General features: G+C 33.7%; 5 protein-coding genes across 10 annotated transcripts; 4 read left to right on the top strand and 1 right to left on the bottom strand.

Moving 5' to 3' along the window:
* Window positions 1-5,403: 5,403 nt before the first annotated feature.
* LOC126822321 (aspartyl aminopeptidase) lies at window positions 5,404-21,488 on the top strand. The gene is made up of 15 exons (XM_050551132.2): window positions 5,404-5,532; window positions 8,483-8,558; window positions 9,570-9,658; window positions 9,777-9,890; window positions 10,538-10,663; window positions 11,218-11,342; window positions 11,698-11,779; window positions 12,351-12,458; window positions 13,286-13,363; window positions 13,495-13,575; window positions 14,620-14,780; window positions 15,728-15,767; window positions 16,831-16,932; window positions 19,348-19,515; window positions 20,390-21,488. The coding sequence occupies exons 2-15, from the start codon at window positions 8,501-8,503 to the stop codon at window positions 20,435-20,437; spliced, it is 1,380 nt and encodes a 459-aa protein (XP_050407089.1). The 5' UTR covers window positions 5,404-5,532; window positions 8,483-8,500; the 3' UTR covers window positions 20,438-21,488.
* Window positions 21,489-25,537: 4,049 nt separating this feature from the next.
* LOC130010454 (dual oxidase maturation factor 1-like) lies at window positions 25,538-29,189 on the top strand. The gene is made up of 7 exons (XM_056100863.1): window positions 25,538-25,616; window positions 26,601-26,735; window positions 27,035-27,100; window positions 27,345-27,498; window positions 27,707-27,918; window positions 28,198-28,325; window positions 28,659-29,189. The coding sequence occupies exons 2-7, from the start codon at window positions 26,627-26,629 to the stop codon at window positions 29,187-29,189; spliced, it is 1,200 nt and encodes a 399-aa protein (XP_055956838.1). The 5' UTR covers window positions 25,538-25,616; window positions 26,601-26,626.
* A 430-nt stretch (window positions 29,190-29,619) lies between these two features.
* Window positions 29,620-47,190, top strand: LOC126822322 (aspartyl aminopeptidase). Of its 3 annotated transcripts, none has more exons than XM_050551136.2 (15): window positions 29,620-29,703; window positions 34,437-34,512; window positions 35,563-35,651; window positions 35,770-35,883; window positions 36,530-36,655; window positions 37,210-37,334; window positions 37,689-37,770; window positions 38,355-38,462; window positions 39,290-39,367; window positions 39,496-39,576; window positions 40,357-40,517; window positions 41,426-41,465; window positions 42,530-42,631; window positions 45,049-45,216; window positions 46,091-47,190. In XM_050551136.2, exons 2-15 carry the CDS (start codon window positions 34,455-34,457, stop codon window positions 46,136-46,138), a joined length of 1,380 nt encoding a protein of 459 aa, XP_050407093.1. In that variant the 5' UTR covers window positions 29,620-29,703; window positions 34,437-34,454; the 3' UTR covers window positions 46,139-47,190. The 3 variants fall into 3 exon arrangements, with proteins under 3 accessions (XP_050407093.1, XP_050407090.1, XP_050407095.1); XM_050551133.2 differs by lacking the exon at window positions 29,620-29,703 and adding an exon at window positions 31,503-31,651; XM_050551138.2 differs by lacking the exon at window positions 29,620-29,703 and adding an exon at window positions 34,319-34,337.
* Window positions 47,191-49,312: 2,122 nt separating this feature from the next.
* Window positions 49,313-71,610, top strand: LOC126821278 (kinesin-like protein KIF28P). Of its 4 annotated transcripts, XM_050549679.2 has the most exons (26): window positions 49,313-49,880; window positions 51,852-52,050; window positions 53,133-53,265; window positions 53,394-53,473; window positions 54,067-54,181; window positions 54,307-54,418; window positions 54,857-54,964; window positions 56,087-56,217; window positions 56,837-56,907; window positions 57,103-57,163; window positions 57,402-57,566; window positions 58,473-58,597; window positions 59,253-59,422; window positions 59,998-60,278; window positions 60,876-61,024; window positions 61,784-61,918; window positions 62,181-62,195; window positions 63,695-63,778; window positions 63,971-64,033; window positions 64,481-64,627; window positions 65,380-65,505; window positions 65,792-65,944; window positions 66,716-66,796; window positions 67,900-68,049; window positions 68,692-68,717; window positions 70,760-70,865. In XM_050549679.2, the coding sequence occupies exons 2-24, from the start codon at window positions 51,889-51,891 to the stop codon at window positions 68,044-68,046; spliced, it is 2,814 nt and encodes a 937-aa protein (XP_050405636.1). In that variant the 5' UTR covers window positions 49,313-49,880; window positions 51,852-51,888; the 3' UTR covers window positions 68,047-68,049; window positions 68,692-68,717; window positions 70,760-70,865. The 4 variants fall into 4 exon arrangements, with proteins under 4 accessions (XP_050405636.1, XP_050405632.1, XP_050405635.1 ...); XM_050549675.2 differs by lacking the exon at window positions 68,692-68,717 and having other exon boundaries at window positions 49,314-49,880; window positions 67,900-68,038; window positions 70,760-71,610; XM_050549678.2 differs by lacking the exon at window positions 68,692-68,717 and having other exon boundaries at window positions 49,314-49,880; window positions 70,760-70,891.
* A 6,315-nt stretch (window positions 71,611-77,925) lies between these two features.
* Window positions 77,926-91,513, bottom strand: LOC126821043 (tax1-binding protein 1 homolog). The gene is made up of 3 exons (XM_050549333.2): window positions 91,352-91,513; window positions 81,738-82,758; window positions 77,926-81,316 (listed from the first exon to the last, which is right to left on the bottom strand). Exons 2-3 carry the CDS (start codon window positions 82,690-82,692, stop codon window positions 80,430-80,432), a joined length of 1,842 nt encoding a protein of 613 aa, XP_050405290.1. The 5' UTR covers window positions 82,693-82,758; window positions 91,352-91,513; the 3' UTR covers window positions 77,926-80,429.
* Between the last annotated feature and the right edge of the window lie 10,834 nt (window positions 91,514-102,347).

Genomic DNA, 102,347 nt, shown 5'->3' with positions numbered 1-102,347 from the left:
TATAGCCTGTTAATTTATTTGTGGCACGGGTCTAAGAGAGATAACTGCAGTTAATTACCACAAGCAACGTCGTCCTCGTTAGCTTAAACAGGTCGACTGGTCCCGTTTAAGCTTTAAAATCCAATCGAACTATAATAAATTCCAAGATGAGCCCCATCGAAGGTTTTGTATCAAATTCACAAAGCTCCATAAGTCAAAACGCAATATTGAATCTTCGTGGTGACCAGGCGTTTGGGTGTGTGGGTGTGTGTGTGGGTGTGTGTGTGTGTGTGGGGGGGGGGGGGGAATGTCTACAATTGGGGGAAAATGTGATTATGCTGTTGACATAAAGTTAATGATGATCATGTTACATATTAATAAAACACTACTGACATGTTTTGGTATGTCATGTCACGTCAGGCCACGCCTTGTCACGTCTACAATCAAGTTACACCATGAATTACTGATTGTAGTAACATCCAATACCTATTAAAGTGGAAAACCTGTCATTTTGAACTCCATCATGACCGAACTTTTTTTATATTAATTTCAGCTTGATACATCAAATAGTGACGGGGATACGCCATCTTGAATGTTGAAAAAATGACGAAGAAAACTTTCGAAAATCTTTGATGCTTATATAAATCGAGCGAACTTCCGAATTTCGAAAAACCGTCAGTCAGAGCTCGTATGGGATTAGTCCAAGGAAACCAAAAATTGAAAACCCGAAGAAGATCCGTTGAGAAATAACCGAGATATGAGCAATCGGAGATTATTTTTGTCCCATCCGTAAAACACTTCTGTTTGTCAAAAATAACCCAGTCGAGCGAACTGTTGGTCAAAAATGACCCAATTCATATTTGATAATTAGATCAACGGAGGGAAACCACATCTACGTTGGCAGAATGTTTGCACCATCCACAGTTTTAGCTGCGAACTCTGACTAAATCCCCCCCCCCACCACCTAAAAAAAATAAAAACACTTACGAAAACAATACATACACGTAATAAATTTCTATTACGCCCACGCAGGATACGCCCATATTTTGCAAGAGATGGATAGAGAACAAGCTAAAAACAAACGGGCAATAATCCAGAAAGTTATGGTCTGAAATGCGCAAATATAAAAAGGGACCGAGATCTTTGGGATATAAAGATATGTTTTAAGTTTCACCAGAATCGGATAAAAATTGTGACCTCTAGAGGGTCGACAACCTTCATATTGCATACTTTTACACAATTTGCGTAAAAAAAAAGCGGCCATTTTGTTGGGCAGTTTCATGTCGATTTTCCCAAAATTCGAATTCAACCTTCATTATGGTGAAATATTTCAACGGTTTTTAAAATCGGAAAAAAAATTGTGACCTCTAGAGAATCCGCAAGCATAAAATGCCATTTTCGAACAATTAGGGGCCATAATCTAGGAAGTTTAGTTCGGGTATCCGCGATTATCAAAAGGATCCATGATGTTAGTGTGTTATGGTGATATATTCACACATTTTTTTTTAAATCAGATAAAAATTGTGACCTCTACAAGGACCACAAGCTAAAAACGCGATTTTTCGTACACTCAAGGGCCATAATTCAGGAAGTTACTATCCGATATGCCGAATATCGAAAGGAACCAAGATCTTTGGGTTATTAACTTACATTTAAGTTTCATCAAAATCAAAAGAAAATTGTGACCTCTAGAGGGTCCACAACATTTTGTCTGTCAGTTTTGGTCCGATATTTACGAAGTTTGAACTCAACTATCCGTAGGGTGTAATTGTGATATATTCCAACGTGTTTTTAAATCGGATAAAAATTATGACCTCAATACGGTCGACAATCTAAAAACACGATTTTTCGTACATAATCACATGTTCACCCAATTGTAAACATTGGACCCCCCCCCCCCATCCCATACCTCGAAAACGCCCCCTCAAACACCTGATCACCACCCAGATTCCGGAATCTATGCCAAAAAACTGGTCTAGAACAACTTGATCTTATAAATACACAGCTCGGGTGGCGATCCCACCCCCATCCCCACGCCCCTTCGGCGACCGGATTATACGAAGATTATTCCCAGACAGTTGGAATTTTGCCTCGCTCGAAACATATGCCACGCATAAAGCAGAGTGACTAGAGTGGAACTAGAAACTGTTTATTACACTGATTTTAAATGTTTTAAATGTTTATCCATCAGTAAATTTAAAGGAATTTCGATTCGCGAAAACTTGGATGACAAGATAAAAGGTCACGGAATTTCTGTCACTTTATTTTTTTATTTTTTTCACTGTACCCTTCTGGACTAAAAATCTAATTAGGGTTAGGGCTAATAGTATTCCTGTTAGGGAGCCACGGTGGCTAGGTGGCTAAGACGCTGGATCGCTAGCCTGGAGGTCGGGTGTTCGATCCCTGCATTGGCCGAGAAAGTTCAGCTGTCCAGTCCCTCCGATGATACGAAAAACCGAGGTCCCGTGTATACATTGGAATGCACGTAAAAGATCCCTTGGCAGTTGGAATTCGATATAAGAGTAGGCGATAGTGCCGCTGCCCGGGCAGCGCAATTTCCCTCATAGCACACTGTATGGCGTATGTCCGTCTTCATTAGCCCAGCATATATAGGAGCAGAACAGTAGGACGTTAAACCCATTTCATTTCAGTATTCATATTAATATCCTGAGCACCAACGATAAGCCCAACCCTTTTCCGTATAATTAGGGCCACGATATAGCATCAATATAGCCTTTTCTCACTGGTCGCATTTGCCCATTGACTTCAATGTTAAATGGCTGTAACATCACAGGCTGTAACTTTTTGCTCAACATTCTGTCGGTTCCAATCTTTATAGGCACAATGGGGACCACATTTGACAATATCCTCATCATAACTTTGTAGGGGGTTGACCGTTTAGATTTTTTGCTACGGGGATTTGATGTTGACTGGGGTGAAAATCTCACTTCCGACACAATGATTATTCTTGATTCTTGATTGCTCTGCAGAAAGACACTAACTTTACACCCACTATCCCTCCGCTGTAATATCATCAGAATTACCCAAAACTGCTATGAAATTGCAAATTTGATCCCTTTTCTCCAATTCTAGACCAAAAAGTCAACCCAAAAATGCAGGAAGAGGGGAGAAAAAGATTAAGGAAAAAGTTGTCTATTTTCATGAAATATGGAGAAATAATTACTAGTCTGAGACCTACTCTCCCAAACAGAGTTGTCTTCTCTTGTAGTTCGCACTGAATAGCGAGATTGTGTGGAGAATGGTCTAGTATGGTGGCCCATGGTCGCAATAGCGTTTTTTGGGTTATTTTTGGTATTTCATTTAAAATAATAAAAATATTAGTACAAAAAAAAAAAAGAAACATTTTTTTTTTTTATAAAATAAAAAAAAATAATCTTTTAAAATTTAAAAAAAAAAAATCTTTTTAAAATGAAAAAAAAAATCTATCTATATATATATAAAAAAAATAATAAAATATATTTTAAAAAAAATAAAAAAGAAATAATATTAAAAAAAAATTAAATGAAAAAAAAAAAAAATTGAAAAAGAAAAGATAAAAAATAATTCCCGACGTGGCCCATCGTCGCAATAGTGTCTTGAGTATCCAGACCCAGTATACAGCTATCATTAGACTAGAGCGACCAGAAACATTTTGTGGCCCATTGTTGCAGTAGTATCTCGATATTATGTGTGGGATCTATGAAGAACGTATAAACTCGAACGACAAGAAACGAGTCTGTAGTTATCTCACGTCAACATAATTGTAGATACTTCAATTTTGATTAGCTAAGCACTAAAATAAATCTAATATTATCTATTATCCAATCAAATACTAAAATTTGAATTTTATCTTAGTAAAACAGGCCCCAGACGAAGTCCACGTAGGCTATCATGCTCTATTTTGTCTTTGAAATTGATGTTGTCCGCCATCGCACTTTCGCACCTCTTACCCGTTCCTGTGGTCGTAGCGGGGGACTAGCGATGACCTCAGGGAGAGCAGGGGTTTCACAAAAACTGAAGCTAAAATCACTAACATAGATTTTAAAATCAAAGTGAAATTTTAAATTTATGCGTTTCACGAAGATCGATTGTAACTTAAAATTTAATTTTAATAGATTTTAGTTAAAATTACTTGTGCCTTGATGTGAGGTAACTATAGAGACTGGTTTCTTGTCGCTCGAGTCTATACCATACGTTCTTCATAGATCCCACACAGGATAATCTGAACGACAGACCCACGATGTTTGACAGGTCACCCTACTCCTTGTCACGTACAACCGGGGATTCGAAATCACGCCAGTTGACTCAATGACGGGCTTTATGATATGACAGGCTTTATGATACAGCGCGCACGTGCTAACCACCCCCCCCCCCCCCGGCTACTTAGTAGTAGTAGGCCTATACTTCGAGGATTAGTTTCAAAGTTGTTAACTACTTTTGAAATTCGACCTCAGGGAGACCAAGTGTTTTAAAAACATTACATAAGCCTTTCGAGGGGAGAATAGGCCTTGCGCACTAGTAGGCCGAATGGTGTCATTAAAGTCAATGACTTCAAACGTCATTTTGTATGTAGGACTAGTTCTAGTTAGACTGGATAAACTAGTCTAAATGACGCTAGGCTTCTATAGTCTATTAATTATACATTTCTATTGACTTGCATATGTATAAATACATATATCCAAGTCCATAGACGTCATGGGTGGAAAAATTGTGTTTCACGTGTTGATGTCTGTTTACCTTTTTCCTTTCGGAAGGGGAGATAACTACAAACTCGTTTCTTGTCGCTCGAGTTATGCCACATAGGATAATCGAGACACTATAGCAACAATGGGCCACGAGGTATTTCTGGTCACTCGAGTCGAATGATAGTTGTCGTAGGCCGATTTTATACTGAGTCTGGATAATCAAGACACTATTACGACGATGGACCACGTGCAGAATTCTTTTTTTGATTTTTTCTATTTCACTTATTTTTTTTTTTTTAATTAAAATGTTATTTTTTTTTATAGATTTTTTTAATCTTAAATATTTTATTAATTTTTTTTTATATAGATTTTTTTTTATTTTAAAAAGATTTTTTTTTTTCTTAAATTTTAAAAAGATTTTTTTTTCTTTTTAATTTAAAAAGATTTTTTTTTTCTTTTTAATTTAAAAAGATTTTTTTTTTCTTTTTAATTTAAAAAGATTTTTTTTTCTTTTTAATTTAAAAAGATTTTTTTTTTCTTTTTAATTTAAAAAGATTTTTTTTTTCTTTTTAATTTAAAAAGATTTTTTTTTTCTTAAATTTTAAAAAGAATTTTTTTTTATTTTGTAAAACAAAAACAAAAAAATGTTTCTTATTTTTTACTTTTATTTTTTATGATTTTAAATGAAATACAAAAAAATAACCCCAAAAACGCTATTGCGACCATGGGCCACCATAGTCTAGGCCTATCTGTCCAGTTAGAGTTTATCGCAGCTAACTTGAAATCGTGAACACAAGAAAAGACAACTTGTGTCTGCATTTTCTTGATTATTATAGAACTGACGTTTTGATCAAAAGCGCCTGTAAAGGTGAGTATTTGGAGGACTGGCTATCAAAAAATAATTATTTAAGAAATGTAGATGGTTGTCAATCAACACTACTACTAATAGTAATTTAAATTAGTATACAAATACAAAATACGCCCACACATGTTGTTGAACAAACGGTCAAAAAATCTGTGCATGAAAATGAAATGATGAATTGAAATGGGGTTTAAGGTCCTACTGCGTTCTGCTCCGACTGGGCTAATGAAGAGGGTCATAAGCCAAATACAGTGTGCTATAATAAGGGAAAATTTGCCCAGACCGCATCGTTAGGCCTATAGGGTCAGTATATCAAATTCCAACTGCCATGGGATCTTTTACATGTAGGCCAACACAGTACCACATTTATTCATCCCATCTGAACGACTAGACAACTGTCCTTGTTAGGTCCTCCATCCAGCACCATCGTGATGAACATTCTTAGCCTAGATACACCGGGAGCAAACCTGCGACCTCCAGGCTAGCGAGCCAGCGTCTTTGCACTTACAATAGCCACCGTGGCTCCCTGTTGGTTGATAATTGGAGAGTCCTCAAAAGTGCATTCTCCTGACAGCTTTTTAATTTAAGGCCCTATTGAGACAAAAGAAATTGGATGAAAATATAAAATAATGATAGAAATAATTTTTAACGATGGATATCATGAAGTGAAAGATCAGTAAGAAACCATATTATTATGTATTGGAGTAGCATATTATGTCAAGGTCTATAAGGGTAAAGGTTAGGTTCAACTTTTGGGTTAGGATACCTAGCAAATATTAAAAACGAGTCCGGTAGACAACACTTCTGTGTGTCAGCTGTGGCAAAAAATGATTCCTTTTGGCGAACAAAGAAGAATCACAGTGAAAAATAGTAAGGATTCCAAAATAGCATTAGAACAGAGGTGGGGAAAAGCGGTATTTTAATATTATAGCTATAAAGGGATGGATTGGAACCGTCGGCGAACATCGTCCGATCAAAGACAGTCTTAAATGTATGACATAATGCCGCTGTTCAGGAAAATTTGTATGCCCGTCTGCATTATCCCAGTTAAAGCAGACAAGTAGGACATTGTCTAGGGACTCCAAAAAGAAACCAGTAATATAGTATGTGGCCCTATCATGTCAAACTGTCTTTGTCACAGGCTTCTATTTAAAAGGGTACACTGTGTCATTTATAATGACTTTTCCAAGACTAACTTGCAACAATTATTTTAAATCGAGTGATGTGACACTACCTGGTGTGTCAAAAGTCCAATAACAGCAAAACTATGGATATGTGCATGTACATGCAATGATACTTTCTACAACAAAACTACAGTAACTATCTCATTTAAATGTAAACCTCTGATGTCTACGCCGGTTATTATCCCCCAACTGCCTACTTGGGAAAATGTGCTGGTCTAATTTATATAAAAAGTTTAGATACATGAACATTTAGAGCAGATTAATACCATATATCAATCTGATTAAAAACACAGATCCTATTTCGTTTCGTTTTTTATAGTTCAAAATTTTGTTTTACTTGTCTTTAACAACACTAGGATCTGAAAGTTGTTATATTACCAGCGTTTTGGTTGAAGTGAGGGATAAGCCAATGAAGCGGTCTGTTTAATACGGCGACTTCTTGGTGTGCCATGCACGGAACGGAACTGTGGGTAAACCACTAGAAACGTCAACGCTGATTGATTAATCAATGTCTGACGTCAGAAGGTCAAAAGCCGCTCGTACGACCCCTGACACAACCCTCGAGTACAACTTGTCAGATCTTCATGTGGTGTAGGCCATCGAAAGTATAAAAAATCAAAACGAAATATAGATCTGTATTTTAATCAGATTGATTGACCACACATGTATATGTATGTAAGTGGTTTAATTTGGTCACCCAGTTAAGTCAAACGTCTTTTTATTACATTGTGCTAATTTACCAGACTGCCTCAGACCTTTGACGCGATGTCTATACAATAAGGTGATAGTATGTCATTTTAAAAGAAAACAGATAATCTGAAGGCTGGAACAGTGAGTGTCTCATTCTAAGAAAGTGGTAGAATCGTGTAAAGGCACACAAATTTCTTAAAGCCAAGCTACAGACATGGAAGTTATGATGTTAAAACTTGTTAATAACCAATGTCTGAAGTCCATTTTATATTAATTAATAATAATTAGAATATATTTGTAATGAAAAATAGAGGGCATGGAAATGGGCAAGTTTTGCCACTAAAACTCTTCTAAATTTAAACAAGTAGGTTCTAATCTTGAGTATGGCAATATTTCATGTTGTCATTCTTTATGGATACAATGTACAAGTAGAAGGAAATATTTATTAATACTTGAGTGTCAAAAATTTGCTTGGGGACTTGTAAGTGATCAAATCAACTGTTAGGCCTAGTATTACCAATGAAATAAAATTGTGCAAAATGGCAACAATCCATAAACAGGCTATATTGCATACAATGCATACAGAATTTTGTTACAATCCCCTGATGTAGCTTTTCTATTACCATGTAAAATAATAGCTGTGACTAATCATATTGTCATGCAAGTTCAAGCCCTTTATTTAATGTTAGCTATTCACAAAAACTGGATTTATATAAAGAATATTATATATTATTTGTTTGAATTCTCCAGGATTAACTGCATCTTTGCCATGTTAGTTTCGTAATTGTTGTAATACGATTTTTAGACATATACGCATAATGGACTTTTTGTATACGATTTGAAAAAACAACTTCGCCATTTTCTAAAAAAAATATTCCCCAGGAATTGTAAATTTTTTGAAATATATTCCCCAGGAAAATTCTATCCCTTTTTCTTGATATAATATCCAGGTTAGCTTGTGGGTATAGGCTATACATCTACCGGTAATTAGATCTAAGGCAGTTGGTGTTTTTGCATCTCTGAATGGCTGTAAATTAAACTTCTTTTTTGGATAATTTTCGGTTTTTTTTTTCATACTTCAGGAAAAGTCTGAGACGATTATGGCTGCAGCTAAACAATTTGTTAACTTTATCAATAAGACACCATCACCTTTTCATGGTAGGTATTGTCTGATCTATATTAAATTGATATGCATTATTTAGATAAGTAAAATGAATAATCCCATTGAATTTCAGCAATTTCTGTAAAAAAAAACTACTGCTCGATGGCGCATGCCTTGTTTAGATTTACGTAAACTGGTCTGGGCAGAATATTTTACTCATTTTATATACCCACTTAAACTAAATAGAAAATATTTTTTATACTAAAATATGTCTAGGATTTAATTTGCAGAAGGAAAAAAGTTAAAGATACATTATGGGAGATTCGATAACGAGTTGGCATTTCTCACTATAATAGTTAAAAACTAGATAATGTAAAGGCAATTTGCTGAAAATTTCATTTACATTGATCCACTATGAACCAAGAACAAAACGATTGAAATTTCCACCTAACCTCGATCATCATTACTAAAGTCAGCACGATAAACATCATAGTCTTGATTATCCATTTAATCGTTAAATCGTGATGGAAAGTTATGCAGTAAATCAGCTCATAATCCACTAAAGATCGCAGGTTAGCGATGGCACTAGAGTTGATTATGGTCTGGATAGGTTAATTAATGTCTAATTAATAATTTAGATAATAATAAAGAAAGACCTGCAATAGACAGATTTAGTGAGGTACAGTGTAATTAACCCACACAGATGTCAGCCCTTTCAGTGATTGTAGCATCCTAACAAATTTATCTTTATCTTGTTCCTATCTTGAACTGATTAACAGACTTACATTGTTCCTACTTTCACAGAAACATTCTGAATTTAGGATCAACTAAGATTAAGATACTAATTCTAATCCATCTCCTAGTAACGCAATGATTCTGTTAGTTTTCTAAAACAAATTGCAGAAGGAATATTAATAATCATCCCCGGAACCTACATGGTAAATGTTTCTACATAAAATTTCCTTATTTGGCACCATATGTCCTGAAAGCTACATGGATTAAGCTGATTCTTGTGTTGAAAGTATAAAATTATAATGTAGCTGTTATTTGAATTGTGTATTATTCAGCTGTTGATGAAATCAAGAAAAGGCTATTGACAGCAGGCTTTACAGAATTGAGAGAAACAGATCATTGGAACATACAACCATTAAGCAAGGTTAGAGCTAGAAAAACAAACTATAATCTCTTTGTCATGCTAATCCATAATAAATATGATTTTACTGATTAAAAACTGTACTTTTATTTTTATTAACTTCTCTTGATTTTGTTTTCAGTATTTTGTAACGAGAAATGAATCGACTATAATTGCGTTTGCTGTTGGTGGTCGTTATGAACCAGGAAATGGTTTTACAATTGTTGGAGCCCATACGGACAGTCCATGTTTAAAGGTAGATAAGAGTAACATTATTAGCCCAAATTTATCATACCTATCAGACAAAATACAAAATTATAGAACTAAAGGATCCTCCCTCTGAACAGAAGGCTTAACAGAAATATTTGTTAACCCTGAACTTGAGCCCATTCAAAATACTGTATGAAAACTATTCAGTACGGTTGATTTACTATTATGTGCTACAGGAAAGCTTAAAGGGACAATAACACTCTTGCTGGCTTGACAGCTCCAGAAAATAAAAAATAGCCTTATTCTAAGTACTAGATGTGTTAGTGTCCTACCTGTTGTGTAAAATTATCCATTAAATCCTATTTTACTTGTCCAGAGGGTTCAAAAATATTTTTAAATCCAAGTAACATATCAAAAGCTTTACGTCAGGCTTTTCAAATCTTTTAGTTGAATTTTTCTAATTTTTTAAATTAGGTGTGTTAAGATGAAATTTGTATCATCAATTAATTGGAATATTGTAAAATAGTAGAATTTGTTGACCAGAATAAAGATTGGGACATATTATTCAGTTACAACAAGAGTGGTATTGAGCCTTTAATGGCTAGTACTATTTATTTAACTGTTTAACTGAGCATAGTTGAAAATAAAAAAAAGCTCTAAATCTGTATGCATGTTTGATTTATATGTTTGAAGGTGAAGCCAGTATCTGGTAAAATAAAGAGTGGTTATTGTATGGTTGGTGTTGAATGTTATGGGGGTGGCATATGGAATACCTGGTTTGATCGAGATTTAACAGTTGGAGGTCGGGTCATGGTTCAGGTAACTATTCAAATATATTAAACTATTCAAAGAGGAGCAGGCCTTTCTGTTGGAAGCAAGCATTGTTTGTGCCCATGTATTCCATCATGGGTAAAACATGTATGCCATTGACTGCAGTTTAATCGTTTTCGTATAAGTGTCATTCTAAATTTAATGGAAGCATATTTATCTATCTTGTAGAATCATGGCAGTCCTTTCCAGTGTTTGTAAATTTCAATGTAAAAATAAAATTAGATTTGGAGTATCTATTCCCTTTATGTGTGTCTTATGTCATGTTGTTACACAGAGATCCTGCTTTGATTGATGAATAACCGGGCCCATTATAGTTGAAAAAGTTTGAAAAGAAATCTTTATAATGAGTATATATCTCATTTCAAGTCTCAAGACCTTGTACTGATGGCAATACCAAAACCCCTAAAGCAAAATTGGCTTTGGTTATTGTGCCTATTGCTTGGTTTTCAAACTGTAATACACACCTGTTTTGGGGGCTTGAGGGCCCACAGGGTGGCAGTTTATACAGTTGATGTATTGATCTCTATTTCTTCTTTCTGTAGAATAAAGGTAAGATAGAACATCGTTTAGTACATGTTCAGCGACCGATATTACGAATACCACATCTGGCTATACATCTACAGAGAGATATGAATGATAGTTTTGGTCCAAATAAAGAAAATCATGTGTAAGTTAGTTAAACTAATGCTGGTAGGTTTTATTATTCAGTTCCTATAGAATCGTGCTTTTTATCGAGATACCAAATACTAATTCTTTTTTATACACCCACATTTTTTATACGCCCACATTGAAATGTGGTTGTATATTGTCAGAACTTCAGCTCTTCATCTAATGTTACATAATGCCCCTTTAAGAAAATCTAATCAAATGTCAATTGTAGATAATTTTGTGACTTGGATTCAATTGAATTAAAAAGAGGTCCATCAAAAGATTTTAGCAAAGATTAAAAGTGACTCTGACTTGTTTAGATCATAACCTGTATATATTGTCTGCTGCATCATCATATTATTGTTTCTTTTCAGATGTCCTATATTAGCTACATGTTTACAGACAGAATTGCAAGGGTTTCCCTGTCCAAAGGAAGCACCTCCTGGTGCACTTCAGGTTAGTTCTAATCAACTGGTTTTACACACCCACAAGGAAATGTGGTCATATTGTTGTCGCCCCTGTCTGTACATCCACCGTCCACAATTTCTTGTGAACACTCTAGAGACTGCATTTATTACCTGATAGTTTTCAAATTTAAGTATGTTGTTTACATTATTGAGATGAAGAAACCTATTTAATTTCTGTCTTGAGTAATGGCCCTTGTTTCACTTTGTACAACCTTGTGAATCATCAAATAACAAAGGTCGTATAAAATCTATGTACATAATATGAATTAGTAAAACAGGAAAGCTTATCATATTTCAGCAATTTCTGTTAATTACTTCTAGAGTTATGTCCCTTGTTTCACGGGAAAGGGGGGGAGCGAATGGTTAGCCCGTACGCACTGTATCATAAGGTCTGTCATTGAGTCAACTGGCAAGGTTTTGATTCCCTGGTTGTACGTGACAAGGAGTAGGGTCGCCTGTCGTAAATAATGTACAATTGGCAAGTTGCCCGTACGATTATTTGAAATAATGGTACTGTATTAAAATCTGTATTTTAAAAGCATTTAATTTTCTTATAACAGTTTGAGAAACATGTACCTAGTTTAGTCAGTTTATTGTGTGCTGAACTAGGAATAGAGAAAGAGCAGATGTTGGATTTTGAATTGTGTTTGGCTGATACTCAACCTGCAGTACGTATAATTAATATAAACTATATAATATACCACTATATTTAATACGCAACCTTCATTAAGTATTATTAATATAAACTATATAATATACCACTAGATCTGATACGCAACCTGCAGTAAGTATAATTAATATAAACTATATAATATAACACTAGATCTGATACACAAACTGCAGTAAGTATTATTAATATAAACTATATAATATACCACTAGATCTGATACGCAACCTGCAGTAAGTATAATTAATATAAACTATATAATATAACACTAGATCTGATACACAAACTGCAGTAAGTATTATTAATATAAACTATATAATATACCACTAAATCTGATACACAACCTGCAGTAAGTTTAATTAATATAGACCATATGATATACCACTAAATCTGATACACAACCTACAATAAGTATAATTAATATAAAACTACAAGTATTGTAATATGGTCGTGGGCACTCTACAGACATTTATTAGCTAATAATTTTAAAATTTATGTATGTTGTTTACATTAGGGAGATGAAGAAGTCTATTTACCCTAGCTTAACTTTATTGAACCTTGTGAACACTCTAAAGACTAAAATGATCATCGAATCTGCATGAAATTGATATGCATCATTTAGATTAGTGAAACGAAGAATCCTATTTAATTTCAGCTATTTCCGTATATGACTTCTAGATTTATGGCCCTTGTTTCACTTTGTTGAACCTTGTGAATGCTCTAATGTTATAATTCGATCTGTATGATATTGTATATGCACCCATTACCTACAAAAGAATAGATGAGGTGGTTTAATATTGTTGTATATTTTTATTTATATATTTATAGGCTATTGGAGGTATATTTGAAGAATTTATCTTTGCACCCAGATTAGATAATCTACTTAATGCTTACACTGCTGCTGAGGTGAGTTGAACTGATCAAGGCTAATTTTCGCACCATAAAGATGTTCATTTCTGTCCATTTTCAATTGCATTTTAGAACTACTTGTCCAGAAAATCTATGGAATAGTTGATTGTATGGAAATTTCATTTCAGGGACTTATTGAATCCTGTGAAGATCAATCACTTCAAGGTGATACTAATGTTCGACTCATCTGTCTGTTTGATAATGAAGAGGTAAACAAAATTCCACATATTATAACCACTAAAACTGACCGATCTGTACTGCATGTAAAAGATCCTCTTTTTTGTCTCCCATCTTTCAAAGAAAGCATGGGACTATTAAAATGGGTTTGTCTGTCTGTCCGTCCATCCATCTGTCCGTCACACTTTTTGGGACACAATAACTCTCCTTCTAATTTAGATAGAATGTTCAAACATGTAGGTGTTTATTAGGGCAATGCCGTGATGGAGTTCAAAGATGATCATTTTCTGCAATTTGATTGGTTGATGCTTTGGGACACGTTAACCTTAGTTCCAATTAAGTGAGAATGATGAAACTTGGTGTATAGTTTCATTACATCAATACCTTGACTAAGTTCGATAATGAGCATTTTCTGCTCAGGGTAAGCAGAGCGATAAGCAATTTGATTGGCCGAGACTTTGGAACACGATAACTCTCCTTCAAAATGAGCTAGAATGTTCAAACTTGGTGTAGGCGTTCATTAGGCGAATGCCTTGATGGAGTTCGAAGATAAACATTGTCTGCTTACGGTAAGCAGCGATAAGCAATCTGATTGGTTGATGCTTTGGGGCACGATAACTTTGGTTATGATTAAGTGAAAGTGATGGAACTCTGAGTATAGATTCATTATATCATTACCTTGACTAAGTTCGATGATGAGAATTTTCTGCTTAGGCTAAAGAGAGATAAGGAGTTTGATTGGTCAATACTTTAGAACATAACAACCTTGTTTTTAATTGAGGTAGAATGTTTAAACTTGATGCAGATGTTCATTAGGTGAATGTCTTGACTGAGTTCAATGATTAACATTTCAAGGTAAAGCTAAGCTTTGGGACAAGATAAATTTGATTCTATCTGATAGAAAGTGATGATGAAACTTAGTGTATAGTTGATAATCAGTTTGATTGCTTGATACTTTTGAAAAAAAAAAATGTGCGATTAATTAATTATTAATATGTGTCATCTATTTATTTTGGGGTTTTGGCAGGGGACATCAGCCTCACAGTTGGCTTGTTAATTTTGATTTTGTGTTTAAGGTTGGATCACAGAGCGCTCAAGGAGCAGCATCAACCCTTCAAGAACTTGTATTAAGAAGGATCAGTGCTGAAGCTAAAAACCCTACAGCTTTTGAAGAATCCATCCCTAAATCTTATATGTTATCTGCTGACCAGGCTCATGCTATACATCCTAACTACTCGTAAGTTAGATTTTGGGCATGTGTGCGAGATGTTGATGAGCGAGTATCTTGTTTATTCTGATTTTTGCACTACATTGTAATCGGACCCACTTTCTATCATCCCAGTGTTGTACCAGGAAGTGTTCTATTTATATCAGATAATCTTGTTGCAAATGGTTATGTATAGAGAATCTCCTACCAGTCTTTTTTGATATCAAAAAATATCAACACAAGTTGATAAAGTAACAAAAAACGAGGCTCTGCCGAGTTTTTTTTTTACTTTATTAACGAGTGTTGATATTTTTTGATATCAAAAAAGACAAGTAGGAGATTTTATTTATCACCCAATCCCTTCTTACATGCACAAATAGATAAATATAATTCTTTGCTGTAGATTTCACTTTTACTGAACATTACGGCGTAGTGATACACCATTTTTTGACAGCAATTCAACCATTGCAAAGTCCTTTATATTGACCCAGTGTTTCCATCAAGGTCAATTGAATAACAATAGTTCATTTTTAATAAAAAAAAAAGTTACTTTTAATAAGAAATGAACTGTTCTTTGAAAAAGTAGTTCCTTTTCAACTGACCAATCAAATTCATGTACAGCGGTAGATTATGAAATATATCACACAAGCGATATCTACTGTAGAATGTATTATTGGGTGATAAAACCCAATAACCACTCAGAATCATTCCCATATAAGATTTCTAATAATCCAATAAATTTGCAGTTCTATTTGATTGCTCAATTAGTTTACATGATCTGAACGCTAACTTAATACAAATATTTGAGATGTTAATGTAGTATATTATAAACAACATCTGGTTGAGGTTTTCTATTGTAATAGATCAATTAAATACATAAACTGACCATGATTTATTATTACAACATCAGTAAGATATGTATTTTACTTAATAGTGTACAATTTAAATCTTGTTTTAATCTTCTAATCTTTTTTTAGTGAAAAGCATGAATCAAATCATCAACCAGGTTTTCATAAGGTAAACTACAGCCATTTAAAGTTTATACAGTAAACTTCGCATAAGTCGGATCTAAGTGGACTGATCAATATTATTATTATTATCCGAGTTAAGCAAAGATCCGAGAAAGTCGAAGACCAAAATTCAATCTTAGCTTTTCAAGCTAACATTTCAAGCTTTTGTTCATAGGTGCGAGTTGATAACTTCCGTTTTGGTGCGAGTAGATAACTTCCGTTTTGTCACCATCTTTGAAAAATGTCCTAAATTTTCCCGGAAAGTATATCATACAGCAGACAGCGAGTTTCAAATTTTCCGGGAAAATTCTATTATTTTGTCGTGTCAAATAGTAAATAGGCTGATTTGAGTCAAAATGAAAGGGGAAACTATTTTGGGGCTCTGTGCATGGAATAGCTAACTATGTTTCAGACCATCGAGACGAAACTGACTTAGTCAAATTCTGAACATACTGCCAATCCGACTTAGGAGAAGGAAAAAAAGCCGGAATTAGATCAAATGGACCAAACATTTTGATCCGAGTTGAGCAAAGATCTCTCTTAGGAAATCCGACTTACGCCCAGAAATTTAATAAAAAAACCCTGCAGGATCAAAGGGTCGAAACGATTTTATCCGAGTTGAGCAAAGATCCAACTTATGCCATGTTTACTGTATTTCTTTGTTCTATCTCTTCTGTGCAGTCATCATGCATATACATGTATTACAAATTGAATTAAACTTCCTGTGCTAAATTCCATGTTAAGAAACCGCTAAATAAGACATGATTACGGCAACAAGTTTAAATAATAATGACACACGTAATACCCTTTTAATTTGTGCCTTTGCATTCCAGGTCTTAAACTTACTCCATTTCATCAGTGCCCTCTTTACAGTGCCATTATTTCAGTACACTCACTGCAACATCTACATGTTATTTCAAGACTGTTTAATTTACACTTACACATTGTTGGAACTTTATTAGATTTTGAGGTTGCTTGTATAAAGTTATCTGTAATAAATTTAGCAGAAAACCACACCCTCATACATGAATTTTTTATCCCTAACTATATTTAATATTTTCTGTTTGTAGGGTATTGTGATCAAATTTAATGCAAATCAGCGTTATGCATCAACAGCAATAACCTCAACTATATTGCGTGAAATTGCTAAGAGAGTTAATGTGCCTTTACAGGTAGGACTGATATTATCAATTAGTGTTTATTGGAACTATTGCTAACACTGATTTACCCTCTGGATTAAGGATGTCAAATATTTTTTTACTGCACTTGACTAAGGCTGTGCAAAAATATCGATATAATCGATAATCGGTAGAAGTTATTTAGCGATACAATAATCGATATTGAAATTCAAATATCGATTATCGGTATATTTACCTTCTGACGGCAAGTTACGGCCACTTTCACATGACTGAACTTGCCGTAGTCTGGCATGCAGACGAATGAACGAATACACAACGTCAACACAACAACTATTTTCCCCTCTGCTTACAAACTGGCACATTTTAAATATATATTATTGTAAAAAAACTAAACTTTAAGATTAAATACATTATTTTAATATTTTCGTTGTTTTTGTTGTTATTACTAGTTGAAACTAAAATAGGTCACGCACTTTGTGAACAATGACGATCGCACATGATATAGTAAAATTAGAATTATCTCCCTTCTTTGCTCTTGATTGATTTGTAGAGAAATTGTCTGCTTTCACGATAAAACTAATTGTATTATTAATGATCAACTCAGCTTTTATTACTAAATCATGTCAGATACAGCCCATACAAAACACGTTTTTGACTTCCCATGAAAATATCTATATCTCTCGTAATTTCTTGGAAGAATTCTACTTTGGTTTTCGTCAAAATTAACCAATCATAAAAATTCTACTTTGAAAGCCGGTAATTATTTTTTTATTGTCCAATCAATAGACGCCTTCTATTATATTTTATTCTATTATTAGTAACACTGTGTGATCGCCAGTAACTTGCAAAGAGAAACCATGTATTGTCTTTGTATTTATCTGAGATATTGGAATAAAAAAAAGGTTCAAATGAATCAAGAACAAAACTTAGAATAATACTCAAGTTAATCCTACATTTAGCAACTAATTATTTTACATTAATTGATTTTTTTACGTACAGTATTAGACTAGGATAATAACACTACTGTAACTCGATCAACACAAATAACAGGTCGGTAAAGTTCGGTTTTTCCGGAAGAATGATTGATAATCGATTATTATTGATAATCGCTGACAAATTCTTGCCGATAATCGATATTGAAATTTCATATCGATTCCCAGCCTTACACTTGACAGTAAACAACTGTATCTTCCATATTAATCTCAAAGTATGAATAAAGACCGAATGTTGTTTTATATATTGTTTTATTCTTTAACCTACATTCTTTTGTCTGAGGTTGCACCCTATAGATACGAAAGAACAAGACAAATTTAGCGATGTATATCATAACTCACAACTGTCACTCATGTTTAAATCAGACAATTTTCATAGGAAATATATTTCACAGGTTTCGCTAATAAACGGAATTATCCTTTTTCATCAGGTGTGTTGCCAAATACTGTTAATTGGTATCCAAGGATAATAAGTCAATATGCTTATGTATACATTTATGTCACAGCTTGGGGGTGTGGTCAGCTGATATATACATTGCAAAAAATCACCAACCCTAGCTAGAGAGAGAGAGAGAAATGGGGTTTAACATCCATTCGACACAAACTAGGTCATTTCTGGACTAACATGGTTCAATTTTATTTCCATAATTCGCTTGCGCGTAGGGGTCTTTAGCAGTAGGAGGAAACCGGAGGACCCGGAGAAAACCCACGAGGTTGGACAGGTGACCCTACTCCTTGTCACCTACAACCGGGGAATAAAAACCACGCCAGTTGACTCAATGACAGACTTTATGATACAGCGCGCAAGTGCTAACCATTCAGCCATCCACCCCCCACCCCCCCACAATCCTAGCTAAATATTACTATTACAGATAATCAGATAAACTTTTTGCATTATTATCATGATAACTACACTTTAATAAATGAAAAATGGCTATGTATTATAAATTAAGATTTAAAGGGACATTAGGTAAAATTAGATAAAGAGCTGACAGTTCTCGCTGTAATAGTTCAAAAATAGATAATGAAAACAAAATTTGCTGAAAATTACAGCCAAACTGCTTCATTCTGAACTGAGATATTAATGATCCATTTTCACGTTGAATTATCCATTACAAAATGTATTGAAATCCACTAAAGATCTCAGGCTAACGATGGCATCGAGAGTTGATCATGGCATTAATCAGTTAACTAATGTCAAATTAATAATTTAGATAACATTTCAGGTCTAAAGAAAAACCTACAATAGGCAGATTTAGCTCATGCATAATGCATGTTCAAGTTTTTCTGATGATTATCAACAGGGTATTTTCCCCTTTCATTTAAAATCGTTTGGAGAAAAGGGAATTTTAATTCATTGACCAGCTTTCAGAAAACCATTAATTTTTTTTATCTGCAAAATGACTTCTGCTTGGTATATATTGTGTTTGTGACCTGCACTTAATTTATGTTTCAGGATTTTGTAGTGCGAAATGATTCTCCTTGTGGTTCTACTATTGGTCCAATCATGTCAGCTAAACTTGGGATACCCACCTTAGATATTGGAGCCCCACAACTTAGTATGCATTCTATCAGAGAGATGGGTTGTACTTCATCAGTATCCCAGGCTATTAATTTATACAAGGTATAATTCTGTATTCCGAAATTATTTTAGGTTAGACTTTGAGGTTTTTGATTGAAGGTTGACACTGCTGCATCTTGCCGAGCAACAGTCCAAGCCAGTGTTCTTGGGTTTGTCTATTTTTAAATACATTATGTCCCTTTGTTAACTTCTGTTTAAAGACTTTTGCAAAACATTCAAAATTGACTCTACAGGCTATTCGTCTAAAGTTGATGAAACTTGCAATCTGATTAAAATACAGATCTATATTTCGTTTCGTTTTTTTATACTTTCAATGACCTACACTACATGAAGATCTGACAAATTATAGCAATAGGTCACGTCAGGGGTCAAAAGACCGACTTATGACCCTATGACGTCAGACATTTGATTAACCAATCAGCATTGATGTTACTAGTGGATTACCCACAATTCCGTGAAAAACACGCCTAAAGCTCGCCGTAACAGACCGTTTCATTGGTTTATCCCTGACACCATTCAGAACACGAGTTAAATAACAACTCTTCCAGATCCAAGTTAAGTAGAGACAAGTAAAACGAAATTTTGAACTATAAAAACGAAACGAAATAGGATGTGTGTTTTAACCAGATTGATGAAACTCGGTGAAGGGCTTGTATTTATATTTAACATGTAGTGTAAGTACCAGTAAGAGTGGACTGATAATATAATAATATCACAATAACATTATTAACTGAAAATCAAGGTTTTCAAACCATCATTTCTCAGTTTTAAGTGGATAGAATTGAACATTATTATGATTTAAAATATTGTATTTTGAAAGAGTAAAGTTTTATTTATGCATGTGATTAAAAGATATTCTAGAGCATCAATGGTTAATGATTATTTAATTGTAATACTCTTCTTTCTATTATTTCAGGGATTTTTTCAACTGTACCCAGAAGTATTTTCGTCCCTGAAGTTTTAACTCTTTTAAGAGAACAAAAAAACTTTAGCAACATATTGTGATATGATACACTGGTAGATAATCAAAATGAATAGTATGAATAAAATATCATCATAAAAAAATAGAAGAATTTACTACGATTTTTGATGAAATCCTTGAAATTATATCAGTTAATAAAGAAAATTATTTGTTGATCCATTGATATATGCACATACTTTTGAAAATTTGTTATATTTAGTTGGTTATATTAATAATATGGATGAACCAGGTGCTGTCAAAATTTATTTTTCAATTGTTTGTTGATAACAAAATTTCGATATATTTCTACATTTTGCATACATCCCATTTTTTTCATGATCATACATAATAAAATTAAGGGTGCCAAAAGAATTATAAAGAAACCTCTAGAGATGGCAAAATTTACTCTGTGATGCAGTAATTAATGTAAAATTGATTATGATCATGGCTATTTATTTAAAGTAATGACTTTATAAGATTTGATGTATTACAATTTAGAATTTATTGTTAACTGATTGAAGTACATAATCACATTTGTTTTACAATCAAATGTAGGATACCAGAAATAAATAAGGAATTAATCAATTATAGTGTTTATTTGAAAAAAATTTTTATTGTAAGGTACATAAGTCTGTCACTTTCTTGTGACCACGCTACTTATCAGCATTTTTTTTAAATTCACAGGGTTTGTTCATTGTACATAAAAAGGGTTTGTGTTTCACAATTTTTGGACAGTGGGACATTTTAGTTAGGGTTAAAAGAGGTCAGAATTCAGTCACAAGGCAGCAGGAGGTAGGGTCAATAATAAGCTTCAATTCCCTTTAATCGACATCAGCTACAAATATTTCTTATGTGGCATATGGTATTCTAAATAATATTTATAATTACCACCAAAAAAAAAGAAAGAAAATTAGGCACACCCAAACGTCCCTGAAAAGAATAATTCATGATGTTTAAACAGCCTTTATCAGGTTTATAAAACGGTATTTTATAATCAATGTACATGACAAGGAATACTAGACCTACTATTAAAATTCTAAATAATTCAACCTCATATCGCTCGTTTTTATTTAAATTTATAAAATCTATTTCAAACCATTGGACACCATCATTGGAAACAGTATATGGGCCTATTGTATTGTTACCAGCACTGGCAGATACACTTTAGTACGTGGACACTTAATATCAATACTATCATAATTCGAAAGCTGCATTTGAAGAGTAAATGTCGACGACAGAATTAATGAGTTATTCCTGTACTCGTCTAGAAATGCAAAGCTGGTAATATTGTACTTATATAATCTATTGAATTGGTGTTGATTTTACCCGTTAAGCCAGTTTACCAGCCGCTGTCGACATTAGCGATGTAGTCATAACAAATATCACCCGATAAATTGATCTACAGTATAGCTACCGGTGTCGTGATGTCAGTCGATACTTCATTTCGTTATAAAATAAAATACCATGACACTTTCACAAGTAAAATAGTAAGCTTAATTCCTAATGATGGGAATTGAAATATATAGGGTTCTTTTATGTCAACGAGTGCACGGATGGGTTTCGGTTTTTTCATTCCATCCGAACGACTGCTAGACGCCTTTTTCACTACCAGGCCCTCCGTTCTGTTATAACTTGACTTGAATTGATCTCTACATGAAATGAAATGAAATAAAATGGGGTTGAGCGTCCTTTTTATACACCGAGCCGGCGTAATGAAGACTGTCAATGGTTCTTCTGTAGGCCTAAGCCATAATGAGTGCACTGGTGGGCGGTTTTCGGTACCATGCGGAGTACATCCATTCTTTACAAGGCCAACTTGCGAGGGGGAACCAGACTGAAAAAGAAATAGAACTTTTGGGGGTCGAGTATGATATGAACATGTCAAATAAGATTAATACCTACTACTACTACTACTAGTACTACTACCTATAGTAATATAATAAAGACGAGATATTATGTTATTTTTACTATTTCGTGTGACATTTAATTATTAACTACTGTTGAAATTTAGTAATACACGCCTCCTGCAAATAATTAATACCATGCGGAATCGGTAATGTACTTATTTCCCCTACGTTTTTCATGGTCAGTAAATTTGACACGACCGTTAAAATGATCATGTCAAATTAAATAATCCGAACTTATAGAAGGGTGTCAGATCGTTAATCTATGGAAATATTCGTTTCATAAAATTTAATAATCCAGCAGATCAGTCCTCCAAATTAATACTTACAAATGATTTGACTGACGTTTAACGTGATTGATTTGTCGGAGTATGAAGTTCATATTTTATTCTATTATGTTTCTATAAAGTATATATAAAGAAGATTTATTGAGTCAAAGAACACGGATTGGACGCGTGCCAACCCCACCCGTCGGTACAGATATTGCTGACAAAATCATTATTATCTGAACGATTGAAATATAAAGTTTGAATTGTCAAACTACTGTAAGGATATTATACCGGGCATGGTCTTTTTATTATCCCCGCTAATAATATTTTTTCTTCTATTGATTAACAAAACAACATGAAAGAAAGTTACTGAAACGTTTCATATTTGAATTGTACACAAAAAGGCTGAATGGTATTATTTAGATAGTAATTCAGAAGACAAAAAAACCTAAAGCAATAATAAAGTTTTGATGTAGATATTAGCGGAATAACTTTTCAAACATTATAGAATCATAAAGATGGCGGAGTAAAAAATAAAAGAAGGAATTTAAACGTCAAATAGCGATTGAGAGATTTTTGTGTTTTAAAGTCACAACGGTTCAGTATGTTTGGCGCATGCCGGGAAAGTTCCACAGGGTTTTCCAACCTGGTTTCTACTTGTCAGTGGTGTAAGACGGGGTGCCTGGCAAAGATAAGAAGTTAGTTGTTCGGATGGAACGAAAACCTGAAGTCCATCAAGCCGTTTGATGCAGAAATATATGTAATTTCTCAAACTCTATATTTCACTGTTATTCTTACTGTAGTAGTTATAGGGGTTAACGTCTGCTTCTACCTAGGGTGATATCGCAAATAACCGTTATTTTGACTTGCCGCCAATTATATTAAAAGCTGATTTAACTACATCTCTTAATATAGCATATAACTATTACACAGAAAATATTGGTCTTGCAGTAACCTTCCCATGAACATATAGCGCTATATACCCCGGCTTGACCTTTTAAATATGGTTAAACTAAGACACTAAAATGGATATAAATTCATTGTTGAATTCCAATAAAACTGTCAAATAATGTAAACCCCACAATAAATTTTTATTAGTGCACGAAATCTAAGAATTTTGAATGCGTTTAGTGTAAATCTACTGAATTTTATATTAGAACTATAACTTTTGAAAACACTGATGATTTCTAAAAACAAATAACTAAGAATATATTTTTTTCTTCTATAGAATTTAAGTTTGACAGTAACGTAGGACATTTTTCAATTCAAGATATAACGTTTGCAAATTTCTTAATATCCTATTTTTGGGGATATTTTTTCTTTCTTTTGATTGGCCAAGATTTTGGAACACGATAACTCTCCTTCAAATTGAGCTAGAATGTTCAAACTTGGTGTAGGTGTTCATTAGGTTAATGCCTTGATGGAGTTCGAAGATGAGCATTTCCTGCTTAGTGTAAGCAGAGATAAGCAATTTGATTGGTTGATGCTTTGGGACACGATAACTTTATTTCTAATTAATTGAGAGTGATGAAACTTGGTGTATAGTTTCAATACATCGATCCCATTACTGAGTTTGATAATGAGCATGCTCTGCTCAGGATAAGCAGAGCGATAAGCAATTTGATTGGTCTAGACTTTGGAACACAATAACTCTCATTCTAATTGAGTTAGAATGTTCACATTTGGCGTAGGTGTCTATTAGGTGAATGCCTTGATGGAATTCGAAGATGAGAATTTTCTGCTTAGGGTAAGCAGAGATAAACATTTTGATTGGTTGATACTTTGGGACACTATAACTTTAGTTCTAATTAAATGAGAGTGAGGACACTTGGTGTACAGCTTTATGACATAAATACCTTGACTAAGTTCGATAATGAACATTTTCTGCTGAGGGTGAGCAGAGCGATAAGCAATTTGATTGGTCGAGACTTTGGAACACAATAACTCTCTTCTAATTGAGGTAGAATGTTCAAACTTGGTGTAGGCGTTCATTAGGCGAATGCCTTGATCTAGTTCGATGATGAACATTGTCTGCTTACGGTAAGCAGAGATAAGCAATCTGATTAGTTGATGCTTGTAGGCATGATAACTTTGGTTGTAATGAAATGAGAGCGATGAAACTATGAATATAGATTAATTATTTCATTACCTTGACTAAGTTCGATGGTACGAATTTTCTGCTTAGGCTAAGGAGCGATAAGCAGTTTGATTGGTCAAGACTTTGAAACATAACAACTCTGTTTTTAATTGAGGTAGAATGTTTAAACTTGATGTAGATGTTCATTAGGTGAATGTCTTGACTGAGTCCATTTACATTTCGAGCTAAAGCTAGCAGAGCTAATCAATTTCATTGGTTGATGCTTTGGGACAAGATAATCTTGATTCTGATAGAGAGTGATGAAACTTAGTGTATGGTTTGATTGCTCGATACTTTTGAAAAAAATAAATGTGCGATTAATTACTATGTGTCATCTATTTATTTTGGCTTGTTATGAATTAATAGGATCACATTGTGATTTAATTTCATTGATGTAAAGCATCATGTGATGTCACATATATCATTATCTCGCACTTTGAATGCCTATCTCATCCCTTCATCTGATGATAAAGGATAAAGCACACGACCGTGACACTTTTCTCATGAAAAGAGTTTTACAGTTTTTTTATGTTGCTGAGCTGGGGGGGGGGGGTCCCTCGCTCCCCCGGATCCTCCCCTGCAATTGTAATCGGTCACTGTGAAATAAATATACTTTCCGAATGAAAATGCACCTATGTAACATTTATTTATTCCATTTTATTGACTGATTTTTGGTACAGTGGTACGCTTACTGTCTAAAGAACAACCTGTGGTGTACTCTTATTTATTCAGCAAGTTCACATAGCTAACAATATTGCATGTTTATTAAAAGCAAAATATAATGCACGTAAACGAATATTCCTCTTTTTTTTAGAAATGGGGTACAGTAGTTCGTTCATTCTACGGCGTAGCTGTTGGCTCCATTATTTTGGGTAAGTCAACCACTAAATCTCTTAAAAATCCCGCTTTCGTCATATTTTCAGACCAACGGATGGATTTTTCTGTTCACATCATATTGCCGATAAATTAGAATGGTTATGGGTTGATGAGCCATTAGGCAGGAGATAATATAGTCAAAACTAACTCAAAAATACTTTCGTACGGGCGCTAACATTACTATAAACCCTGTCTCATTTTCTAAAACATGGCATTTCGTTTAATAATGTATCGCTTGGATAACTGGTAGGCAAGAGCATCCCGAAGTCTACAATTTCATTAGATTACATTTTACACTTATAAACTCTTCAAAAAAAGTAGGGGATATTGAAATGCAAATACCTATGCAGGTTGCGATATGATAAATAGTCATGGAAATTTGACATGCTTTGGGAGTATGTTCACAGATGAAGAACTTATCGCCCCAACAGAACCACTGAGCTGCACATGCGACACGCAATAGCGCCATACACGTGGGAGGGGTTCATTATCAAACTTGACACTTCAAGGAAGGGTTGGTGAAAACTGCTGCGTGCTGGTTTATCTATCCATGCTTGCTTTCCTATCGGTTCTTGCATAATATTTACTGTTTAGCGTATCTTTGCTTAAGTGTTTTACGTTTAATTTGATCGGGGGACGTGTTCGTCGACGTTAACGTCAACCGACAACACTGCAAGAATTGGCCGTGTCACTGCAAGAGGAATGGGTCAGATTGCCCCAAATCGTGATTGGACGGTTGATTAGGAGCATGCAACGACGAATTGCTGAATGTCTGAGGATTGGTGGAGCAATTACTCATGTGTAGACAATAATAAAAACAGCAGTGCATTTCCGCAGTTTTGTATTATTTCTGAATATCCCCTACTCTTTTTTAAGAGTATATATCAGTATCTGTGTATCTGGTCATTGTATTTTACGTATCTTTTTATGTCCATTCTTTATATTTTAGTATCTGCATATGGGTATTGTTTATATTTCAGTATCTTTATATGGACATTGCTGGTTGATGGGAAAGGAGAACATATCCAGTACATACGTTTATCGATCACCTGATATGTTTACAGGAGAAGTGGGAATACAAGTCGGTCTTCGTGGCGCTAACGTTACTTTAAGGGGTAAGAAAATCCTATATACAGACGATAAAAAAACTCAACTGCTTACGGTGTCTTATCAAAATTTTATAAACATTTCATTCATTTTTTTTTATTACTATTATTTAAATGATTCTCGTGATTATCAGAATAAATGGGATGAATATTTGTCTATTTTATTCAGATTGGCAATGCCCGAAAGTTACTCGCAAAGGCAGGAAAGCTGCCACCTGAAACTGCTAACCAATATGAAATTGTTATTCGTTCATTGTGTTTTGCTTTCCGTTTGTGTTTCTCTTTTACTCATATAAATGATTTTATAGGATATTTTGGTGAACCTGGGAGAAGAGGTGAAGTTATTTATTCCGAAGCTTTACCATGGCCAGATTGTGAGTAAAGAGTTCCTATCAATAAAAATTACCATTTAACTTTTAAGCTATATACACCCATAGTAAAATATGTCGCCATTATATGGTACCACTTACACTATGGCATCGTCCTATTTCAAATAACAAAAATGTTGTCCAAGGCAGTTGCCAGAAGTCTCATGAAATAATAGAATATAAAATAATATTATCTTGTTGTTGTTCTCTTGTACACATGTCTAATTATTCTTTGATTTTATTTTTTTAGTCGGTCACGAAGAAGAGCATCTGTCTGTCTATTTATTACGAGGATTGCCTGATCCCATCTTGCGTGTAACTGAATATTTATGTACTGATTCTGGTGGTCTACGTTGGGGACGCTCCTTTCATTTGGCAGGGAATTTAGCAAGTGCATTGTTATGGTAAATACATACCAATTCATGCCTATTGATTTAAATTTGTGTATTACAGTGCTGTTTGGAATTTGTAATGCCACAATACTGTTTCACCTATTAATGTATAGAAACGTTAGAATTGTGTTTAAAAAGAAATTCAAATACAAAGGCTAAGGATAATATATCTTTAAATGTTATTTGTCCTTTGATTAATTATTATTTTTATTTTTTGCAGGACATCGTTTGCTTTCTGGTTGATAACCAATTTACTGCTGTTTACTGTTATAGTTTACGGTGCCTACATGATGGTTCTTACGGGTACTACAATGTTTTTGGCCAGTATCGTGTATCATGTGTTAATGCCGACCCAATCACTGGCTATTACTTTTGATGACGTCTTATTAAAGACACATTATGGCTGGTGTTTTTGGTTGACTCTTATAACAGGTAAATAAATTTGTGATGGATGTGCAGTGCACATAGCCAAAATTTTATATTTACTCGTCTTTAGACAACATCATTTGCTTAATTAAGTTCGATGTTTCAGTTTGGACATTTACCATGGGTATTATGGAGATTCTTCATTAGCCCAGGTTAGGAGCAGAACAGTAGGACGTTAAACTCCATTTCATTTCATTTCACATTATTTTGAAAGCTGGGTTATACGACACCCTTTCGTTTCAAGCCAAACTACATTTTCTATTCACGTTTTGTTTTCTTTTATAGGTGTGACAACTATTGTATTTGGAGTCATTCTACTTTTATTAGAACATTTTATACCCAAAAGAATCTCTGAGTTTTTCCGAGTTGAAACAAGTATAGGAGAAGATGAAAGATATGACACGTTAATTAATGTAAGTAACTAATGGATCTACATCACACCATGTCGAAATAAAAATAAATTATCTCTATTAGCCTTTAATATTATATTTTTTTAAGTATCTTACTATTTGTAGCTCTGATTTATTGAAAATTCCGAAATCCGTTACTAAGCAAAGCAAAGTATTTAGTAGAAGCGAACGTTAGATATCATACGCACACGTTTGCCATCGCTTCTTGACTTGATTAAATTTTTAGACTACCACAACATTAGGACATTAGCCAGTGGCCAGTGGTGTAAACTTTTATTTGTGTTAGTTGAATAAAGTAAACAATTTTTTAAAAATTATTTCTTTTTTATTTTCTAGGATACCAGTAGACGATCTAGTGTTTTTTCTGTTATGGACAAACGTGGCAGTATTTTCCAGGGACCGAATGTTAGGAAACAAAGCATTTTTTCTGAACCCGACAGTAGAAGATCTAGTATCGGTACGAACGGTTGGTTTGCTCAGAATCGAGCGTTTGTGAATGATCATGGTCGGTCTCAGTCACAACCAGCTTTATACCCTTACGACGTGGACATAATTGTCGAAGAGGAAGAAAATGTTTCATCAGATGAAAATCAAGTAACCGAAAGTGATGTTCGTATTGAAGTCGAGCCAGATTTGTCAACGACGTCATCAGTGGGGATTACGATGACGACAGCCGATTCTGAGAACCGCGTAAATGATTTAAATGAAAAACACATGTCTGCGAACAGTAATAAAACCCAGTTAGGGGTCACTACCATAAACATTAAAGCTGGTAGGTCAAGAAAGAACTCATCAGATTCTGGGCATGGGTGTTCGGAGAATTGTTGCTCTTCCGCGGTTTCAGATTCTCAAAGTATAACTTCTTAGGTTTTCTGTTTAAAATGTTGTGTTTCCATATGTCGAGCACCACGTGTGTTCTAAATTATTAATGCATAATGGTCATTAATCAGACATTTTTATGTGATCATGAATAATTTTAGTTGTGATTTGGCTGTATTATGTGTCAATTTTCTTGTGCTTTCATATACGTGATAACTTAATATGACAAATATTAATGGAGACAATTTTCGGATAGAGTGTATCTGTTAAAAAAATATTCGAATTGGAAACGGATAGACATTTCGGAAGTAATTTCAGTCGATTTTTATGTAGATCAGGTTATTGATATGAACCACTAACTGGGTCTAACCACTTGTTAACATTCTTCTTGATGGTCTGGTTCTTGCTCTGTTTGGCATGTTTGTTCTATGGACATCAGCTGTGTATCGATTGACAGACCTCTAGAGAATCTGCAAGCATAAAATGCCATTTTCGAACAATCAGGGGCCATAATCCAGGAAGTTTAGTTCGGGTATCCGCGATTATCAAAAGGATCCATGATGTTAGTGTGTTATGGTGATATATTCACACATTTTTTTTTAAATCAGATAAAAATTGTGACCTCTACAAGGACCACAAGCTAAAAACGCGATTTTTCGTACAATCAAGGGCCATAATTCAGGAAGTTACTATCTGATATGCCGAATATCGAAAGGAACCAAGATCTTTGGGTTATTAACTTACATTTAAGTTTCATCAAAATCAAAAGAAAATTGTGACCTCTAGAGGGTCCACAACATTTTGTCTGTCAGTTTTGGTCCGATATTTACGAAGTTTGAACTCAACTATCCGTAGGGTGTAATTGTGATATATTCCAACGTGTTTTTAAATCGGATAAAAATTATGACCTCAATACGGTCGACAATCTAAAAACACGATTTTTCGTACATAATCACATGTTCCCCCAGTTGTAAACATTGGACCCCCCCCCCCCTCCATCCCATACCTCGAAAACGCCCCCTCAAACACCTGATCACCACCCAGATTCCGGAATCTATGCCAAAAAACTGGTCTAGAACAACTTGATCTTATAAATACACAGCTCGGGTGGCGATCCCACCCCCATCCCACGCCCCTTCGGCGACCGGATTATACGAAGATTATTCCCAGACAGTTGGAATTTTGCCTCGCTCGAAACATATGCCACGCATAAAGCAGAGTGACTAGAGTGGAACTAGAAACTGTTTATTACACTGATTTTAAATGTTTTAAATGTTTATCCATCAGTAAATTTAAACGAATTTCGATTCGCGAAAACTTGGATGACAAGATAAAAGGTCACGGAATTTCTGTCACTTTATTTTGCCGACTAGAAGGCAAAATTTTATTTTTTATTTTTTTCACTGTACCCTTCTGGACTAAAAATCTAATTAGGGTTAGGGCTAATAGTATTCCTGTTAGGGAGCCACGGTGGCTAGGTGGTTAAGACGCTGGATCGCTAGCCTGGAGGTCGGGTGTTCGATCCCTGCATTGGCCGAGAAAGTTCAGCTGTCCAGTCCCTCCGATGATACGAAAAACCGAGGTCCCGTGTATACATTGGAATGCACGTAAAAGATCCCTTGGCAGTTGGAATTCGATATAAGAGTAGGCGATAGTGCCGCTGCCGGGGCAGCGCAATTTCCCTCATAGCACACTGTATGGCGTATGTCCGTCTTCATTAGCCCAGCATATATAGGAGCAGAACAGTAGGACGTTAAACCCATTTCATTTCAGTATTCATATTAATATCCTGAGCACCAACGATAAGCCCAACCCCTTTTCCGTATAATTAGGGCCACGATATAGCATCAATATAGCCTTTTCTCACTGGTCGCATTTGCCCATTGACTTCAATGTTAAATGGCTGTAACATCACAGGCTGTAACTTTTTGCTCAACATTCCGTCGGTTCCAATCTTTATAGGCACAATGGGGACCACATTTGACAATATCCTCATCATAACTTTGTAGGGGGTTGACCGTTTAGATTTTTTGCTACGGGGATTTGATGTTGACTGGGGTGAAAATCTCACTTCCGACACAATGATTATTCTTGATTCTTGATTGCTCTGCAGAAAGACACTAACTTTACACCCACTATCCCTCCGCTGTAATATCATCAGAATTACCCAAAACTGCTATGAAATTGCAAATTTGATCCCTTTTCTCCAATTCTAGACCAAAAAGTCAACCCAAAAATGCAGGAAGAGGGGAGAAAAAGATTAAGGAAAAAGTTGTCTATTTTCATGAAATATGGGGAAATAATTACTAGTCTGAGACCTACTCTCTCAAACAGAGTTGTCTTCTCTTGCAGTTCGCACTGAATAGCGAGATTGTGTGGAGAATGGTCTATCTGTCCAGTTAGAGTTTATCGCAGCTAACTTGAAATCGTGAACACAAGAAAAGACAACTTGTGTCTGCATTTTCTTGATTATTATAGAACTGACGTTTTGATCAAAAGCGCCTGTAAAGGTGAGTATTTGGAGGACTGGCTATCAAAAAATAATTATTTAAGAAATGTAGATGGTTGTCAATCAACACTACTAGTTACTAATAGTAATTTAAATTAGTATACAAATACAAAATACGCCCACACATGTTGTTGAATAAACGGGGTTTAAGGTCCTACTGCGTTCTGCTCCGACTAGGCTAATGAAGAGGGTCATAAGCCAAATACAGTGTGCTATAATAAGGGAAAATTTGCCCAGACCGCATCGTTAGGCCTATAGGGTCAGTATATCAAATTCCAACTGCCATGGGATCTTTTACATGTAGGCCAACACAGTACCACATTTATTCATCCCATCTGAACGACTAGACAACTGTCCTTGTTAGGTCCTCCATCCAGCACCATCGTGATGAACATTCTTAGCCTAGATACACCGGGAGCAAACCTGCGACCTCCAGGCTAGCGAGCCAGCGTCTTTGCACTTACAATAGCCACTGTGGCTCCCTGTTGGTTGATAATTGGAGAGTCCTCAAAAGTGCATTCTCCTGACAGCTTTTTAATTTAAGGCCCTATTGAGACAAAAGAAATTGGATGAAAATATAAAATTATGATAGAAATAATTTTTAACGATGGAAATCATGAAGTGAAAGATCAGTAAGAAACCATATTATTATGTATTGGAGTAGCATATTATGTCAAGGTCTATAAGGGTAAAGGTTAGGTTCAACTTTTGGGTTAGGATACCTAGCAAATATTAAAAACGAGTCCGGTAGACAACACTTCTGTGTGTCAGCTGTGGCAAAAAATGATTCCTTTTGGTGAACAAAGAAGAATCACAGTGAAAAATAGTAAGGATTCCAAAATAGCATTAGAACAGAGGTGGGGAAAAGCGGTATTTTAATATTATAGCTATAAAGGGATGGATTGGAACCGTCGGCGAACATCGTCCGATCAAAGACAGTCTTAAATGTATGACATAATGCCGCTGTTCAGGAAAATTTGTATGCCCGTCTGCATTATCCCAGTTAAAGCAGACAAGTAGGACATTGTCTAGGGACTCCAAAAAGAAACCAGTAATATAGTATGTGGCCCTATCATGTCAAACTGTCTTTGTCACAGTCTTCTATTTAAAAGGGTACACTGTGTCATTTATAATGACTTTTCCAAGACTAACTTGCAACAATTATTTTAAATTGAGTGATGTGACACTACCTGGTGTGGATATGTGCATGTACATGCAATGATAATTTCTACAACAAAACTACAGTAACTATCTCATTTAAACGTAAACCTCTGATGTCTACGCCGGTTATTATCCCCCAACTGCCTACTTGGGAAAATGTGCTGGTCTAATTTATATAAAAAGTTTAGATACATGAACATTTAGAGCAGATTAATACCATATATCAATCTGATTAAAAACACAGATCCTATTTCGTTTCGTTTTTTATAGTTCAAAAATTTGTTTTACTTGTCTTTAACAACACTAGGATCTGAAAGAGTTGTTATATTACCAGCGTTTTGGTTGAAGTGAGGGATAAACCAATGAAGCGGTCTGTTTAATACGGCGACTTCTTGGCGTGCCATGCACGGAACGGAACTGTGGGTAAACCACTAGAAACGTCAACGCTGATTGATTAATCAATGTCTGACGTCAGAAGGTCAAAAGCCGCTCGTACGACCCCTGACAAGACCTTCGAGTACAACTTGTCAGATCTTCATGTAGTGTTGGCCATCAAAAGTATACAGAAAACGAAACGAAATATAGATCTGTATTTTAAACAGATTGATTGACCACACATGTATATGTATGTAAGTGGTTTAATTTGGTCACCCAGTTAAGTCAACCTTCTTTTTATTACATTGTGCTAATTTACCATACTGCCTCAGACCTTTGACCCGATGTCTATACAATAAGGTGACAGTGAGTGTCTCATTCTAAGAAAGTGGTAGAATCATGTAAAAGCACACAAATTTCTTAACGCCAAGCGACAGACATGGAAGTTATGATGTTAAAACTTGTTAATAACTGATGTCTGAAGTCCATTTTATATTAATTAATAATAATTAGAATATATTTGTAATGAAAAATAGAGGGCATGGAAATGGGCAAGTTTTGCTACTAAAACTCTTCTAAATTTAAACAAGGAGGTCCTAATCTTGAGTATGGCAATATTTCATGTCATTCTTTATAGATACAATGTACAAGTAGAAGGTAATATTTATTAATACTTGTGTGTCCAGAATTTGCTTGGGGACTTGTAAATGATCAAATCAACTGTTAGGCCTTTTATTACCAGTGAAATAAAATTGTGCAAAATAGCAACAATCAATAAAAAGGCTATATTGCATACAATGCATACAGAATTTTGTTACAATCCCCTGTGGTAGCTTTTCTATTACCATGTAAAATAATAGCTATGACTAATCATATTGTCATACAAGTTCAAGCCCTTTATTTAATGTTACCTATTCACAAAAACTGAATTTCTATAAAGTATACTTTATATTATTTGTTTAGTAATTGTTATAATACTATTTTTAGGCATATACGCATAATGGACTTTTTGTATACGATTTGAAAAAACAACTTCAAAATATTCCCCAGTAATTGTAAATTTTTTGAAATATATTCCCCAGGAAAATTCTATCCCTTTTTCTTGATATAATATCCTGGTTAGCTTGTGGGTATAGGCTATACATCTACCGGTAATTAGGTCTAAGGCAGTTGGTGTTTTTGCACCTCTGAATGGCTGTAAATTAAACTTCTTTTTTGGATAATTTTCGGTTTTTTTTTTCATACTTCAGGAAAAGTCTGAGACGATTATGGCTGCAGCTAAACAATTTGTTAACTTTATCAATAAGACACCATCACCTTTTCATGGTAGGTATTGTCTGATCTATATTAAATTGATATGCATTATTTAGATTAGTAAAATGAATAATCCCATTGAATTTCAGCAATTTCTGTAAAAAAAAACTACTGCTCGATGGCGCATGCCTTGTTTAGATTTACGTAAACTGGTCTGGGCAGAATATTTTACTCATTTTATATACCCACTTAAACTAAATAGAAAATATTTTTTATACTAAAATATGTCTAGGATTTAATTTGCAGAAGGAAAAAAGTTAAAGATACATTATGGAGATTCGATAACGAGTTGGCATTTCTCACTATAATAGTTAAAAACTAGATAATGTAAAGACAATTTGCTGAAAATTTCATTTACATTGATCCACTATGAACCGAGAACAAAACGATTGAAATTTCCACCTAACCTCGATCATCATTACTAAAGTCAGTACGATAAACATCATAGTCTTGATTATCCATTTAATCGTTAAATCGTGAAGGAAAGTTATGCAGTAAATCGTCTCATAATCCACTAAAGATCGCAGGTTAGCGATGGCACTAGAGTTGATTATGGTCTGGATAGGTTAATTAATGTCTAATTAATAATTTAGATAATAATAAAGAAAGACCTGCAATAGACAGATTTAGTGAGGTACAGTGTAATTAACCCACACAGATGTCAGCCCTTTCAGTGATTGTAGCATCCTAACAAATATTCACGGCTGATCAGGGTGGTACTTGGCATGACAGAAACTAGCATTTATCTAGTTCCTATCTTGAACTGATTAACAGACTTACATTGTTCCTACTTTCACAGAAACATTCTGAATTTAGGATCAACTAAGATTAAGATACTAATTCTAATCCATCTCCTAGTAACACAATGATTCTGTTAGTTTTCTAAAACAAATTGCAGAAGGAATATTAATAATCATCCCCGGAACCTACATGGTAAATGTTTCTACATAAAATTTCCTTATTTGGCACCATATGTCCTGAAAGCTACATGGATTAAGCTGATTCTTGTGTTGAAAGTATAAAATCATAATGTAGCTGTTATTTGAATTGTGTATTATTCAGCTGTTGATGAAATCAAGAAAAGGCTATTGACAGCAGGCTTTACAGAATTGAGAGAAACAGATCATTGGAACATACAACCATTAAGCAAGGTTAGAGCTAGAAAAACAAACTATAATCTCTTTGTCATGCTAATCCATAATAAATATGATTTTACTGATTAAAAACTGTACTTTTATTTTTATTAACTTCTCTTTATTTTGTTTTCAGTATTTTGTAACGAGAAATGAATCGACTATAATTGCGTTTGCTGTTGGTGGTCGTTATGAACCAGGAAATGGTTTTACAATTGTTGGAGCCCATACGGACAGTCCATGTTTAAAGGTAGATAAGAGTAACATTATTAGCCCAAATTTATCATACCTATCAGACAAAATACAAAATTATAGAACTAAAGGATCCTCCCTCTGAACAGAAGGCTTAACAGAAATATTTGTTAACCCTGAACTTGAGCCCATTCAAAATACTGTATGAAAACTATTCAGTACAGTTGATTTACTATTATGTGCTACAGGAAAGCTTAAAGGGACAATAACACTCTTGCTGGCTTGACAGCTCCAGAAAATAAAAAATAGCCTTATTCTAAGTACTAGATGTGTTAGTGTCCTACATGTTGTGTAAATTATCCATTAAATCCTATTTTACTTGTCCAGAGGGTTCAAAAATATTTTAAAATCCAAGTAACATATGAAAAGCTTTACGTCAGGCTTTTCAAATCTTTTAGTTGAATTTTTCTAATTTTTTAAATTAGGTGTGTTAAGATGAAATTTGTATCATCAATTAATTGGAATATTGTAAAATAGTAGAATTTGTTGACCAGAATAAAGATTGGGACATATTATTCCGTTACAACAAGAGTGGTATTGAGCCTTTAATGGCTAGTACTATTTATTTAACTGTTTAACTGAGCATAGTTGAAAATAAAAAAAAGCTCTAAATCTGTATGCATGTTTGATTTATATGCTTGAAGGTGAAGCCAGTATCTGGTAAAATAAAGAGTGGTTATTGTATGGTTGGTGTTGAATGTTATGGGGATAGCATATGGAATACCTGGTTTGATCGAGATTTAACAGTTGGAGGTCGGGTCATGGTTCAGGTAACTATTCAAATATATTAAACTATTCAAAGAGGAGCAGGCCTTTCTGTTGGAAGCAAGCGTTGTTTGTGCCCATGTATTCCATCATGGGTAAAACATGTATGCCATTGACTGCAATTTAATCGTTTTCGTATAAGTGTCATTCTAAATTTAATGGAAGCATATTTATCTATCTTGTAGAATCATGGAGGTCCTTTCCAGTGTTTGTAAATTTCAATGTAAAAATAAAATTAGATTTAGAGTATCTGTTCCCTTTATGTGTGTCTTATGTCATGTTGTTACACAGAGATCCTGCTTTGATTGATGAATAACCGGGCCCATTATAGTTGAAAAAGTTTGAAAATAAATCTTTATAATGAGTATATATCTCATTTCAAGTCTCAAGACCTTGTACTGATGGCAATACCAAAACCCCTAAAGCAAAATTGGCTTTGGTTATTGTGCCTATTGCTTGGTTTTCAAACTGTAATACACACCTGTTTTGGGGGCTTGAGGGCCCACAGGGTGGCAGTTTATACAGTTGATGTATTGATCTCTATTTCTTCTTTCTGTAGAATAAAGGTAAGATAGAACATCGTTTAGTACATGTTCAGCGACCGATATTACGAATACCACATCTGGCTATACATCTACAGAAAGATATGAATGATAGTTTTGGTCCAAATAAAGAAAATCATGTGTAAGTTAGTTAAACTAATGCTGGTAGGTTTTATTATTCAGTTCCTATAGAATCGTGCTTTTTATCGAGATACCAAATACTAATTCTTTTTTATACACCCACATTTTTTATACGCCCACATTGAAATGTGGTTGTATATTGTCAGAACTTCAGCTCTTCATCTAATGTTACATAATGCCCCTTTAAGAAAATCTAATCAAATGTCAGTTGTAGATAATTTTGTGGCTTGGATTCAATTGAATTAAAAAGAGGTCCATCAAAAGATTTTAGCAAAGATTAAAGGTGAATCTGACTTGTTTAGATCATAACCTGTATATATTGTCTGCTGCATCATCATATTATTGTTTCTTTTAGATGTCCTATATTAGCTACATGTTTACAGACAGAATTGCAAGGGTTTCCCTGTCCAAAGGAAGCACCTCCTGGTGCACTTCAGGTTAGGTTTAATTAACTGGTTTTACACACCCACAAGGAAATGTGGTCATATTGTTGTCGCCCCTGTCTGTACATCCACCGTCCACAATTTCTTGTGAACACTCTAGAGACTGCATTTATTACCTGATAGTTTTTAAATTTAAAGATGTTGTTTACATTATTGAGATGAAGAAACCTATTTAATTTCTGTTAATTTTGTCTTGAGTAATGGCCCTTGTTTCACTTTGTACAACCTTGTGAATCATCAAATAACAAAGGTCGTATAAAATCTATGTACATAATATGAATTAGTAAAACAGAAAAGCTTATCATATTTCAGCAATTTCTGTTAATTACTTCTAGAGTTATGTCCCTTGTTTCACGGGAAGGGGGGGGGGGGGGCGAATGGTTAGCCCGTACGCACTGTATCATAAGGTCTGTCATTGAGTCAACTGGCAAGGTTTTGATTCCCTGGTTGTACGTGACAAGGAGTAGGGTCGCCTGTCGTAAATAATGTACAATTGGCAAGTTGCCCGTACGATTATTTGAAATAATGGTACTGTATTAAAATCTGTATTTTAAAAGCATTTAATTTTCTTATAACAGTTTGAGAAACATGTACCTAGTTTAGTCAGTTTATTGTGTACTGAACTAGGAATAGAGAAAGAGCAGATGTTGGATTTTGAATTGTGTTTGGCTGATACTCAACCTGCAGTACGTATAATTAATATAAACTATATAATATACCACTATATTTAATACGCAACCTTCATTAAGTATTATTAATATAAACTATATAATATACCACTAGATCTGATACGCAACCTGCAGTAAGTATAATTAATATAAACTATATAATATAACACTAGATCTGATACACAAACTGCAGTAAGTATTATTAATATAAACTATATAATATACCACTAGATCTGATACGCAACCTGCAGTAAGTATAATTAATATAAACTATATAATATAACACTAGATCTGATACACAAACTGTGGTAAGTATTATTAATATAAACTATATAATATACCACTAAATCTGATACACAACCTGCAGTAAGTTTAATTAATACAGACCATATGATATACCTCTAAATCTGATACACAACCTACAATAAGTATAATTAATATAAAACTACAAGTATTGTAATATGGTCGTGGACACTCTACAGACATTTATTAGCTAATAATTTTAAAATTTATGTATGTTGTTTACATTAGGGAGATGAAGAAGTCTATTCACCCTTGCTTAACTTTATTGAACCTTGTGAACACTCTAAAGACTAAAATGATCATCGAATCTGCATGAAATTGATATGCATCTTTTAGATTAGTGAAATGAAGAATCCTATTTAATTTCAGCTATTTCCGTATATTACTTCTAGATTTATGGCCCTTGTTTCACTTTGTTGAACCTTGTGAATGCTCTAATGTTATAATTCGATCTGTATGATATTATATATGCACCCATTACCTACAAAAGAATAGATGAGGTGGTTTAATATTGTTGTATATTTTTATTTATATATTTATAGGCTATTGGAGGTATATTTGAAGAATTTATCTTTGCACCCAGATTAGATAACCTACTTAATGCTTACACTGCTGCTGAGGTGAGTTGAACTGATCAAGGCTAATTTTCGCACCATAAAGTTCATTTCTGTCCATTTTCAATTGCATTTTAGAACTACTTGTCCAGAAAATCTATGGAATAGTTGATTGTATGGAAATTTCATTTCAGGGACTTATTGAATCCTGTGAAGATCAATCACTTCAAGGTGATACTAATGTTCGACTCATCTGTCTGTTTGATAATGAAGAGGTAAACAAAATTCCACATATTATAACCACTAAAACTGACCGATCTGTACTGCATGTAAAAGATCCTCTTTTTTGTCTCCCATCTTTCGAAGAAAGCATGGGACTATTAAAATGGGTTTGTCTGTCTGTCCGTCCATCCATCTGTCCGTCACACTTTTTGGGACACAATAACTCTCCTTCTAATTTAGATAGAATGTTCAAACATGTAGGTGTTTATTAGGGCAATGCTGTGATGGAGTTCAAAGATGATCATTTTCTGCAATTTGATTGGTTGATGCTTTGGGACACGTTAACCTTAGTTCCAATTAAGTGAGAATGATGAAACTTGGTGTATAGTTTCATTACATCAATACCTTGACTAAGTTCGATAATGAGCGTTTTCTGCTCAGCGTAAGCAGAGCGATAAGCAATTTGATTGGCCGAGACTTTGGAACACGATAACTCTCCTTCAAAATGAGCTAGAATGTTCAAACTTGGTGTAGGCATTCATTAGGCGAATGCCTTGATGAAGTTCGAAGATAAACATTGTCTGCTTACGGTAAGCAGCGATAAGCAATCTGATTGGTTGATGCTTTGGGACAAGATAAATTTGATTCTATCTGATAGAAAGTGATGTTGAAACTTAGTGTATAGTTGATTATCAGTTTGATTGCTTGATACTTTTGAAAAAAAAAAATGTGCGATTAATTAATTATTAATATGTGTCATCTATTTATTTTGGGGTTTTGGCAGGGGACATCAGCCTCACAGTTGGCTTGTTAATTTTGATTTTGTGTTTAAGGCTGGATCAGAGAGCGCTCAAGGAGCAGCATCAACCCTTCAAGAACTTGTATTAAGAAGGATCAGTGCTGAATCTAAAAACCCTACAGCTTTTGAAGAATCCATCCCTAAATCTTATATGTTATCTGCTGACCAGGCTCATGCTATACATCCTAACTACTCGTAAGTTAGATTTTGGGCATGTGTGCGAGATGTTGATGAGCGAGTCATCTTGTTTATTCTGATTTTTGCACTACATTGTAATCGGACCCACTTTCTATCATCCCAGTGTTGTACCAGGAAGTGTTCTATTTATATCAGATAATCTTGTTGCAAATGGTTATGTATAGAGAATCTCCTACCAGTCTTTTTTGATATCAATAAATATCAACACAAGTTGATAAAGTAACAAGTGTTGATATTTTTTGATATCAAAAAAGACGAGTAGGAGATTTTATTTATCACCCAATCCCTTCTTACATGCACAAATAGATAAATATAATTCTTTGCTGTAGATTTCACTTTTACTGAACATTACGGCGTAGTGATACACCATTTTTTGACAGCAATTAAACCTTTGCAAAGTCCTTTATATTGACCCAGTGTTTCCATCAAGGTCAATTGAATAACAATAGTTCATTTTTAATAAAAAAAAAAAGTTACTTTTAATAAGAAATGAACTGTTCTTTGAAAAAGTAGTTCCTTTTCAACTGACCAATCAAATTCATGTAAAGCGGTAGATTATGAAATATATCACACAAGCGATATCTACTGTAGAATGTATTATTGGGTGATAAAACCCAATAACCACTCAGAATCATTCCCATATAAGATTTCTAATAATCCAATAAATTTGCAGTTCTATTTGATTGCTCAATTAGTTTACATGATCTGAACGCTAACTTAATACAAATATTTGAGATGTTAATGTATATATATTATAAACAACATCTGGTTGAGCTTTTCTATTGTAATAGATCAATTAAATACATAAACTGACTATGATTTATTATTACAACATCAGTAAGATATGTATTTTACTTAATAGTGTACAATTTAAATCTTGTTTTAATCTTCTAATCTTTTTTTAGTGAAAAGCATGAATCAAATCATCAACCAGGTTTTCATAAGGTAAACTACAGCCATTTAAAGTTTATACAGTAAACTTTGCATAAGTCGGATCTAAGTGGACTGATCAATATTATTATTATTATCCGAGTTAAGCAAAGATCCGAGAAAGTCGAAGACCAAAATTCAATCTTAGCTTTTCAAGCTAACATTTCAAGCTTTTGTTCATAGGTGCGAGTTGATAACTTCCGTTTTGGTACGAGTAGATAACTTCCGTTTTGTCACCATCTTTGAAAAATGTCCTAAATTTTCCCGGAAAGTATCTCATACAGCAAACAGCGAGTTTCAAATTTTTCGGGAAAATTCTATTATTTTGTCGTGTCAAATAGTAAATAGGCTGATTTGAGTCAAAATGATAGGGGAAACTATTTTGGGGCTCTGTGCATGGAATAGCTAACTATGTTTCAGACCATCGAGACGAAACTGACTTAGTCAAATTCTGAACATACTGCCAATCCGACTTAGGAGAAGGAAAAAAAGCCGGAATTAGATCAAATGGACCGAACATTTTGATTTGAGTTGAGCAAAGATCTCTCTTAGGAAATCCGACTTACGCCCAGAAATTTAATAAAAAAAAACCTGCAGGATCAAAGGGTCGAAACGATTTTATCCGAGTTGAGCAAAGATCCGACTTATGCCATGTTTACTGTATTTCTTTGTTCTATCTCTTCTGTGCAGTCATCATGCATATACATGTATTACAAATTGAATTAAACTTCCTGTGCTAAATTCCATGTTAAGAAACCGCTAAAAAAGACATGATTACGGCAACAAGTTTAAATAATAATGACACACGTAATACCCTTTTAATTTGTGCCTTTGCATTCCAGGTCCTAAACTTACTCCATTTCATCAGTGCCCTCTTTACAGTGCCATTATTTCGGTACACCCACTGCAACATCTACATGTAATTTCAAGACTGTTTAATTTACACTTACACATTGTTGGAACTTTATTAGATTTTGAGGTTGCTTGTATAAAGTTATCTGTAATAAATTTAGCAGAAAACCACACCCTCATACATGAATTTTTTATCCCTAACTATATTTAATATTTTCTGTTTGTAGGGTATTGTGATCAAATTTAATGCAAATCAGTGTTATGCATCAACAGCAATAACCTCAACTATATTGCGTGAAATTGCTAAGAGAGTTAATGTGCCTTTACAGGTAGGACTGATATTATCAATTAGTGTTTATTGGAACTATTGCTAACACTGATTTACCCTCTGGGTTAAGGATGTCAAATATTTTTTTACTGCACTTGACTAAGGCTGTGCAAAAATATCGATATAATCGATAATCGGTAGAAGTTATTTAGCGATACGATAATCGATATTGAAATTCAAATATCGATTATCGGTATATTTACCTTCTGACGGCAAGTTACGGCCACTTTCACATGACTGAACTTGCCGTAGTCTGGCATGCAGACGAATGAACGAATACACAACGTCAACACAACAACTATTTTCCCCCTCTGCTTTCAAACTGGCACATTTTAAATATATATTATTGTAAAAACACTAAACTTTAAGATTAAATACATTATTTTAATATTTTCGTTGTTTTTGTTGTTATTACTAGTTGAAACTAAAATAGGTCACGCACTTTGTGAACAATGACGATCGCACGTGATATAGTAAAATTAGAATTATCTCCCTTCTTTGCTCTTGATTGATTTGTAGAGAAATTGTCTGCTTTCACGATAAAACTAATTGTATTATTAATGATCAACTCAGCTTTTATTACTAAATCATGTCAGATACAGCCCATACAAAACACGTTTTTGACTTCCCATGAAAATATCTATATCTCTCGTAATTTCTTGGAAGAATTCTACTTTGGTTTTCGTCAAAATTAACCAATCATAAAAATTCTACTTTGAAAGCCGGTAATTATTTTTTTATTGTCCAATCAATAGACGCCTTCTATTATATTTTATTCTATTATTAGTAACACTGTGTGATCGCTAGTAACTTGCAAAGAGAAACCATGTATTGTCTTTGTATTTATCTGAGATATTGGAATAAAAAAAAGGTTCAAATGAATCAAGAACAAAACTTAGAATAATACTCAAGATAATCCTACATTTAGCAACTAATTATTTTACATTAATTGATTTTTTTACGTACAGTATTAGACTAGGATAATAACACTACTGTAACTCGATCAACACAAATAACAGGTCGGTAAAGTTCGGTTTTTCCGGAAGAATGATTGATAATCGATTATTATCGATAATCGCTGACAAATTCTTGCCGATAATCGATATTGAAATTTCATATCGATTCCCAGCCTTACACTTGACAGTAAACAACTGTATCTTCCATATTAATCTCAAAGTATGAATAAAGACCGAATGTTGTTTTATATATTGTTTTATTCTTTAACCTACATTCTTTTGTCTGAGGTTGCACCCTATAGATACGAAAGAACAAGACAAATTTAGCGATGTATATCACAACTCACAACTGTCACTCATGTTTAAATCAGACAATTTTCATAGGAAATATATTTCACAGGTTTCGCTAATAAACGGAATTATCCTTTTTCATCAGGTGTGTTGCCAAATACTGTTAATTGGTATCCAAGGATAATAAGTCAATATGCTTATGTATACATTTATGTCACAGCTTGGGGGTGTGGTCAGCTGATATATACATTGCAAAAAATCACCAACCCTAGCTAGAGAGAGAGAGAGAAATGGGGTTTAACATCCATTCGACACAAACTAGGTCATTTCTGGACTAACATGGTTCAATTTTATTTCCATAATTCACTTGCGCGTAGGGGTCTTTAGCAGTAGGAGGAAACCGGAGGACCCGGAGAAAACCCACGAGGTTGGACAGGTGACCCTACTCCTTGTCACCTACAACCGGGGAATCAAAACCACGCCAGTTGACTCAATGACAGACTTTATGATACAGCGCGCAAGTGCTAACCATTCAGCCATCCACCCCCCCCCCCCCCCACAATCCTAGCTAAATATTACTATTACAGATAATCAGATAAACTTTTTGCATTATTATCATGATAACTACACTTTAATAAATGAAAAATGGCTATGTATTATAAATTAAGATTTAAAGGGACATTAGGTAAAATTAGATAAAGAGCTGACAGTTCTCGCTGTAATAGTTCAAAAATAGATAATGAAAACAAAATTTGCTGAAAATTACAGCCAAACTGCTTCATTCTGAACTGAGATATTAATGATCCATTTTCACGTTGAATTATCCATTACAAAATGTATTGAAATCCACTAAAGATCTCAGGCTAACGATGGCATCGAGAGTTGATCATGGCATTAATCAGTTAACTAATGTCAAATTAATAATTTAGATAACATTTCAGGTCTAAAGAAAAACCTACAATAGGCAGATTTAGCTCATGCATAATGCATGTTCAAGTTTTTCTGATGATTATCAACAGGGTATTTTCCCCTTTCATTTAAAATCGTTTGGAGAAAAGGGAATTTTAATTCATTGACCAGCTTTCAGAAAACCATTAATTTTTTTTATCTGCAAAATGACTTCTGCTTGGTATATATTGTGTTTGTGACCTGCACTTGATTTATATTTCAGGATTTTGTAGTGCGAAATGATTCTCCTTGTGGTTCTACTATTGGTCCAATCATGTCAGCTAAACTTGGGATACCCACCTTAGATATTGGAGCCCCACAACTTAGTATGCATTCTATCAGAGAGATGGGTTGTACTTCATCAGTATCCCAGGCTATTAATTTATACAAGGTATAATTCTGTATTCCGAAATTATTTTAGGTTAGACTTTGAGGTTTTTGATTGAAGGTTGACACTGCTGCATCTTGCCGAGCAACAGTCCAAGCCAGTGTTCTTGGGTTTGTCTATTTTTAAATACATTATGTCCCTTTGTTAACTTCTGTTTAAAGACTTTTGCAAAACATTCAAAATTGACTCTACAGGCTATTCGTCTAAAGTTGATGAAACTTGCAATCTGATTAAAATACAGATCTATATTTCGTTTCGTTTTTTTATACTTTCAATGACCTACACTACATAAAGATCTGACAAATTATAGCAATAGGTCACGTCAGGGGTCAAAAGACCGACTTATGACCCTATGACGTCAGACATTTGATTAACCAATCAGCATTGATGTTACTAGTGGATTACCCACAATTCCGTGAAAAACACGCCTAAAGCTCGCCGTAACAGACCGTTTCATTGGTTTATCCCTGACACCATTCAGAACACGAGTTAAATAACAACTCTTCCAGATCCAAGTTAAGTAGAGACAAGTAAAACGAAATTTTGAACTATAAAAACGAAACGAAATAGGATGTGTGTTTTAACCAGATTGATGAAACTCGGTGAAGGGCTTGTATTTATATTTAACATGTAGTGTAAGTACCAGTAAGAGTGGACTGATAATATAATAATATCACAATAACATTATTAACTGAAAATCAAGGTTTTCAAACCATCATTTCTCAGTTTTAAGTGGATAGAATTGAACATTATTATGATTTAAAATATTGTATTTTGAAAGAGTAAAGTTTTATTTATGCATGTGATTAAAAGATATTCTAGAGCATCAATGGTTAATGATTATTTAATTGTAATACCCTTCTTTCTATTATTTCAGGGATTTTTTCAACTGTACCCAGAAGTATTTTCGTCCCTGAAGTTTTAACTCTTTTAAGAGAACAAAAAAACTTTAGCAACATATTGTGATATGATACACTGGTAGATAATCAAAATGAATAGTATGAATAAAATATCATCATAAAAAAATAGAAGAATTTACTACGATTTTTGATGAAATCCTTGAAATTATATCAGTTAATAAAGAAAATTATTTGTTGATCCATTGATATATGCACATACTTTTGAAAATTTGTTATATTTAGTTGGTTATATTAATAATATGGATGAACCAGGTGCTGTCAAAATTTATTTTTCAATTGTTTGTTGATAACAAAATTTCGATATATTTCTACATTTTGCATACATCCCATTTTTTTCATGATCATACATAATAAAATTAAGGGTGCCAAAAGAATTATAAAGAAACCTCTAGAGATGGCAAAATTTACTCTGTGATGCAGTAATTAATGTAAAATTGATTATGATCATGGCTATTTATTTAAAGTAATGACTTTATAAGATTTGATGTATTATATATTTAGAATTTATTGTTAACTGATTGAAGTACATAATCACATTTGTTTTACAATCAAATGTAGGATACCAGAAATAAATAAGGAATTAATCAATTATAGTGTTTATTTGAAAAAAAATTTTATTGTAAGGTACATAAGTCTGTCACTTTCTTGTGACCACGCTACTTATCAGCATTTTTTTTAAATTCACAGGGTTTGTTCATTGTACATAAAAAGGGTTTGTGTTTCACAATTTTTGGACAGTGGGACATTTTAGTTAGGGTTAAAAGAGGTCAGAATTCAGTCACAAGGCAGCAGGAGGTAGGGTCAATAATAAGCTTCAATTCCCTTTAATCGACATCAGCTACAAATATTTCTTATGTGGCATATGGTATTCTAAATAATATTTATAATTACCACCAAAAAAAAAGAAAGAAAATTAGGCACACCCAAACGTCCCTGAAAAGAATAATTCATGATGTTTAAACAGCCTTTATCAGGTTTATAAAACGGTATTTTATAATCAATGTACATGACAAGGAATACTAGACCTACTATTAAAATTCTAAATAATTCAACCTCATATCGCTCGTTTTTATTTAAATTTATAAAATCTATTTCAAACCATTGGACACCATCATTGGAAACAGTATATGGGCCTATTGTATTGTTACCAGCACTGGCAGATACACTTTAGTACGTGGACACTTAATATCAATACTATCATAATTCGAAAGCTGCATTTGAAGAGTAAATGTCGACGACAGAATTAATGAGTTATTCCTGTACTCGTCTAGAAATGCAAAGCTGGTAATATTGTACTTATATAATCTATTGAATTGGTGTTGATTTTACCCGTTAAGCCAGTTTACCAGCCGCTGTCGACATTAGCGATGTAGTCATAACAAATATCACCCGATAAATTGATCTACAGTATAGCTACCGGTGTCGTGATGTCAGTCGATACTTCATTTCGTTATAAAATAAAATACCATGACACTTTCACAAGTAAAATAGTAAGCTTAATTCCTAATGATGGGAATTGAAATATATAGGGTTCTTTTATGTCAACGAGTGCACGGATGGGTTTCGGTTTTTTCATTCCATCCGAACGACTGCTAGACGCCTTTTTCACTGTTATAACTTGACTTGAATTGATCTCTACATGAAATGAAATGAAATAAAATGGGGTTGAGCGTCCTTTTTATACACCGAGCCGGCGTAATGAAGACTGTCAATGGTTCTTCTGTAGGCCTAAGCCATAATGAGTGCACTGGTGGGCGGTTTTCGGTACCATGCGGAGTACATCCATTCTTTACAAGGCCAACTTGCGAGGGGGAACCAGACTGAAAATTCCGAGAAACTTTCTCGGCCAACACTGGAATCGTAAGGCGTTGTGAAAGCATAAGTATAGCCTAAAAAAATCGAAATGAAGATGGGCGTATGCAATGCATTGTGCGTGTGGTATATTTTGCATGGACGTGAACGCGGGACAACGGTTTTTGGTCCCATTCGAACGACTAGATGCTTAGGAAACTACGCCAGATTCGAGCCACTTTCTCAGCGAACCACCGCCTTACTGAGCCACCGCGGCGTCCGAAAATTATAAAACTAGTCCAAAAGTTTAGACTTGTAATAGATAAACTGTTGGGTTTGTTGAAAAGAGTGTTAAATAAAATAAAAATATGAATCAACAATTCCCGAATGTCATGCATAAGTTAATAGTTAGAACATTGGTTCAGTACTTTGTGCATGCGGATTCCGCATCAGTTACATGTATATTTACAAGAGATAGGCGGGGAACATAGATAGGGTTCAACTTACCATTATCGCTGATTTACTTTCTGTCGGGGACTGGTAGCCTTTGTCACGTTCACTAAAGGGAAAGGGGGTAACTAAGGAATTGAAGGTCACGGAGCGTTGAATATCGATAGGCTTCGACTTTTTCTTGACTCCGTTTGCTCTTGACCCCAATACTTTACATCGAATTTGGAAAATACTCGTTAAAAACTGTAGCCTCTATCACTTTCAGAAGGTTTTAGGGAAGAGGGCGTAACTCCGGAACGGGAGGTCGTGGAAGGCTGAATATCAAAAAAATCAACACGGTTTGCCCTCTCGTGAACCCAAATGCAGTTCACCAAATTTGAAAAAGATCTTTTAAAAATCAGTGGGCTAAAGGTGTCTAACTCTGGAACAAATTAAGGTCGCGGAACAAAATTTTGGACTAAAAACTATAGCCTCTATCGCGTTCATAAGTTGTTTTTTTTTCGGGGAAAAGGGGCATAACGTCGACCCGATGCGTACCAAAATAAAAGTCATCCGAGATTTTATCAAATTATTGGCCCTTAACATAGGCTATATTTTAAGCTGAATTTTGCCGTTATACAAGTTCAATAAAATTATTATAAACAATTTATTACTATTAGTGTCCTGCACTCCTGCTGCCAGTTTTAACTAAGCAGTGAGTAATCGGACAATGTTATCGCAAAATATTTTGGTATTTATAAAATAGCCTAGCTACATGATTTCGAAATATTTTCTATCGAAGAAATCTAGGTTACTAAAACATTCTTTTGGAAAGCGACACATCCATTGCGTAAAATAGTCTTTTTAGGCCTATACGTTTTCAGCTACCTGATATCTTCATGTTATTCTTTTCATAAGCACCGTTATAAATGACGATAACGTCATGCACTGGCGCGTGCAACCCTAGCAACCCACGCACTCGACGTAAACAAATCATGAACATGGCGATCAACTAATCACTTTTAATTCATATCTACTGCAGTAGCCCGTTCGATCGGCGTTTTTCAACATCACAGTTACAGATCAAATCTTAAAGATCCAAAATGACAGAAGAAAATGTTAAAGTAGCTGTGCGAGTGAGACCATTCATATCCTTTTAAAATCAGTTATCATTTCAGTGAAAGTTCGTCTGCTACGGCGGTACGGGCACTGACTAAGTTGTCGTTAAGCTCTCTCTGCCGGGGTTATTTAGGACGATTTGATAAGGTTTTATTGTATTATTGTTTATAGAGCTATTCAAGTATTTTATACGACGTGGAGTATTGGATTTATTTATTCTGTATGAGGATCATTGTAGCTTTCCAAGCAAGCATGTACACGATTGTTTTATGAATTAGAATTCCCGCTTAATAAAAAGGATTTGAGAAGTTGGTGAAATTACATAGATCTAGTAATTGGCCTAATTCCCCGCCTCACCTAAAATGTGAGGGTGGGGCGGGGCGTATTCTTTTCCCAAAGCAACGTTATGTAAGTATACAATTGAATTAGTTCTCCTTTTTTACGTGGTGTGAATAGAATGGCAGTCATAATTATTTATTAGAATTCAGCATTATTAGGCCTAAATTGGCCAAATATTAGTAAATAAAAAATGATCTTCAACTATTCAAATATGCCTATTAAATAATATATTAAATGTAATGAATGAATTTTTGTTTTAAAACTTGATTGGGTATTCCCATGATGAACAGATTTCAGTTGAATCTTAACAGTTTATGAAACCATGAAACTCAATACATGTATTTTCTTGTTCCTTAAATTTAACATTTCTTGCTATAGAAAAACCTCAATTATTTTATTTTCCAATTTAACATTGCTTTGAAAATTTCCAGCAAACGTTCTACTTCTACTTCTAGTCCAGGCAAAGAATTAAGGAAGATCTTTTGGGGAATAATTTCACCATATACCAAAATTGTGCACTAATTAAATAAATTTGTTATTTTTTTAGTAGTTTTGCATAATTATGATATATCACAGTTAATGGAACTTAACACTGTAAGATGTAATAAGATATTGTAATTAATACTCTTATTACATAATATTATGCTCTATATAATATCATTATTGTCTAAAGAATATGATTACATTAAATACAATAAATTGTTTATAGCAAACAAGGCTTACTTGAGTAGGGTAGTGTTTGATAAATAAGCCAGACTTTTAAGGGCAGCGCCCGCAACCAAATAGTAAGCCTTCTATGATTGATTACAGTTTAATATGAATTGAATTACCAATAAAATCTCTAGAACTACTTAAACTAAAACTTTACAAAACTTAAGGCCAATAAGTTGCACAATAACAATTTGAAGAAAATAAATAATATATTTAACCTCATCACCCTACTTGTAAAATGAAACATTTATTTATCAAGAACTCCAGGGTCACTAATTTGATTATATTTTATTAAAAAAAACTCTGCCATGTTACACCGAGTACAAACACTGTTCAATATAAGATAGTCTATAACGGTAGTTATTTATTTAGTGAATAGGTGGGTTATATTGATCTGTTATTTCATCATAATATATTGTAGATCTATAGAATCTATGTAATTAGACCTGAGCTATCTTGCCAGTTGCCATTATGATCGTTAGTTAATTAATTTGACCAGCATTTATAATGCCTACCTACATGCATGAATTACAGCTCATGTGGAAATTCTTATTGTAATACACAGTATTATTAATGAATTCGGAAACATCATTGTAGAAATATAGAAATTAGTTCCTCTTGTTGTTGAAATAAACAAATGTGAAGCGGTGACATTATAATATCTGTGAGTGTAACATTAGTTTATTATGCTTTAAAAACTTATGTGTACAAAAAACCCCAACTAATTCAAGACTCATTCCAACTATGTCAATTGCCTTTCAAATTAAAGATACATTATGTAAGATTTAGATAAAAAGCTGACCATTCAAAATAGCTCAAATAATAGCTCAAAAATAGATAATGTAAAATGAAACTATTGAAAATTTCATTCAAATTACTTCATTCTGAGCCAAGTTATCGTCGGTTGTAGTTTTGACAAGATGTGTGCATAGTGGTAACCAGGGCACTGGTTTACTCAAGACTTTTTAAATAAAGTTTTTAAATGGCGAACCGTTCCAATCAAGTTAAAATCTTGAGTTAGGCTCAAAGAAAGACTTGCAATAGGCAGATTTAGCTCTTGCATAATGTATGTTTAAGTATTTTTTTATCCTCAACAAGTCAGTAATATCTACAAAATACTGGCGATAAATAGAGGTTAATCATATAGTAGGAGAATAAATATTATCAATATCATACTGACACTAAAAGTAATTTTCAAATTATGAAAAATGCTGATAGATTTATTATTTATAAATGATCATATTTGTATTTGGTTTAGCTTAATTTATAATAAATTGCAATCTGTTAAATGTGTTTTGAAATGTTCTTCCTTAATTCTCCGTACAATAGACGAGAAAGAGAAAGGAATGCAAAATGTATCATCGACATGAATGGTCCTACCACCATTATCACCGACCCATCAGACAATGACGAGAAAAAGTTTGCATTTGACTACAGTTACTGGTCACATGATGGTAGTAAGGAACAGGCGGACGGATATTACGGACCAGACCCATCTCATCCAAATGGCAAAAAATTCTGTGATCAGGTAATAAATAAACTTAAAAAGTATATGAATTTTTAACCAATTACAGATCGATTTAGAACACCAGGTCAACCTTGAGCCACAGTGGTTCAGTGAGTATGGTGCTGGCTCACTAACCATGAAATGCCAGTGTTTCCAGCATGGTTTCCCTTGTCAGTGGTGCATGAAGAGAGAGAGAGAAATGGGGTTTAAGGTCCACTCGACACAACTTAGGTCATTTCGGGACTAATATGGTTCAATTTTATTTCAATAAATCTCTTGCACGTAGGGTCTTTAGTAGTGGGAGGAAACCGGTGGACCTGGAGAAAACCCACAAAGTTGGACAGGCGACCCTACTCCTTGTCACGTACAGCCGGGGATTCGAAACCATGCCAGTTGACTCAATGACAGACTTTATGATACAGCACGCACATGCTAACCATTCAGCCATCCACCCCCCCAGTGGTGCATGAAAGGAGGGCATTGCAAGGGAGAGAGAGAGAAATGGGGTTTAACTTAAGTCGACTTAACGCAAACTAGGACATTTTGTCATGTACATGCAGGGAATCAAAACAACGCCACTTGACTCAGTGACACTCAGTGGCATTGCAACGAAAAAGCGTCTATATAGTCGCTAAGTAGGATGTAGTGAAAACTTGAGTTCAATGAAGAGTAACCAGGCAGAGTGTCCAGGCAAAATTTTCTTCAGAGCACACTGCATGACAAATAATTTTGCTGACCAGATGGTGCAAAAAAGTAGAATGTTCAACCCCAGGTCAATTCAATTTAATTTTATAACACACTGGATTAAACCAATTAATATCATGCCAGATCATCCTAATTTGTAACACACAGGATCAATCCAATTTATGGCACATCAGATCATCCCAATTTATAACACAAGCATTAATCCAATTCATAACACACTGGATTAATCCCATTTATAATCCAAAATATAACCGTATTAACAATAAATCAACCCAGTTTGTACCACACTAGTTTGTTCCAATTTAGAACACATCTGATCAACTCAAAAAATAACTCACAAATCAACTCAAACACAACAGATCAACCTCATTTGTAATTTTAATCTGCTTCATTTCCAGAAAAGAGTATTTGAAGATATAGGTGTTGGAGTTTTAAAGAATGCATGGGAAGGATATAACACAACATTGTTCGCATACGGACAAACAGGAAGTGGAAAAAGTTGGTCGATTGTTGGATATGGTGTTAATAAAGGTAAAAAAAAAAACCACTCATCATATTATCTTTAAGTATTCCAAACCTACTTACCAGTACATATTTAACTGAAAATAATAACAATATTTTTTCAACTGTCATATTCATTTTAATGTTCTTTATTTCAGGTGTTGTTCCAATGTTTTGTGAGCAAGTTTTTAAAGGTATTGATGAGAAGAAAACAGCTGGAGAAAAAACAGAATTTGAAGTGAGTTTGCTTGCGATTTATTCCAAAGACATATCTTCGCTACAATCTGTCACCTAAATTTTTTTTTTAGATTATTTTTTTCAAATTTGCTGCATTTGTTCCGTTAGTAACAATTCTAAATAGTACATCATTTTGTTCACAGTTTTTGTGGGTTTTTTTCTAAAATGGCTCTACTGTCGAAATTAAGATGCTAATATCCAATTTTAAAATCATTCCAAATTCTAACAAGAAGTTATGTTCTTCTCCTTGTGACAGACTGTTCCTTTTTGGGAATCAAACCAACGACCCCAGGCATGGAACACATACACCTCCACACAGTGACGCAATGGGAGGGAATTCCCCACAACCTTAGCAAGTATATTTAACTCACGAGAACATAGCACAAAACAATCTAGGTGTCCCCATATACAAACAGTCAAACAGCACACCACATGTTTACATTCCTGCTGCATTATTGAAAGCAGGTTTTCACATTGTAAATGTTACTGCAATTAAATAATCATACATTTATGTTATTTTCCAAATTACAAGTGTACCTACTGAAATATAAATATTTTGTTTGATGTCTTTAGTTTGTTTTGCTTGTATTGTAGGTTATGTTCAGCATGTTGGAAATTTATAATGAACAGGTTCGAGACTTACTTGACTCTAAACCACCAAAACGTGGCGGGTTAAAGGTTAGACAACATCCTAAGAAAGGATTTTATGGTGAGTAAAGCAAAATTGTTTATTCCTTCATAGAAAGTTTTCAAATGTAATAAAACATGTCACATAGCCTACCTTCCCCATGACCACCGCACTCGGTCACACTTTCATCTTTTATTTGATTACAGCTGATGGTTTACAGATAACACCAGTTAGTAGTTATAAAGAGATAGAAGATAAGATGGAGGAAGGAACAAGAAATCGTACAGTAGCTGCTACAAACATGAACGCTACCAGCAGGTTACATATCTCTTTAATATCTATATTTAACAATACTTCAGATGTCAGATAGGAAATAATAAAAACATTGAAGAATACACTTTTGACATGTGTCTTCTTTAAATTCTAGGGTCCTGATCGCACTGTATGTATATGCTATGGGAATGCATTTTTAAATGGCTACTTTGAGCCCCCCCCACCCATTATCTCCCCCAGTCTTCCTGCACATATAATGCGAGGATGTTCAGTAAAACTGTCTTTCTCATATTTCTTGTATAGATGGAAATTAGAAATTCCACTAAGGCAGAGGATTGCAAGTTTGGATTTACTAAAAATAGTGAGTCAATGCTGTTCCTCCTCCTAAATAATAAATGTAAGGCAATGTTGTTTGGATGTTCCCCCAGCACTACACCCCTGTCTTCAGCAATGTACAGATTTTGTATTCTTTGTCTGTTATAGTCGAGCTCACACAATCGTAGGAATGACCTTTATACAGAAATTTGTAAATGCTGCTGGAGAGGAAACAACGAAATCACCTTTAATTAATTTAGTAGATTTAGCAGGAAGGTAGGTAGCCACTTGTCAAGTTTTTTGGTAAGAGAAGTCAGGTTTATGTGTAGATGGGTGTACTTGGAATAGATTACTTTGAAACTAAAGTTCAAGATGAAATTTTCATAAGGATATGGCTTTTAACCCTTTTAAGATGAGAGCCGGGCTTAAATTTCAGTCAGTGAAATTGACCGGTTGGAGAACTTAAATTTACAAGTTATAGAATAAGATATTGGAAAGTATTTGGGAGCCACGGTGGCTAAGTAAATAAGATGGTGGCTCCCTAGGCTGAAGGTTTCGGGTTCGATCCTGGTGTTGGCAGAGAAAGTTCATCAGGACTTTCAAGTGTGGTTTTCCTTTGTCAGTGATGCAGGACAGATGGGCCTGATAAGGACAGCTCTCTAGTCATCCGGATGGGACAAAAACGCATGGTCCTGTGTTCACATTGGCATGCACATAAAAGATCACATGGCAGTTGTAATTTGATATATGAGTAGGCCACAGCGCCGCTGTCTGGGCAAAATTTTCTGCATAGCACACTGTATGGCATATGCATGTCTTCATTAGCCCAGTTGGAGCAGAACAGTAGGATGTTAAACTCCATTTCATTTTGAAAGAATTTAACCTGAAAATACAATAAATACTGTTAAATTTTTCGCTTTTATGTGTAAAAATACTTAAGATCTTTAAAACTGTTGTTCTGATGCGACATATTGGCATGGGCCTACTCTCTGAAAAATAACTTGCTTAATGATCAGCTAAAATTTTAAGTGAAAGTCCTGGGGGCAATGTTTTTGTCATCGGTGGATGTTTTATAAATTATTAATAAGACATTTATCTACATGCTAAGCCTATAATCAACTCTCAAGAACTTCAGATGGTTTTGATATAAATATGATTGGCAGTTATATGATTTGATTTAAAAATGGATAATCAAGACTTTATTATTGAAACAACGGTAACAATGACAATAGAGACTTCTAGCCATGATAACTTCGCTCAGAATTAAGTAATTTGACTGAAATTCTCAACATATTCATGTTTCTTTATCTATTTTATATATTTGTCTAAGTCTGACATAATGCCCCTTTAATCAGATGTGAATGTATTTTAAAATTCCTTGTTTTGTTAATTATATAGTGAGAGAGCAGAAAGTACAGGAGCAACTGGAGATCGTCTTAAAGAGGGTGCTGCTATTAACCAGTCACTATCATGTCTGGGTAATGTCATCTCAGCTTTAGCTGATAGAAGTAATGGTAAAAATACTAGAGGTATGTTACATAAACTTTATCTTGTATTCTGAACTGGCGTGTGTACCTATTCGATTCAATGAACAAAGTCTTTTGGTCAGTGCATGTTGGATAATTTAAAGAGTGAGCAGCTAACACTGATGTCTGGCCAAAATTGTTGACCCTCTCATTGGACATGTGACAATAGAAATAAAAACTGACAATATTTTAGTCTCCCGTTATTATGCTGACAGGATGATAACCTTATTGCTTTTCTTTTGGTGGTCCAGCAGGGGGAAAGATGTACCTCATGATTTTTCAAGCCCTCTTCTCAATTGTCATAATTGTTACAGAGCTCATAACTAAAGTGGTGCCTAGTCCTTCAGATCGGAAGGAAAGTGGAAGTCCACCCTTGTTCATATTGGTGTTCACATAAGGAGTCTGGAGTCAGTCTGGACACAATTTACTATCCTACCATTGCACATGTGACCATAGAAATAAATAAAATGTGTTTTAGTCTCCAAATGACCAAAGTATCGTGTTGATGAAACACCATCCAATCCACCCCTATTTCTCTTGTTTCCTTTATTTTTAAACTGTCGATATAACTCATCTTTAAACTGTCATTCATATTGATAAAATAATTATGTGTTACTTTCAGTGCCTTATAGAGATTCATGTTTAACTAAGTTATTGAAGAATGCTCTTGGTGGAAATAGTAAAACTATAATGGTAAGTACTTCAGTTTTTCTCTTGACACCTCTCTAGTTTGAATCAAAAAATAAAATTGTTGACAAAAAAAACCCAAAAATACATAGAATCTAAGTTCATTACTCTGTCTGCAGTAAACAGGAAATTATTTGTCACCAATTAAAATAAAATGTAAAATGCCTACAATGTTTCTGATCAGTGATTTATATTTTGTAGATAGCTGCTGTAAGTCCTGCTGATATTAACTACGATGAATCTCTTTCAACTCTTAGATATGGTGAGTAACGAATGCTAACAAAATTATATGTATCTCAGGGTATGTATCAGATGATTCTTCTAAAGATTTGTACTGCAGAAAAAGAAAAAGATTTTGTTGTGGCTGACTCAGTTTACTTCAGCTTTTGCTAAATGTCATGGGTAATGTCGAGGCATGAATTACTCTTAAAATGAAGTAATTTAGACATTTGAGTGCTTGTGTTAGTTTCATCTGCTGAATTATGATATTGATGTTTCAGCTGACAGAGCAAAACAGATCAAGACAACAGCATCTGTAAATGAAGATCCAACTGAGAAGTTGATCCGTGAACTACAGGAAGAAAATGAAAAGTTAAAAGCGATGTTGGGGGGTAATGTTAAGATGGAGGTGATGAAAGATGATGATGAAGATCTCACTGATGAAGGTAGGTGAGAAAGTTTAATGGGTTTGCATTGTATGACCGGATTATGAACAGTTTCTTTTTTATTGTGACATTCAGGTGGATATTGGCGATTGGTGCACTATATGAAGAAAATTTACATTGTTGTTAAAGGGCTTTGCTTTTTAAGGACTATATTGTCATCCACCAATTTTACATAATATGTTATAGAATAACTTTTAAAGGGACATTATGGAAGATTTGATAAAGAGCTCACAGTTCTTACTATAATAGTTATAAACTAGATAATGTAAAGGGAATTTGCTGAAAATTTCAGTCAAATTACTCCACTCTGAACCTAGATATTAACAATTGAATGTTAGGCCTAGCTTCGATCATCATTACTAAAGTCGGTATGATAAAAACATAGTCTTGATTATCCATTTTTGGATTTAATCATCAATGAGCGTTGACCAGCAGATCGAATTCAAATCCAGTGAAAATCTGATACATAAGATAGTATCGAGAGTTGATTAAGGTCTTTTCACTTAAATAAATGTTGAATTAATAGTTTATATAACATTTCAGACCTATAGAAAGACCTGCAATAGGCAGATTTACCTCTTGCATAATGTATATTTAATTTTATAGTCAATAGTAAGTGCAGGAGGACTGCACAAACAATTACACAAGACAAACCTACGGACAGGACACAATATACAAATACGACAAATAACAAATGCGCATATCAGATCAAGTGAATGGATACAGACTTAGCTCAAAATGAAAAACAAACTAACAACAAGGGAAGCAACTCAAAAAAAAGGGTAATCTTTGCTATATGGTTGATCTATCTTTAACAAGTTTCAGATTTTACTGAAATACAAACATCAGTGTGTTCATTATCTGAATAGATACAAAAGATAAAAATAATTTAACCTGTATTTATAGAATTAGCCAAACTAAAACAAGAAATGGAAGAAGAGTATAAGAGTCGTTTGGAAACCAACGCTAAAGAAATGGAAGAAATGCACAAAACATTTGAAGAGAGACTGGCAGAGGCACATGCTCATGGTGTAAGTTAACTGTTTCTTAGGAAATGATATGCATGTTTGGGGTCATTCTCAATTTTTGATAATTGAAGATCAGTTAGCTCAAATGTTCCTATTTCTAAATTTGAAGAGCAAGTATAAGCGGGATATTGTGCTTTAGTTTATGAAAAGACGTCTTATTGTGTATTACGAAGAAAAATAACTAATTGTGGTTTAGTATCTGAATCAGGCCGCCTTTATTTCCATATTAGACTGTTCATATTTTTTACCTCAGAGTTCAGGGTTATACATTATATTCATGGTGCAGCATTGGAGCTTAGATATCAGAATGAAAATAAAGAAACGATTTGGATTCAGCTGATCTGTTGCATACAAACACAAACAATGGGGACTGGTCAACCAGTAGGGATCTATATTGATTAATTAGTTTGGGAAATCAATTGAATGGGATCATCGTAAGAATATAGTTTTTATCATTTAAATGACAGACTTAAAAACCCCTAGGCAGTTCTATAATTGATGAGCATTTTAAAAATGTGGGTTCGTGGCTAAATGTAACATCAATAAAATCAAAAGTGAAAAATAAAAACGTACTGTTAAACAAACCTGATATTTTTTCTGTTTTACTACATTTATGATCTTTAAGCTGCTATTTTAATTAATATTAAATATTTTTCAGGGAGGCCAACATTTAGCTGAAATTTTAGAAAAGAAGAAAAAGATGCCTTATTTGTCCAATTTAAACATGGACCCTCAGTTGTCTGGCCATATTATACTATTTATAGAAAAACCTGAAGTAACTATTGGTAACAGTAAAGGATCATGTGATATTATGCTGAAAGGACCAAGGTAAAAGCTTTATAAAAATATTTAAATGCTACATTTTATATACCGGTAGATAAATATCAATATTCCCTCCAAAAAGAACTAGAACGCTTGTCTGAGAACCAGAATATTTTTTTGTATGTGGCCTTAATTATTATCATATAAGGCTCTATACCATATTATGCATTACATTTTGCAAAAGACACATAGGGGATAATCGATTGAAGGTACCGGAATTGAATTCTCTCAATCTCTAAAATAATAACAATCGAGTGAAAAGGGGGATTTCGTGCTGCAACGCATGTATCGACTGTATAAGAAAACATATCAACTAACCATGACAGCTGATACATATTCGTTTTGTTTAATTACGTCATGATTCTACTCACACCACCTCTACCGTCGGAACTGACAGAACTGTGATGGTACTCATTTCCTCACCACTCAATTGCAATTCTGTGAATTTAGTTTACTCCCCTATTAATTTTACTCATCTTGTTGAATTCTTCCTTTCGTTGCACACATGACCAGTAGGACCATGTTTTGTTCCGTAATTATTTATTTGGTTCCTCAAAACCATCAATTTACTCATTTTCCAGTATTGTTGAGAATCATGCCATCATCCGAGAAGATAAAGGAGCTTTTAGTATAGAACCCTCTGAAGCTAATGTAAGAATGATGAGAAATGGCAAACTTGTCACAAATAAAACAGAACTTAAATACAACGACAGACTGATATTTGGAACAACTCAGTATTTTGTTTTCGTCAATCCCAAAGACAAAAGTGCTAAAGATGCACCAGTAGTTAATTTTGAAATGGCTCAGGAAGAAATCGCTAAAAAATCTGGTTTTGATGTGACGTCTGAAAACAAAACTAGAGGTAAGTTAGAAACTTGGGTGCCATGTTAGTCAAGGGATTATATACCTAGAATGTCCAGGATTCAGGATTTTTGAAGCTATGTTTCTAGATATAACTAGGGTTGTATGGTGAGACAAATGTCAATGCTTGCACAAAAAGAAATTAAATCATCTGGGGTTTAATGACCTACTGTGCACATAAAGGAATTGTCTGCGATATCACTTCGGTGGAAGCCGATGTTAAATAAAGCTATTTCAGACACACATAAAAGAGCCCTTGACACAGAAGCTGAAGAATTCAGAGATAGCGGATGTTTCAGTTTATTAGGACATCACAATCTGCAGCGACCTAACAACATTCCAGTTTTTTAATTTTGCTTTTAAAATTGATATTTAAGAACTAAAACTAAAAGGCACACATACGGTTTTAATGTTTTTGTCCTGTTTTGATACACAACCTTGTGAGACTTTCTGGTGCAACTTTTTTAGGATCTCACTAAAGTCTAATCAGGCACTTAAATTATGAAACCACAGGATGATTTGTGGTCCATTTCCTATGATATAATATAGTTGTCAAGGATATACAAGTCATACTTCTATATTAAAACTATTATTATAGATGAAGCTCTGCTAAAGGAAGATATTGTCGAATTGATGCCAGCTGTGGAAGAATGTAACTCCATTAGTGAAGAGCTTGATAAAAAGATGAAGTTTGAATTGATGGTTGTTTCAGCAGAAGCCCGTGGAGAGTTGAAAGGTCGAACAGAAGTAAGAGAAATTGTTGTACAGTACAGTACAGTACAGTACATAGTTAAAGGGATTGTCCCCAAAACACCCAGTTGTGTTGAGTGGACATTAAACACGGCATTTTGGCCTAATAAAATAAATCCAGTTCAAACATTTGAGCAATAATAATGCATCGTCCATTTTGAGGTTCTATATTAAAAGAACTATTGGCCAGCCACTCCAACCTAAGATGTGCTTGGTAAACAGTGGATTTTTATGTTACAAAAGTCTTTGTATATTTTCTGTTTTTGAAGAATTGGCCTAATACATCAAAGCTTTAACATTATTTGACTTAAAGATACATTATCGGAGATAAGATAAAGAGATGGCAGTTCTCGCTATAATAGTTAAAAACTAGATAGTGTAAAGGTAATTTGCTGAAAATTTCAGTCAAATTGATCCACTATGAGCCGAGAACGAAGCGGGTGAAATTTTCGCATAGTCTCGGTCATCATTACTAAAATCATTAATATAAACAGCATAGTCTCGTTTATCCACTGTTTTGATTTAATTATCTATGGCCGTTAAGCTGGCATATAGGAATCTAATCCAGCCAACATCGAAGGCTAGCCTTGACATCTAGAGTTGATTATGGTCTGGATAAGTTAATTAATGTCCAATTGATAATTTAGATAACATTTCAGGCCTAAAGAAAGACTTGTAATAAGCAGATTTTGCTCTTGCATAATGCATGTTTAATTTATATTGTGAGTTATATATGTTTAAATTGTTTATTTACAGGTAATGGTTCGAGTCGTTAATCTAGAAACAAAACATGAATGGATTTGGCCACGAGAAAAATTTATGAATCGTAAATTCTTGATGCAAGAAATGTACCAGAATTTCATGGAAGGAGAAGAATGGGATTTACCCAAGGTAAGACAATCAATTATCCTGAAATGACTATGAAAATATTTTTTTTGTCTCGCATTTAAAATATGAAAATTTAAAGGAGAAAGCAAAGAAGATATTCAGTGGTTTATATTATCATAGACAACAATATTTACAAGGACAATACTTTATAAAAAGTCATGGAAATGTCACTTCCTCGTATTTTCCAATTTTTTTATTATATTTGATCATTTTAATTAGCAATGGCTTCCATATTTGAAGAGAATTGATTATTTTGATTTTGAAGGATAAAGAAACTGAGGTATCAAAATATTGTTGAATTTTATTTTATAATTATTATTCTATGGCATACTTTTTAAAATACTTTTGTAGAGTATGTGTGAGGAGTTGTAGCGGCCATTTTTTAATCTGTAGAAATAGTTAATATTACACGTAGTTTGCTAATTATTTGGGTGGATCCTGTTCCAAATCGATTGACTTTAAAAAATAAATATTTGAAATATTGCATGATAACTACATATAACATTAATTAGTTGTCGGATTGAAAGGTCAGACTTCCGTGCAACAAAGCATGCACAAACTGAATACGATTCTATATAACACATTAGCTGAAACATGTATCCCATGGTTGATTAGCCTATATCTTGATTCTGAACGTGTCTGATACTGATACTAGCAGAACTGTGAGGGACTGAATTGTAAGTCCATTAATTCCCATCTTCCAAATACAAGGGTTAATTAAAATCCTTCAATTGAAGCCTTGCATATATACACCACTTGTCTGCGATATCACCTCGGTGGAAGCGGACGTAAAATACAACTAACACTAACTATACACCACTATTTTTATACACCTTCATTTAATGTGCATGTATATTGTCATCGCCTTCGTTCTTTGGACCATCATCTGTCTACAATTTCTTGTGAACATTCTACAGACCAGAGTTCTTAATTGTCATAGGGATGGTTCATTTGCTTGTAATAATAAACTAGACTTGCCTAATTAACCAGGTTAAAAGAGCAAGAGCTATAAAGAGAGTGGTTACAGGGGTTACTGTTTCAGCTTTAACCCTTCAAGCATCATGATTACAGTTTTGTGACTGGGAAACATAACATCAATCTTAAAATAATAATATCTACATTTATGAGGAACTTTGATTTTAATCTTCAGGTTATATTTTATTTATTGTAAAAATACTTGGGATGCATTTTAACTCAAAGTTATTAACATATTACAGTTTTAGTCGATTAATTTTAGTTTTCTACATAGCTTCGCTTTTTTTTTTTTTAAATTCCAATTCATTTATGTTGTTACTTAATATTGTAAAAAAATTTCTGCCAGACTAAATATTTAACCTAGCTTCTGAATAAGGGTAATATGTAGTTCTCTTGATCGTAGTAGTTAACATTAATGTACTCTCTGTTTACCCAGCTTCTGATATAACTTTACAGTTTCACAAATTTACCAGTATAGCCCAAACAGGAAAACAATTCAGAGAATTAGGACACTGTTCAAGTATAAAAATAAATTTTCGAAGAATACTAAATTAATTTTAGATTGAATTTTTAATTTTGTTTAAACCAAATTTTGAGTTCTTGTTGACATTTATTTGTCAAAATTCATCCTTCATGTACTATTTCTTGCTTTGTATTGCAGGAATTGATTTATTTCTCAGAGTACTGTCTATATATATATGTATATCTTTTTATGTAGAAAATTCTAGAATATGTTGGCATTGCAATGTATTAGCTATTACTATTACCTAACTTTTAAATCATTTATAATTTTATTTTGAACAGGAACGAGATCCATTCAGTGAAGATTATGAAGCTGAATTTCATATTGGTAGTGTTAAAATTTGGCTACAATCTCTTGCATACCATGTAAGCATACAATATTTGAAATTAAGTTAATTACTGGTACCCATACTTATACATAGATGCAACATTATTTGATGAAGCAATCTTAACAAAAATGCTAGATAGACCCTTTCCATCTACAAATTTTTAAGATATAAAAATAGTTTGACTTGCTCATACAGAACCCTAATATTTAAATTTTGTGTTCTTAAACAGATAGAAATAAAGGAACAGTTAGATATAACAGACTTTAAAGGACAAGAAGTTGGATTATTAAATGTAAGTTTTACTTTAAAACTATTCTTAAAGTGACAAGTTGTGTCAATGGAATCTGTCAAGGATGCAGAACTGACCATTGTAAAGTGTTGACAAAACCAGAAACATTATTCAATTTTATTTTGGGTGATAACTACAAGATTATAGTTGTAGAATAATTCAAATCATTTGAAGAGCATATTCGGAATTCTTTCTTATTCATCACTTCCACAAATTGAACATGTAACCATAGAAACTAAACACAACACAAGGATTGTAGGAAGTAGAAATTACTGGCAATTTCTGCCATATTTTGAACCATTTTTTTTTTTTACCAAACTAGCCAATTCTTCATAAGTTTGATTACATAATACAATAATAGCAACTTTGCATTAAATAGTAGACATGTAAGTTTGAACTTTTGAGCTATATATAAACAATTTGTAATGATATGTAATTATTTATTACCAGGTTGAATTGATACCATGCGATAAGAAAGGAAAGGAATATACCGAGAATGATGATGTGTTTGTTAATTCACCAGATGAACTCAAAGGAAAAGATGTCAATTTTGTTGTTAAAATTCTCAGTGCTCGTGGTCTACCTTCACAGTTTACTGTAAGTAATATAAAAAAAATAAATTTATGAACAATATTTTTATTCAGATTTGTATCTGAATAGGAATTGGGGAACAGGCATAGCCTATATTAAACCCCTCTGTGACTGTGAGGCTCCCAAATTAATAAGAATCAGTTGGTTCTAGAAAATGTCTTAATTGCTAATATGTGTAAACAAGATTGTATCTGGCAGTAAATAATCATGTTTGTTTCTTATCAATTTCAATATTTGTTCGGTCACAGGAAATGATTTTTATAAAAATAATTCTCTAGCGAGTGAGGATTTAGCAATCAATCGATAATTTCACAAACTTTTCTGCACCGATGGGCTAATGAAGACAGGGCTTCTATTTGAAACTACTTCAAAGATGATCACTGTCCCCATCAAGTCTGGAAGTAAGGCACCTGTCACAGACAATGTCAGACACAAATTCAGGCTTTGTCAGGCACTAAACCTCTGGTGCCTGTCATTTAGTCCAGCACAGATTTGTCTTTTTTGTTGATATTATTAATACATGTCTGGCAATAAGTTGAAGATGTCAGGTACTATTTCATTAGTGTGTGACATTCTAAAACCGTTATTTACAGGCCTGGTCCCCATGATGTCACACTCATTCATGGTCGGGCTTTGCCAATGAACAAAAACTAATTAAACCAACTAGTGTTTGTACCTCTCCTCTTTTGCAGCTTACTTGAAGGACCATGTGTTGATAATCATTGTTATTAATAAATTATCTATTTCATTCATTACAGGATATATATTTGAAATATTTAGTTTATCATGAAGATAAATATACCTGTAGTAATCCAATCAAAAATACAATCAACCCAGACTGGAACCATAAACGTGTTGTCAACTTTACAAAGGCTGATGATGAGGTAATTTACATCTAAAGAAGAAATTGTGAAACTTAGTTCTCCCTGGTCATGTGATTTTTATTTGAATCTCCAAATCAATACATAAAAGAACTACAATACAAGTACAATCGTCACAAAATGAAATTGTAAAAAAATTACTACAACCCCATATATAATTTAAATTTGTGCAGCTATATATTCATTGTATTTAGAACCACATACCAGTATCTGTATACTTGTGTAAGAAACTATAATATAGTTAATAATGTTAGTTTTAATACTTTTTTAAAACATATTTAATTTGTAGCTCCTCAAGTATTTATCTGAAAGTGCAATAATGGTTCAAATCTGGGGGAAACAGAAACCACCAAAAACTAAGAAAAGTATCAACACGAAGCAGGCCATTTTATCTGATGCTTTACGGAAAGGTCAGACATCTGCTGCTAATACAAACACCAAGGTATGGTTCGAGTACTCTTGACGAGAATATATAGGGTTGACGACACATGTGTGGGCTGAAACTTAGGAATTTTTCATGTCCGGTTTTCAATAGTAGAGAATATCTAGGGTTAGGACTTGTGTGTCGGCTGAAACTTAAGAATTTTTCAAGTCCAGTTTTCAACAGTCAATGAAAATAGGATAGTGTGTATAGAAATAAAAGTTGGAATATAAAGAAGAGTGGGTTGATATGCTGCTGTTCAGACAAAAATACACCTCCTTCACCTCCTTCAATTACATATTTATGAGTTGTTATAACGTATTCCATGCCAATTCATTCTGAATTTTATTTATAGCCATGACGAGGTATGGGCATTCTTGGTATCCCCTATCCCCAGTGGTATCGCTCTGTAATATTCCACTAACTTCTGGGTCCATCCATGGGACTTTCACGAATTTGAATTATCTTCCCTTGATCGTAGCTTGATTGTACGACCCAATCAAAAAATAGTTTACATACCAGTCTTAGCGTCATTGTTTACGTTCACCACAATAATCTTAGTTGCAATAAAATGTGAGGTACTTCCTTTCGCCCACTCAATTGGTCTGTAAAATTAACAGAAGTATCAAGGGCGGATAATGTGACTATGTGGATGGACCCAGAGGTTAGTAGAGTAGAACGGAACAATACCACTGGGGATACCGAGAATGAGGCATGCAATGAAATTTGATTATTTGGTGCACACTGTTTTGGGGTTCTTTAATTGTTGTTAATATTTTCTCTATATTACAGGTTTTTGATTCGGATAAAGTAAAATACATGATGAAGGTAGCCATGTTGGAAAAACGACAACAACAGATGCAAAATAAAATCGTAAGATTGCATTACATAAAGTTTCATTAATTAATTTTGGAGATTCAGTTCTAATTTTTGTGGGAAGAAAGATTGCAGTTCTTTAAATACAAAAGTTGACCAACCAATGCTGGATTTGCCTATAGGTTTGGTTGGCTAAAGCCTAGGTTCTCATGATCTTGGTGGCCTATGACCAAGGTGTATAATATTTTGGGCACTGTCATATACTCATAAGCCTTTCTTACACTCACTGTTGTCTTAAACATATGTCACCATCCTCTTCTTAACTTAGTTGAGTTTAAAACACACTTTCTTCTTTCTCTATTCTTAAGGGTTGGGGGTTAGGACAATAGGAATAGGCTAGGGCCTCTCTTTATCCATCTTTAATAGAAGGCTTGATCTCACTTTAACTCTGTACATCTTATCATACCCTTTACGGAATACCCTGCATATTTTGTCACTAATTTCGATTGGCTACTGACCCAGCTGGGGATCTTTCAGATTCCTTGATAGAAAATGTCATCGCGAATACCAATTAAGTCTCCCACTTACCAGCTAAAATGTCTACCTGTGATAATTAAGATGCAAATTTCAAGATTGTTCAATGTTAAGGTTTCTGTGGATGCCACCATATTTGATTTGAGTGTGTTTGTGTCACAGCCTCTGATTGGACAATGTTACTGTTCATGTGTCTGTGGTAAAGGGAGATAACATACCCATAAGTTTGTGAATTTCTGACTAATCTAGCAATGGCTAGATGTTGTAAAACTCGCGGTTGTTGCTACAGGAACATGCTCTTCATCTAAATCTGGCAATGTCGCCTGACAAGTGGTTCTACAAAAAAAAAAGGTATGTATCCTGTCACGTGCACAAAACCCATCAGTCCCTATAGAACATAAATAAAGCAATAGGTTATGGCTCAAATGTATTTTAAGTGAAAAAAAACACAACCCAGTTTATATGGAAATACAATCACGATAAGAGAATACTTGTCGAAACATTGTGCTATACTTATATACCAGTGATTGTATTTCCATATAAACTGTGTTGTGTTTTTAATGTGTTCAATCGCTAAATGCCACTCAAGGAATGTATTTTAAGTGCTTATCTTTAATATTTTATAGGATGCTTTGAACAGAATGTTAGAACTAGCAGATCAACACTCGAAGAAAAAAATATCTACACAGCTGATTAAAAATATTTATCACGCGCCAACTCACGATCAGGCTGAGAAATGTTTAAAACTTGTAGAGAAGGAGAAAGGTAAATAATTGGTACGTTTTAAGATTTACCCATCTGTTTCTTTTTGTTTGTTTGTTTGTTTGTTACATGGGTAGATCGTTGTTGTTGTTACTTGTTATCAAGGTATGATTTTTCATTTTTACCTGTAGATGAAAATTCAGACAAAAAACTTACAGTGCCAAGTATGCTTTGACGCTATAAAGTCATAGTGCCAGGCATTTTTGTTGTCAACCCCCAATTTCTGAAATGTCTACTTTGAGGATCTGCAGCAAGATAAATAGATAAACTGTTTATTATAGAAATTTTTGATGTAAATGAAATAAATTTATTTATATTATAGTTTTAAACTTTAATTAATACTTTTCACTATCTTATTGTCAATTTTCAAAGAAAACTTCTGCAAATAATTAAAATATTTTCTTGACATGGAAAATCAAAATTTTAATCACTAAAATGGAAGACAAGCATGTAAAAATACAGCTATATAGAAGCCTCACATCAAATTACATCTCCTCTTTATAAGCTGCAGAACAACAAAGCCATTTGACGAACACAAATGTTGATGAACTTTCGATTTGTAGAACCTGATAAAACTTCTCAGGTGAAAACTTTCGACAAATGTCACTGAAACTGAAAGGGTTAATTGTCAATTTGCTTTTATATAATTTAAAAAGATTAAAGATGTTAAACAGGGTTCCTGGTGAGTTGTTTTTATACAACACTGTTTTCAGTGTGTCTCTCTAATCTTGTGTTTCTATGCAAAATTCTGATACAAATATGATAGCTTTCCAAAAGGCATAATTCCCATTGGGAAGTCTTTATATTTTGTATCTTTTCACTGGGTGTGAATGTTGCCAGTGGGTTGCGCTTTTCTTGTTTTTAATTACCCACATGATTGTATATTTTATAAAGATGAGGATGAAGAATTAGCTAATATTCAGGTCGTCGAAGTAACAAATTCTTGTCCAAAATGGCCATGTTGCTGGAATAGTTACAGATTCAGATAAAAATTATTTTATAGTTGTAAGTTTTTTGTGGTAAAGGACTTTGTGGTGTTATAGCTTTTATAAATCTGATACTAAATATCCTATTTATCGGTTGATTTTGATTTCTTTCATATTCGGTAACACATGGGCTGAAAGCTCTCTGACATCTTCATGTCTTTTTTATAAGAGTAAAATAATTCCCACATATTGTTGTCATCTCCGCCATCCATCCACAATTTCTTCTGAACATTCACCCACAGGTCCAGATCCTTGTCAAGAAATTTTAGAATTTGCAAGGATTGTTCATTAATTTGATCATAAATTTGCACAAAAACTACAACTAAATGTGAACTCGGCATTATTTTAAAACTTGTAATTTATTTAAAGTTGTTAAAATCATCATTTGCATTTTTTGGACAAAATCTAATTTTGCACCCAAAAATGTACTCAATATAATCTCCCAGCTTGGTTTTAATCAGATCTTTATTAAAAAACTAAGTCCACAAAATGTTTCAGGATAAATCATAGGTGGCACCATTTCCTTTATATACAGTCTCTACTGAATGCTGAATATTGACAAATTTTTATTGAACCATTTTTGGACTGATATTCCTTTTGGAGATTCAGCTTTCACAATATTGTAGTTTGCAAGGGATTAAACATCTCTCAAATAATAATCAGAGATTTTAACTTTAATCAATTTTGCTAACAACATAATGCTTGGATTAAGAATCATAAGACGCATACCATAATTTCTTCCATGTAATCACATAGATCATAGTTTACTGAAATTAATCAGCTATCCATTACTGCCTTAAAATTAAAATTCATTGAAAACCTTGCAGTCACAATAGGAGTGATTATTTCTCATTAACCATTGAGACTAGATAGTCATCATTGATGAGGCCGACTCTTGAGCAAATAACTAGGGTGCAATAGTTCCATGAAATATCTGTCCATGTTATTAAGATTTTTTTTTAAAAACCTGCTGTTCATAAAGATTAACCCTACCAAAAGTATTAATATTGGTTCATCATTAAATTAATCTTACAATTTTTGAGAATCTTTTTGTAAATTTTCAAAAGAAGGCTATCCACCTTTATAATTATAAATGACTTGAAGGACTAAGCTGCTGATGAGCATAAATTTTGTTGTCTAGTAACTTAGGTACTAATAAAAATTGAAATTTTCAAAAGAAAGCTATAAAGTTTTATAAACAGCTTGTTACTAATAAAAATGCAATTTATAAAATCCATAATATAAAGGGGTATATGCTGGTATAAATAATGGTAAGTTATTGTCAATAGTGAGTGTTTATATAATAAATAATTTTAGTTTACATTTTCAGTTAAACAAGTTAGTTAAATTAGAAATGCATTGTTTCTGTCGGCATGAATAAACACCTTGAATTTATTGATTTTTATTTGTTAATATTATTTGTTAAGGTTGCTGATACAAAATGTATATATTTCATTCATACCTATATCAACAGTGCCTACTGCTGGCTTTCATATTTAGTTTGTTAACTAGAGTACCATATTGTGAATCCGGTGCATTTTTGGCTTCAATATAGTAGTATTAGTAGTAGGTCTATGACTTACTTTTCATTACCAGATTTTGTGGCAGAAAGGGAAATATCTGATAGCTTTTTTAAATGTGATAGCCCAGACATCACTTTCAAAGTAAATCTTGTGCAATATGACTCATCAAGCTAATTCGTATTGAGATGTTAAACTACCATTTTCTGGATTTTTAGATGACGGTAATGATGAAGATGATACTGAATTTGAAGCAGCTGTTTTGAGCAAAGATCAACCAGATAACAAACGTGGTAAATCAGGAAATTCATCATCAAGGTCCAGTAGTTCAATGTCATCAAAAAGTGGAAAGAAAAGCAAGTCCTCATCTTTCTGCGTTGTTTTGTAAATTGTCATTTTTGTAATTCTTATTTGTAATTTCTGAGTGTCTTTTTCTGTATAATTAAGGTCACAGATATCTTTGAGAGGTTGATTGATTATTTTAAGGTGAGCTTTCACTTTAACAATTAATTTGGAAGTGTTGTATTTTCTCTTGACCTGAACCCAAGTTTGATTTTCTAATTGCTTATAATATAGTCCACTATTTTAACCCTCTCTCCCTGCCAAAAGATCTCTTATGTCCTTACTATTGTCTGATACAGTGAAATGATCCAGATATAACCATGGTCTATAACCTATAGTTTTAGTTACTGTTACGCAGCTCCTCCTGGACAATCCAAATTGACTTCAGATATCTGGTTGAAATACTTAGTCAAACAAACGCTGCTGTACAGGCAAAATCATCCTACCTCGCAATGCACATATAAAAATACCATTGTGTCTAAATGGTCAATGTATAGTGTTAAGAAGACATTAAACAAACCCCATTCAATGCATTCCCTCCTCTCACAATAAATAATAGAGTTAGGTACCATGGTTATACCAAAATGCACAGTAATATAGTTCAGATGATATATCAACCAGTATTAGTAATAAAAGTATTAGATATATATATTATACATAGTGTAAAAAAAACTGCTTTCATATTCAATCAAATCTGGGGGTTTTTGTGCGTACATTATTTTGTATACATATTATATAATCAAATATAAACTGCTAATAAATCTGTTATTGTGTATAATATAATATTAATACAAATGGCTAATAATTCTGTTATTGTGTATAACTTCTATGAATGATGTAGTGCTTATTCTTAACAATTAAACTGCTGTTTTGTATAAAATATTGTTATAGTTAAACACAGCTACTGTTGAATTGTATTTAAAAAAATGTATATTAATTTATTTTATTTAAGTGTATATACTTTCTTAATGTGTTAATGTATATCTAATTTATTAAGTTATTAGATTTATTAATTGTTGTAAAGGCAGCCAATAGAGCAAAAAGTTATTAATTTATTATTTTATTTAACCCATGTAATTTGATATTGAAGAGGGCAATATGAATTTGGTTTTAAATTCAGGTAGGGAAAAGGTCAGTTATAATTCAGGAAATTAAATTGGTTTTAACACCTGAGCTTCCAAGAAGTGCAGGCAAATCTAGATGTTTATTTTGAAACAAAATCATGGTCTGCAAAACAAATCATGTGATGGTATTCCGAAAAAATGAAAACCAAATTGCTAAACTATGAAATCAAATTTAAAAATCAAATTGCTAAACTATAAAATCAAATGTAAATATCAAATTGCTGAATAATAAAATCATTGTTACTGGACGATTTGTACATACAAAGATCTTTGCATAAAGATTGTCACTGGGGTTTTTCTAAATAGACGTTCTTCATTTTATGTCAAGTGAAAAAACGTGACAATTTTATGACTGGTTGGTGTAAAATGCCCTTCCAGGGTTAGAGTCGGGTTCATTAAGTTACTGTGACTAGTTTGTTAATGCCCTGCAGGATAACAGGCATCTTAGTTTGAGTGGATAAAATGGTATATTAAATAATTGATACATCTCATTTATAAGAGACATTCCAAAATTTCAGAAGTTGTTAATAAATATGCTAGTTTATGAGACACTTGGGAACACAATTGTTTTTATATATTAATGGTATTATTGTTTCTGCTAGCTGTTTTTCTTTTTCAAAAACTTTGCTTTTCATTTCCTCTTTGAGTTTGTACTCAAAAAATGTTTGAGCTTATATCAGAGATAATGTTCTGAACAGCTTTTGCAAATATCTTTAATTCTTAACTATTTTTTTTATTTTTTTTCTAAAAATTCCTTTCTTTTCATCACCATTTTCATTTTTTTATATTTATTTATATATATATATATTTTTTTTTATATATATATTTATGTTTGATATATTATGTATGATTTTAGTATAATTTAATTGTTTGTTTTTTTATTTCATTTTAATTTCTAGAAAAAATATTTTATGGAGAAAACGTAATTTTGTGTAAAGCTTTTAAAAAAATAATATTTTTATTTCTTTACTAAACATATAAATGGTTTAAATTGGCTTTCAGTTCTAAATTTTATTCTGTCTTTGAATTCCAAAATCTTGACATAATAAAGTCCCATTCAATTTTAATCAATTCAGTTTTAAAATGTCATTCCCCCCCCCCCCCCCCCCCCCATATAATTCCATATTTAAAATTTTAGATAAAGGTTTATGTTGTAAAGGTGTTGAAGTTTAAAGATTACCGGTACTTAATATGTTGGGTGACTTCATTTGAGTTTTTATGTAAGTCCTTCTGTTGATACTGTTAAGTTTTTGAATTATTTATTTTTGCAAATTTATTTTAAACAGTCCCATTATATATCCCCAAGCAGTATTCCAATTTATTTATAGCTAGAGTCCAGAATCTCTCCACCACTCACATTACCTTGTAATGAACAAAAGTGTTTGGGTAGGGTCTTTACAAAAAGACTGTGATAGATAGATTCTGAAATAGCTCCTGGATTAGAATTGACATATTAAGGTTGTTGTTCAGTACGTTTCGTATAGCCAACATTTAGACATATATTCACTTATTAAAAAGGTTGGCTAGTGTGTTGTGAGTTGTTCTAGGCCTAGAGAAATAAAATTTCGAAGCTAACAGGGTTGTTCAATTTTTGCAACAACGTATGTGTAGGTTGTTGAAGCGAACTGTGATATGTGTAAATAGGAAGTGTAAAGTTAGATGATAGTTGTTGTGTGATTTACTATAAACTATGAAAACAATTTGGCTTTGTTTAAGTAAAAGTTGATTGAGAAGCAGATCCTGTTTGACATTTTAAAACAAATTTCAGTATGCAAATGCATAGTATATATTAAATTTGGAACGTAATTATTAATTATTTAAAAAGTTAAAATTTCAAAAAGCTTGTTCATGAAAGATTGCTTACAAATGTAGGTCTTTTTTGTATTAACAAATTTAGAGGATATTTTTCAAATCTGCATGAGCAGACGAGAGGAAAAGAGGGTGGGTTTGGGGCACGTAGTATTAGTGAAAAAGCGTAACACTGCCAGTTGCTATGATATAGCACTTGTCGAAGCAGAACTGTGATAATTGTAAATATTCATTGAAAATCTCCTCATTGACCTACATTACTTTTTTAAAAATTTCAAACAATTTTCTTCTAATTTCCTTGCATTATGCCAAAAATATGGAGCTGGAGTTCCTTGACTTATTTTTTAGTATTTCCTTAATATTCTTTTTACTCCCATATTTAAATGTTTTAAATATTTATACTAGAGAGAAGTGATTTTATTATAGTTATACATATATAAATGCTCCCAGATGACAACTGATTATTTTCAGCTATTTAGTACATTCAGATCAGATATTAACTAAATTAAATCCATGTGTCTCATAAACTAGATAACTGAAATGGTATTTTATAATTTGTATTAATTTAGAAGAGAATATTGTGATAATTTACTGAAAATATTATGCAGTATTCCTCAATTCTAATTTCCTTTATATTTACCAGTCCTGCAGGGACAGACTGGCAATAATGGTGGGACTACCAGGTAAAAATTGTCCTACTGAGTTGGACAAAAATACTGCTGAAAAACTGGATGTTCCGTCTGGTTTTAAGACCCAGTATGCCAATGCAGTCCTGACTCAAACTATCAAAGGCAACTTTATTTAAATGACATTCCAGCTAATATAAATGTATGTATTAAAATCATGATGTACATAATTCTATTAATTCAAAACTTTACACTAACCATCCAAAGAAACATGATAGTATTTATAAACTGAAAATATTTTTATTTAAAATAATGCTTCAAACTTGAGATATTGTTGTGTTTATAAATTGAGAATATGTTTTATTTGAATACAATTCCATCCTAATGTGTGAATAGATATTTTATGAAATTATTTATATTTATTTATTTATCTGTTATCCGTCCAGATGTGAAACAAATATGCACTTCAGTATTTTACAGTATTTATCAATAAAGTTTAGTGTTTAAAATATTGTTTATGTGGTTTGAATTATGTCCGATTTTAAGACTTTTCAAAATTGAAATGAAATGAAATTAATGGGGTTTAGCGTCCTACTTTTCTACACTTAAGGTAATGAAGTTGGGTATATATGCCGACTGGGCTAATGAAGATGGGCATATGCCATACAGTGTGATATGAGGGGAATTTTGCTCGGACAGTGGTGCTACAGCCTACTCTTATTTCAAATTCCAACTGTCAAGGGTTCTTTTATGTGCACGCCAATGTGTACACGGAACCTCAATTTTTCCATTCCAACGACTATACATTGTCCCTTGCCAAGCCCTCCTGCCTACAGCACTGACATGGTGGAACCACGCAAAAAAAATCATTATGAACTTTCTAGGCCAATACGTGGATTGCAGTAACATTTGTAATAGAAAAGACTTGGGATACATTGTTTTTAGAAACAAACATGTTTTCCCTAATACTATAGATGTTCTCTAATTGCTGGTTATTTGGTTAGTACCTTGGTCCTCATAGAAACATATCTTTAAACGGTAGGGCAGGTGGAGATGATGTGTTTTTTGTTATAGGGACCCCAGTGAAAAATGAAATAGTTAAGGACACCAATCTACCTATATGCTCTTCATGAACTCTTGCTATATTCAAGAGATTTGGTTGATAGCATTATAGTAATTTTCTACCAAATGTTTTAACAGGAATAAATACATCGTTTTAACAACATTTACTGATATATTTTTGGGATTTTTATACGTCCACATTTTCATGTGGACGTATTATGCCGCCGCCCCTGTCCGTCCACAATTGTTTGTGGACTCTCTACAGGTCACAATTCTTATCCGATTTCGACGAAACTTGAAATATAGGTGTATCCCCAAAAGATCTCGGCTGCTTTCGATATTGGCATGTATCGGATCGAAACTTCATGGATTATGGCCCCTGTTTGTACGAAAAATCACGTTTTTAGCTTGTGGACCCTATAGAGGTCACAATTTTGATCAGATTTTGTTGAAACTAGAAATGTAAGTTTATAACCCAAAGATCTCAGTTCCTTTCGATATTCGCGCATATCGGACAGTAACTTCCTGAATTATGGCCCCTGATTGTACAAAATATCACGTTTTTAGCTTGTGGACCCTATAGAAGTCATAATTTTTATCCGATTTAAAAAACCGTTCTATTATATCACCGTTACATCCTAAGGATGACTGAGTTAGAATTTCGTGAAAATCGGCCCAAAATTGACAGACAAAATGGCCGCCGTTCGTTCCCAAATAGCGTAAGAATATGGTATATCAAGGTTGTGGACCCTATAGGGGTCACAATTTTTATCCGATTTTGTTGAAACTTGAAATGTAAGTTTATAACCCAAAGATCTCGGTTCCTTTCGATATTCGTGCATATCGGACCGTAACTTCCTGAATTATGGCCCCTGATTGTACGAAAAATCATGTTTTTAGCTTGTGGACCCTATAGAAGTCATAATTTTTATCCGATTTAAAAAATCGTTCTATTATATCACCGTTACACCCTAAGGATGACTGAGTTCGAATTTCGTGAAAATCGGCCCAAAATTGACAGACAAAATGGCCACTGTTCGTTCCCAAATAGCGTAAGAGTATGGTATATCAAGGTTGTGGACCCTATAGGGGTCACAATTTTTATCCGATTTTGTTGAAACTTGAAATGTAAGTTTATAACCCAAAGATCTCGGTTCCTTTCGATATTCGTGCATATCGGACCGTAACTTCCTGAATTATGGCCCCTGATTGTACGAAAAATCATGTTTTTAGCTTGTGGACCCTATAGAAGTCATAATTTTTATCCGATTTAAAAAAACGTTCTATTATGTCACCGTTACACCCTAAGGATGACTGAGTTCGAATTTCGTGAAAATCGGGCCAAAATTGACAGACAAAATGGCCGCCGTTCGTTCACAAATAGCGTAAGAATATGGTATATCATGGTTGTGGACCCTATAGGGGTCACAATTTTTATCCGATTTTGTTGAAACTTGAAATGTAAGTTTATAACTCAAAGATCTCGGTTCCTTTCGATATTCGTGCATATCGGACCGTAACTTCCTGAATTATGGCCCCTGATTGTACGAAAAATCACGTTTTTAGCTTGTGGACACTAAAGAAGTCATAATTTTTATCCGATTTAAAAAAACGTTCTATTATATCACCGTTACACCCTAAGGATGACTGAAATCGAATTTCGTGAAAATCGGACCAAAATTGACAGACAAAATGGCCACCGTTCGTTCTCAAATAGCGTAAAAATATGGTATATCAAGGTTGTGGACCCTATAGAGGTCACAATTTTTATCCAATTTTTTTGAAACTTGAAATGTAAGTTTATAACCCAAAGATCTCGATTCCTTTCGATCTTCGCGCATATCGGACTGTAACTTCCTGAATTATGGCCCCTGATTGTACAAAAAACCGCATTTTTAGCTTGTGAACCCTGTAGAGGTCATAATTTTTATCTGATTTAAAAAACCGTATTATTATATCACCGTTACACCCTAAGGAAGGTTGAATTTGAATTTCGTGAAAATCGGCCCAAAATTGACAGACAAAATGGCCGCCGTTCGTTCTCAAATAGCATAAAAATATGGTATATCAAGGTTGTGGACCCTATAGAGGTCACAATTTTTATCCGATTTTGTTGAAACTTGAAATGTAAGTTTATAACACAAAGATCTCAGTTCCTTTCGATATTCGCGCATATTGAATTGTAATTTCCTGAATTATGGCCCTTGATAGTAGGAAAAATCACTTTCTTGTTAGCTTGTTCTCTATCCATCTCTCAAAAATGTGGGCGTATCCTGCCTGGCAGCCGCTGGTTTAGACTGAATATGATCACCAAAGACTTTCCTTATAACATAACCCCGATTATATTCGTGTACTCTTATCAAATCAAATATCTGATGTTCACAATTGGTGCAAGGCATATAATAAAAAAACCACAATATCTTCATTATTATACTTTTATTAACATAACAATTTGTTTTAAACGTAAAAGAATAATATATCTAGCAAATTGATGTGAAGAAATAAATACCAAACGTGAGTAATATTTTTGTTATAAAAATCTGAAATAATCTGCTGCATGTATATTAAACATACACTAAGCAAGAGCTAAATCTTCCTATTGCAGGTCTTTCTTTAGGCCTGAATGTCATCTAATTTATTAATTAGACATTAAATAACTTATCCAGACCATAATCAACTCTTGATGTCATCGCTAGCCTGCAATGTTTATTGGATTAGTTTCCGATTTGCTGTTCGACTTCCATTCATGATGATCGAGGCTAGGCCAAAAATTCAATATTAGCTAAAATCTCGGTTAAGAGTGGATCAATTTGACTGAAATTTTCAGCAAATTGCCTTTATATTACCTAGTTTTTAACTATTATAGTGAGGAATGCCAGCTCTTTATCTAATCTTCCATAATGTATCTTTAACATTAACAATATTAATAAAGAATAAACTCGCCCATATAACATAACTTATATATGGTTACATGTACACAAGATATTTAAGACTATAAATAATGTCTGGTTATATCCAGATTCAAACAGAACTGGTCTTCTTTATTAAAGCCACACATCTGTGCCAAATTTCATCAAAATTGGATGATCACTGTTGATTTTGTGCATGTATTCATTCATATGATGTTCAAAGACAAAATATGTAGACACCAATAATCCAATAAAAATGTTCACAACCTCTACTCAGTTTTTTTTAAAAATCACTTCACAAATAATTTTTGGAAACCCGAAAGAGTAATTGACTGACAGAATTTAAAACTACACATTTTCATTAAAAGTCTTAACATAAATATTTCAAATGGAAAAAAGTTTATCCATTTAGTAGTGAAGTAGCATACAATTTAAAAAAAAAATAGAATGAACAAAATATAAACTGTCTTTATACATGAATTACAGTGTTGTAGATTGCGATTTATATTATATTTCAGAATTTAACAGTACATATGCAAATATTACTCATAGATTGTAGTTCCGTAAATAATTTTATGACAAGGTACAAGTTTGATCTACTAGTTCCTCATATACCCAAACCCAACACCAGTAGCAGTTACTAAGTTAGCATCTTCGACTCTAATATCTAAAGACACATTTTGGGAGGGTACAGTTACTGCAGTACCCTCAAAATCCTGCCTTAGTTGAAACAGGGATAAGGCAGATTCATTAAATTTTTATCCATGGTTAACTGTAGGTGTTCAGCTGGTTATATTTCTCCTCGAAATGTCGTTAGTAACAGTGTGATAATTTGCTAATCATTATCATAGCTAGTATTATAGATCTCTAAAAACTTAGCATCTCATAACTGCATGGTATATTGCTTATGAAAGTTTAAATATTCTTGACACTATTTTTGAGGAGAGTATTTTGATGATGAACTGGTAAAGTTAGATCTTTGGTATGCAATGTTCTCATGCTAGAAGCACACAGACTAATTTGACACCAGCAATCCCAAAATGTTGACGAAAATATTACCTTTTCATACATATATTACACAGTTATGATATAGTAATAACAAAATATACAAATTTCCAGGTCACAAGTTTTAACACCATGATAAGCCACAAACCAAACTTGTTATGTATGACATTATATTAACATTTATACATATTTACAACAATTATAGTCTTTAGTCCATTTTAGTTTATCACAGTTATCGCTGTTTATAGTGTACATGTACCTACATTATATTACAGATAAAGCAAGCACCACCTAATCATAATTATATACCTGTAGCAATATTTATGTTTTTATGAAAATTTATATCAGCCTATTTTACTGTCAAAAAACTATAGCACACCACAGCTCAAACATACATGTGTATGGTTAATTACAGTGTTTGGCCAATATGTATAATGTAGGCTATATCAAGGGCCTTTTCCAAACTCTCATTTTTCGATCCACTAAACTGTATTTTAAATTTTAAAAATAGGTTGCCAGGCAATGAAACATACGCCCACAGCAGCTAAATCTTTCGGGCAGCCAACAAGAGTTGTCGCATATTTTTACTTTTGTCGGTAATTTATAAAATACTAAAATCAGATTAAGAGTAACAACTCATTAAGTAATTATCAGAAAATCATTTGAATTTTTTCTGCCCATGCTAAGTTTAGTATACAAAACATTTAATATCATGGATTTAGCTATTCAAGTTATCAAAAATCATTGAAAATCAATATACTTGTTCATCTCAAGACCTTAAACTCTGTGTATCAACCTAAGTCAATCAAAACGATTATATATCGGCGTAAACACAGACTGAGGGAGGGACGGACCGACGACAATATACGACCACATTTCAATGTGGGCGTATAAAAAGAAAATATAATCAGCAATACATTCAAAGGATCTAGCACCATGATTCTATCATAGTTATTAATGACATCACTAAATCCATACCGGTACCATACATATCTTCTTCATATCTTTTATTTAGTTACCAGTATTAAGAATTTCAAAACCATCACCAATGGGGGCTTCTCCGAAATGAGCGTTGACGTGATTATCAACCATTATCTGTGCAACCGCTGGTGGGAAACGTTCGTTACACATTGGACATATTCTATCTGGTTCCGATTCTGTGGTTAACGTAGACGGCTGCTCATCAGCGTCAACACAATTAAACACATGCCTTTGAAAGTCACTGACACTTCTACGTGTAAAGTTTTCGCTACATACAGGACAAATCTGTTGTGTTACTTCAGGTATTAATGGTTGACAAGGGGCTGGTTGCTGGTATGGGGATGGTTGGTACGGTGATGGGGGTTGGTATGGTGACGGCTGGAAAGGAGAATCAGACCTGAAAGGAGGATTAACTCTACCTGGCTCAACAGACGAACCAGACGCTCTATGATCACCATAGCGATTTCGATCAACTTGGATGAATCCTGTTGTTTCTTTCTCAAAAACTGGTCCTGGCGCACTTTCTAATGTAAACTGCCTATCAGCGACTGAACGACTGCGTTGTAAATCTCTTTGATGACTTTGTTGTCGATAAATTACTTCCGACTGTGATTTAAACGGAAAATGTCCTGGGTTTTTGGTCTGTTGAACATTGTCATATACTTCTGGTAGATTGACTTGCAACTGTTGCGAGGCAGGAAGGCATGATGACATGGGTCGTGGATCAAAAGCGCTTCGAACAGATTCTTCACTACCTGTTCCACCATTGTTCCTTAAATTTACACCATTTGACAGATTAGGGTTACTGTCCTCCAACTCAACAACTCCATTACAGCTTGAATTACTTGCCCTTCTTCTTCTCCCCAGTGACATACTTGTGCTCTCTTCTAAAATCTTTCTTATTGCAGGATTTTCTTCTACAAATATAAGAAAAAGTAATGTCATTAACACAAAATACAATTTTTTGCTATTGTTTAAAAATTTTTCCAAGGAATGCATCTAAGTACTACAATTATGGACTAACATCCACTTCCATCCAAGATAATTATGCAGATATTATCAAAGCAAATGTTATATTTTGATGGTTTTGATGTACCTTCCTGAAAAGTTGACACAAAAGTTAAAAAAAAATCTAAACTCTAACAGTTTTTGGGGCAGAACAACAGACTTAGATGAATTAATTCTTTGAAAATGAAAAACAAGAAAATATTGGTCCAGGCATCATTTTAAAGTACCTGGTAGGTTTTGTACTTTCTAAGCTGAACTTAGTTTCACTAACCTTTTTATTTTGTTTACCTGTATAATTTATAGGTTACACGAAAGGAAGGATTTACTTACCTATTTTTTTAAGAGCAGCATGCTGTTTTTCAATTGTTGTTTTCAAGCTTTTAATATATTGTTTTAACTTTTTGAGTTCATCTGTTGCTGGTAGAGAAGAGTTCAACGACAACATTGAAAGTTGATCAACTTCATTTGTCATCCCTCTTGTCAAGCCATTTGATGCATATGTACCGATACCAAACGATGCTATAGTACCATTACTAAGTGCCAGACTTCCAGCCGGACTACTTTCGATTCTACCAGTAAGTTTCTGTTTTAAAAGTGTATTTTCACTTTTACAATGTTTTAATTCATTTGCTAACTTATTATTTTCTTCCTTCAGCTTTTTACACTCGTTGCGCATGTTTATAATTTCCTGTTGCAAATCACTACCTTTAATGGATTCCAACTGTCGAACCCTCTCTTTATAATCTTCGATCTTTCTCTGAAGATATTCCATTGTATCCCGTTCCTGTGACTGATCATTTTCTGCCATTTGTCTAACGGATTTCAAACTTTCTTCAAGTTGAAATTTTTTTGCAGTTACAGTTTTCACTTCAAATTCCGCAACCATCAATTTACGCTGTAAATTAGCCACTTGACCTTTCAGCACACCAATGTCTGTATCATTGTTATCATGTGCATTCTTACCACTTCCCTCGGAACTAACAAACAAAAATGAATCAGATTCGCTAAAATCCATCCCAGTGTTAAGGTTGGAATTTTCCAACTCTTTTATTTTCTTTGCTTGGCCTTCGGATTTTATGTAAAGTTCATTAAATCTGGATTTCAATTCATCATACGCCTGACGAAAAACTTGCACCGATTCAGAATTATCTGTTGCTGTGTTCCTTAATTGAAAATTTTGGAATATAATGTCAGCCTCGTCTTCATAGCCGTCATCATTTGTGTCTGATGAACGATTTATAATACTGATGTCTTCTTCATTGTGTCCTTGATTGGCACTAGCCATATCACACAAAATACTTAATATAAACAAAATTATCACCAATTAACAACTGTTGAGCTCTTTTTAATTCTGAAAAAAAAAAAAAAAAAAGTTTAATTTTTGAGTTTGGTAAATCTTATCACTATAGAGCTTTGAGGACACACTTAATTATATATTTATGAAGACCCACTAAGTCAAAATAAACCACCTTTTAACCAATTAAACTACTCACTTTTCAATAACTTCAATAAGAATAAGATATATATTGTTCAGATCTTGTTACACTAAGAATTACATCCCTGTGACATGTTAGTGTGATTTTTAGTGAAACAGGAGTCAGAAACCAGTCTGTATGTTTCACACTTATAAGGTACATGTAGCCTGTACTGGTAATTCATTGGGTTTTTTTTAAGAAAAAAAGAATTTTATATCAACACTTATAATATCAAATTCAAAACAAACAGATTGAGACATGTTAAAAGATAATAAATATTAGGCTTTAACAAATAACTTTGTAAACATAGGCCTACCAGGTTCCCCAATCCATTTTTAAATTAAATAAAATGTTGTTTATATAAAAAAAAAACTTTACTAATCTTATGTAATATATATCTATAGTATAACTTATTTCCCTATTCATATTCAAATAACTATTTTCATCTTAGAATATATATCTATAGGATAACTTATTTTATTCTTTATATTCAAATAATATTAGATTTAAACTTTACCTATCACTACCGGTGTATATAAGCTTATACTAGAATATCCATTACTTATAGTACTTATACTACACCAACATCATAATAACAGTAAATTTACCTGATCTATTTATAGTAACAAGGTAATAAAGTAAATCTATTGCTGTAGATAAGTGTCATGGTCTTGTGACAGAACTTTCATAAATATGATTTTGTTAACAGATCATGGTCAGCTGACAATAGCATTTATTAGGTTAATAACAAGTTTTATATTTCTATAATATATTCTTAATCTGTTTAATTCATAATGGTTTTACTAATCCTTTCAAAATACTGATTAAATATATTGTTTGGTATTCAGTATTCTTCTTTCAGTTTACATAACCATCAATCAGGGACTATACACGGAAATCTATATTAGTGTTTTAAAATACACAACCATCAAGTTACAACTTACATGTATGATTGGAGAATCTCACATTCTATTTCAAATTTAAGATTTTTTTTTCTTGTTTTATTCATTGTAATACATACTAAGTACGTATAACTTTAAATTTTATTTTTCAAGGTCATGAAGCATCATACATTCAGTTACAATTCAATTTTCAAAATGCAACCATTTGTTAACACTGTAATTTAGACATCTTGTTATGTAAGGGTGGGACCATCATTAAATAAAATAGGTTGCCTGGCAACGTAACATATGCCCACAGCAGCTAAATCGTCCGAGTGGTCAACAGATCAGATTATAATTTTCGTCCTTTGAGGATTCACAAGGTACTACAAACTGAAACAAAGCTGTAAACCCTGGAAGTAATATACAAAAATTGTTGAAATTTGACAGCCTTTTTCATTTTACTACTTTAAATAATGCGTATATAAATTTTATATAGATTGGATGATGACTTATCATTCGAGCATTCACATTGTTCAACAAAGTAAAACAGGGTTCACAAATCAAAAAGTAATTATTGGAAATTACTGAAATTCACTAGGCTTCTTCGTTTACTAATTTAAATGATAAATATAAATTTCATACAGATCGGATGATAACTTTTGTCGTTAGAGCGTTCACTGAGTTCGACACAGTGAAACAAGTGCCATAACTCTAGATGTATTTAGCGGAAATCGCTGAAATTCAATTGGCTTCTTCGTTTTACTAAATTAAACGATGAACATAAATTTCATACGGATGATAATAAAGTTAAACAAAGGCCATATCTCCAGAAGAAATTAACGGAAATTATTAAAATTGAATAGACTTCATCTCACTAATATAATCAACATATATCAATTTCAAACCAATCTGATGATATATGTAGTCTGTAGAGTGTTCACAATAAATTGTGGACAACAGACGGACGCGACGACAATATAAAAATGAAATGGGGTTTAACATCCTACTTTATTGAGCTAATGAAGATGAGCATACGCCATAGAGTTTCTGTGAGAGAAATTAGGTCCGGACAGAAGCATTACGGCATAATCTTATTTCGAAATCTTTTACATGCACGCCAATGTATACACATTGGACCATTCAACAATTTAGTACTGAGAAAATAAAATACCAGCATTACAGAATGTAATTTGTGTGTTTATGATGAAACCAACCCCTTGCTACTGCTTTGTCATAAATTATCTGACAATATGTCATAAATCATAATTTGGCATGTAATGTAACAATTCTACAAAATGTTTGGTTTGAGCAGGAAAGGGATTCGGTTTATTCTTGAAATATAACATTGTGTTTCAATTACTGTATCCTTCATTTTAGCAACATACATGTAGATACATGTCCTTATCAATGGCCTTTATCATTCAAATGTTCACAACAGTTTAGGTTTATCACTATTATTTTAATACATGTACATACCCAGTTACTGTATATAGTGTTGAAATAGACATACGGCATGTGATGTTGACATACATGTCTTTACATACACCACATAAACAAATAATGACTAACGATGGTAGGCTTAATGCTCAAATTTACATGCACATTGACGTTTTTTTATTAAGGAAATTTCTAATTTTACTATCTGTGGATGTCCACAAAATTATATTTTACCTAAACTGATATTAAACTGGGGGGATGGAATATATCTATTATTGGTAAAACAAAAACTTGGTTGATGCATTTTTGTCTATTTTTTTTATCCTAGATCTATTACTGACATATTGTCTGGCATTATCATATTCCAGAAGTTGTTTTAATTTAATCAGACCATCATAAAGAAACTTTTAAACCTATTTTGATTGCAAAAATTTATTCATAGTCATCCCAAATGAAGAAAGGCATCTCAACTATCAAAAACCTTGTAACAGTTTGTCAGGTACAACTAAAATCATTATTTCTATGCTTGCTTATGAGAATCCTCATACTCTCAATTGTTTAAAGGCGTGATGCATCATTTAGCGCTATATGAGTCCCTTGAAAACTACAAAACATGTGTTCTGAAAGTTGAATCTCTAATAGGAATAAGGGTCCAATTTTGTTCAGTATTTATAAAGATATGATAAATTGAAATGTCTTCAATCTGCCACCACGGTCTGCCAAGACCTTATAATTCAACCATAGAAAGATAATTATAAGGTCTTGACAGACTATGGTGACATTGTCTGTTATGATGGTTATTTACTGTATCAACATAAAGTCCTATAGTTAGCTGAATCAAGTGTTTTAATTTAAGAATAAGAAGACACCCCCCCCCCCCCCCCAACCTATTGATGAACTGTCAACAGCAATAAGAGCCCAATTAAGGTGGTTACCAATAAAAGATGGCAGCTGAGAAACCTGATGGACCTACTTTAGATCTAACTGAATCCAAGCCGAAAGATTATCTAATGTTTGTATTTGATTTTGTTTCTTAATTAAATCTTATATAATTAATTTGAGTAGATCTACCGTACATTTATTTAGCATAGGTATTAAGCTGTGAGAAATTTGACATTTCAGAGAAAATACAAATGACACATCAAGCCTTTAAAAGATATATTCCTTTGACCATGACCTGCTCACTGACAAACCACCATAGCTACTGGGAAAACATTTCTTACAAACTATGAATGGGAAATCCTATTTATATTTCAAATCTAAACATAGACACAAGCTTGTCCTGCCTAGTTATATAAACTTATTCTTTCAAACCATTCTGTTTTTCCTGGGTGTTTTTTTAGCTGTACCTTTTCTTTTTAAGCAAAGGTGTCTATGCTGAATCTAAAATCAATGTGAACAACTCCCAGTTAAGTTTTAAAAATTCCATCTAGAGCTTTATGAATGGAAAGTAACCTCTAACTAATGTCCATGTAAATATTTTGGGAATTCGATGAGGTTCATCCTTGTTATACCCTCACCATAATAAACTATCTCTCAGAATTTAAAATATTCCACCAAGAATTCTATTCTGCATTTACATTCACAAGATTCTATAAATCTGAACATAAACAATATTATAAAGTTTTACCAAATTCAGTAGAGCCTGGTCCTAGCACAATAAAAAAAGATATTAAATTGTGATAAGACTGTTGTTGTTATATATTTGTAATAAGTATATTGGACATAACTCAAAGATAAATATTTATAATCAGATAACAACAATCAATAGTCAATTTACACTTAAACTTTCACAGATTTTTTATTTATGTAAAAACAAATTATTTTGTCTCCTGCCACTTAAAGAACCTGTATAACAGGTTCAAACAAAACTTTTTTAACTTCACTCAACTACATTTGATAGCATCCAACATTTATTTCAGTCTCAACAATGTCAATCATAAGTAGCCCCGGACTTTCGAAATGTTACCTTATTTGGTACGAAAGGGCATCAAGTGTGAACTAGAGTAAAGATAGGTTGCCAGGCAACGAAACATACGCCCACAGCAGCTAAATCATCCGGGCAGTCAACAAGAGTTGTCGCATATTTTTACTTTTTTTCGGTAATGAAACATTTATAATATTAATACACTAAAATCTGATTAAGAGTAACAACTCATTAAGTAATTATCAGAAAACCATTAGAATTTGGTGGTTTTTTTATAAAGTTCTGCCCCATGCTAACATTTAGTATACAAAACTTTTGATATCATGGATTTAGCTTAAACTCTGTGTATCAATCTGAAGTCAATCGGATGATAACTTTAGCCTCAAGACCGTCACAAGATTTTTCAAAGTGATCAAGGGCCATAACTTTGGCAGTAATTATCAGAAATCGTTGAAAATCGATAGGATTCTTTGTCTCGTGACCTCAAACACTGCGTATAAATTTAAAGTCAATCGATATTACCTTTAGCCTCTAGAGCGTCAATCGGATATTAACTTTGGCCTCTAGGGCGTCAACAAGATTTTTTGAAGTGATCAAGGGCCATAACTCTGGCAATAATTATTGGAAATCGCAGAAAATCAATAGGCTTCTTCATCTCATGACCTTAAACACTGTGTATAAATCTAAAGTCAATCGGATATTAACTTTAGCCTCTAGAGCGTCCACATGTGGGCGTATAAAAACCATGTCTTTCCATTACAGTGTATAATAAATATTTATCAAACGACAATAATATTAATATAGAGAATACTTATTTATAAGTTAGTAAGATGAGTCATTCGGAGTCATCAACTAAAATAAAGGCTTGTTACAATTACATGTATGTTAATCACAGATTACTTCTATCCTTTAATTTATTAAAGTCACAGTTACAGCTTGTTTTAAAGAGAGTGTATGGCATGTTTAATTACACTCTTACTTTACTATGTCATTATCTGAAGATCAATTTGATTAAAACACAGAGCCTATTTTTATAGTTCAAAATTTCGTTTTACTTGTCTTTACTACACTAGGATGCGGAAGAGTTGTTATAATGTATAAGCCGCGTTCTGGGTGATGTGAGGGATCAGCCAGAGTTTTTGGCGTGCAATGTACGGAACTGTGGGTACATGTATCCTACTAGAAACATCAATCAATGCTGACTCGTTAATCAAATGTCTGATGTCATAAGGTCAAAAGCTGCCTGTATGACCCCTGACGCGACTGCTCACTACAACTGGACAGATCTAGTAGAGACAATCGAAAGTGTAAAAAAAACGAAACGAAATATAGATCTGTATTTTAATGAGATTGTGCAAAGTTCAAGATACAGGGTAATGGATCTAACCAGTTTCATGACTGCAATCAATTACGGCTCCCAGACACAAGTTTAAACGAACTGTAAACTTCTCTCTGGGAGCAGAGATTGGACTGCAATGTACACAAAACCCTTTTTACTTTGTCACTGTGTTGATATAAACAATATTATCTTACTAAAAAAAATAATTCCAAAATTTAATCTTTTTAAAATGAAAATGATTTTATTTTGAACCAAATTTTTTTCAACCATACCATGTATATGTGGGCCTAATGTCTAGTCAATATCATTATTTTCCTCCAAAAAGATATAATAAAACAGTTTCACTTTAAATTGCTTTTTCAATGAGTTTGACTATAAATATCTTAGCATGTACACATATATTACGGATGCGCAATAAATCATTCACCGTAATTCTAAGCCTCTTGAAATGGGAGGTCATCATGTCTTTGTAGCCACATGTGTGATATTGTGTGCTGAAAAATATCAATAAAATAAAGGGTTCTTAACATGTAATACAGGCCTACTTAAAGGTGAACTCTAGTCATTGTGGATTTTTCATGTTATAATCATTATCTAGGACAATGTCTGTCACCATCAATATCTTTGATCATACTTTTTGTGTGTGTGATAAATCTGTTACTTAAAAGGCCAAAATGGATGAGCATGGTAGAAACTATTTTCAATAAAATATCTGAAATCTGCAACAGCTAAAGTTCTCCTTTAACTAATTAAATGACCCAATTGTTTGACCTTGACCATTTGGCCATTAAGACCAAATGTTTGTTTTGGCCAAAATCCTGCACATTTTAAGGGTTAATATGGTTTGGCATATTATTAACACAAAACAAACAACAGAACAGGATCTTGCTATCAGTGTGACATTGTGGTTTCAACATTAAAAAATTAACAATAGGAGAGTTATGGCCCACCTACTTTACTTGGTCGGACCAGCGTTAAAATTTAAAACTAATCATAATCATATAATTTTGAGTTATTAATAAAATAGTTCATTAACCATGCTATCCAGGATGAATTTATGTAATATATACTACATCTTTAGAAAGCTATATATAGAGAAGTATGGTACCATAGTCAATATATTGCCTGATGGACTGAATTGAATTTATCTGCAAAATCACAACCGACTTGTAAGTAATTGTATCAATTCAATTTCAAACCTATGTACAAATAAGAGAAAAAATGTTTAACATTTTTCATATTATATTCAAATGATATTAAATTATTTCAGTAAGAGAATCAGCCATATAATTTGATATCTAATCTATAACTTTTTTAATAAGATATTTTGAACACAATTTAACCACCAAACAATGCGAATATGAAATGACCTTGCACAAGAATTATGAAATCTACCAATCGCGAGACCCAATTCTATCAGACAATTTAATAATAAGTGCCATCTAGCTATCAAGGTAGCAGGCATCGATATTTCCGCGCACATGCGCACGCAGGCACATTTGCTTTAAAAAAAAATTTTGCGGGCACATTTTTAAAGATGTAGCCACGCCGGGCGGCGCCTGCGCCCGGCACTATTTTTTGCCGCCCAGCACAAAGAAAAAATCGAAGAAAGCCGCCCAGTCGTATTTAAACCCCTTCGTCCTTCTCTGTACACAAACTCGGCGCTCAAAATTTACCACGGCAATTAAACGGCAAAGCCATGGTAAAAGTTAAACTAAAAGCCGACGTACGCAAACCATGTCTGTCACGGCATAATTTATTTTTGTGTGCCGTAGTAGACCCTATCATCCCAAATTAGATTAAAGAAAGATGTATTGGTATTTTGATTATTTATACTTAGAAGATGTTTAGGCCTAGGTATATTCATTTTACAATTATTCTACGGTCTTTATATTTGTTTATTTGCCGTAAATAGGTCACCCAGACCAATTTACGGCACTCCAATGTTACAGGTTTGAATGTCGTAATTGTCCAACACGTGCCTGCAAATTTTCATGATGTTTCTTATTTTATTTCTTACCTGTGTTGACCGTGGATTTGCTACGGCCCGAGAGTAGGACTAGGAGGACGATGAGAGCTTTCTCAGTTTCTGCCTGACCTGATTCTCATCCCACCGTAATAATAAATAATATTCGTGAGACACGTACAACAACATTACAAACAAGTCAAATAATACAACGTGTTTTAATTATCAATATCTACCTGTTGTCATAATTCGTTGTACTCAAATAAAACACAAACACCGTTTTAAGAATAGTTTTAATTTTTAATCTCAAAGTAATAAAGTAATATTTGAAAAAAAACAAAACAACAAAACAACAAATACTGAAAGGTCCTCATATCCAGAGAAACAGCTAGAGTGGGGCGGGACAATTTTATGCTCGGTCGGGTGGTGTCAAAAAGTTTTTAGATCCCTGTATCATTGATGAAAATTAAGTAAATTTGGTAAAATTTGAATATATAAATGGAAATTTGATTTGCACTGAACCAAATACAAAAGGCAGCAGATGCTCTGAAAATACACCAAGAAGGGTTTAATTTTCATAAAAGACCACGCCCCGCTCCCAAAAATTTTTTTGCCTCGCTCCGCTTGCCAGATATATTTATACACCACTCACCAAATCATGGCTACATCCATGTGTTTCAGTATGACCCTGCAGGCACATTTTCAAGTGTGTGCGCAGGCACACTCAACTTTTATAGAGCCCGGCAAGGTAGTCAAGTTACTGCATGAACAAATAAAATCACCTCTGCTTATTATAATATACGTAGTGGCCTGCCTTGACTTTACCATAGTCACATTGACGTCATGTGACCTAGTAGTATTCTTTCGAAGACATTACATTGCACATTATTACTTAACTTTTTGATAGTGTACTTACCATTTTTACAATCATAGCTGTTTCACGAGCGGTCTACAATAATTTCTCTTGTCGCTGTGGCTCTAAATAAGGTGATTTTGGGCGTTAATATTTCAAAGACGAATTAAAATGATTCGGAATTTCCAATAACGCCTAGCCTGTATAGAAAAATTAACCAGTCTTTGAGAGGCAATGGGAATTTTCCATCCGGGGAGATACTTGATATTCGAACAACCGGAAATGCGTAACAGTCGGGGAATTCCCACAGAGTAAAAATACTATCGCCAATCGATTTGAATTAGTGGAGATGTCATGTGACAGTATGGTCGATCTCAAGTACTTTGATGAGTTCGTTAAATCATAGAACTAGAATATTCTAGTTCTATGGTTAAATGCGCCGATTAGCTGTAAACAATTCTTGTTTCTGGACCATGAAGGATATATACACGCCTCTAAAAAAAAAAACACGTGATCACCCGATCAAATCGTCAAAACGCACCTACTACTTAAGGCGTTTTTAATTTAAAAGAAACCGATAATGGCTAATCGATTTGCAAATCCTTTTCAAACACATGTATGACATTTACGTCAAAAAATAGCCAAATCTAGGCCCTAGTATGCAAATCTTTCAACCTGCTCGATTTCCAAGATGGCCTCCCCCACAGCGACACAACGTGCCCGACGTTAGTTCATTTTCTTTCAATTTCACGTTAAAATATGAATATCATGGATATTTCTAAGTAATACGAATACGGGGCATTCAGGAACAGTCAACTGGGACAACTTTTCATTTTTTTATTTTTGGGCGGTGTACTCAAGAACAGAAAGAACCAGCGGCTGTCAGGCAGGATACGCCCACATTTTGCAAGAGATGGATAGAGAAAAAAATAAAATCAAACGCGATTATTTGTACAATCAGGGGCAATAATCCAGAAAGTTATGGTCTGAAAATAACAGCTCCAGAAAATAAAAAATAGCCTTATTCTAAGTACTAGATGTGTTAGTGTCCTACCTGTTGTGTAAATTATCCATTAAATCCTATTTTACTTGTCCAGAGGGTTCAAAATTTTTTTTTAAATACAAGTCACATTTGAAAAGCTTTACGTCAGGCTTTTCAAATCATTTAGTTGAATTTTTCAATTTTTTAATTAGGTGTATTAAGATGAAATTTGTATCATCAATTAATTGGAATATTGTAAAATAGTACAATTTGTTGACCAGAATAAAGATTGGGACATATTCAGTTACAACAAGAGTGGTATTGAGCCTTTAAATGGTTTTTAAAATCGAAAAAAAAATTGTGACCTCCACAGAAATGCTATTTTTTGAACAATCAGCTGGGGCCATAATTCAGAAGTTACGTTCGGATATGCGTGATTATCAAAAGGAACCAAGATCTTAGTGTGTAACGGTGATATATTAACACGTTTTTTTTAAATCGGATAAAAATTGTGACCTCTACAGGGACCACAAGCTAAAACCGTGTTTTTTGTACAATCAAGGGCCATAATTCAGGACGTTACGGTCCGATATGCACGAATATCGAAAGGAGCCAAGATCTTTGGGTTACCGTATTTCAAGTTTCATCAAAATCGGATCAAAATTGTGACCTTGATATACCAGATGTTTACACTATTTGCGTACGAGGGGTGGCCATTTTGTCCGACAGTTTTGACACGTTTTTCATGAAATTCGAACTCAACCAACATTACAGTGTAACGGTGATATATTCAAACGTTTTTTTTTTTTAAATCGGTTAATTGTGACCTCGAGAGGGACCACATGTTAACGTGATTTTTAGTACATTCAGGGGGTTACGATTCGATATGCGCGAATATCGAAAGGAACCAATATCTTTGGGTTATAAACATGCATTTCAAGTTTCATCAAAATCGGGTGAAAATTGTGACCTCTATAGTGTCCACAAGCTAAAAAACGTGATTTTTCGTACAATCAGGGACCATAATCCATGAGGTTATGGCCCGTGGCCGTTACATGTCAATATCGAAAGGAACCGAGATCTTTGGGAGATAGAACTATATTTTAAGTTTCGTCAAAATCGGATAAAAATTGTGAACTGTAGAGTGTCCACGAACAAATTGTGGACGGACAAGGGCGACGGCATAATACGGCCACATGAACATGTGGGCGTATAAAAATGAATTTTTTAACATTTTTCCTCAATTCTTCAGTCTTCAGCCATATGTGATATTGCGAGGCGATTTGTGGTTCGGAAATCTGTCCAATAAACTCGTTGATTAGAGTAATCGATTTCAATTAGACGTTAAAGATGAAATTTTGATTGAATGCAAATCGCCTTACCGATATATTATTAAAACACTCTGGTGGCATAATCGACTCTCGATGCCGTCGCTGTCTGCGATATTTAGCGGGTTGGAATACGTTTTGTGAAGGATTATTAAACGTAAAAGTGGATGATCGAGACTTTATTTTTATTGTACCGACTTTAGTAACGATGATCGAGACTAGCCTCAAATTCAAAAGCTAATATCTCAGTTCAGAGTAGAGCAATTTGACTGAAATTTTGAGCATATTCTATTTACGTTAAGTATTTTTTTTAACCAATATAGCGAGAACTGTCAACTCTTTACCTGATCTCCCATAATGTCCTTTTAATTAAGGATAGGCTTGATTGTAACCAAGAAAACTATTAACAGAAGATTAAAAACATCTGCCAATTTTTCGAACAGTAGGCACTAGCTACGAGAACGTAACTAAAAACGCTGAGATATACTGATGTGCTTGTTTTTAGCTACGATTGGATGCCTTTAGTTCCAAGTGGCAAACTCAATTTCTTTATTAATGTATGTGCCATCTTAAAAATCAGTTAATTTTATACTATTAGTACTTATTACACATACACAGTCCAATCTACTGAAAAAACATTCATTTATCAGCAAATATTGACAATAAATCAAGCGTTGTTTTTATCAAAATTGATTCGGACGTTCATAATTACGGCGTATTCCTACTGCACAACTCTGATCAGATTAGTACTTTGATTGGCTATTGCACACGAGGCCCCGCCTTTATGTGTTACAGACGTAAATTTAAAATGTCGGACAAAGCAATCTACTGTCGCTTTGATTTAAAGATAGTTGCCGTATATTTGTTCTTTTGTAGGTAATTAGGGGGCATTTAATAGACAATTTCATACAGATGACATTATAATTTTCGTCGTTTGAGGGTTCACAAGGTTCTAAAAACTAAAACAAGGGCTGTAACTCTGGAAGTAATCTACAGAAATTGTTGAAATTCGACAGACTTTTTCGTTTTACTAATTCAAATAATACATATCAATTTCATACAGATCAGATGATAACTTTTGTCGTTCGAACGTTCACAAGGTTCAACAAAGTAAAACAAGGGCCATAACTCTAGAAGTAATTGACAGGAATTGCTGACATTCAATAGGCTTCTTCATTTCACTAATTTAAATGATGCATATGAATTTCATACAGATTGGGGGATAACTTTTGTCGTTCAAGCGTTCACAAGATTTAACAATGTGAAACAAGGGCCATAACTCTAGATGTAATTAACGGAAATTTGCTGAAACTCAATAGGCTTGTTCGTTTTTCTAATTTAAACGATACCTATGAATTTCATACAGATCGGATAATAACTTTTGTTGTTAAAGCATTCACAAGGTACAACAAAGTGAAAAAAGGGCCATTACTCACGGTGTAATTAACGGAAATTGTTGAAATTCAATAGGCATCTTCGTTGCACTAATTTAAATGATGCATATCAATTACAAACAGATCGGATGATAACTGTTGTCATAAGAGCGTTCAAAAGATTCAACAAAGTGAAACAAGGGCGATAACTCTAGATGTAATTAACGGAAATTGTTGAAATGCAATAAGCTTCTTTGTTTTACTAATCTAAATGATGCATATAAATTTCATACAGATCGGATAATAACTTTTGTCGTTAGAGCATAAACAAGGTACAACAAAGTGAAACAAGGGCCATAACTCACGGCGTAATTAAAGGAAATTGCTGAAATTCAATAGGATTCTTCGTTTCACTAATTTAAATGATGCATGTCAATTTCAAACAGATCGGATGATAACTGTTGTCATTAGAGCGTTCACAAGATTCAACAAAGTGAAACAAGGGCCATAACTCTAGTTGTAATTAACGGAAATTGCTGAAATTCAATAGGCTTCTTTTTTTTACCCAAATTTAAATGATTCATATAAATTTCATACAGATCGGTTGATAACTTTTGTTGTTAGAGTGTTCATAAGAAGCAACAAAGTGAAACGAGGCCATAACTCTAGATGTACTTAACGGAAATTGCTGAAATTCAATAAGCTTCTTTGTTTTACTAATCTAAATGATGCATATAAATTTCATACAGATCGGTTGATAACTTTTGTTGTTAGAGTGTTCACAAGAAGCAACAAAGTGAAACAAGGGCCATAACTCTAGATGTAATTAACGGAAATTGCTGAAATTCAATAAACTTCTTTGTTTTACTAATCTAAATGATGCATATAAATTTCATACAGATCGGATAATAACCTTTGTTGTTAGATTGTTCACAAGAAGCAACAAAGTGAAACGAGGCCATAACTCTAGATGTAATTAACGGAAATTGCTGAAATTCAATAAGCTTCTTTGTTTTACTAATCTAAATGATGCATATAAATTTCATACAGATCGGTTGATAACTTTTGTTGTTAGAGTGTTCACAAGAAGCAACAAAGTGAAACAAGGGCCATAACTCTAGATGTAATTAACGGAAATTGCTGAAATTCAATAAGCTTCTTTGTTTTACTAATCTTAATGATGCATATAAATTTCATACAGATCGGATAATAACTTTTGTCGTTAGAGCATTCACAAGGTACAACAAAGTGAAACAAGGGCCATAACTCATGACGTAATTAACGGAAATTACTCAAATTCAATAGGGTTCTTCTTTTCACTAATTTAAATGATGCATACCAATTTCAAACAGATCGGATGATAACGGTTGTCATTAGAGCGTTCACAAGATTCAACAAAGTGAAACAAGGGCCATAACTCTAGATGTAATTAACGGAAATTGCTGAAATTCAATAGGATTCTTTGTTTTACTAATTTGAATGATGCATATAAAGTTCATACAGATCGGTTGATAACTTCTGTCGTTAGAGCGTTCACAAGGTGCAACAAAGTGAAACAAGGGCCATAACTGCAGACGAAATTAACGGAAGTTATTGAAATTAAATAGGCTTCTTCATCTCACTAATGCAAAAAACATATATCAATTTCAAAACAATCAGATGATAAATGTAGTCTGTAGAGTGTTCACAGGAAATTGTGGACGACAGACGGACCGACAGACGGACGGGGGCGACGGCAATATACGACCACATTTCTATGTGGGCGTATAAAAAGAGGGGATTTGTACCCGTTTCAGGTAGGATATTATGCTTAATTGTATTTGGGTGTGACAGAAATATTATAAATAACAATAATCAATCGTTGTTTTGATTAAAAATATTGTCAATTTTGTTTACAAATGCCGGGTGCGAATCGCTCCCGCATGTGCTAAGTTGAAGGTAATAGCATCACCTCTTATCTCGAAAAACGGAGGGTTGAGAGATAAGGTTTGCTATCTAAGAAGGCACTAGCTATGGGAACGTAGCTAAAAAAAAACCCCAAAAAACGTTGAGATATAGGATGTGTTTGGTTTTAGCTACGATTGGATGCCTTTAGTTTCACCTGGCAAACTTAATTTCTTTATTAATGCATGTAACATCTTTAAAATGAGTTCATTTTATACTGTTATAGGTATAGTGTTCTATTTTAGCCACTTCCCGCGCCGCACGTCAAGCTATAGAGACAATATACGTCCGCATGGAAATGTGGGCGTATAAAAAAAAAAGCGACGTCGACTTTTTAACATTTTATATCAAGGATCAATCATAACTCTGGAAACAATCAGATTTTACCTTTAGCCTCTCTAGAGGGTAAACAAGATTTTTAAAGTGATCAAGGGCCATAATTCTGGCAGTATTTATTGGAAATCGTTGAAAATCTATAGGCTTCTTTGTCTCATGACCTGGAGTATTGTATAGATATCTTTTGGAAACTTTGTACACAAATCAACCTATTAGAGTAGTTTTTACCTTTTGCTATTTAGAAATATCTTGGATTTATATTGTTTGTGTTTCCATGGAAAGAAACAAGTTTAACTTAGATTTTGGTGTACAATTTTGTTTCCGGAGCATATCTCATAAACTATTCAAGATAATGTTCACGAAACTTTGTACAAACATTAACCTATTATAGTAGTTGTGCCTTTTGCAAATTTAGAATTTCTCGGATTGTGCCTTTTGCTATCAATTGGAGAATTTCTTGGAATTATATTTTGTTGTGTTTCCATGGAATCAAATTTGATTTAGTTTTTGGTGTACAATTTTGTTTCCGAAATATATCTCATAAACCATGTAAGATATTTTCATGAAATTTTGTACAAACAACAACCTGTGATAGTAGTAGTACCTTTTTATACGCCCACATGGAACTGTAGACGTATATTGCCGTCGCCCCTGTCCGTCCGTCCGTCGTCCACAATTTCTTGTGAACGCTCTAACGCCAAAAGTTATCATCCGATTGTTTTAAAATTGATATATCTTGTTTACATTAGTGAGATGAAGAATGCTATTTAATTTCCGTTTATTACGTCTAGAGTTATGGCCCTTGTTTCACTTCGTTGAACCTTGTGATCGCGCTAACGCCAAAAGTTATCATCCGATCTTTGTGAAATTTATATACATTATTTAAATTAGTGAAACGAAGAATCATATCGAATTTTAGTAATTTTAGTAACTGTTTCGCTTTGTTTCAATCTTGTTAATGCTCGATTGATGAAAGTTATCATCAGATACGTATGAAATTATATGCACCATTTAAATTTGTGACACGGAGGTCTTTTGAATTTCAGCAATTTCCGTCAATTATTTTGTAGAGTTATGGTCCTTGTTTTACTTTGTGAACTCTGTGAATGTTCGAATGACAAAAGTTATCATCCAATCTGTATGGAATTTATACGCTTTATTTAAATTAGTAAAATGAAAAAGTTTGTCAAATCTCAAAATTTTCTGTACATTACTTCCAGAGTTAAGGCCCTTGTTTCAGTTTGTAGAACCTTGTGAACCCTCCAACGACAAAAATTATAATCTGATCTGTATGAAATTATCTTGTAAATGCCCCGAATTACCTACAAAAGAATAAATATGCGACAACCCTTGTCGCCCGGTCAGACGATTTAGCTGCTGTGGGCGTATGTTTCGATGCCTGGCAACCTATCTTAGTAATTAGAAATTTCTCGGATTTATAATTTTTGTGTTTCCATGGAAATTTTTCTTTTGAAAGATTTTTTAATTTTTACTACACATTTAACTTATTTTTTGGTATAACATTTTTTTACATTCACCAATCTATTTATTTTTTGATGACCGCCCTTCCATCCATATTTCGTTTCCGAAGTATATTTTATTATCCGTTCAAGAAATGTTTTTGAAACTCTGTACAAACATCAACCTATCATAGTATTTTATTTTGTGATGTATGAATGCTTATTGTTTAACACACAGCAGCTGATTTAGATGGGAAAAAGTTGTGCAAACCTTACATGAAGTAGCGACCCTGCCGTAAGTTCCTTGATTATGGCTACTGACTGTACGAAAAAATCGCGATTTAGCCCATGGACCCTCTAGAAGTCAAAATTTTTATCCGATTTTAAAGGTCGTTTAAATATATCATCGTCTGATGATGATTGAAGTTCGAATTTCGTAAAAATCGGACCGAAACTGCCCGACAAAATGTCCGCTCTTTGAACGCAAATAATGTAAAAGTATGTAATACCAAGGTTGTGGATCCGCAAGAGGTCACAATGTTTGTCTGATTTTGATGAAACTTAAAATAAATCTTTATATCCCAAAGATCTCAGTTCCTTTGGATGTTCGCACTTATATCAGACCATACTTCCTGGATTATGGCCCTTGATTGTAGGGCCTGCGAAAAATCGCATTTTTAGCTTGTGGATCCTCTAGAGGTCACAATTTTTATCCGATTTTAAAAACCGTTTAAATATATCACTGTTGGACCACAGTGAAGGTTGAGTTGGAATTTCCGGAAAATCGAAACGAAACTGCCCGACAAAATGGCCGCTCTTTGTATGCAAATTGTGTAAATGTATGTAATAATACGAAGGTTGGGGACCCTCTAGAGGTTTTGATGAAACTTAAAATATATATTTATATCCCAAAGATCTCAGTACCGTTCGATGTTCGCGCATTTCAGACCATAACTTCCTGGATTATGGCCCCTGATTGTACGAAAAATCGCATTTTTTTATAGCTTGTTCTCTACTCATCTCTTGCAAATGCAAAATGTGGGCGTATCATGCCTTGCAACCGTTGGTTCCTATGCCTTCCAAACAAGTGCAGGGGCGCGGGAGGGTGATGATTAGTGGTAATTGGAATATTATGTTCAAACTATTGTAAATATTCATTAGATGATCGTTGATGATCAGCATTTACGAAATCCATCAAACACCCTTTGGCTACAAATGATGTACATTCACCCGGTATTAACTATGAAAACAAAACCTTCATGTCGACCTGAAAATTGGAGAAACGGTCGACCAGTATTTTTTGTTTTTTTTTGTTTTATAAGGTCCTATGTGGAAATGTATTTGATGTCATCACAATTTAATAGCCTATAACATCAAATAAGAAATTACCTGTAAATGATCCAAACAAGATATAACCATCTGTTTTATAACTTTTTTCAGTCCGTTGATTCTTATTTGGATTTTTATGTGAACGGTCCTACAGTCCTAGTTTCGCTTTCAATTTCCTACTGCGAATAAACGGACACAGATCACTAATACCTAGTTATAATTCCTGCAAGGGCGAAAACTATTTTTAGTCTTTCTCGCAATAAATTATTTTTAGTCTTTCTCGTCTTCCAGCTTTTGCGTGGCAATCTTTGTTTACTTTTTGGCGTAGAATCGAAGAAAAGGGTTTGCCAGGTTTTGGTGAATATTCAGGATTTTGAAGCGGAAAGATACCAGAGTTAAGAGGTTGATTCGGTTGAATTTTAATGTAGGGCGGTCTCTACTTCCAGTTCGTTTGTGTATTCAAGGTTTCAATGACGAACTTCATACGTGCTTTGAGCAAGAGTCTGGAGGTTGCCACATGTTGATCCATCTGTGGTAGAAAGGTTAATCTCTGAAATATTAGTCCTGTTACTCCTGTACCACTGGTAGTAGTGACAGTGAAATGGGGAAATCTCATATTCAGAGCCGGTCTAATACGAAATGAAATGAAATGGGGTTTAACGTCCTACTGTTCTGCTCCTACTGGGCTAATCAAGACGGGCATATGCCATACATAGCTAAGAGAACGTAGCTAAAAACGTTGAGATATACTGATATGTGTTTGTTTTTAGCTACGATTGGATGCCTTTAGTTCCAAGTGGCAAACTCAATTTCAACATCTTTAAAATAGATAAGCTTATGATATTATGATTAATTAAACTTACAGAGGCCACTGTAGTGGCACAACTGTCGCCTAACTCCAAATATATTTGCGTTTAAATTAATGAAGCGTTGTTTTTGTCTGACATTTCACCATCGAAATCCATTCATAGTTACTGTGCTTTCGATTGTCCTTTTGATTGGCTGTTATAAAAGCCTTATATTTAGCCCCGCCTTCATGATGACAGTGTATCGTTTAAAAAGATGGCGGTCTTAGTAACGGCATAACGCCTCGATTTTAAAAACGACGATTTGTACCCGTTTCAGGTAGGATTAGATTATATGCTTAATTGTAGTTGGGTGTTGTAGAAATATTATAAATAACAATAATCAATCGTTGTTTTGATTAAAACTATTGTCAATTTTGTTTTAAAATGCCGGGTGTGAATCGCTCCCGCAGCTGCAACGTTATAGGTCATGGCCTCAGTTCTTAACTCGAAACACGGACTACTCTTATATTCCAACTGTCAAGGGATCTTTTGCGTGCATTCCAATGATACACGGGACCTCGGTTTTTCGTATCATCCAAAGGACTAGACAGCTGTCCTTGTCAGGCCCTCCGTTCTGCACCACTGACAAGGGGAAACCACGTCAGAAATATGCCATACAGTGTGCTGAGGGAAATTATGCCCGGGCAGTGGCACTATCGCCTACTCTTGTATCGAATTCCAACTGTCAAGGGATCTTTTACGTGCATTCCAATGTATACACAGGACCTCGGTTTTTCGTATCATCAGAAGGACTAGACAGCTGTCCTTGTCAGGACCTCCGTTCTGCACCACTGACAAGGGGAAACCACGTCGGAAAATAGTTTAAAGTCAATGTCACATGTGGTCAAACAGGCCAAGCCGACCAAGCCCAGAATAAAAATCCCCCGCTAAATGTCATGCCTTCTATTTATAGTTTGATTTTACATTTTCTATAGGGTTTCGCTGAAATGTAGGCCTGTATGGCTAAGCGTTACCGTTTCTCAATCAATAGTTTAGCATTTAGCATATAACAGGGCCTACAAACTTTTGGACAAAGACGAAAGAATTCTAACTGTATGTTTTGGGCAAGGCGTTGCCACAGTCAAAAATAGGCGAAAGTTCTAACAGATGGTAAAATAGTTGAGAATTAACATTAAAATCTGTTGGAATATGTTTAGTGATCGTGTCCATACGGTATCCATGGTTTACTGATTCTGTGGATCTGTAAAAAAAGACTTGTACAAGAAACAGGTTATGTCAATATTAAATATTTACTTAAACATTTCCTTAGTTCCATTTTCACAAAATTACAAACCTAAAAAAAACCCGGTAACCCCAAGACCCAAACAACTGATAATGTGAGTTGACATTAAGTAGGCCTACGTCCAACTTCCATATTGTTAGCATTTAGATCCATGGACCGAAATTTAAAATAACCACTTGCTTTTTCTTACTTCTTGTGACCAATTAGAAGATCACA

Source organism: Patella vulgata, chromosome 5 (assembly GCF_932274485.2).
Source record: "Patella vulgata chromosome 5, xgPatVulg1.2, whole genome shotgun sequence".
Lineage (NCBI taxonomy): Eukaryota > Metazoa > Mollusca > Gastropoda > Patellidae > Patella > Patella vulgata.
Note: the sequence above shows the minus strand (reverse complement) of the source record. Positions and strands in the feature narration are given on the sequence as shown.

Bases quoted from the DNA above. Each gene is read 5' to 3' on its own strand.
- LOC126822321 (XM_050551132.2), top strand. From the start codon at position 8,501: ATGGCTGCAGCTAAACAATTTGTTAACTTTATCAATAAGACACCATCA. The intron at 10,664-11,217 runs GTAACTATTCAA...TTCTTTCTGTAG, and splicing joins GAGGTCGGGTCATGGTTCAG to AATAAAGGTAAGATAGAACA. The intron at 13,364-13,494 runs GTGAGTTGAACT...ATTTCATTTCAG, and splicing joins ATGCTTACACTGCTGCTGAG to GGACTTATTGAATCCTGTGA.
- LOC130010454 (XM_056100863.1), top strand. From the start codon at position 26,627: ATGGGAAAGGAGAACATATCCAGTACATACGTTTATCGATCACCTGAT. The intron at 26,736-27,034 runs GTAAGAAAATCC...ATGATTTTATAG, and splicing joins CGCTAACGTTACTTTAAGGG to GATATTTTGGTGAACCTGGG. The intron at 27,499-27,706 runs GTAAATACATAC...TATTTTTTGCAG, and splicing joins TTAGCAAGTGCATTGTTATG to GACATCGTTTGCTTTCTGGT.
- LOC126822322 (XM_050551136.2), top strand. From the start codon at position 34,455: ATGGCTGCAGCTAAACAATTTGTTAACTTTATCAATAAGACACCATCA. The intron at 35,652-35,769 runs GTTAGAGCTAGA...TTTTGTTTTCAG, and splicing joins ACATACAACCATTAAGCAAG to TATTTTGTAACGAGAAATGA. The intron at 38,463-39,289 runs GTACGTATAATT...ATATATTTATAG, and splicing joins TGGCTGATACTCAACCTGCA to GCTATTGGAGGTATATTTGA.
- LOC126821278 (XM_050549675.2), top strand. From the start codon at position 51,889: ATGAATGGTCCTACCACCATTATCACCGACCCATCAGACAATGACGAG. The intron at 53,266-53,393 runs GTAAAAAAAAAA...TCTTTATTTCAG, and splicing joins TGGATATGGTGTTAATAAAG to GTGTTGTTCCAATGTTTTGT. The intron at 57,567-58,472 runs GTAGGTGAGAAA...CTGTATTTATAG, and splicing joins TGAAGATCTCACTGATGAAG to AATTAGCCAAACTAAAACAA.
- LOC126821043 (XM_050549333.2), bottom strand. From the start codon at position 82,692: ATGGCTAGTGCCAATCAAGGACACAATGAAGAAGACATCAGTATTATA. The intron at 81,317-81,737 runs GTAAGTAAATCC...TTATATTTGTAG, and splicing joins TGCTGCTCTTAAAAAAATAG to AAGAAAATCCTGCAATAAGA.